This window comes from Carassius gibelio, chromosome B8 (genome assembly GCF_023724105.1).
Source record: "Carassius gibelio isolate Cgi1373 ecotype wild population from Czech Republic chromosome B8, carGib1.2-hapl.c, whole genome shotgun sequence".
Classification (NCBI taxonomy): domain Eukaryota; kingdom Metazoa; phylum Chordata; class Actinopteri; order Cypriniformes; family Cyprinidae; genus Carassius; species Carassius gibelio.
Window position 1 is genome coordinate 6,342,960 of NC_068403.1, and position 144,179 is coordinate 6,487,138.

Below are 144,179 nucleotides of genomic sequence, written 5' to 3' on the forward strand. Positions count from 1 at the left end.
CTGGGTCTGTGCCGATTACTCCCTTGACGCCCTTGACTCCACCCCCACGTCAAAACAGTGCCAGAAAAATGAAGTGCAAAGGGGAAAACGGAATCGCAAGCTCAAACTTTTTTTTTTTTTTTGCCAAAACTTTTTTTTTTCTCCAAATACTTTATTTCCTTTTGTAGTTCTTTATTTTTGTTTGCAAAAGTCTAATTTATTTCGCTCAATACTTTAATTTTCATTTGCAAAACCTTCTATTCTTTTGCAAAACTTTATTTTTTTTATTTATTTATACGGCATTATGTTGACTCCATAGACCTCTTTACACAGAGGAGGAGTTTTGTAATCCTGAACCTGGGAACGCGCTGCTCAAATAAATGAATGAAATGACTATTATTTACAAAATGTGTTCTTATTATTATGTAAAATGCATTTAAAAACTACTTATTATGTAAAATGCATTCTTATTACAAGCATATATTATAATAACACATAGGCTAATCCTATTAATTATTTGATTATTTAAATCTCCTGTTTAAAAAGACGTGATATAGTTGTATATAATTAGGCTATACAGTTATTTAGCCTATATATGTTTATAATACACATTTTAAAACTGTATACCATACCTGCTTTTGCCATAATAAAGACCCGAACGAATGTTTACGTGCTTTTCTTCTTTATCTGCTCCAAGTCGCTGTGAGCAGTTATGAGGTATTGTTCTTTTAAATACTTTCATAAATAAATATGTAGCCTATGCAAATTACACCGAAGTTCATCAGTTAATGTGCCTTCGGTGTTTGGGAGTGCTAAAAAAAAAAAGGGTTTAAGCACTTAATTTTAAATCGATTTCTTCTTGTAAACTCAGAGATGTGGATTCGGATGTGGATGTGGATTAAATTACCACACGACCTCGGTGTTTGTCAGAAAACAGTAGGTAATTTGGCCGGATTCAGACAACAATTAAATAACCGACTATCCACTGTAAATTGTGAAAATCACTGACGTTCCCCTGAGAAACAATTACTGCCCTAATAGGGCTTTAAAGTCAAAAATCTCTTTTTATCACTCCATAAATTAGAAAATACTGTCAACAACCAGGAAAATAATAATAATAAAAATTGTATATATATATATATATATATATATATATATATAAATATATAGGAACCACCGTGTTACCCGGGCGTTGGTGTCTTTCGCCCCGGGCCATCCACTGCAAAGGGGCATGGTCAGTAATCAAGGTAAACTTCCTTCCCAATAGATAATACCTCAGCTCCAGGACTGCCCACTTGACGGCCAATGCCTCCCTCTCTACCGTGGCATAGCGCTGTTCCGTGGGGGTCAGCTTCCGGCTGATGTAGATTACGGGATGTTCCTTGCCGTCCTGTACCTGGGAGAGGACGGCTCCCAATCCTGTGTCCGAGGCATCTGTCTGCAACATAAAGGGACAGTTAAAGTCCGGGGCCCGCAGGACTGGTTCTGACGTGAGGGCTGTCTTGATCCGATGGAACACCTCCTCCTCCGCAGGGCCCCAGGATGGCTTCTCCGTCTGCCCCTTTCTGGTCAAGTCTGTCGGGGGGCTGCAATGGAGGAGAAGTTAGGTATGAAGCAACGGTAATACCCTGCCAACCACAGGAAAGCCTGTACCTGTGTCTTGGAGCTGGGACGTGGTGCGGAGAGGATAGCTGTTACCTTCTTCTGCTGAGGTTTAATCAGGCCGCGGCCCACCTGGAACCCCAGATACTTGGCCTCGGTACGGGCGAGGTGGCACTTCGGGGGGTTGGCCGTAAGTCCAGCCCTCCCCAGTTCTCCTAACACCCTCCGGAGCCGCTCTAGGTGGTCCTCCCACCGCTCGGAGTGGATGACGACATCGTTCAGGTAGGCGGCGGCGTGGGATTGATGGGGCCGCAGGAGGATGTCCATCATGCGCTGGAAGGTTGCCGTTGCCCCATGTAGGCCAAACGGGAGGGTCCGGTACTGCCAGTGGCCACTTGGGGTGGAGAAGGCGGTCTTGGGCTTGGCCTCCTCTGTCAGTCCGACTTGCCAATACCCTATTGTCAGGTCGAGGGTGGAGATATACCGGGCCCTCCCGAGTCGGTCGAGGAGTTCGTCCACTCTGGGCATTGGATAGCTGTCGAATTCCGAGATCTCGTTTAGGCGGCGGTAGTCATTACAGAACCGGAGGTTGCCATCGGGCTTTGGGACCAGGACGATGGGGCTGGACTAGGGGCTCCTGGATGGTTCGATCACCCCTAACTTCTACATCTCCTTAACTCCCTCCTCGATGGCGTGTCACCGAGCCTACGGGACACGATGCCCGGTCGTAGTGGCGTTGTTGGGCCCGCTGTGCTTGACTGAGGTGTTCCCGGACCAAGGGCATCACTCTGTCGATCCTCTCCCGCATCAGATGGACATGCTCGATCGACGACCGGTGGCCGGCTGGCTGCTGCTCCCGTGCCTCTTTTGCCACATCCAAGAGGCCCCGGGGCTGCCGCCCAAACAGGAGCTCGAAGGGGGTGAAACCGGTGGACGCCTGCGGGACCTCTCGGATGCCAAAGAGGATGTAGGGCAGCATTTGGTCCCAATCCCGTCTATCTTCAGCGGCCACACGTCTCAGCATTTGTTTGAGGGTCTGATTAAAGCGTTCGACCAAGCCGTCCATTTGAGGGTGGTAGACCGTGGTCCGGAGCTGCTTTACCTTGCGGAGCCGACAGAGGTCTGCCATCAGCCGGGACATGAAGGGGGTCCCCTGATCGGTCAGAATCTCAGCGGGGATGCTGACTCGGCTACAGAGGAGGAACAGCTCTTGGGCAATGGCCTTGGCAGTGGCCTTCCATAGGGGAATAGCCTAGGGGTACCGGGTGGACGGCGAGATGACACAATAGAGCAGGCCTTTCCTGACAATGAAGTGTGGGACCGGGTGGGGCCCTGGCTGGACCTCCGTGCGTCGCTCCTGGACCACCCTCCAGGGAAATGGCGGTGCTCGCTCCCCAGCCTCCCGCTGTTGGGCCGCATCTGCCCATGATGGCTTCTACCAGCTCGCCGAGAGTAGTGGGATTCCGCATTCCGGCTGCTTGATGATGGGGCCGGGGTAGTGTGCGCAGGAACTGGTCGATGACCACGCGCTCGGCCACCTGGCTAGCAGTGGGATCCCCGGCCAGCAGCCAGTGCTGCGCGAGCCGGGAGAATTCTGCCACTTGGGCCCGGGCTGGGGACCGTGCATTGTATTCCCAGTCAAAGAACAGTTGGGCCGCTGCAATCGGTGACAATCCCACCCGAGCCAGGATTTCCCGCTTTAGTTCCTCGTAGCTCCCACTGGCCTCGGGTGGGAGGGAGAAGTAGGCGCGCTGTGCTTCGCCGGTCAGGAGGGGTGCGAGCTGTCGTGCCCAGCCCGGGCATTCCCAATTCTCTCGGATGGCGACGTTCTCAAACATCTGCAGGAACATCTCTACGTCATCATGGGCGGTCATTTTGGGTATCAGCTGCACGGCCTGGACACGGGGATCAAGTGGTGAGGCATGTCGGCCTACCTGGAGGGCGGCGAGCTCATGTTCCGTCTCCCCTTGACGGCTGGCGAGGTGTTCAGCAATTTGTTGCTGGCGGATGCTGACCTCGGGGAGGTGTTTGATCAGTTCTTCCATGATGAGGGGAGGAGCGCCCGCCTGCATGGGGAAAGGGAGAGAAGAAGCATCGGTGAGGAAACAAAATAATATTATTTTTATTTTTTTTAAATTGAGGGCGGCTGTCGGTGACTCTTCACGCTTCTGCCCGCATTCTCCACCAGTGTCACGGGGTGAAGAATCACACGACAGCAAGGAGTGCAAAATAAAGCCCCGGAGGGTGGATTTATTTGGGTGAGAGGGTTCCGTGGTCAGGAGTGGGAAGTGCTGATGCGCTGGTCGTGGTGGTGTCCCAGGTGTGGCATGTCCGTGTGTGGGGGTGCTGATCGGCCACGAGCTTTCTGCAAGGGAACACGGAGAACAGCATTAGCATCCAGTCTTCTGGAGTGATCACTCACTTGTGTATCAGTGGCGGTGGCTTATGTAGCCGTGACCGATCAGCCGGTGATGAGGTTTCCAGGTGCTCCTCGTACGTTTCCAGGGCGACGCTAATGAGGCCTCGGGACACGCGTCACAATATATATATATATATATATATATATAATAAAATTGAATAATTTTTTGCATGTAGTGTCTCACCTTAAATCTTGATGTGACAAGATTATCAATAAATAATTGCTTAAATTAGATGCAAACTTTTTTTATTAAGTGAAATGCAGATGAATGGTCTCGGGTGAAGAAAGTGAACAGGATGTTGTATAAAAAAATATGATGTAACATCACAGAGCCTTTAAAAGCAGGTGCAACATTTGCCCTGTCCCTCTCCTCTGTCCTCCTTTCTGCGATCATGTGGTTCCTGCTCCTGTATTTCCAAATATCAACTATTCAAGGCAAGTGAAATTGTATTTATTAAATAAAACTATTCTGACCCTGTTTACATGCATTGTGTTCAATTCTGATGTTAATTTGGCATTAGGAATTAATTTTTGTGGCATACCTGTGTTTAACGTGGGACCAAAAGTAATACGAGTCAGCTAATGAAAATGCTTATATTTTTTAATTCACTGCAACATTTTTCAGTATGTATCATTAATTAATTTTTATTTTGTCAAAAAAAAAAAAAAAATAATTAATTAATGAAAAAAGGAAAAGCAGTTTATTATGTGAAGACATATGAAGCTGATATTATTTAAAACATGATGACGATGTTCTCCAGCTTGATTTAAGATGTTCAACAGAGAATCTTGTGAATCAAAAAGGAACCAAAAACAAAGTAATAAATCAATAAATATGACCATCTATGGCATAATCACTGTGATAAAATGGCAAATTAGTCCCCTACAAATAATATAACTACCAATTGTTTTAACATTTTAACACTGTAACTTTAATTAGAGGAAATCAAATACACAACACTATACTTTTACTATATACTTAAAAAATGTGATTACTGATGGGAATGTTTTAACAACTGGGCTGCCTCAAAACTGCTTTAGTTTTTTAAATAACCTTTGTTTTGGACCTGGTGCTGTATATTGCACAAAGAGAAATTAAAAAACAAATTACAGCTGTAAAGTCTCCTTATTAATGTGTTTGTGTATTTTTGTTATTCATTTTTTGTATGTTTATTGCATGATATTAATTTTAAGTATTGTCAATGTTATGCATTGACAATACTTTTGTAGTGCAAATAATATATATATTTTTTAATGTTATTATTTATGTAGTTAAATGTAGTTTTAATGTTCCTATCAAATACTTGAGAACAACGTTAATGTGTTAAATTCAAAAAGAAATTGAAAATGAATGAATAAAAAAATAAAATAAATTAATTCATTAATTAATACTTGATAATTTTTATAGTATCTTCAAATATGTCTCCATCCTAATTTATAATTAATTTGCTTATAAATTAATAAATAAATAAAACGAAATAAATAAAACTAGATTTGGTTATACATATGCATACATAACATATAAATGCATCTTTATTTTTTCCTTTTCTCCTCTAAGTATAAATTAACAAATTTAATTTAAAACAGCTACAATTATTAATATATATGTTAATGATAATGAATCTTTGTGAAATAATATTAACCCATTTATTTATTTATTTATTTAATCTACCCGGTGGAATGAAAATGGTAAGAATAAATAAATATTAATGAATTTTAAAATACATTACATGAGTAATGAGTCCATCTTCATATGTAGATGATCAGTTTATACATTTTTAATGACCTTTCTACGAAGAGACCAAAACCAAGATCAAGCTGTGGTTTGTGTAACAAGCGTATGTTCTTCATAACACTGTGTAGAAAGGCACAGTTATACCTGTGGTTAATGTTCTCAAGCTTATGTGAAGTGGGTTTATCTCAGAATCTCCATAAACATGCAACCTGCCAGAGTTTCAGAGCTGAAATCCACGGGCAGATAAGAGACCGCAGCAGTTTCTGCAGAGTATGTGGCTCATCTGTTCTCAGAATGTCTTGGTTACGTATGTAACCCTCGTTCCCTGAAGGAGGGAATGGAGACGTTACGTCAGTGACTGACGAAATCGGGGATCTTGCTAGAGAGACGAATCGCCTTCGAGTGTTAACAAAGCGAGCCGATTAATATTGGCATGCAAGATTTGCTTCGCACAACCCGCTCCGCAGCGCGGGTATAAAAGGACAGTGCGTACGGTCACACAAACAGTGTGCCCTGGCTGTACAACAGTGGTACAGCAACGGTGGCGATGGAATGTAACATTTCTGTTCCCTCCTCATGAAGTTTTCAAGGTGAATGCATACCTTTGACTCTGTAGGGGTCAAACAACTAAAAATCAAGTCAGGAATCTTGGTGTGATTCTGGAGACAGACTTTAGTTTCAGTAGTCATGTCAAAGCAGTAACTAAATCAGCATACTATCATCTAAAAAACATTGCAAGAATTAGATGTTTTGTTTTTAGCCAAGACTTGGAGAAACTTGTTAATGCCTTTATCACCAGCAGGTGGACTATTGTAATGGGCTCCTCACCGGCCTTCCCAAAAAGACCATTAGACAGCTGCAGCTCATCCAGAACGCTGCTGCCAGGATTCTGACTAGAACCAGAAAATCTGAGCATATCACACCAGTCCTCGGGTCCTTACACTGGCTTCCAGTTACATTTATTTTTAAAGTACCTTTACTCGTATATAAGTCACTAAATGACCTAGGACTGAAATACACTGCAGATATGGTCACTGATATAAACCACTCAGATCACTAGGATCGAGTCAATTTAAATACCAAGGGTTCACACAAAACAAGGGGAGTCCGCCATATGCCACCCGAAGTTGGAATCAGCTTCCATATGAAATCAGATGTGCTAAAACACTAGTCACATTTAAATCTAGACTTAAAACTCATCTGTTTAGCTGTACATTGTAGCCGTACAATACAGACAGTAAACAAATACAAAACATTATGGAATCCAAATGAGAGAGAGAGAGAGAGAGAGAGAGAGAGAGAGAGAGAGTGAGTGAGTGATGGAGAATGAGAGAGAAAGTGAGCGAGAGAGAATGAGAGAGACATGGCCGCGATCTGAAACGGGAAAAATGTTCCTTTGTCTCTGGGGAAACACCCACTTGCGTGAGTTATGGCTTATCAGAATTCAGCAGATATATTCTAGCAAGTTCGTAATTCCAGATTAATAAATTTTACAAACCTTTCCTAGGGCCTACAGGTGGATAGTTCAGTCACAACATGAAGATTACACAGATACCAAAAATTACATATATAACTGATAGGAACAGAAAGTTACATTCATATGCAGAATTACACACATTTAAAGTTTGATTAACACACGATAAACATTATACAATTTGATTATAGAAAACATCTAATGCACCAAAAAAAGAAAAGGCAATGCTCAATACATTGAGAAAAGGTGCCAGTGAGCTGGCTTTGCTGTTCTGTAAGCTGGGTCATAAAGTTTTATGACCTGATCAGAGGGTAGGGTTACAACTCATGATTCTATTTGAGAACATTCATTCCAAAAACATTTCCTATTTACAAGTCAGCAATTTATAATCCTCGCATAACAGGAATAACCATTTTATGCAACAAACAAACCTATCAAAATATATCTTAGTAATACAATGACGAAGGTAATGAATGTTAAGAAAGGTTTGTGTGTGTGCTTATGTGTGTGTGTTGTGGAATGTGTTTCGTTTCTCCTTTGAGGCTGCTCACGTGGGTATCTCTGGACTCTCCATAGGAGGTTGCGACATCGCGGCGCCCAAATGGTGAATTATGTTGGAAGATGTTGTAGAAGGAAGGTCCTTGTTTGCTCACGTTCTGGTCTTTGAGTGCAGAATGTGTTAGAGCAGTGATTTTCAACCTGTGGTCCGGTGGTATTGCAAGTGGGCCGCCAATTAGGCCTACTATTAAAAGAAATAATAATATTGTTAATATGTCAAAATTTCTAAGTTATAGCATAATAACATAATTTCATATGTATAATTAAATAACAAAAAATATATATTAAACTGTTACTATGCTTCCACTATTCGAGCTCTCTGATTGGTCTAAGAATAAACCACCAATTTATCTTAGATATTTTTTTGCTGCATATGCTACAGAACAACAAATTCATGAATGCATAAATGGCTGCCAACAGGCTCGATATAAATGGCTGTCAACATGTTCCCTCCTTACTGCTCCACTGACTGTCTACCCGCTGCATAGCTGGATCTGTTTTTCCCGTTTTTCTGAGCGGTGCCAGCCCGAGTTATTAGTACCTGTTCATTTCCAGTCCATTCTAGGGCTGATTAATTGAAATCGTCATAAAATCACAATTTGCGATTTCTAAATCGCTTTATAGCACGATATTCCGCGGCCTGACAGAACAGAACCGACTCTGGGCATATGCCCAACTCCAGGTTCACACACTGTCTGTGATGCGCCTTTTTTTCCGAGCACATGTTAACGGATCACAGCATGCGGTAAAAGGCTAGAAATAAAAATGTGCGAAAATAATTTATATCGAACACATGAGCATAGAGAGAATTGTGAGTGCACAGAACGCAGTTTAAGTGAGAGGAGACACGTTTCAAGTACGCGCACTCTCTCCGGGCAAGCATGTCTGGTTTTGTGACAGAGTAATGGAAATCTGCTTGCGAACAGATATTCGCGCTCATGCATTATTTTAATATGCTTTCGCGTTACAATAATGCGCTCTCGCTGCAGCTTCTGCACCGCTTACACAAACTGTATACACACTGCAATCGGAGTACGTGTGAACCTGTATAATGTATAACAAATCTATTTCAACACCTGAGGCACCGCTACAATTAATGAGGTCTATGAACAATGCACGGCAAAAAAGAAAAAAAAGTCCCTGGACAAGGGATTTATTTATTTATATTTGTTTGCCATAAGTCTATATATTTTGTTACACCTTTACGATAATTTTGACTTATGTCTGTTCTAGAGACATTACACATTTTTGATAAAGCTCTGATTGGTTTTCTTTTGGAAAATATCTGTGTGTCAAAATCATGATTAAAATCGAAATCGCAATAGCACAGCTCTAGTTCATTCAGTAAATACAGTTTACAATCTAGCTTGTGAATACTAAGTTATTAACCCAACAATGGCGGGGTCACTTATTTATTTATTTATTTTTTGCAGTGGGGCACGCAAGCATATGTAATTGGTTATGTGGGCCGCGAGTTGAAAAAGGTTGGGAACCACCTTGTTAGAGAGTCAGGATTCATTAATATGGAACAGATGGCTGAAATACCATCCGCTCATTAGTGTTACAGCATTTATTGAATAAGCATTGTGCAATGTCCGAACTGATTGCACTATATTTTCACATTTTTTATTTATGTATACTAGCAATTTATGTATATGTTATTACAAATGCCATGTAATTGCTGCTGTTACACTTACAGGACAATCAAATCCTTGTTTAGGCTACTGACATTTAATTCAAAACATTTAATTCAAATATTTTTTCACCCCTATAGTAGGTGTTTTTTTTCATCATCATATTTGAGGAAGGGAGGCACAACAATACATCCACACTTAGGGCACCCATTTGGCCAGCAGCGGCCCTGTTGTTATAATATATATCTCTTGCCGCTCTGTCGTCCTCTCGTGCTGCTGCATTCACTGCAGTCGGACATTGGAGATTCGCGCTCGTAAATTTTCAAATTGGCCAAAACTTTAAATTCATTGCTGCAAACTGGGGTGGCAAGGATTTCTTGCCGCCCCGGTAGATCCGCCCCTGTATGTCATTGTATGTTTTTGTTTAAGAAAACACACCGTTCTTCCGACATTGCATTCTAAAATTATTTTTGCTGGAAAAAAAAAGATTAATTAAGAATATTTTTAATTAAAATTAAATTATATATATATATATATATATATATATATATATATATATATATATAATTTATTTATTTATTTATTTTTCGTTTAATTGAATTAATTTACATTTCTTGTAGGTCTCAATGTGGCTTTGCGCGGATCTGACAGCCCTTGTAAAGGCCGGCTGGAGGTGTATCATGGCGTTAAGAAGCAGTGGGGCTTGGTGTGTCATTACGGGTGGAGAAAGGAAAATGGAGAGGTTGTGTGTAAATCAATAGGGTGTGGGGATCATACACGCTCTGATGTAGACATGACCCTCTACAAAGATCCACCTCTGCCACAACAATACTGGATGGGTCAAGTGAAATGCACATCTGAAGAAGAGAGCCTTTGGAAATGCCCTTATGTTGGCATCAGTAACAATGAGGAGTGTGATGGTAGTTTTGTTGCTGTTGAATGCTCTGGTAGTATTCCTTTAACTATGTATGTATATAAATATATTTGTATTCCCATCATCTAAGTTAGTTCATTCGTAAATTCAGATGTGAATCTACACATTGTTGATGCCAAGCTTTTTACCACAGGAGAAGTTAAACTGAGTTTGAATCTGAATGGACAGCGTGATGTATGTGCTGGTGTGGTGGAGTTCTCTACAGCCAACGGCATCATTGGGGTCTGTAATGATAACTGGGGTAAGTGACCAAAAACAAGACGTTTATTTCAGTAGTATGAGAGAGATATACCTAAATGTATATTTATAAATATACCATTTATACCTAAACATGTCACGGTGTCTGGTCTGTGTTTCACACCTGTTAATTGCACTCAGCTGTCTTCACTTTCATCGTCATTATCCTGTCTAAATAACCATTCTGTTTTCTATATTTATTAATTTTAATGTGTAATTGCTAATAAATAATGCAGTTTGAAAAGGTTGTTCTTGTACAATGTTCCATAATCTATTGCAACCCATTTATGCGTAAATACATTTTCAACTCAGATTAACAAATCAAACCAAGTTAAATGTTCAAGCAAATGTTACTCTAGAACTAATGGCACTTTTCTAAGAGCTTTTAATATTATTATTATTATTATTATTAATAATTGTTATTGTTATTTGTTATTAATATTATTAATCAAATGATCATTTAGTGGACTGCAGTTCTGCTCAAGACCACAGAACTTTTTATCCCAAGCCTCCCAACACTTTTGACTGTGCAGCATGTCTATTTTTGTATTTTTTTTTTTAACTCAATAAACGTTTTCTTTGTGACACACACTGCACACATTTTTGCACAATACGATTTTTTAAGAATTCTCTCCTGCTCACCAAGCCTGCATTTATTTATTCCAAAAGTAAATTAACTAATATTATGAAATATATTTACTATTTAAAGTAACTGCTTACAATTTGAATTTATTTTAAAATGCAGTTAATTCCTGTGATACTTAACAAAGCTAAATTTTCAACTATTACCATTTAAACGTTTTGGAGTCACTATAATTTTAATTTTATAATTTATAATCATAGAAATGTATACTTTTATTTAGCAAGGGTGCTGTGAATTGAACAAATTATAAAGCATTTAGAATGTTTGAAAATATTTATATTTCAGATAAATGCTTCTTTTGAATTTTCTATTCATCAAAGAAAGCTGAAAAAATCCACTCAGCTGTTTTCAACATAATAATAATAATAATAATAATAATAATAATAATAATAATAATAATATATGTTTTTGAACAGCAAATCTGAATATTATAATGAGTTCTGCAGGATCATGTGACTGGATTAATGATGATAAAAATTCAGCTTTTAATTGATTTAACATTATTTGACTGTTTTTGCTGTATTTTGGATCAAGTAAATGCCGGGTTGGTGAGCAGAAGAGACTTCATTAAAAAACATTACAAATCCTACTGTTCAAAAACTTTTGACTGGTATTGTGTTTGTTTGTGTGTATATATATATATATATATATATATATATATATATATATATATATATATATATATATATATATATATGCATGTGCATGATGCAATATAACAATACAAATTTCATTTGTATTAATGTAACTATTTATTAGCAATTGCATATTAAAATTAATATATCAACATATAAATTGTTTATATTGTGTGTGTTCGTGTATACACAAACAACTGGAAAAATGGTGAGTTTGACTTTGATGTTTTATATAGTGATACAGTATTTTATTAGAAATAATGAGTTTAATTGGTTCTTCTCAGTTTAACAAATCAAACCAAATAGCATACAAGCAAATGATACTCTAGACCTCCGAGCCATTTTTGCAATCACTCTTAATCACTTTTTCAAGCATCTAAATGTTTTTTCTTTATGCAACTATAAAGTTAAGACAGACTATTATCCACAGAACACGGATTTTGATTTCATGTCCTTTAATAATGGTTTCTTCTACATTTTTTATGTCATTTTTACATTTGTAAATGATTTTTTGACAGTAGATTATTTGAGAAAAGCTTTAGTATTCAGAGTAATGCTGAAACTTTATGCATTAATTTTCTTTGTTGTTGTGTATATTTATTTAGCAAACAAGATATGTCAGGAGCTTGGTTGTGGAGATGTTCATGACATTCCCAAGCCTGGAATGTTCAAAGGACAACAGAGCAAACGAAATGTATTTCTTAAATGTGTTGGCAATGAGAAGTTCTCTTGGCAGTGTATGGAGAGGTCAGACTGCCGGGAGCGAGCCAGTGTGATCTGCAGCAGTGAGTGTATACTATTATTAAACAGCTCTATGGAGTATGTTGTTCTGATTGGGGTAAATGAAATGGTGCTGAAACGGCTTCTCAGTATTTCCATGTTTTGTGTGAGAGGTAAAATGCACATTTACACAGAAATACTTGCATTACAGATCACAGGAGGTTCAGTCTACGAGATGGCAGCGATGCTTGCTCTGGGTTGGTGGAAGAGAAAACTGTGAAACAAAAATCATGGAATCCTGTTCAGTCAGCAAAAGTGAAGCCTGAAGTCATCTGTCCACAACTGAACTGTGGTTCCACTGGAAAATTTACAGAAGAAACTAACATACTGACGTGCTCAGGTGATGCTGAGTTTCAGCTTTAAATAGTATTATATTAATACATATAAGTAATTATTATCAATAGATTTCATGTATTAATAATAAATAGGTAATTATAAATAAATAAATGTTGCATTAATACAAGATAAGAGTTTTTTTTTAGTTTTTTGTACAATGGTTTAGTGTTAATAAATTGTGTTTTTCTATCTCAAGTTAAATGAATATGTTTTAATGTGTGTTGAAATTTAGTAATAGGATTATTATTATTATTATTACAGTAATAGGGTTGACATTGTGTGTTGACATCACAAGTTCAAAGTTAAACTAATGTGAATAGAATTCTTCTGATATATCTATATTTATTTTTATATATTTATGTATATGTATTGTAGTATAGAACATTAATAGACTATTAAACAAACCAAAAAAAAGGCCAAAAAAAGACTGTGAAAGAATTTTTGATGATTTTTTTTTTACATTTAGTTTAACATTTTTGTTCTTATCTTATAAAACTTTTAATTATAACTACAAATATTTTATTACAATGTATTCGATTATTATTATTTTTTTTTAAAGGCATTGTAACAATTCATTTTGCTGTGTTCACAGACCGCGTGAAACTCCAGAATTTCACAACAGAGTGTTTTGGAGATGTTTCCATTGATGTGAATGGTATTAACTATGAAGTGTGCTCCAGTGATTCGACTGAGTCCCGTAAAAAGATGGGGAAGGTGGTCTGTCGAGAGCTTGGCTGTGGTGAGATAGTGCTCGTGGAACAGGGCTCCTTTACTTCTAATGGTTTTCTGAGTAATGTTGATTGTCAGGGCGATGAACGGTCACTGTGGCATTGTCTAGCAATTCATGAGAAAAAACAATGCCGGGGAACAAAAGTTATATGTTCAGGTAACTAAGACGGCTTTACAGGTAATTATAATAAACTCAGAATCTAGAACAACCAGAATCACCCATAACTGATAAAGTCTGTGTCATATCAATCTTTTTTTTTATAAACGGCAGGCAGCTTGGATGTGCGTTTGAGTGACGGTTTGGGTCGCTGTTCTGGACGTGTAGAGGTGAAATGGGAAGGCTCATGGAGGCCCATTAGCTCTAAAAGGAACACTATGAATTCAGACGTCGTGTGTAAACATCTAAACTGTGGTGCATCCTCAGAAATAAATAGACAACTTTTCACTGAAGGAGAAAAGACACTGCAATGGCTGTGGGATGTCAGCTGTAGAAGCTCTTCAGCAAAGCTCCATGAGTGTTTCGAGAATACTGGCTTGAGGACACCTCGTCAAAACGAGAAAAACATAGAAATCATTTGCCAAAGTAAGACAATATACTACACACCAGTCATACTGGTCAAAAGATTGGAATACATAGAATTTTATAATGTTTTTTAAAGAAATCTCCTATTAAGTTTACATTTATTTGATAAAGTAAAATGAGTAATATTGTGAAATATAATCAATTTTAAATAAGTGTTTTCTAAGTGTTTTCAAAGCTGAATTTTCATCATTACTCCAGTCTTCAGTGTCACGTGATCCTTCAGAGATCATTCTAATAAGATGATTTTCTGCTCAAGAAACATTTCTTCTTCTTCTTCTTCTTCTTCTTCTTATTATTAATCTAAAAACATTTGTGGTGTTTTTCAGGAATAAATTACATTTTAAAATATATTCAAGTAAGAAAGCTATTTTAAATTGCAATAACAAAAATGTCATAATATTATTGTTGTACTGTATTTTATAATAAACACATCTTTGAGCATAATAAAATTATTTCTAAAACATCTTAATTATTCCAAATGTTTAACCTATAATGTAATATAATATCAATCATGTTTGGATGTTTAGTAATGTTTGATGCTTTTTTGTTTACATAATTTTTAACAGGCTTTCCATGAGTCCAGTAGTTTTTAGTTTTGCTTATTTAGTAAAAAGTCTAAGGTGTTACTCTGATTATATTGCCTGTGCAACATGCAGTAACCACAAATCCATTTTATTTGTTCTCAGAGGAAGAACTGAAGTTCTTTGAAGGCGATTCTCCATGCAAGGGAAAAGTGCGCATCAAGCAATTTTATGATAAGGCTGTCTGGCTGCCTGCAACACCAGAAAAAGCCAATGACGCATGCAAAGCAATGCAGTGTGGAACTCTGCTCTCTTTTGAACCGGAGCAAAACACCAAAGATGCCAAAGTCACATGTTCAGGTACAGTACATGTGGCACCGGAATTGCCTTATTGTTTTTAACATACTATATATATATATATATATATATATATATATATATATATATATATATATATATATATATATATATATATATATATATATATATATAGAATACAATTAGAAGAGTTTCTGTAATGTTTTTGATTTTTGTTGTTACCATTGTGTGCTTAGGGCTGTGGGCACTCAGTGAGTTATTGCAATTAAAAAGTCAGAACTTTTCTAATTTGTTCATTATTTGCATTGTTTATAATGATGAATGCAATAGATTGTTTAAACATATGTATATAAAAAAAATCGTCCCATATAAACATTTAGTTTGACAAACCTAAACCACTTAAATTGTGTTTTAAAACTAAGTAGATTTATTTTAAATGAATTTAATTAAATTGTGTGTATAAACATTCTTCAATGGCATTGAGGGTTGTGATGTTTTTTTTTTTTTTTTTTTTTTTTTTTTTTTTTAGCAGTATATAACTGCAATTTCCTGAAAACTTATCTTCTGCAAAAATGCATGCAGTTTTATTTTTCTAGAGGGCAAAAAGTTATATACTGTAGCTATATCAGTTTTGTGTGTAAAATGCTTGTATTCTTACTGATGTCACATGTAGGGACAAAGACTCTTGCACTTGAAAACTCGCTTGGAGAAAAATGCTGGGGAATGGTGAAGGTCTGCGGAGATGACCAGTGTGGAGGGGTTTGCAGCAACAATTGGAGAACAGATGAAGACTCCAAAATGATCTGTGGGAACCTGGGCTGTGGAAATCCAATTCCGGCCCAGTTACCACTTCAGATAAATAATCTACCTGCCACTTACAGTAGTGTGTACTGCTCAGAAAATGTACAAAATATGATCATGTGCAATTTTATTCCCAACAAAAACCCCACCTGCAAATCCCTAGCCCACGTGATATGCACAGGTAATGTAAACAGTCGCTTCATTCAAGACCAAAACCTCACATTAACTCCTGCTTTATTTATCAGAACTTTGGGCTTGTCACAGTCAAAATCATTCAGGCTTAGAATGTGTTCTGTTCCATGTTTTACACATACTTTTAGTTTGGGTTTGTAATTAAAGGTCCCCTGAAGTTCACAGCATTTCAGCTGAAAATCATTGGTTACCCGTAAGCCAATCACATAACGTTTGGTTATGACATGTGTTATGCGCCGAATCAGCCGCCTCACACTTCCACTGTAAACACAGAAATGCTTTGAAAACAAAACCATCGAGCAAAATACCAGAGCGAACATGGCAGTTCCCAATCACAATTATCGCCTTGCCGGACTTTGGCTCTCCCAGTTTCTCACTAACGATCGGTAACAGTTGATAAATTAAACTTTTCCCAAAACCTGTTGAGAGTGGGGCCACAACTTCACGTTGTTCTGGTTCGGGCTTCAGTTTGCAAATGCCAGGACTATTCTCCACAGCAGAGCGAATAGCATCCCATGTCTCTGTGTCTGTTGTCATTTTCAATTTCCTTGACCTAAACTACAATCCTTAATTCGGTGCTTAGCGTCTACGTCACAGCTCTCAGCCCACCCTCTGTTCGTTGATAGGCCAGATGTTTTGGAGCCGGACAGTGCTTTAAGTTGCCCAAAAGAGGTGCCGGTACTCTATTATAGCCTATATATACATTTTTTTTTTTGGATGACTCCCTCCATCCCCTGAGGTAACAACAACTATATTGAAGGGGTTTTGTATACAGCAGTGAACAGACGGCCTTATAAAAATAATAAATCCTTTTATTAGTTTGTGGATTTTCTTGAGCTAGAAAGTGCTACTGAACATAAATAAAATGTGCAAAACGATTTTGAAAAAATACCCTTAGAAAGAGTTACTGCATTACTTTAGTTGTTGACACTGACAACGGCGCATGCGCTTTTCACTTTTAAAACTCAAGGGTGTATGGGTAATGTAGTCTCTGCTCTCAGTGGGACGAATTAGGAAACATGCATTGTGAAGGGCGCTTTGAAAAGCGGCAGCGCAGGCAAAGGATTAAAACCTTTATTAAAACAGATTTCCAAATGAGCGTACCGGTACGCTAAAAAAGCACGTTCTGGGCGCACGGAGCGGTGGCGGTGTACCGGTGCGTACTGGCCCACTTAAAGCACTGGAGCCGGAGAAAAACTGGGAGATAGTTCGGTAACTCAGACTGAGAACAGAAGCCAACTGAAATTGAGCGGAAGTACGAAGTCTGATGTAGTCAGGCTATATTTTAGTTAGTCTGACTTATTAAAGTCCATTGATCTTGTTTCAAATAAGTCAGACTAACCGAATAAGCCTGGCTTGTTTGGTAAACTTGTTTTCTGAAACAGCCCCCAGGTCTACTTGTAAACCTTAGATTAGTGCTATTATTTTCATATTTTAAAGGTTACATTGCTGATTTGACAAGTTCAGTACATTGTGAACATGTAGAGCAGAGTGGGGGAACCCAAGGAGTGTGCAATTCTGTGAAACAAAAGTTTACTAGTGACAATGATATCAATTATAAACAATAGTGAAAATGATATCAATTATAAACAAAATATGAAAAATGTCGAGAATTTTCATGTTATTATAGATTTTAACAACAACAAAAAAAAAAAATTGTACCAAGGAGGCGTTTTACCACATCTATGGGGCAAAACGACTCCCAAGACTGACAAAGCAATTTGCTTTAAACATTTACAGCAAAATCAGAGTACAGAGAGTTTTTGCTTAGAATTAAAATAGATTATAATCAATAATTATGCATTACAAAATAAAAAAATCTATTTGAAACATTTTGTTAGCTGATTCTAACTTGCTAGCTAACTAGCTACCTGAGGCTAACTTGAGGTCATTTTTAAATATAAAATGCTAATATTTAAATTCAACCAACTAGTTAGAATACATCTGATGGAAAAACAAAGGATTTGATGTTCAGAACTTTGCGAAATGCAAAATGTTTGGCATGAGCTTGCATTTTCGGTCTGGCGCATTCGCATGTGTATGAATGGAAGTCAATCGAACGAAATGTGCAGTGAGACCGCCCCTTAACATGTGTGAAAATTTTAATGTTTTTAAAAACTTTGCAATCGATATGTCACTATTCAAAAGTTTCTCTCAGATGCTGAAACTAAACTGTGAATGAAAATGTTTTTGACTGTACAGAGCGCATTATTATTTCATGTACTGTTGTTTAGTTTAAGACTTGTTGTCAAAAGATGCATACAGAATTATAAGTGTGATATATAGACCAACCCATGACTAAAACGGGCCTTAAAAGAATAGTTTCAACAAAAATAAAAATCTGCTGAAAATGTACTCGCCCTCAGGCCATCAAAGATGTAGATGAGTTTGTTTCTTCATGGAAACAAGTTTGTGGAAATCTACCATTATAATATTACTTGCTCACCAGTGGATCCTCTGCAGTGAATGGGTGGCGTCAGAATGACAATTCAAACAGCTGATAAAAACATCACAATAATCCACGACACCCACTCACTGCAGAGGATCCACTGTTGATGTAATGCAAAATTTCTCCAGATCTGTTCCCATGAAGAAACTACACTTTGATTGCAATATCCAGGTGAAAAAAAGAGTGTACTTGAATGCCATACTTGTATATTTGACAATACAAGCAAGTACATTTATACTACATTCTAAATTTTTGTGCTGAAACTATTTTATTAGTATTTAATTTAATATCCATGGTGTCCCAAAATAGCACAGTTGATGTTCTTAATCTTTATTTTATTCTTAGATTATCTTAAGAAGTACTAAATAATATTATTTTGTATTTTAAATACAAAATTAGTGTGTGGAAATTTTAAGTACATTATGGAAGTTTACTAAATACAGTGACTTTTTTTCGCCTGGGTATGTATAATGTATAACATTGGAATAAATGCTCAACTATCCATTTTGTTTCCATCCATTTTCTGGGTCAATATAAAGACAAATGTTAGTATGTAAAAATACATTTAGTTCATCCACATTTTGGATGGCCTGAGGGTCAATAGATTCTTAGCAAATTTTCTTCTGAAGTGAACTATTCCTCAAACACAGTTTAAAATTCCATTTAATTAACATTTATTTGATATATTCTTCACAGACAGCATCAAAGCTAGACTGGAGGATCCAAGAGACAAATGCGCTGGAAATGCATCACTGTTTTACGCTGGGAAATGGACACCCATCTGTAAAGACAGTCTTGATACAAATCTTAAAAATTTGATCTGCAAGGAACAATTTTGTGGGGAGAACATAAATGACCAACATGATTGGATTTCACAAGAAGAATCTAAATCTACAGGACTATCAAGAATTAAATGTCTTGATAATGCCAACTCTGTTTCTGAATGTGACCTCAAAGAGGTTTCAGAGAAAGAATGTATTGTTGGCTATCTGAATTGCACAGGTACCAGGGCCAGATTGCCCTCCCAATCAGAATTAGATACAGATTACATTCATTATTATTGCATACATTAAATCTGAAGCCAACTGTATTTTGAGAAGTTAAAGCTATAGCTTGAGACTGCAAAAACAAAAATATAAATAAAGCAGCAATTACGGGGTTCAAGCACATTAAAGTCTTTAAGGTAGTATGCTTTTAGGCTCTAGGCCAACCTAGATGAATGGCTGACAGTAAAAGACATACAAAATTAAGAATAGGCTCGCAGATACATATACAAGTTAAATGGTTAAACTATTATATTAATACTCAAAAAGCATGCTATCACACACACACACACACATATACACATGTAGACATATCTTGTTGCACATATATATGATAGGTGACACACAACTTATTGTGAGTCTTCTCTTTTTAAGAGTTTATGTAATTTTTCAGTTTTACTGTAATCGTAATCTGGCATAATTGTAAAAACTGATATGTCTGTATGAACAAAATGGTAAAATTTGAGTTAATGTGATTTTAAATGTTATAACAGTGGTTTTATAATGTGCACACATGAATCCATAAGAAAACATGAACATTACTGTTTTAGTGCTGCCATCTAGTGGTTTTAAGTAGCAATTTCTCACAACACTGTTTTTAACCTTTGTAGCTATTATACTGTTATTTTTTTTACTGAATCTATTTTAAATTTTGCATGCTTGTTTAGAATAAAATTATGCATAATTTTACACAATTTTAGAGAAGTTATGGGCTTTCTTTGAGGATCCATAGGCCTTTGGGTACACTATGTAAAGAACATAATATAAAATGTCCGGTTTATAGTTGTCTATGGAAGTAAAATAATGACAAATGTCATTGAAACAAAAAAGCATGCTGAATAGCACTAACTGAAAAAAAAAATGCATTGCATTAACAGTACTTGCATTTTAATGCCTTGTATTTCCAGGGCTTGCATTTTTAGGTCCTGAAATTTAACATAGGCCTAGTTGTTCGCTTAAACTGTGAATATTTCAATTTAAAATATTTCACACACCTTTTCATATTCACGCTCCAGAATTCACTTCCCAAATCTGTTTCACTTTCAATCTGTTTAAAAATACGATGTATTATATTCGACAGGAAAATAATTGATTGAGAAGCGTTACTCGTTGTTGGGGAAACCTGGAGTGTGACGTGAGGGGACAGCACAGCGACACACAAGCCATGATACAAAGTTACGGAAACTAAACAACCGAAAGCAATATATGTCTTATATGTAATGTTAGTTCTGTACTTCAGTGTTGGGTAAAATCCCATTATAATCTCCTTTATGGTAGAGAATGCTGCTTACTAGGCTACGGGTAACAGCCTTTATACAGTCTATGGTAAAGGCAAAGATGTTGAAATAAACATTCACACAATCAGCTTTTCCACAAGGCCCGATAATCAAAACTTCTGCTTAGCGCCTGCTCCATTTCTCCAGATCAGTTTTTGTAACTGTATCACTTAATCCACCTGTTGCTGTGGTCTTCATCAGAAGCCGCTTACACCACCTGCTGGTGAGCGACTGACAGGAGATGGAGGTCATGCCTCTGTGCTCTACTGCTATTCCTGCAGCTCCCGGATGTGAAAGGGCGAATTATCTGCCGAATTTTAACCACTGAATTTGTGGAAGCGAATTTGGAAAGTGAAATAAAATGGACTGAAATTTGCCTGTCGAATATTAAACATCGTATTTTTAAACCGATTGAATATTTTGGAAGTGAATTCTGGAACGTGAATATGAATTATTGATTTTTTAATTATGAAAAGGTGTGTGAAATATTTTTAATTGAAATATTCACAGCTTAAACGAACAACTATGTTAAATTTCAGGACCTAAAAATGCAAGCCTTGGAAATACAAGGCATTAAAATGCAAGTACTGTTAATGCAATGCATTATTTTTCAGTTAGTGCTATTCAGCATGCTTTTTTGTTTCAAAGACATATGTCATTATTTTACTTCCATAGTTGTCCAAATGCAAATGTTCAACATTTTTTGATAATTATTGACCTTGAGATTCTAGAGAGTTATACCAGGGGCGCCCACAAGTATAAATTCTGGTCACCCCTGTGGCCACCCCTAGGATGATTTGCATTGGGTACTATTAATTTAAATGCAGAATGTAAATTCACAATAGTTTATGAAGTGATTTTAAAAAATGCATTACCCGCTACAGCCAACAAAAAAGGATTGCAGATTAGCGCCACAAGAGTCATAGAAAGTAAAAGAAAAGTACACAGCGACCCCATTGGATTCAATCGAAACAAGTGAAGTCAATTAGAAGCACGCACTTCTTGGGGGTCGATTGTACTGCGCAGACTCAAAACTAAACTTGATGACGTAGATGTCACATGAGCAACCTGTCTGACAATTGTAAGGCTGCATCCGAAAACTGAAAAATGCTGCCTTCGGAGGTCGCATTCGAAGGTAGGAAGGCATCAAGGCATGCCCGAAATCAATGTTAGCTTCATTTCCTGTCTCCTGAGATGCCTTCATCTGGCCGGTTTTTGAAGGTAGCATAAATCTTCTAATCACTGTTCCAAGAGAAATCTGAATCACCCACCGAATCTTGCAGATGTTGTTGAACAATTTTGTCCCGTTTCTTTTATGGACTGTCTATTGGCTTCTCCCTTGACTTTATGCCTCCACGTCCCCCCGATAACCTTATATACAGTAAAAGATTATGGTGTGCGGTCCGGTCCAAAAATAACTGACTTGTAGTGGGAATTCACCGTACAGTTGCCAGTAGCCACTGAGTTTACCACTGATAGGCCGGCAGTGAATGGAAGGCCAAAAAGGGTCAAATACGCGTGAATTTTAACGCGTCAACAAAACGTTCAATACGTTTATTTAACGTGTTAAATACACGTGAAGTATGCGTAAAAAATCAGCTTGAACGGGTCAATGTCATTGGCTGCTGAGGACTTGGGTCAGACCACTTTTGTGAGCTTAGGGGGGTGTACCATTCATAGACATGCAACCACCATTTAACATGCTATAGATCAGCTTATCCAGCCTTATTATTTTGTCTTTTCTATTTTTATTTTTTTTTGCATAGCTTATAGAAATCATATATTAAAGTTTAATTTTTATGAAAAACATATTTTTTTACAACTCATGCATTTTTGTAAATGAACACATTAGTGGACATTATAGTTTTAATAGTGGTCACTCTTAAAGGGTTAGAAGTAAAGCAACACATCTGTTTTATGGATGGTAACTGTCAAATTATTACTGAAATAGTTACTGCAAAAGTAATATTATTAAAATAACGAAATTACTAGTAACTACTTACTGCTCAACTCTGACTTTCAGTAAAATAAATATACATATTTGGACATTCTCCTGCAGAAATTGATAAAAATGTAAGAAAAAAATTTAGTGCTCAGGAGAAATTATTTATATCTCTCTTATTTCATATTCAATATCTCAGGACATAAATAAAGTAAGTTAAAGTGTATCTTTTTAAAATGTTTTGGTGATAGTATAAGACTTAAGTTAGCATCAAGCATTAACATTTGTGTGGGGGAATTAGTTACAATGGAGATAAACAATCAATTCAGGTTTAAGATACAGACCATTGAAATCAATCTCTGTCTTTAGAAAACAATCATCTTAGTAATCAACAGCTTTTATTGTGCTTACATTTACATATATCGCCAGCAGGTGGCACTTATTGAAACCTCTTTTTTTTTCTTCAGCAATTATGCACTTTTTGTTCAGCGATTATGCACTCATCAGACAATCAGTAATTAGGGTCACAGGTGATGTTATAAGACATAAGCATTTAAGACTTTCAGGATTAGAATGAGAGCTTGTAATAGGGTCAGGACAACAGAAGTATTCTACTGCTACCATTGTGAGCCCCCCCCCCCCCCAACCCCCCATCACATCAATATTACTAATCATATTTTTCAAACTGCTGAATTAAAATCAAGAAAAAATAGATATCATTTGAAAGCTTAGAGTCTGAGCATTACAGTGCAATTAGCATGTTGATCAACTCCAAAGTAGTGCCAAGTTGTTTGCTGATAAAAACAGCTCAGATACTCATGTGCCATATGTCATCTGAAAGGTCTCATGAAGTAGAATAAAACAACAGGGTTCTAGGCTAATTTTTTGCACTTGTTACATTAGTGCGCCTAACTTTTTTTCTTACAAGTCCACTTTTTTAAATCGCTGGCCATATAAATAATATTAACTTGTAGTCTAAATGATTAACTAACCATCTGGTCAACATAATGTTCTTTATTTGAAGCACAATTCTACAAGAAAGGTAACTTACTGAAAAAGTGTTGGTGCTTAAAGTGTTTCACTGAGGTGGAATTTAAACTTAAACTCAAGATATATGAAATAAAAAGAAAATCTAAATTAAGGGTTTTAAGGACATCTCATGGCTCAATGTCTTATGGACTATCCTCCACTGCAGTCACATGCCCCTCGGATGGCCAACTCCTGTAGTTTGGCCTTCTTGATCTTTGGCCTTGTCTTAACCAGCTGGCCACACTCTCTCTAGCATCAAAATCTTCCAGACTTGGCCCTCTACACTGATTCTTATCAGATCTTCCACTGTGTCTGAAAAAATGGGTGTCTGATTTGAACAGGTGAACAGTCCCATAAACAGCTTATACTTATTGGATCAGCTATTAAAATACAGTGGGTAGGACAGCCTAAATACAGTAGTTCAGTTTTGCATGTAATAGCAAAGTGATTAAATTTTGTTTACTGTCTTATTTTTTGTTAAGTTAATTTAGAAAAACGTTTGGAGCATTTTTTTGTTTGTTAAATATAAGTTTTAGGTTTTTTTAAGAAACGACCAAGCTGCCAGCGGCAGACAGTGAGCCTATATTTGATCAATTTAGCCTTCTCAAATTATCACGACTTGCCTAAAATAAAATCTATAGATATAAAACAGTTGAAGCATATGACAATGTTTAAACGTTAGACCCAGATAAATATAAACTATATCCAATAGATTGTGCGGAGTTGCTTCAGGACAAGGAGACGCCAGTGTGATCACTTGCATTTTTTCTGTGGATATGCCGTCATTTTTGAGTAGGCTAATACATTATTCATTATTCGTAACTGCACACACAATATCAACAAAACAGTTGCTCGTTCTGCCGTGTTGTCTTTAATAGGAGTACAAAAATGAACCAAAACTCAGTGAAAACATATATATATATAAAGCTTTAAATAACTACTTAACGAAATAAAACTAAACAAAAACAAAAACTCTTTCATTATAATCATAACCCATAAAAATGTATACTTATCTCTAAAGGCACGTCTAATGAGAAGATGACGAGTCGGGATTGCAACTTCATCCTTGCGACACAGACTCAGACTGCGTGCATGAAATCCTGGAAGATCGAAGGGGCGTTGACTAGGCCATATGGCATCACCCGGTATTCATAGTGGCCAGTAGGGGACACAAATGTCGTCTTCCACTCATCTCCCTTGCGGATACAGATGAGATTATATGTACTGCATAACTCTAGTAGGATATGGTGGCTCCTTGAAGTTGTTCCAGGGCAGCTGGGACGATGGGAAGAGGACAACGGAATTTGACAGTAATCTGGTTCAATGCTCGATAATCTATACAGGGCCGCAAGCCTCCATCCTTATTCGCCACGAAGAAAAAGCTTGAAGTGGCAGTGGAATTGGATGGGACAGTGTAGCCTTGTCTGAGGGCTTCCTCCACATATTCCTCCATGGCCTTCTGTTCAGGCAAGGAGAGGGGATAGATCTTTCCAAGGGCACTGGCTCACCCGAAATCAAATCAATCGCGCAATCCCAGGGGCAGTGAGGAGGTAGTTGTGAGGCTTTGTGAGGGCAGAAGACATTGTGGAACTCTTTGTAGTAGGAGGGAATGTCGACGAAACATTTTTCCAAGAGGCTTTCGATGGAGGTGGTGTTAATGGGTAAGGTCTCTGGAGGGGGCTTCGATGGAACTGGATGGTTGGGGAAGCATGATGAGAAACACTGGACACCCAACCAGACGACATGCCACCGATTCAATGGTCTTCCTGGTCCCCCGAGATGAAATTCCTGCCTGACCCAGAGTCGAGGAGAGCGGTAACTGGAAGAGTGATGTGGGTAGCAGTAAGTTGGGCACTAGTGGTGAGTGGATTCATCTTAATAAGAGATGCCTTTAGATAACTCACCACTGGGCGAGGAAGACAAAGGGGACAGGCCAGGATGTGATGCCCACTCACGCCACAGTATAGGCATAGACCCTGGGTCATCCTTCTTTGCCGCTCAACAGGTGCCAGAGGGTTGGTATCTGTTTGCATGGGTTCTGGGTCAGGCGGCCACAAACAGTAGCTCACACATCACACACTTATTGCGCACGCACAGAATCATTCAGCGCAGACATGTACTGTCAACACTGTTCTGTGATTTCTAAAAATAGCTTAGAATCTGAAAAGTTCAAGTATGTATTTCTTAACTAAAACCCACAGCGTCACTACTACTAGAGAGACGCTACCATGTAAAATTGATTCACTCGCAATCACTCCCACTAATGCATTAATATAAATGTTATCTTTACTGTGCCACTTTATCTTTCTGATTTAGAACGAGCAGAAATCTGCGAGAAATAAAACGACAGAAGGCAAAAGATAAAATTACTGATACTGATAAAATTAGCTGTTACAGGAGAAATCGCCATGTGGGCAGCACTGTGTCATATGCCATTGCTGTGCACAAGTGTTTTTTACAGCTCCAGGCTTATTTGATCATTAAAGATGTCATCAGGTCATCAACTGTCATCACATGGAAGTCTACTTTAATAAATAGGAAGTTATTTGACCCCTAGTTTGCACCTATAATTTTTAATTAGGCGATTTAGGTACACTGTTGAACTTTTTTCTCAAAAATCAATCTTTCATCTTATCTGTCTATCGGAGTACAGGTAAAATGCTAGTGAAAATTAATATGTGTGAATGTGATTTAATTGTGTGTACTACACAGTTTTGCCTCATGGTTACAAAATTGACATCAACATTCATAATATTATCATGTTGTTTAAAAACTTTTAGCAACAAACAACATACCGGTTTACCAAGAGCTGGAGACCTGGCTGTGGCCAGAAGAGCCACGGTAAAAAGTTGAGCCGAAGCAGGAAGCAAGTGAGGTTTTGCTGCGGTGAGAACTAGGGCACTGCCCAGGCTCATTTGAGGCTTGTCGCTGCGACCCAGAGCTCAAGGGGAGCCGGGTCATGTGCTGGACAATGGTGGTAAAGAGTGAGGCAAGTTCGGGGCTTTGCTCGATCTATTGGCCGACTTGGCTAGTTTCCAGGGTTAATAATAGACTGTATAGATCCACTTTGTATACCCTCCATGAGAATGGTTCATATGAATAAATCCACTTTCCGATTGGATGATATATTGGCATGGTCGAATGCAGGGGTGGACTGGCCATCGGGAGCAACGGGACATTTCCCGGTGGCCTGACAGTCGTTCTGGCCTGCCGGCTGCTGCTGTGCAGTCGATCAGGCTGACGTGCAATAGGCTGGTATGCAACTGCGAATTAATTGACGGTCTTATGAATGTACGAATCAGGCGATCTTGGAGTGAAAATGACACACATGACCAAACATCAGCGAAGCACCTGCCTAATTGGCTATATCCAGAAGCAGGCTTTATCTCAGAAAGTCGCGCAAAAAATGGAGAGTAAACGCAAAGTTGGAGCAGAGACAGAACATATAAAAAGGAGAACAGACCTGGCCACAGACACAGCAAGCTGCTGCAAAATCCCAGCCATGTTCGTCAGTAAGGGAGCAGGTCGGTCAGAATTACATTTATATTTACTAGGGATGGGACGGTTCACTGAAAAAACCGAACCACTCGGTACTCCACACACGGTTTGGCACACGCTGAGACCGCTGTTCAACTTAAATCTGACAGAGCATCTGTAATATGGTTTACTATATAGCACGTAAAACAAACAGGGTTCAAATAATATATGTTTCTGTTGATGCATGCGCATTCTGGATTCCCAGACATTACAACAACAGCGAAGAAAAAAAACCTGGACAAATCATTAACTCTTGTTCAATACTAATACGAACACTGTATCAGTGCATTCTCTTAAAGTGACAGTCTTTATAGTAATCAAACAGCAACAACAAAGAAATCACTCACGGCACTTGATTAAAAAGCTTTTTTTTATTTTAATAAAGAATAATCTTTAATTTATAGTCTAAAATGCAATGCTGTTTTACATTTGATTACTTTAATTTCTGTACCTAAAAACTAATGCACGACCTTCTTAAAAAAACCCTGAAAGTCAGTTTATTTTATTTGTATCTTTACTCAATTGTATTTATTTGTGCTGTTGCTTGTAGTTAGAATATTCCTAATTATATATATATATATATATATATATATATATATATATATATATATATATATATATATATATATATATATATATATATTTTTTTTTTTTTTTTTTACTTTTAAAGTATAGTTTTCCATAAACATAGCACATACAACGGTACCGAAACTGAGACTCTAAAAGTTGATCTGTTCCACCCTAATATTTACATAATCATTTGGTAGATGGACGCTTTCATTCAAAGCGACTTACAATAGATAAAATCTATTAAAAAAAAAAAAAAGTATTTTTTTAGTGCCAAAATTGACCAGAAACAGATTTTCCATTTCTAGCCTACAATATGTACAATGTGTACAATGCTTATTTATTTTGAAGGTGAAAATGGAAGCAACAGTAGCACTAGTGCTGCTAGTGCTCCTGCTGTTGAACAAGAGGGGGTGGACATTTCAGCTTTTGAGTCCTTCAGGTAAAGTTTAAGCTATTAGCAAAACTAAACATGCTGCTATACACTTAAAAATATGTGCTTTTATGATTTATAAGGTCATCAGTAGTAGGACTGTGATCATTGGGACATACAATTGATGGCTGCATAATTAATATAGATTATTGAAAGTGCTTATTTCATATTGCAGAGAAACTCGATGTGCAGAGTGAGAGAGAGGGGGATTAAGGGAAAGATGATAGAGACAGGAATGCCTTGATACTTCTTGATACTTCATTTGATTATTTTGCCCGTCCACAGTCTAAGGATTTTGATTTATTTTTTAAGTGTGACCCAGTTCAAACAACTGAAAGAGCCAAAGAGTTTAGCAGTCTCGTGGACACATAAATTGGGTGGTGGTGACTGCAGCAACAGAGGTGGCGTCAAATTCCCGGCCTGATTTACTGTCCCAGCCCGCCACTGGCCGAATGATGTTGGGGAAGAAGTTGGAAGTCTCACCGGTGGAGGCGAGGTTTAACCTCAGTGTTGTGGAGAGTGTGTGGCTGGTTGGGCAGAGCGGTGGCTGTGTTGAAGCCTGGTGCTCGGCCACAGTGACTGGCGGAAAAGGAGTAAGCCTAGGGCTGGCAGGTTGCAATGGAGGAAACAAAATTCCCCAGAATAGGTCTCATTGTTTGTAGCGAAAAAGTTGAGTCTGTGATATTATGGCCAAAGGAGCAAAAGCGAATGTGGAAAGAACGTGGAAAAGAGGTAAGTTGGCTGTATATATATAGGCCTATATGAATTGTGCTTGTTAACGTTATTTGCTGACAAGCTCCAGCTGGGCCAGACTAATTGATTATCTGATTGTGCTCCTCCTGAACCTTGTTAATAAAACATAATTTAGTAATTGGTCAGGTACCTGCTCATTTTCGGCATGGGGTGTGGGATGAAACGGCTCCCGGTAGGAGATTTAAATAGTTCGATATCAAAAGCACACTAGCACAGAGGTGTAAAGTCTATTTCACAAATAAAGTGAACAGAACTCAGAAAACATGGTGTGTGTCGGCTATCAATCACATGTAAACATTAGCTTCAGTTAATTTGTTTGAAATGTCTTAAAGGGATGTTTCACCCAAAAAGGAAAATGTATCACCCTCATGTTGTTCCAAACCCGTAAGACCTCCGCTCATCTTCAGAACACAGTTTTTAGATTTAGTCCGAGAGCTTTCTGTTCCTCCATTAAAAGTGTGTGTACGGTATACTGTCCATGGTTAGAAAAGGTAATAAAAACAACTTCAAAGTAGTCCATGTGACATCAGAGGGTCAGTTAGAATTTGTTGAAGCATCAAAAATATGTTTTGGTCCAAAAATAACAAATACTACAACTTTATTCAGCATTGTCTTCTCTTCCGGGTCTGTTGTTTGCGCATTCACTGCAGTGTAGTGATATCCGGTTCGCGAACGAATCACTCGATGTAACCGTACCTTCTTGAACCAGTTCACCAAATTGAACTGAATCATTTGAAATGGTTCGCGTCTCCAATAAGGATTAATCAATAATGTCATTAATTACATCATTTTCCGTTTTGGGTGAACTATCCCTTTAGTTCAACGGATTATGGTCTTTTCTTCAGATTTGGTGACACAATCTGATATTTCATAGTGCTAATCTTCAACGCGATGGTTGATGTTCACTTAAAAGTCACATGATTAATTTCATTCTGATCTTCTCCTGAAAGAACACTGTGTAATTGGCTATCAATTTGCATAATTTGAGAATTTGCCATTAAATCATAATCATTTATGAGTGTAATTACCCACAGTGCAGCCAATGATTTACTGTTATGTCAACATGAAATGGCATTAAAAACCTATTTAACTTCTAAAATATGATATTTCAGAGAGGAATAGAATGCTAAAAATATGGAGGGTGGGGCTTGGTGTTATCTTCTAAGAATCAATTAATGAGATGTGGTGAGGAAATGGAAAATGTTTTTATGTTGACTTGAAAGTTGCAGTGAAACTTAAGTATCAAATTATATTTCTGTATTGTGATGTATATCCGAGTGAAATGGATTACTGGAAAAGAAAAACGAAGAGTGTTTATTTGATTTAGAGATGAAGCCAATACATTGCACTCAAAATGGAGGCAGATGAACATTACTTTGCAGGGGCAGGATTTAAACGGAACAAATGATTAAAGAAAGGTATGGAGGACCGAGAGTGCTACATAAAAATAAAATGAAGAATCAATTTATTTATTTAATAATTCAAACATAAAAATATATATAAATAAATTCAATTTTTAAGTGGGCAAATTAATAGACATATTTAAAGTTTAATAATTTTAAGATAATAATTTGTAATTTGTGTTTTTAATTATAGTTTAATAAAACAATAAATAAAAAACTAGACATTTAAAACTGTTAATTGAATTTGTGTTTTTAATTATAGTTTAATAAAACAATAAATAAAAAATAGACACTTTTAAAACTTAATTGAATTGATGTTTTAAAACAATTAAAAAAAATAAAAAGGTAAATTAATAAGTCTTTTTAAATGGACATTTTAAATTGCTTTTTAAAAATTCATTTGGCAATTTCATTTCTCTCTATTTGCCAATTGCTTTTCTTTATCCTTTTTTCAATTGAGATAAGAAATGCCATTCGACAGTACACACATGGGAGCAACCAATCAACATTCACCTCGATCTGAACAGCCAACCCCTCTCTCGTTTGTAAATGTAACACAAAGATGGAGGGCCAGGTCCATGTGTAGGTGGAATGACTGGAAACCAAGGCAGAGCCAACGGAACAGGAGTCCACCAGGGCGGAGCAGACAGGACCAGAGCCCACCAGGGCGGCACAGGCGGAACTGGAGCCCACTGGGGCGGAGCAGAGGACCCCCACAGGCAAGCAGAAAGGATAGAAACCCAACAGGGCGGGGTAGAGGACCACCACAGCCGAGCAGAGGAGACAGAAGTCCACCAGTGTGGAGCAGAGGACCACCACAGTTGAGCAGACAGGCCAGAAACCCACCAGGGCGGAGCAGAGGACAACCACAGTCGAGCAGACGAGACAGAAGCCCACCAGGACAGAGCAGAGGACCACCACAGTCGATCAGACGAGACAGAAGCCCACCAGGGTGGAGCAGAGGACTACCAAAGTGGATCTGCTGGGCTAGAAGCACACCAGGGCGGAGGAGAGGACCACCGCAGTGGAGTCAAACGCACAGGAGTAGGACTGAATCAAAGAACATAAACAGGTTAATGATGGCCTCCGTGGCCGTGATAAGGTGGTTAGAGAGTTCCCAAACAGCCTCCATAGCCATAGACAGGGTGGGGCGAGAGTTCATAGATGGTCGTCATAGCCGTGACAGGGTAAGACGAGAGTTCTTAGACGGCCATGTGACAGGACAGACCGTGAGTTCATGGATGGATACTACGGACACCTCCAAAGGTTCTGCAGCAGTTGCCACCACTGGAGGTTTCACAGCGGTAACAGTCTGCCATGTTTTCCATGATAATATCTATTAATTTATTTGCAACGCTGCTTTTATTTTGCCTGTCAGTCTAGTTTGAGCTTGTGAAACCATTTTCACTTTGCGCTTCATTTTTCTGTGCGTCTTGCTTTCTGGCACTGTTTTGACGTGGGGGTGGAGTCAAGGGATGGTGCGTGTACAGCCTCCCTGAAAGTGACGTCATCGATCCGAGCTTACTGATCCAGGTACTGTCATGATGAGCAAAGGCTTGCGAGTTTATCGCCTATTTTTATTCAATAGCATTAAAACATGCAATTTTTCATTTTATTAACTTTATTAACAAATGTATGTGTGTATTAGCAGCGTTTGCTCAAGTTAAAGAAGTTTTTAACATGAAGATCTGCCTGCTGTTTATTTATCTCGAAGTGCACACTTTTATAGCATTAAAATGTGTATTGTTTCATTTGGTTAACTGCATGTTTATTAACAGTGTTTGTTTAAAATCTCTTAACTTGTGGAGGACGCCAGCACATAAAAGCATTCTTTGGTAACATTAAACAAACCCTCTGCGAAAATCTACAGGATACAGATAGAAATAAAACTGTAATGTTTGGTGTATGTTTGTATTATAACTGAATTCTACAGATGCAAATAGATAAAGTGCTATGAAAGAAACACTTAAAAGTGTAGCTAGGATGTTTTCTTTCTGCTAGTCTGAAAAAAAAAAAATTATATATAAATATATATAAAATAAAATTGAAGGCCAAATCCCCCCCAAATCTCAAACTTGACCAGTGTTTGAATATGTATTTTTTATTTTATTTTTTGCCTGTAGTGTCTCACCTTAAATCTGGACGTGAAAAGATTATCAATAAATAATTCCTTAAATTAAATGCAAAGCATTTTTTTTTTAATCAAGTTAAATGCGGATGAATGGTTTCAGATGCAGAAAGTGAACAGGATGTTGTATAAAAAAAATGATGTAACATCACAGAGCCCTTAAAAGCAGGTGCAACATTTGCCCTGTCCCTCTCCTCTGTCCTCCTTTCTGCGATCATGTGGTTCCTGCTCCTGTATTTCCAAATATCAACTATTCAAGGCAAGTGAAATTGTTTTTAATAGATAAAACTTATTCCATATTCTGAACCTGTTTACATGCTTATGGTAAAATTGTGCTGTTAATTCGGCATTAGATGAAAATAATTTATTTGGCATACATGTGTTTAATGTGTGACCAAAAGTAATACGAAACATCTAATGAAAATGCTTATATTTGTTAATTCAGTGCAGCATTTTTCAGTATGTATCATTGATTAATTGATATTTTGTCAAAAAAAAAAAAAATGAATGAAAACAGATGCAGCTTAGTATGTGTAGACACATGATGCTGATATTATTTAAAACGTGATGATGGTGATGTTTTCCAGCTTGATTTAAGATGTTCAACAGAGCATCTTGTGTATCAAAAATAAATAAATATGACCATCTATGGCATAATCACTGTGATAAAATGGCAAATTTGTCACCTACAAATAATATAACTATCCACTGTTTTAACATTGTAACTTTTTTACATTGTAACTTAATTTAGGGGAAATCAAATACATATACACTATATTCTTACTATATACAATAATAATAATAATAATAATAATAATAATAATAATAATAATAATAATAATAATAATAATAATAATAATAATAATCTATAGCTAGTAAAACTTTCCAAATGTCATCATTTAAATATACTTACTGGTGGGACTGTTTTTACAACTACTGCCTTAAAACTTCTTTAGTTATTTAAATAACCTTTGTTGTGGACATTATGATGTATGTTGAACACAGATAAATTAACAAAAAAAATTACAGTAGCTGTGTAGTCTCATTAATGTGTTTGTGCATTTTTGTTATTCATTTTATGTATGTTTATTGTATGTTTTTAATTTTAAGTATTGTCAAATTTATGCACTGACTACTTTTGAAATGCATATAATTGTTTTTTAATAATTTTATGATTTATGTAGTTAAATGTCGTTTTAATGTTACTATCAAATAATTGAGAACAATTTGAATATGTTAAATTTGAAAAGAAATTGAAAATTAATAAATAAATAAAACTTTAAATTTTCTCTAGAATCTTGAAATATGTCTCCATCTTAATTTATAATTAATTTGCTTATGAATTAATAAATAAATAAAACTAAATAAATAAAAACAGTTTTGGTTATACATACACATATATACTATAACATATAAATACATCTTTCTTTTAAAAAATTTTTTGCAACAAATTTAACAAATTTAATACTGAAAAATCAAAGCCTTTTTCATGCAATTTTTCAAATTGCATTAATTCTAAATGAAAATAGCTACAATTATTAATATATATGTTAATACATGATAATGCATCTTTGTGTGATATAATATTTATTTATTTATTTAATCTACCCGGTGGAATTAAAACCGTAACAATAAATAAATATTCATACATTTTAAAACACATTACATGAGTAATGATTCCATCTTCATATGTAGATGATCAGTGTATTAATTTTTAATCATGAAGATCACCAAGATCACGCTGTGGTTTGTGTGTCAAGCGTATGTTCTTCATAAGCCTGTGTGGAAAGGCACAGTTATACCTGTGGTTAATGTTCTCAAGCTTATGTAAAGTGGGTTTATCTCAGAATCTGCATAAACATGGAACCTGCCAGAGTTTAAGATCTGAAAACCACGGCAGATAAGAGACCGCAGCAGTTTCTGCAGAGTTTGTGGCTCATCTGTTCTCAGAACTCAGAGCAGCATTTTTCCAATGACCATATAAGGTCAAAATATTATATTACATATTTTAATTTATAAATATAACTTCTGTACTCTTTATATGTCATTGTATGTTTTTGTTTATGAAAACGTAAATTCAAGATGTCTGATAAAAGCAATGATGTTCTATTCTCCTTATATTGCACAGCTATTTCAAAATAAATTACTTTTGCTGGAAAAATAATGCAAAATAATTTCATTTAATTTATTTTTTAATTTAATTTAATTTAATTTAATTTAATTTAATTTAATTTAATTTAATTTAATTTAATTTAATTTAATTTTAGGTCTCAATGTGGCTTTGCGCGGATCTGACAGCCCTTGTAAAGGCCGGTTGGAGGTGTATCATGGCGTTAAGAAGCAGTGGGGCTTGGTGTGTCATTACGGGTGGAGTAAAGAAAATGGAGAGGTTGTGTGTAAATCAATAGGGTGTGGGGATCATACACGCTCTGATGTAGACAGGACCCTCAAAGATCCACCTCTGCCCCAACAATACTGGATGGATCAAGTGAAATGCACATCTGAAGAAGAGAGCCTTTGGAAATGCCTTTATGTTGGCATCAGTAACAATGAGGAGTGTGATGGTAGTTTTGTTGCTGTTGAATGCTCGGGTAGGTAGTATTTCTTTAAGTATATATATATATATATATAAAAATATAAATGTTTTATGTTTGTATTGCTGTCATCTAAGTTCAGATGTGAATCTACACATTGTTGATGCCAAGCTTTTTACCACAGGAGAAGTTAAACTGAGTTTGAATCTGAATGGACAGCGTGATGTATGTGCTGGTGTGGTGGAGTTCTCTACAGCCAACGGCATCATTGGGGTCTGTAATGATAGCTCTAGTAAGTGGACAAAAATAAGAAGTTTATTTTATTTGCTGTTTTTTCTTTATTGATCAAAATATTAGAGAGAATTTCTAAATGTCATTGCATAAAAAAAATATTAAAAAAAAAAATGCACTTTTCAGAGCCATCTTTTGCAATGACTTTTAATCAACTGATCATTAATGGATTGATGCAATTGAAGTAAATGATTTGTAATTATTATTAAGTATTTAAAAGTGATAACAACTACGGTAATCTTCAGCTGTTGTTTAAGAATGTTGTATATGTAAAATTATTATTTAAATCCCAATGTCCTTTTTTGTGAAATGTAAATATTAATTGTTTATATGTTGATTATATTTATTTGAATATGTAATTGTTAATAAATAATGGAACATTAATACAAATGGAGTAATATGCAGTTTTGAAAAGGTAATTCTTGAACAATGTTCTAATGCAAACAATGAAGTTTGAGTTTGATGTTTTATACGGTGATACATACAGTATTTTATCAGAAATAATGTGTTTGATTGTTCTTCACAGTTTAACAAATTAAACCAAATACATGCAAGCAAATGATGCTCTGGAACTCAGAGCCATTTTTGTAATAATTTTTAATCACCTAGTTAGAACATCTTTCAAGCAACTTAACATTTACATTTTTTATGCAACCTCAAACAAAGTTAAGACAGACTACTATTCACGGAACGCCAATTTTGATTTCATGTCCTTTAATAATGGTTTCTTCTACATTTTTGATGTCATTTTTACATTTGCCAATTAGTTTTGACAGTACATTATTTGAGAAAAGCTTTTGTATTCACATTGATGATGAAACTTTATGCATTAATTTTCTTTGTTGTTGTGTATATTTATTTAGCAAACAAGATATGTCAGGAGCTTGGTTGTGGAGATCTTCATGACATTCCCAAGCCTGGAATGTTCAAAGGACAACAGAGCAAACGAAATGTAATGCTTAAATGTGTTGGCGATGAGAAGTTCTCTTGGCAGTGTATGGAGAGGTCAGACTGCCGGGAGCGAGCCAGTGTGATCTGCAGCAGTGAGTGTATACTATTATTAAACAGCTCTATGGAGTATGTTGTTCTGTTTGGGGTAAATGAAATGGTGCTGAAACCGCTTCTCAGTATTTCCATGTTTTGTGTGAGAGGTAAAATGCACATTTACACAGAAATACTTGTATTACACAGATCACAGGAGGTTCAGTCTACGAGATGGCAGCGATGCTTGCTCTGGGTGGGTGGAAGAGAAAACTGTGAAACAAAAATCATGGAATCCTGTTCAGTCAGCAAAAGTGAAGCCTGAAGTCATCTGTCCACAACTGAACTGTGGTTCCACTGGAAACTTTACAAAAGGAACTAACATCCTGACGTGCTCAGGTGATGCTGAGTTTCAGCTTTAAATAAAATTACATCAATACATATAAGTATATATTATTAATAGATTTCATGTATTAATAATAGGTAATTATAAATTAATTAATTTGCATTAATACTATTTAAGAATTACACAAGTTTTTTGTACAATTGTTTAGTGTTAATAAATTGTGTTATTCTATCTCAAGTTAAATGAATACGTTTTAATGTGTTTTGAAATTTAGTAATTCGATTATTATTATTATTATTACAGTTATAGGGTTGACATTGTGTGTTGACATCACAAGTTCAAAGTTAAACTAATGTGAATATATTTCTTGTGATATATCTATTTTTATTTTTATATATTTATTATATTTATGTACATGTATTGTGGTAAAGAACATTTATAGACTATTGAACAAAGCTTATTTAAAAATATAAAACATTTTAATAATGCATCACATGACCAACATCATTTTTTTTATGTTTAGATGGATAATAAAGACAACTTTATTTGAAAATGATTTTTAATAGTATTAATTTAATTTTTTGGAATAAATAATAAATGAAAAAATACATTTTTAGACTGATTTTTTTAAACATCTAGTTTAACATATGTATTTTTATCTTATAAAACTTTTAATTATAACTACAAATATTTTATTACAATGTATTAGAATTTGTTTCCTTTTTTATTAGGCATTGTAGCAATTACATTTTGCTGTGTTCACAGACAGCGTGAAACTCCAGAATTTCACAACAGAGTGTTTTGGAGATGTTTCCATTGCTGTGAATGGTATTAACTATGAAGTGTGCTCCAGTGATTCGATTGAGTCCCGTAAAAAGATGGGGGCGGTGGTCTGTCGAGAGCTTGGCTGTGGTGAGATAGTGCTCGTGGAACAGGGCTCCTTCACTTCTAATGGTTTTCTGAGTAATGTTGATTGTCAGGGTGATGAACGGTCACTGTGGCATTGTCTGGCAATTCATGAGAAAAAACAATGCTGGGGAACCAAAGTTATATGTTCAGGTAACTAAGACGGCTTTACAGGTAATTATAATGAACTCAGAATCTAGAACAACCAGAATCACCCATAACTGATAAACTATTTCATATCAATCTTTTTTTTTTATAAACGGCAGGCAGCTTGGATGTGCGTTTTAGTGACGGTCTGGGTCGCTGTTCTGGACGTGTAGAGGTGAAATGGGAAGGCTCATGGAGGCCCATTGGCTCTGAAAGGAACACTATGAATTCAGACGTGGTGTGTCAACATCTAAACTGTGATGCATCCTCAAAAATAAATAGACAACTTTTCACTGAAGGAGAAAAGACACTGCAATGGCTGTGGGATGTCCAGTGTAAAAGCTCTTCAGCAAAGCTCCATGAGTGTTTCGAGAATATTGTCTTGAGGACACCTCGTCAAAACGAGAAAAACATAGAAATAATTTGCCAAAGTAAGACAATATACTACACACCAGTCATACTGCTCAAAAGTTTGAAATATATGCAAGTTTATAATGTTTTTTAAAAGGAGTCTCTTATTGAGGTTACATTTATTTGATAAGTAAATGGAAGTAAAATGAGTAATATTGTGAAATAGAATCAAAATTTAAAATAAGTGTTTTCTATTTGAATATGTGATTTATTTCTATAATGGCATTGCTGAATTTTCAACATCATTACTCCAGTCTTCAGTGTCACGTGATCCTTCAGAGATCATTCTAATATGATTTTCTGCTCAAGAAACATTTCTTCTTCTTCTTCTTCTTAAAAACATTTGTGCTGCTTTTTCTTCAGGAAACTGTGATACACTACCATTTAAAAAAGAAAAACAAAAGTAAAAATTTATCACAGGAATAAATTACATTTTAAAATATATTCAAATAGGAAAGCCGTTTTAAATTGAAATAACAAATATTTAATTATATTATTGTTATAATGTATTTTATAATAAGCACATCTTTGAGCATAAAACCTCTTTCTAAAACATCTTAATTATTCCTAATGTTTAACCTGTAATGTAATATAATATAATATAATCATGTTTGGATGTTTTGTTATGTTTGATGTTAAGCTTTTAGGTTTACATAATTTTTAACATGCTTTGCATGATTCCAGAAGTTTTTTTTGTTTTGTTTATTTAGTAAATACATCTTAAGTGTTACTCTGCACATACAGTAACCACAAATCCATTTTATTTGTTCTCAGAGGAAGAACTGAAGTTCTTTGAAGGTGATTCTCCATGCGAGGGAAAAGTGCGCATCAAGCAATTTGATGGTAACGCTGTCTGGCTGCCTGCAACATCAGAGGAAGAGAATAAGAAAAAAGCCAATGACACATGCAAAGCAATGCAGTGTGGAACTCTGGTCTCCTTTGAACCGGAGCAAAACACCACAGATGCCAAAGTCACATGTTCAGGTACAGTACATGTGGCACCGGAATTGTCTTATTGTTTTTAACGTACTCTTATAAAAGTATTTTATTTTTCAAAGTTTAATTATTTTAAATGATATAAACTTAATAACATGAGTTTTTTTTTTTAATGTAGTGTCAAATTAATTTAATTGTATTCAACCTACCTAATATATGTATAATTGAAGTTTGCATATTCATTTGTGTTAAAACCACATAAATCAGTTTTGTTGACATAACTAACCGAGTAGTAGATCTTTAGTTCCTAGAATGCTTAGCAAGGGACTGCATTAGAAGAGTAAATGTTTGATATTCAGTAATGTTGGACATTTAGAGGAGTTTCTTTTGAATTTTGTGGTTACCATTGCTTAGGGCAGTGGGCAGTCAGTGAGTAATTGCTATTGTAAAGTCAGTATTTTTCTAATTTTGTTTATAATAATGAATGCAATAGATTGTTTAAACATAAGAACATTAAATACACCTCATTAAATTAATATATATACATATTAAATTGTTGGTCCCATATAAAAATTGTTTGACAAACCTACAGTAAACCGCTTAAATTGTGTTTTAAAAACTAAATAGATTTATTTTAAATGAATTTAATTAAATTGTGTGTATAAACACATTTGAGTATAGTATATAACCGCAATATTTCCTGAAAACATATTATCTTCTGCAAAGATGGATTAATTTTCTATAAGGTCAAAAGTTACATAGTGTAGCTTTATCAGTTCTGTGTGTAAAATGTTTGTATTCTTACTGATGTCACATGTAGGGACAAAGACTCTTGCACTTGAAAACTCACTTGGAGAAAAATGCTGGGGAATGGTGAAGGTCTGTGGAAATGGCAAGTGTGGAGGGGTTTGCAGCAACAATTGGAGAACAGAAGAAGACTCCAGAATGATCTGTGGGAACCTGGGCTGTGGAAATCCAATTCCGGCCCAGTTACCACTTCAGATAAATAATCTACCTGCCACTTACAGTAGTGTGTACTGCTCAGAAAATGTACAAAATATGACCATGTGCAATTTTATTCCCAACAAAAACCCCACCTGCAAATCCCTAGCCCACGTGATATGCACAGGTAATGTAAACAGTCAATTACTTCATTTAAAACTTCACGTTAACTCCTGCTTTATTTATCAAAACTTTGGGCTTGTCACAGTCAAATTGTTCAGGCTTAGAATGTGTTCTGTTCCATGTTTTACACATACTTTAGTTTGGGTTTGAATTAAAGGTCCCCTGAAGTGCCTTGAAACACACAGCATAACTGTATGTGGTGACATAATTTCAACTGAAACAGGAAAAGAGGGCAGGACATATAGAGCAGCCCGCCCCTTTTTAAAATAGCCAGTAACTTTGGTTTATATCTGCTAAAGTTTTGACTCTGCTTTATATATGCCGACTAATTGATTACCCCCTAGATTCAATATGAAACTCTTAGTAAAACAAATTAGTGTTCATAATAATGCTGAGGCTGTAGAGATTGTAAAGGTTTTTTATATATGCAGACTTGCGCATATGATCCACTCTGTGCAATCACGTCTCTGGAGCCAATGTCCAGATCAGACTGTATGCTACCATGATTTGCGTGAAATAATGTGAAACCAGACCTAATTTGCCCCAATCCAAAGCATATTTACACTGTTTGAATCGTTCCCTATTACCTACACTGTGCACTAGGAGCCATTCACTGTACTGGAAATACTACACTGTGAACAAGTGACCGATCTCAGCCGGTGCTTCAGCGTCTATCTGTAGTGCAGGAGGCGGGCGCTTCGGATTCTAGAGAGCATTTGATTGATCAGAAGATTTGATAAGAAGATGAAGTACAATGTGACGTCAAAAAAATCGTTGAGCCGTTTTGGCGGAAATTACGAACTGCAAACTTTGAATGCTTATATCCTTGGGATAGTGTTATTATTTGCATATTTAAAATTTTACATTGTTGATTCAACAAATTACAGAACATTGTGAACATGTAGAGAAGAGTGGAGGAAACCAAGGACTGTGCAATTATTTTCTGTGAAACAAAAGTTTAATGTGTTCAGAAAAGTGTGTTCATATATTTTTTGACCATGCTATCAATTATGAAAAATGTCTAGAGTTTTTATGCTATTATAGATTAACACAAAAATATTTTTGTACCAAGGGGGCGTTTTAGCACATCCATGTCTGACAAAGCAATTAGCTTTAAACATTTACAGCAAAATCATAGTACAGACAGTTTTTGCTTAAAATTAAAAAGAATATAATCAATAATCATGAATTACGAAATTAAAGAAAGTATTTGAAACATTTTGTTAGCTGATGCGATCTAACTAGCTACCTGAGGCTAACTTGAGGTCATTTTTAAATATAAGATGCAAATATTTTAAATCAACCAGCTGGTTAGAATACATCTGATGGAAAGAAAAAAGGATTTGATGTTCAAAACAGAATTAATACAGTAACTGCTCATTGCCAGCGGGGGCCTTTTAACGACTGGTTTTTGTTTTTTATTATGTAATTCCGAAAATATAATTATATTTATAATGAATAACACGTAGTCCCTATCTACAGGGATAGGCCCTACTGTTCTCACATGTCATAAATAACTATGATGTTCTACAAAACAACAAACACTTTTATTTCTTATTGCTGAAAATTAGATAATTTAATGTGAAATATGTTTTCTCTCCGGTACATCACCAGTGTAAGCTTCATGGTGAAAACTTCTACATCACTCTCGTCAACGCTGTCCATAGTTACAATAAAAATTTATCATGACTTTATCTTGTGGTTATTTTGGGGGAAAAAAATAAGGGGGCGTTTCCCCCCACTCTATCCTAAAATATGTGAAAATGGCAATGTTTCAAAAAACTTACAACGTAAACCAAAAATTTGCAATCGATATGTCACTATTCAACAATTTCTCTGGGATGCTGAAATTAAATTGTGTAGGAAAGTTTTTTGACTGTACAGAGCACAGTATATTTCATGTCAACTGTTTTTTAGTTTAAGACTGGTTTTCAAAAGAAGCTCCTTACCCTTTCTAGAGAATTATAAGTGTGATATCTTCTCAAACCCATGACTAAAATGGGCCTTAAGGGAATAGTTCCCACAAAAAAAAAAAAATTTGCTGAAAATGTACTCACCCTCAGGCCATCAAAGATGTGGATAAGTATGTTTCTTCATGGAAACAATTTTCTAAAAATGTACCATTTTTATTGAGAGTTGCATTAGTTCAGTCAGGCCACGTTAGTCAGCTGTTCCTGACGTGTAACAATCCAGTCTTAAAACCTATCTCATGCGGTCTAATAATTCCCATTCTTCAGCATCTCTTCCATCGCATCGCTGCTTGCAATTAACTGATTGCATAGTTGCTTGCAAATCAAACTGTTGCAGCTTGTTTCAGAACACCTGAAATCCGCATCTAAGATAAGCGAATGCTCTTTGAATCCATATCACTATTTATATTGCCTGGTGGTTAACATTGTTTTGCATCAGTTGCAGGAGCAAAATATTAGCAGCAGCATTTATACATCTGTGTTCATACACCTGGAGCTATACGCAGTTAGAGCGTGTAATCGTTCTGAGGACAGGCCGATAAGGCCATGAAAACAGTGTTAAATGAGACCAGCATCCTCGTGTAGGCATTTCAACTGGGGTTCGCTGTATTTAGTGGTGTAATTTCAGTGTCACTGGTGTTTATGTGTGCGGTTGTTTCAGATGCACGCAGCGTCAGAAGCACGCATTTATTGCTCTCTGGCTTCTATATGCCTATAAGAACGTGATCTCAATAGCCACGTTTACATGCATGCCCACAGTTGCATTCATATTTTTAATAACTGCTCACACTTACTTGGAATAAACAGACTAATATTTGAACCTCTCGTGTTCATTTGTGCGCTAGTCAAGTGGCCAGAACATGATCACATACACACTATGGCCATCTTCTGTCGTACCACACCAGTGGTGTAGTCAGGGCCATATGCAAGTATATGCCATATAATTACTTTTTTCCCGGGCTATTGCGTATTATGACTACTAAAGGTTCAGTATCTGCATATACTCTTGTGTATCCACTTGTTTTGTTGCTTCGCAAGTCTGTAATCTACTGTAATAAATTCAGCCACCACCATTTCCTACCTCCCAATAAAACAGTGGGTAGTACAATTCGACAACAAAAAATGCTACTGTATAGTTATGGTTTATTAAGGTCTACACCTACCACAACCCTACACCTACCCTTACAGTACTGCAAATACAGTAATTGTGTTATATTTGCGGTTGAAGCTAGAAGGGATACAGCTACAGGAAACCAAAAAAATAATATTTTCTACCGATTAGATTGCATTTTTATTAAAGTCTACACCTACCCCAACCCTAAACCTACCCTTACAGTAATGCAGATACATTAAATATTGTTGTTTAGCATAAGAATTTTCCCGGGTAGGAAAATCTGATAATATTACTTTTTTTTTTTTAAGGATTTTGCTTTAGGCAAAAATACCCTTTAAAATCCAATATGAGTTTATATTAGTTTGATTTTGTCAACTATCTTTGTCTGAGTTGCAAGGTGTCAGGTCCAGTGTTGGGAAGGTTACTTTGGAAATGTTATAGGTTACAGATTACAAGTTACCTTATTTAAAATGTAATATGTAGTGTCACTGTTTCAAGTGACTAAGTAATGTAACTGATTACATTTGATTACTTTTTGATTACTTTTCTAAATGTCTATTGTTTTCAAATTTTGATTATTTTGAATCATTTAAAGCAGGCAGGGTTAATGTTACAGTGGTACTCAACACTGATTACTCTCAGATTTCAGAATCCTTCTTCACTTGAATTAAGACTATAATTTAATTGTAAAGTACAAACACCTCAAAATAGGACTTTAGTAGCTCTTTTTACTTTGCAATATTTTTTAGGTTAAATACAGATTTAAAATCATAAGATATAGTTTAATAGCTGTTACTCCCCTCGAGTTGAATTAAAGGCTCAGGTCGTTCTTGGTTTTAACAGACATTTATTTGGACACGAGTCTTCAACATGTCTTGTACATGCTAGTCTTTTAGCCTTTTTTATGTCCCAACAATGCCGTCAGAACTATGAAAGAAAATACACAAACTTAAATTAACCCTCTAAAAGAGATGTTTTACACATAATAATAAACAAAAAAAAAATAATACATACAAACGAATAAATAAAGTGCACATTTCCACCAGCAAGTAAATACACTTAATTGGCTAATTATACATTAACACAGGATCACGTAACAAATGTTCACATACGGAAGCCAGTTAATACGATAAAACACATACCTCATTGGCCTCTCTGACTCAAGAGGAATAAACTTGGAGGGTTACAGCTTCCTTTAAACAAAAACTTGATATCTCTTCTTAGCACCACTTATGGCTTAACTCTTACAGACATGTGTTACTAGTGCGCAGTGGTGGACGAAGTACACAAATCAAGTACTTGAGTAAAAGTACAGATACGTATAATAAAATATTACTCCAGTAAAAGTAAAAGTACTCCTTTTTCAATTTTACTCAAGTGAAAGTACAAAAGTACTAAATTTTTTATGTACTTAAGTAAAAAAGTACTGAAAGATAGATGTTTGCAATTTTATATAGGCTAATTTAATTTTATATTAGCACTTTTTTTTTATAATCCTACTGATCAAAATACCTGGGATTTTTTCCAAAATAACCACTATTTGGAGTGAAGATATATTTTTGTTGTTGATATGGACTACGTTGATATGTACTACGCCACCTACATATAGGTGGTTGAATAAAAATATTTGGACATTATTTATAAAAATTACCTCAAGTTAGCACCAGCAAGCTTGTTAGCTAGACAGTTAGCATCAGCTAACAATATTTGCTTATTTTCAGTGCGGTTATGAATAACGTCCTTAATAACAATGGATGAAAAAGTTAGAGCTTTACTGATGATTAACGTTAAGTCTAGAGTGTGTCCACCTTTGTGTGTGGGTCCATGTACATGCTGAATCGACAGGTAAAAAAAGCCTCAAGTCCAAATATTCATTTATCACCAATTAACCGTTTGACAAACTTGCTTCGATATCCAGATCTGAATTAAAAAAAATCTCAAACATGCTCCGATATCCCGATCAGAATCAACCGAGTCGCGAACATGCTCCGAAGTGGCGCTCTGAATCAACCGAGTCGCGAACAGGCTCCGAAGTGCCGATCTGAATCAATCGAGTCGCGAACAGGCTCCGAAGTGGCGACCTGAATCAACCGAGTCGCGAACAGTCTCCGTAGTCCCGATCTGAATCAACCGAGTCGCGAACAGGCTCCGAAGTGCCGATCTGAATCAACCGAGTCGCGAACAGGCTCCGAAGTGCCGATCTGAATCAACCGAGTCGCGAACAGGCTCCGAAGTGGCGACCTGAATCAACCGAGTCGCGAACAGTCTCCGTAGTCCCGATCTGAATCAACCGAGTCGCGAACAGGCTCCGAAGTGCCGATCTGAATCAACCGAGTCGCGAACAGGCTCCGAAGTGCCGATCTGAATCAACCGAGTCGCGAACAGGCTCCGAAGTCCCGATCTGAATCAACCGAGTCGCGAACAGGCTCCGAAGTCCCGATCTGAATCAACCGAGTCGCGAACAGGTTCCGAAGTCCCGATCTGAATCAACCGAGTCTCGAAAAGGCTCCGAAGTCCCGATCTGAATCAACCGAGTCGCGAACAGGCTCCGAAGTGCCGATCTGAATCAACCGAGTCGCGAACAGGCTCCGAAGTCCCGATCTGAATCAACTGAGTCGCGAACCGAGTCGCGAACAGGCTCCGAAGTGCCGATCTGAATCAACCGAGTCGCGAACAGGCTCCGAAGTCCCGATCTGAATCAACCGAGTCGCGAACAGGCTCCGAAGTGCCGATCTGAATCAACCGAGCCGCGAACAGGCTCCGAAGTGCCGATCTGAATCAACGGAGTCTCGAACAGGCTCCGAATTGCCGATCTGAAAACTTCGACCAAATAATGTAAGAAATAACTCCATTTCCAAACTGTTAATATTACGGTTGCGGGGAATTTGGACAAGCATGAGTTATTTTATTTAATCTGTGTTAGTTTAAGGTTATTTTATTTTATTTTTTAACCTAATACACGGAGACGCTGATAGATGTGTCTGCTTTGCACTGGAGCATTTCAGTGGGCTTAAATAGTTCTCTATCTACAGCGGATTTAGTTTCCAAACAACTGACAATTTTGACCTAAATATGATTTTCAGTTACAATAATTAATCCTAAATTTCGACATTAATAACTTACTTTTAGCAACATCAGACGCACGCGCGCTCACAAGATCTGCCTGTTCTTACTTCAGGAGACTCACACTAAACGGTTCATTTGAATCAGTGAGGGGTCGACTCCAGAACAGCTGCAATCGGATCATTCTAATTCGTAAACGAATCGTTTAGTGCGATTCGCGATCTGAGTAAAGTTTATTTTGAAAAGACTCATTCATGATGAATCAGACACCGCTTCTGCGTGTCGGAGCACGTGATATATTATAGGGAGTAACGATATGTTTTATGAAATGTAGTGAAGTTAAAAGTACGATCTTATGCTTTGGAATGTAGTGAAGTAAAAGTAAAAGTTACTCAAAATAAAACTACTCCAGTAAAGTTCAGATACTTGAAAAATGTACTTAAGTACAGTAACGAAGTAAAGCTACTCCGTTACTGTCCACCACTGCTAGTTCACTGCTCTTCTTACAGGTAGTGCACCGGAAACTATTCTGATAGCAACAATTAAATAATTCCCAAGCGGAACAAAATAAAAAAGAAATAGATTCCCCCTTTTCTAAGGTTTTAGCTGAATAATATGAAATTAATTGACATGTATTAACAAAAATATATTACTTATCTATTCTAATGATTATTCTGAACATTTTAACTATTAATTGACCTTTTAAATGTAAAGTACATATAATGAATGAAATATATGAGAAGTTGCATCTGACGGCAGCTACAATAGCTATGATACTGTTTTTGAAATCAAATTTTTGCATAGCTATGACAGGAAACATTGGCATCTAACAATGCCTTGGAAAAAGGCAGTTAATCTAAAAATAAAATAAATAATCACTTACATAAACCAAAATAGGAAATAAAACCGTTTTGGAATAAGCATGTGTCATATTCTGTGTCTTCAACTCCAGAAACATTGGTGTCTCATATTTTAAATATGTACAGTATATGTGTGAAAATATTCAAATGTAACTCCCTTTGTAATCATTTACAATATAATAATTAACTGTCATTTAATTACAGTTTACATTACATTAACAGATTGCTACATTTATTTTGCAATTACATTACGTAATTTAGACATGTAGTTACTGCCCAACACGTCCGCCAGCGAACGTCAAAAGCTGGCTAAATCCGGACGTCCTCCGAATGTCCGCCAGCGAACGTTATAAATCGGTCGTACTGCGGACCTAAGCGGACATTCGGAACGTCCGGGGGACGTCCCCTGTTTGCTGGGATGGATACCCTGCTTGTGTGAAACCGGCAGGCTTAACAAACACAGCGTCTCAGTCTCTTTCACAGTTAATTATCAAGCAGAGCATCCTCATCTTTCCCCTCCCCCGCATTTAAAAGCATCCCAAAATTGTTAATTTTCCACAGGTGTACTTGAAGACATCGTTCCTTCAGTGTTTGTCCGTAGCAGTGACGTCACGCACCATCAGTAGAAACATAATCATTACACTACTATCATTACTACGTTTCCCCTTTAATGGTGTATAAAGTTGTGTGAAACTCGTGATTCTTTGTTGTAATTGGTGCACTATCACTTCTGTCATTCTACCTTTCCCTGCCCATCATGAGTGCTCATGTCCGCTGCAGCGAGAGAGCTCCGCTCAAATGCCACCAGTTGAGTTGAGAGCTGATCGCCAAAGCAAGGGAAACCTCCCCCACATTAGGCATTGTTTTTAAATTACACCAAACTGCAAAAAGCAAAAAAGTGTGATCCACCAGCTGCGCACAAGAGCAGAGTCTCCTGTACAGCGCTGCGATTGCACAACAATGTAAAGTGATAAACAAGTTGCTTCATTCATTGAGATGTGACACAGAATTATTGATATTGTCGTGTGGTGTGACATATGAGAACATTATAGGTTCTATAGTGTTGCTGGCTGAAAACATAGCAACAAGCCTACATAGTTAATTCAGCAAGGGGAATCAATTTTTTAACATTTGTTTCTTAGCTGAAAATCAGTAAATTGTGCTTAATTTAGTACACCAGCTTTCTCCATTCTAATGTGTGTTATTGTATAATTAGAATTTTATCTTCTATGTCCACTATTTCCCAGTCTCTACTGCAGTGGTTCCCAACTTTTTTCAACTGGCGGCCCACACAACCAAACACATATGTTTGCGCGGCCCACTTCAAAAAAATTAACTGACCCCTCTATTGTTGGGTTGATAACTTAGTACTCAGAAGCTAGATTTTAAACTATATTTATTGAATAAACTAGGGCTGTGCGATATGGACAAAAAAAAAAAAAAAAAAACTATCGCGATTTTTTTTATCAATTTTGCAATTGTGCTTTTACAGTCATAAATGCATTCAGGATTAATTTGAAACATATTTCCAAAAGAAAACCAATCAGAGCTTTATCAAAAAGTTGTAACATCTCTAGAACAGACATAAGTCAAAATTATCACTATAGTGAAGATGTAAAAAAATGTATAGACTTGTGGCAAAAAAAATAAATTATACAAAAATCCTGTATACAGGGACTTTTTTTTCTTTTTTGCCATGCATTGTTCATAGAGCTCATTAATTGTAGCGGTGCCTCAGGTGTTTGCAGTGTGTATACAGTATGTGTATGCGGTCAGCAGTGAGAGCGCATAAATATAACGCGAAAGCACATTAAAATAATGCACGAATGCGAATCTCTCTGTTCGCAGCAGATTTCCTTTGCTCTGTCACAAAACCGGTCGTGCTTGCTCAGATACACGCTGCTTTGCGAGGAGAGAGTGTGCACACTTAAAACGTGTCTCCTCTCACTTAAACTGCATCCTGTTCACTAACAAATTCACTCTATGCTCATGTGTTAGACATGAATTACACGCTCTGATCCGTCAACATTGGCTCAGAAAAAAGGCGCATCACAGACAGTGTGTGAACCTGGAGTTAGGCATATGCGCACGCTCAAATCGTGATTTTAGGACGTTTTCTTTTAATCGCACAGCCCTAGAATGGACTGGAAATGAACAGAAAATAATTGGCGGCCCACCTGCAATACCACCGCACACAGGTTGAAAACCACTGCTCTACTGTAATGTCAGTGTCTACAAATCACAGAATGTACAGTGTTGCCGACATCACGTTCCCATTCTGATGACTATTACTATTTGATGTGATAAAAGTAATCGATTTAACACGATTACATGTTAATCCTGTTACAGGATTTTAATTTAATTCTGTTTATAAAAGGTTATCATACCCCTCTCAAAATGATTACCATTTCAGTTTAATGCATATTACATGCTCCTTGTGCTGCATCAAGGGGTCATATGCTTTCCCCTTTACAATCATACATTTGCTTTAAAGGGGGTTACAATAGTGTTTCATGGAATCAGAGTTGTTCACAGTGTTAAAGAGATGAATTTTCGTGCTAATCATGGCCAATTTGGATGAATGGAGAATTTCTGTGCCGAAAATCTTACTTCTGGGTGGTACAAGTTTCGGCCGGTTTTTTTTTTTTTTTTTTTTTTTTTTCGATCATGGATCTAATGATGTAGACCAGGGGTGGGGAACGTTGATCCTGGAGGGCCACTGTCCTGCAAAGTTTAGCTCCAACCATGAAAAAACAAAAACCTACCTGTATCCTGAAGACCTTGATTAGCTTGTTCAGGTTATTTTGATTAGAGTTGGAGGTAAACTCTGCAGGGACACAGGCCCTCCAGGATCAACATTCCCCACCCCTGACGTAGACGATGGTATAACTTCTTATGAGCATCTCTTTCGGGAAAGAAAGGGGAGGGTGTGGGGAGTAAGGTGGATGTCTGCGGTCTTGGGTGACGGGATGGGGGGCTTATGATATTAGACTTCGTAGTCTATTATAAAAGATAATGGATTTCAAACCTTAAGCAAACACATTTTTATTCAAAGATCAACCATCTGTCATTACTCTTTAGTCTGCCACAAGAAACAACAACATTAAAATCATGAACTCAAATGTTATTGTAAAAAGAAAACAAAAACAAACAATAACTGTTGTAACAGTGTGTAAATCAGACCTTTCTGTAACGCTAACGCTAATGTGCTTATACTTTTTTTTGTACACAGTGCCGCGAACTGTCAATCACTCCTGTACGCGTGCATCACTGTCCTCCTCGCAGCTGCAGCAACTTGAGCTCTCTTCATCAAGCTTTAAAAAAAAAAGGGGACAAAAAGGTCGTATTGTATTTGTGCATATAGATTAATTAGATAAATGAATATTTAAATTCGTGCCTAGCTGCCTACAGTATTTTTTTAGAACTTGCTGCAGCCAATGAGCAGCCGGCGGGGGCTGGTTGCAGGACTACTCAACCTCCGCAGACAGTTTTTAATGTTTATCAGACACTGCTCAAGATTTTGCTTTAGTATAATTTTCGGGACAATTAGGGCCAGATTCGGGATTCGGGACAACAGTTTAGATTTCGGGACTGTCCCAAATTTTTCAGGACGTCTGGTCACCCTACCTGAAAGAGCTGCTGCATTACTTCATTAGCATGAGTCTGACCTGCAGCTATATCTTTCAGGCTTGGTGGGGTGTCAGACAGTGACTCTTCTGATTTTGACCGTGTTGGTTTAGGTCTCAAGAGTGTAAATCCAGGAGAGCATATTTACGTGTTGTTCACTGTATTTGAATTTTTATTTTGAACTCCGGCCACGTTGAGTTGTTATTGCCAGCGGCAAAAGCGACGCATGTACTTTCACTTGCAAAACTCAAGGGTGTATGGGTAATGTAGTCTCTGCTCTCGGTGGGACGAATTAGGAAGCTTGCATTGTGAAGGGCGCTCTGAAAAGCAGCAGCGCAGGCAAAAGATTAAAACCTCTATTAAAACAGATGTCCAAATGAGCGTACCGGTACGCTACAAGCACGTTCTGGGCGCACGGAGAGGTGGTGGTACGCTCAAGAGCTATATTTGGAAGTGGCAGTACTGAGTACAGGTGCGTACCGGCCCACTTAAAGCACTGACTTGACGGAAGTGGTCATGATTGAAACATCACTTGCTCACCATTGGATCCTCTGTAGTGAATGGGTGCCATCAGAATGAGAATTCAAACAGCTGATAAAAACATCACAATAATCCACAGCACCCATTCATTGCAAAGGATCCATTGGTGATGTAATAGAAAATTTCTCCAGATCTGTTCCCATGAAAAACTACTCCTTTATTACACTACTCAGGTGAAAAAAGAGTATACTTGAATGCTGTACTTGTATATTAAAAAATATATATATACTTAAATACCAGCAAGTACATTTACCGTACATTCTTTTTTTTTTTTTTGTGCTAAATAAAATTGTGAAAGTTATATACTTAAAATACACTAATTTAAAGTCTATTTTTACTTCAGTTTGCAAATTGCTAAAGTATGCCAAATACTACTTATATAAAAAAATATTTTTATTGCATTGAAATAAAGTATACTACTGCAAAAATATTCAGAGGACTTCTATTTCTGTATTTCTAATAAGCCTGCTTTGAATGAATTAAAAGTAGTTCACTTTTACATAGTTATCATTTAAATTAAATTGATTTTAATTAACATATATTAGTAAAGTAATAGTTAGGAGGGTGAATAGATTCTAAGCAAATTTTCATTCTGAGGTGAACTATTCCTTAAACACAGTTTAAAATTCCATTCAATAAACATTTATTTGACACACTCTTCACAGACAGCATCAAAGCTAGACTGGAGGATCCAAGAGACAAATGCGCTGGAAAAGCATCACTGTTTTACGCTGGGAAGTGGACACCTATCTGTAAAGACAGTCTTGATACAAATCTTAAAAATTTGATCTGCAAGGAACTATGTTGTGGCGAGAGCATAAATGACCGACATAATTGGATTTCACAAGAAGAATCTAAATCTAGAGGACTATCAGGAATTAAATGTCTGGATAATGCCAACTCTGTTTCCAAATGTGACCTCAAAGAGGTTTCAGAGAAAGAATGTATTGATGGCTATCTGAAATGCTCAGGTACTCACCTTTTTAATTTTGTGCAGACTTGAACACATTTTTCTTGTGATGGAAATTTTTGTGATCCCAACTAAGTTTTCTCTTTCTTGCCGTCTGGTTTGTATCCTTTTGCGAACAAAAAGTACCAACACTTTAGCCAAAGTTACCATATTTTCCGCACTATAAGGCACACCAGATTATAAGGCGCACCTTCAATGAATGGCCTATTTTAGAACTGTTTTCATATACAGGGCACACCGGATTATAAAGCGCATAGAATAGAAGATACTACTGTCAAACTTTTGACTGGGTTTGTGTTATGCATCCACTAGATGGAGCTGTGCTAAAGGGAATGTCAACATTTTGACAGCGCGCCTTGATCCATATATATAAGGCGCTCCGGATTAGAAGGCGCACTATCGTTTTTTGAGAAAATTAAAGGCTTTTAAGTGCGCCTAATAGTGCGGAAAATACGGTAGTTTACATATTGCCATAACAGATGCATATGAACAAGGTGACTAGATGTCTATCTGAATGTGATAATAATCATAACAGCCCACTTGTTTACTTGAGTAACAACCTGAAGTAATCATAAATCAAATGTGCTTTGCCTTTGAGTTTTCCTGATTTGCACATGAAGAACCAATTATTAGAGATAAATTATATAATAATGTCATCTTTGCCAAGAAGGTTTGGTTCACCGTTGCAGTCAGAATAAGTCACCTGCAGATAATTAAACTTTTTTAGGGTTTGTCAGATGCGTAGGGGAATTTTTACCACACTCTCTAAGTGTAGTTTCTGCAAGTCCTCTGACCTTTGACCTCTGCTCCTGCACATGTGATACAAGGTTTTTGATATTTCTGCCCTTTATGTAACAGCATGGAAACGATTGCTCCTCTATAATAAGGAAGGCGAATGCAGTGGTCCAGTATATTGTCTGCAAGATAAAAAACCCACTCCAGTCAGCATAAGTGGATGGGGCAACGAGACAAGACAAAAGCTGTGCGAGTATCTACAGTGTGGAAATTTCACATCAAGCATCCCTAAAGACAATAACACAAACACAAACGAGTGGTGGAACAAGACCTATAATTCCTCAGGGAAGGAGAATATTTGGAAATGTGAGAGCAAAGATCAGCCCGTCCAGAATCAACAGCAGTTAAACATCAAGTGTGACCGTAGGAATGATCTCTTTCTTCCTTTTGTTAGCATCCCTAACATTGTCAACTCTAATTAAAGTAGATTAACAGAATAGATATATAGATAAAAAAAATGGCATTGCCAATTTAATTCTGAATCATTAATACGATTACAATTTTTATTCATCTTTTGAATTAGTTTTTATTTTTATATTTTCTTTATATTTCATAAAACATTCTTTAATTATTTCAGTCAGTTGTCAAGACAACTCTATTAAACCACATACAAAAAACAAAAACAAAAAAAAACTAAAATCCCACATACACATATAGTTTAATAACAAGTTGAGTTTTATAGACCTTAATGGAGAAACACTTATTTATTTGTTGCAAATTAATTAAACTTTATATGGAGACATTTCAAGAAACGTTACTAGTTTTTGAAACTAATATAATAAAACAATAAATAATAAAAAACTCTAATAAATTAACTATAAATTAACTAATTATTTTTATAGAAACATTAATAGAAAAGCATATATTTTCCCAGAATGTTCTCAAAGTGTTTAAAATTGACCCTAACAACATGGCAGCATTTTACCATTTATTTTAATATCCTTGGTTGCAGTTCAGTCATTCTCTTTTAATATCCTGAAGTGAAACAAACAGGAGTCAGTTCTTAAATGATGATTTTTCTCAACCCTGCACAAAGAGTAACACTTCACTCTCATATTACAGAAATATTTGATTGTCTGATTTCTCTCCTCTCCAGATAAACCTCCAAAAATGATGCTCTCAAAAAACTGCACAGGCGAGGTGCTCATAGATGAAGAGCATGTTTGTGCATCCCGGTGGGATGATGGGATGTCCAACAAGTTATGTGACAGCCTCAATTGTGGTAAGGCACTCTACAGCTGGACCACAGAGTCCAGAGAAAAAAATACTTGGCATTTCAGCTGCACAGGCATAGAGACATCGGTGTGGCAGTGTGGCTCTAGAAAAGACAGCTGTAAGAACATCCTCTCTGTGGCCTGCAAAGGTGAGTCATACACGTATTTCTGGACTGTAATTAAGACTGTTACTGTAGTTAAATCATGAATAGATGTTGAAATGTAGTTCAGTTTGCCTTTTAAATGCCCCATAAGTCCTTATTGCCAAACTCTCTACTTTTAATTTTTCCCCCTCTGCAATTAAATGGTTTGAGTCATATTTAACTGGTAGAACTCAATTTGTTTCTGTGAACACCCATCGTTCACTAGCTCTTAATTTATGCACAGGGGTGCCACAAGGATCAATACTTGGCCCGCTTTTGTTTAGTCTATATATTAATGATTTGCCATCAGTTTGCCCTGACATCAATACAATAATGTACGCGGATGATACTGTAATTTATGTGCATGCCAAGACAAAAAATCTGGCTGCCACAAAATTGACCAAAGCCATGGACCAGATCACCAATTGGCTAAATCGCTCATGTCTTCAATTAAATGTAGATAAAACTGTGGGAATGTTTTTTACAAAAAGACAATGTAATAGTGTGTCAATAATATCAATTTCGGGTCAAAACATTACTATTGTGCCACAATTTAAATATCTGGGCGTTATTATTGATTCTAATCTCTCTTTTAAAACACATATTAAGAAAGTCTGCAATAGGGTCAAGTTTAGTTTAGCTAATTTTAGATATATTAGAAGTGCCCTTACTTTTAATGCTGCTAAATTATTTATGGATGCAATGATTATGTCACATCTAACATATTGTCTGACAAGCTGGGGACAAACTAACAGCTCATCACTTAAGCCACTAGCAACTATTTATAAAAAAACTCTTAAAATCTTGGACCAGAAGCCTAACAGTTTACACCATTGTATAATCCTTAAAAACTATAAACTGCTGAGCTGGGAAAATGTAATCAAATACAAAAATATTTGTCTGGTTCACAAAATTTTACATAATACCGCTCCGCCTCCTTTCAATTCATTCATAATCCAACGTAATAGCAGCAGTCATAATACCAGAAGCACCACACGTGGCGACCTAGTAATCCCACTAAGAAAAAGTGCATTTGGTCAATTATCATTTTCTTTTACTGCAATACATAACTGGAACTCATTGCCCATTACAATTAAAAACATACATATGTATTCGACTTTTACTGCACACCTTAAAAATTGGCTAACCGACAATTACACCTGCACACATTAATATGCTAGATGTGATGTGCGCACTAGATGTGACATGATCATGCTTCTGCCACTTGATCTCTGCTGACTGTCTCAATGCTATGTCTTATATGTGCTTCAATGTGGCCTTTGCATGATTATCTTTGGTGTCAATTTTCTCTAGTTTATTGCTTGACCTGCTTTTATGTCTTTGTAATTTGTGCCTGCTTGTCTGTTTCAATTTTGTAACACCTTGTTTGTTTGTCTAAGCTCTTGCTTAAGCCTTGTATTAATTGCAATGTATTTATTGATGTATGCCAATTAATAACTGGCTGGGGACTACAGCTGGAAATTAGCCGTAGAGGCTAAAGCTGCTCTTTTGATTAAAAGAGGTTGTCCACATTACTATAAACCAATAAAGTAAAGTAAAGTAAAGTTTTGTGGCTGTAAGACCATTTCATGTGTCCTCCTAGTTCATGTTTGCAGATAGATGCACGTTATGAAATATTTAAAAGATTAGTCATATAGTCAAATGATTAGTCATATACTAAGCTGTGCTTTACTTTCAATGACAGAAGTTATATTTGTATTGCAGATAGTGTTGAATTCAGCTCCACTGAGAAGTGTGGCGGGAAGCTTGTGATCAAGTATCAGGGGCGATGGGAATATGTCTGTGGAAAACTGACTCTGAATGATAACAAGAAGTTTTGTGATGTGCTTAAGTGCAATGATAGCCGAGAATTGCTGGATGAACAGAACATAGCAAAAGAAATGATGGTCAAAATTGATTGCCCAGAAAACCATTACACAATTTTTCAGTGCATGCACCATCTCAATAACGATAAATGCAGTCATGGACCTGCTGAAATCAAGTGTGAAGGTAAAAAACAAAACAAAACAAAAAAACACAGAGATGACATTGACACTTTAATATAGGAAAATATTTTTTTATTGTTCTGGGATTTGTTTTGCCACTGCTTGCCTTCTTTCATGAAGTTAAGAAGCTGTGAGTTTACTTTAATAAAGGCTCATGAAAATTCTAACCTATGAAACTGTTTCTTTAAAACTGCAGGTTATACTCCAAAAGGAGGTAATTCTTCAGTGGGTCTGATATTGGGACTGTTAGGAGCTGTGCTGGGGTTGCTGATGTTGTTTTTAATGTGGAGAAATCGGAAACGTCTACTTTTAGCCTGTGAGTATCACTTAGACCATGCAGAAAGACATTATTCTGATTTACAAATAAATATTATTTTTACATAATTAAGTTACAGCGATATTTGAAAGGTCTTCATGTTTTTAACCTGTTGGTGGCAGTGTTTCCCACTCCTTGTCTCACTACACACACTACACATCAAACAATAACCTGTAGAATTAATAGAAACATAATTTTAGACCTGTTTCTGTTTTTGCAGTAAGATATTACAGAAGTAAAAAGGGCAAAGACGTCAACCCGGATGTGAATGAAATGGATAAGATGGATACAGAGGACAGAGGTATACTGTAGAATTTAATTATTATTACTTTGAACATTGTAAATATCAAGACATAAGCAAATGCTTTCCTTAATTGCAAATAATGTTATTGTTATTATTATTATTTATTTATTTATTTATTTTACTTTTCTATCTAATAAGTCAATAGACAAAATCATTCACACAGATAGATAGAATCGTGTGTGTATATATATATATATATATATATATATATGTATATATATATATATATATATGTATATATATATATATATATATATATATATATATATATATATATATATATATATATATATATATATAATTTTGTATATAAATATATATATATATAATTATTATTATTATTATTTTTTTATTATTATTTTTTTGGTTTTTATGAAGGAAAGACATCGTTTTTAAATAATGATGACTACGAGGATGTGGATTCTCTCATGGACAAGTCAGGTGAGATATTCAAATATTAGTCTTATAACAGCAGGTAATTTTTAATTGTCAGTTTCATTCATTTCAACACAATTTATGTCACTTAATCCATCTTTTACTTAGTCTGTTCATTTTAGTCTGTTGCCTGACTGCCTGCACATTTGTCAATCCAAATAAATAAACTATACTAATACTCTACAAAGTAAACTATAAAATAAGTATGTTCATCTCTACAAAGATCAACAAAATAAATAAATAAATAAAACTTGATGAACAAAATAAATAAATAAAAAAATTAATATAATATAGTAAATAAAACTTATTATTATTATTATCATCAACAAATGTTAATCAACAAAACTGCTCATTCTTTTTTATGTTTGACAAAATGTCATGTAAAATAAGTATGAGTGATGTTTCCATGCAAAGATTCAAAATAAATTCTGCGCAAAACTGGAATATTGCATAAAATGTATGGAAACAATTAAAAGGGCACATTCAGACTCTACGGGGAAAATGAATATATAATGTATGAATAAATTAAAATAAATGTATATTCAATTCAATTCAAGTTTATTTGTACACTTTTTATGATACAAATCATCGCAAAAAAAATTAATTTTCTACAATATTTAGTAGTATCTTATAAGTGGTGACTGTCAGGAATTGTGCAAATGACAGGAATTTTCAGAAAAATTAATACAAGACATAGTCAACCAGGCGATGAACACTAGTAACAGTTATGATGTGATTTCATAGTAAGTAGCAATATTTTTTTAGTTCTGTAAGCTGTTTCAGGGTTAGCATCATCTGGGGTCCTCTGAGGGTCAGCATCATCTCTACTCAGGTTCTCTGGATCCAGACTGGAGCTTGTGTAAATCCTTGTTACCACGTAAATCCTGTTGCAAAACAGAGAAACAAATAAAGACATCATTAGCGTAGCTACTGTTCCAACAAAGTATAATTAGTTAGTTTAACCCAAAAGAACAAGAATGTGCATTTGATCAGATACAGCTGCAGTCACAATTTATGAGATGCATTATTCAAATGCTTGGTGAAAGAGATATGTTTTTAATCTAGATTTAAAAAGAGAGAGTGTATCTGAACCCCGAACATTATCAGGGAGACTTTTCCAGAATTTGGGAGCCAAATGCGAAAAAGCTCTACCTCCTTTTGTGGACTTTGCTATCCCAGAAACTACCAAAAGTCCAGCGTTTTGTGACCTTAGGGAGCGCGATGGATTGTAGCGTAGTAGAAGGCTAGTTAGGTATGCAGGAGCTAAACCATTATGGGCCTTATAGGTAAGTAATGGTAATTTGTAACTGATACAGAACTTAATAGGTAGCCAGTGCAGAGACTGTAAAATTGGGGTAATATGTTAATATTTTCTTGACCTGGTAAGGACTCTAGCCGCTGCATTTTGACTACCTGTAGCTTGTTTATTAAAGAAGCAGGACAACCACCTAGAAGTGCATTACAACAGTCCAGTTTAGAGGTCATAAATGCATCAGAAAAAGATATCATATTTCGTAGCTTGGCAATGTTTCTAAGATGGAAAAATGCTGTTTTTGTAACATGGGAAATATGGTTTTCAAAAGACAAGTTGCTGTCTAATATAACACCCAGATTTTTGACTGTAGAGGAAGTAACAGTACATCAATCTATTTGCAAACTGTAGTCTTCTAGAGTCTATGTACTGTTTATTTTTTTATTTTTATTTATTTTATTTATTTTTGGTACAATAAGTAATATCTCTCTCTTATCCGAATTTAATGGGAGAAAATTATTGGTCATCCAATATTTTAAAACACTATGTTAGCTTAGATAATGTATAAGTTTCATCTGGTCTTGTTGAGATATATAGTTACATCACCAGCATAACAGTGGAAACTAATCCAGAATTTTCTAATAATATTACCAAGGGGCAACATGTATATTGAAAATAGAACAGGACCTAGGACAGATCCTTGTGGCACTCCATATTTTACTGGTGATAAATGAGATGACTCCCCATTTAAATAAACAAAATGGTAGCGATTCGGACAGGTAGGATCTAAACTTTCTTAGAGCCTGCCCTTGAATACCTGTATAGTTTTGTAATCTATCTATGAGTATGTCATGATCTATGGTGTCGTACCTAGCACTAAGATCAATCAAAACAAGCAATTAGATGCAGTCTTGATCTGAGCTTTGGTCATTTGTAATTTTAACAAGTGCAGTTTCTGTGCTATGGTGGGGCCTGAAACCTGATTGAAATTCTTCATACAGATCCTTTTTTCTGCAGGAAGGAGCTCAATTGAGCAGACACAACTTTTTCAAAAATTTTAGACATAAATGAAAGATTACAAAATCATGTTTTTCCAACAGGAGAGGAGGATGAAGATGACAGAAAGAGGGATTCTTCTGGGACAGAATATGATGACATTGAGGGACAAGCCAATGGAATCTCTCCTTCCCAAACCCACCATGATGAAGACCTCGACATCCCTCTCCTTCCCAAGAGACCCGAGAACATTCTTGGTACATCACTCAAATTTACACTTCAATGTGTTTGTGTATGTGTGTGCCTTAAGGACATGGTGCTGACCTTTTCCTTTGTGTTCTCATCAGATCAGGACACCTATGAAGTGGAGACAGAGAAACAGGACTATGATGATGTCATACCTGTCGATGCTGCAACCAATGAAAATGCAGGCATGACACGCACACAAGCTCATGTAGATGTAGACGTGGATGAAGGTGCAGATTCAGATTTAGATGCTGGTCTATTTGCAAATGCTGATGCAGATATGTTGACCACAGAGGTAGAGGTTCACGCTCAAGCAGAGTAATAAAGGAGCCATGAGACCAAATTGTTCTTTTAAGTTAAAATTAATAAGAGATAAGATTGCATGTTCTTATGACAGTAGAATATTTGGAAGAAAATCTGGATAAACCAATGCTGTTTAATGATGCTAACTCTCAAGATTTCTCTCAAGATGTATAAAAGAAGCGACGCATACACAAACCTGATTTGGAATAACAAAATATTTAATTATTGTCACAACAGTGTATGAACTGAAGAAAAGAGCAAATTTTTGTACTGATAAACCAGTCAAACTTTTTGTAATTCTTAAGGTTTTGATGTGTAGGTTTGATCTGTTTGTTCCTTTTGATCCGTTTTTTTTTTCATGTTCATTTGATAAGGTAATATCTTTTTAAAATTTACAAGATCAATGCTTTTAAAATGTTCAAGACCAGGTAACACAATGTTATCACTAACAGGAGGAGTGCTGAATTTTTCCAAATAGAGTTTGGTTACTACAGATAAAAAAAAAAATTGCATTATGTCACTTCACCAATGGATCCTCTGCTGTGAACGAGTGCCATCAGAATCCACTAGTAATCCACTCAACTCAATCAATTAATGTCGATTTATGTTTATAAAAAACAAATCCATGAAGACATTTTTAACTTCAAACATTGCTTCAGACAAAAATACAAGTGCATAATCCACTAACATATTTGAACCTTTTTTTTTAGCTAGAAGCAGCAGTTTGAAGTTCAAAACATCTTGATGGATATGTTTCTGTATTGGACTCGTGTGGATTAATTTTAGGTCATTGTAATGTTTGAATCAACTGTTTAGACTCTCATTCTGACAGCACCCATTCACTGCAGAGGAATTATTGGTGAGCAAGTGATGCTAAATTTTCTCCAGATCTGTTCCCATGAAGAAACAAACCCATCTACATCTTGGATGGCATGGTATTTGAGTACATTTTCAGCAAATTTGTATTTTGGGGTGAACTATTCCTTTAATACACAATGTATATATGGACAGATAAATATTCAGCTGTCCATTTAGTTTCCATTCATCTTCTGGATCAATACATCTGTAACCACTAGTTTCAAAATGTTGCATTATATTCCTGAAAAATGTAAAGATAATTTTCACCAAGAGTGAAAGCTTACTGTAGGTGCTGTCTTGGCAAAAAAAAAAAAAAAAAAAAAATATATATATAGTATAAAGACCAAAAGTTTGGAAACATTACTATTTTTATTGTTTTTGAAAGAAGTTTCTTCTGCTCATCAAGCCTGCATTTATTTGATAAAAAATACAGAAAAAACTGTAATATTGTGAAATATTATTACAACTTAAAATAATTGTTTTTACATTTATTATACCTTAAATTATCATTTATTTCTGTGATGCAAAGCTGAATTTTTAGGATCTGTACTGTATATATTTACTAACCGTGGCCTATACATTTTTTAAAGAGATGTTACTTATTTTAAAAGGAATTATAGTTGTACACAATTTTACAATAAGAATCTTATTTTCTATTTTTGTTCATACAGTATTTTGAAAGATAAACTCAAATAATAGATTGTTTAGAAATTGTGCATCGATTTTGTTTGATCTGCCTTTTTTTGTGCTCGTTTTGACTGATTTCATATTAAAGTAATTGATGGCTTTGACTCTTTTGTACATTATTATGACATTTAAAGGTGTCAGTTTCATGTATCTCAGTAAATCTCAGAAGAGCTGGAGGTGAAACCGTGTCAGTGGAGTCATGCTCTGGTGCTGTGTGTTAAACTGTATTGTTCTATAACACCTATAGTTTGATTCACAGCACAAGAGTTTGCTCTCCTTGCTTCATCAGGAATTCTCCTTCTAATTGCAAACATGTCTGATTACATTTGGCATTTACTCACACATGGCCAGCTTTAAACACAGTAACAGCTGCCATGTACTATAACTAGTAGTACTAGTGTTACTGTATTTTGGTGACGTCTTTCTGTGGTCGGGAAAGTTCACATGTCATCTGCTTTACTCTGGGGGACTCGTGTGTAAGTGGTTTGTGTAAACAGAACATGTTTTATTTATTTATTTATTTTTAAGAGAACTAACCTGTGTCTCTGTCTTTAGGGGTCAGAATCTTTGAATAGAACAAAATTCAAATGAGGATTATGCAGGATTTAAAAGATAAATATAGTAAAAAAAAAAAAAAATGTAAAAATGTCTCCATAAACTTTATTTTTGTATATAATTGTATACTGCATTGTGGTGCACTTGAAAATAATTTTGACTCAAATGTGTATTGGTTTTGAAATCCACAACCTTGAAGTACTTTAAAAATGTTTTGCTTATTTTCTACAAACTTATAACAATTAAAATGTTTTGTAGTTTAATAACAAATGACTAAATCAAAGCTATTCTCATTTCAAAGATAGATTGCTTTTGCTGAATAAAGACTTAAAGTTATTATGTGTTAAAAGTTGCATTAACAGATGTGGCGAAGGCCTTACATAAATGACATTTACTACACATCTGTATGAATATATATAAAAACAGGTGAAAGCAAGGGTGTGACGACTGGGTGAAGGAGGAGCTGGAAACAAGTGCGAGTTCAACAATTTAATGAAAATAAAACAAACAAACAAGAGTACAAAACAATGCTGGGAAGACGACAATCCCAGAGGGTGGGAAGACGGTGAGTAATCAGGATGGTGATGGTGAGTTGGCAGCAGGAGATGATTGCACAGGAACTGTGGGGAATCGAGCCGAAGGTAAACGTGATACTCGTGGAGGTGCGAAGAGTGGATGAGGTTCCGGGGAAGCAGTGGCGTAGCCAGGGGAGGGGCCATGGGGGCACTGGCCCCTCCTGAAAACTGATTGGCCCCCCAGTGTGCCCCCACCCTTCTACTTGTCTGTCACTCACAATTTCAAATTATAATCTTTCAGTTTAGTAAATAACTCATGATTACGTCGCGATGCTTCTCAACGAGGACCAAGAATAGCGAGCTGCTGTTTTCCAACGAAAAAAGCACCTATTTTAAATAGCTTATGTTTTTCGATTAACGAGTTGTTGCAGTGCAAGAAGTGTTTGGTACTAATGTTAACGTCTTTCGGTGTTAGACAGACCAGGTTCGATGACGATGTTATCTCCTAGAGCAGACCAAGATGCTAATCATTATATTTACTATGATCCTCTGATGCTGAATGTAAAAGGGGTTTACTGCGTTACGATTTACTTTTTTTTTTTCGGCCGAACGCGCCGATATAGGCAACAACGCAATTTAAAGCAATGGTTTAAAAAAAACTATAATAGCAATTCTAATAAAGTCATTATTGAATCATGCCGTCGATTAGCGACTTTTTTCACTCAAGTGAGGTGACGAAACAAATCGTGTAATGTTTATCTAACGCTCCACACTTGAGACTTTTTTTTTTTAAGTCTATATGGGTGAGACACAGGCAAAAACATCGTTTTTTTTACTGGTCAATTTTGAAATTTGGGGCTGTTTGTCTTCAGAAACATGTCTTCTTTCAGACTTGTGGTGAAAAAAAAGTCCAACATTACACATATAGGTCTTTATTTTTCTACACCTTTAGTCTATTTGCGTCTGTAGATTCCTAATATATTCAGTTGCCGTTCTAAATCACCGTGGTGCTCCGCTATTGCTGTCTGCACCCTGGAAAGCTCTCTCTCTAGCTCTCTCTCCCTCCCTTCACAGAAGTTATTGACAAAACGTCATTTGATGACACCCAGAAACATTCTCAAAAAAAATCATACATAATTATTTAATGCATGATTAAATAGCAAAATAAATAACTAATACTAAAATAACACTGGACTAATTAAGCTATTCTAAACTGTTTTATAGGATCCACATATTTTACATGTTAAATTAAAGCTACCTTTTTGAACAAGTAGCTTTCTAACAAAGTGTGGATCTATGATATTTTTAAATCAATATGCTCAAGATTAATTAGCCTTGACATAAGTTGATTTTGTTTATTCATCAATGCAAATTTACTGCAACTGCTGCTATGCAAATTGAATGGGATCTGGATAATAAACAAAAACATATAATGAAATTATATTAAATTTATATTAGTTATATTAATTAATCAATTGTGTATTTATTTCTATGAATTATTAATGTTATTCTGCAATTATATAAATAAGGCTATTATATATATTATATAAGGCTATTATAAATAAATTATATTATTATTATTTGTGAGTTGTACACTATTCATACATTGGATTATTTTATTTATTACAGTTTTTCTTTCACTTTTGTAAAGTGAAAAGTTAATACACATTTTATTAGATTTTTTTTTTATTTAGAGCAGTGAATAACTGCTATTAAAATATAATAGGGTATCACTGTTTATTACTGATTTCAAAGGTTACTGAACTCTTGAAATTATTTGGATATACAGTTCAAACAACACAAGATTGGCCCCTCTGTATTAATCGTGGCCCCTCTTGTGCCCCCCAGTTGAAAAAATCCTAGAATCGCCCCTGCGGGGAAGACACGAACATCCAACACAGAACAACACAGAAGCATAAGACAGTTACTCTACATGAAACAACGTTCTCACAAACACAAGACGTGAGACAAGCCAATTTATAGGGAGAGTGTAATGAGTGACAGCTGCTGTTGATGACAATTAACGGAGACGCCCACAAACTAATCAGTGCAGACGCGAAACACACAAGAGGCGTTTCTCAATGTCAAGGATACTTCCTTGATAGGACTGATCCTTCCAAGTCACTTCCTTCAGAGGCTAGGTGAGACTCCTCTTTAGCATACGGAGAACACGTAAATGGAACAGGCCAGCAAGTGCACGTAATTGCGTCATTACGTCAGTGAAAAGGTCCGTTTAAATAACGCTGTGAATGGTATCATTTAATTACTTGGATAACTTAACTAGTTATTTATAAAAGAAATGTCTTGACACAACCAATTGTTAAATGACAGGTCCGGTTCAGTTAACCATTTGTATTTGTATAATTTACAATATCAGTAGTAATTTGTACTGGCATTTAAACGTCAAACTTTACTTATATTTACTACAGTTATAACAAATGTTTGGTAACGTAAATAAAAACCGTTAATGCTCCGACTACGTTAATGTTCGACATTTTTTAATTTTTGAACTAACGTTAGATAGCAAAGCTGCGCGCATAGGATTGTGGGTGATTTGAGAGCGCGAAGAACGCAAAGGATAAACATATGCATCCTTTCCTGTGTATGGGATATTCTTCGAACGAAGGACTCAGTCCTTGGTTGAAATTCCGAGGATCATCGACATTGGAACAGTCCTTCGACGGATGTTGATGACGGCATCCGTCGAAGGACTGTTCCAATGTTGAGGATCCTCGGATCCTGTTTTAAAAGTGCCGAAGCAGGAATACGAGTGAGGTTTTGCTGCGGTGAGAACTAGGGCACTGCCCAGGCTCATTTGAGTTTGACTAAACTAGTTTTAAACGGTTCGCTTCTCCAATATTCAATAATCCACAAATGACTTTAGCAGTTAACTTTTTTAATGTGGCTGACACTCCCTTTGAGTTCAAACAAACCAATATCCCGGAGGAATTCATTTACTCAAACAGTACACTGACTGAACTGCTGTGAAGAGAGAACTGAAGATGAACACCGAGCTGAGCCAGATATTGACTCGTTCTCGAGTCAAGAACCGTTTCTGTAAGACGAGCTGATGATACTGTGTGATTCAGCGTGAAGCAGACCGACACACAGAGCGTCTGAACCGAACTGGTTCTTTTGGTGATTGATTCTGAACTGATTCTGTGCTAATGTTCTGAGCGTGAGTAAACCGAAGGCTTGAATCAAGGGCAATCATTGCCAATGACGCCATTGAGATGAGCCCAAAAGGACCGGTGAAAAGTTTTCTTCAACCGGTTTATTGAATCGAACTGTCCGAAAGAACTACTGGTGATCCGAACACTGATGCAACCGGTTCTTGACTCATGAAAGAGTCAATCTTTCATTCATTATCTAGCTCGGCTCGGTGTTCATCTTCAGTTCTCTCTTCACAGCAGTTCAGTCAGTGTACTTTTTGAGTACATGAATTACTCCAGGATATGTCAGTGGGAGTGTCAGCCACATTAAAAAAGTTAACAGCTTAAGTCATTTGTGGATTAATGCTTATTGGAGAGGTGAACCGTTTAAAACGATTCAGTTCGATTTGGTGAACTGGTTCAGAAAGATCCGGTTACATCGAATGATTCGTTCGCAAACCGGATATCACAAACTGCTTTGTTTTGAACTCTCTCACAACAGACACGGAAGAGAAGACAATGCTGAATAAAGTCGTAGTTTTTGCTATTTTTGGACCAAAATGTATTTTCGATGCTTCAACAAATTCTAACTGACCCTCTGATGTCACATGGACTACTTTGAAGATGTTTTTCTTAACTTTCTGGACATGGACAGTATACCGTACACACAGCTTCAATGGAGGGACTGAGAGCTCTCAGACTAAATCTAAAATATCTTAAACTCCGTTCCGATGATAATCCCAGGTCTCACGGGCTTGGAACGACATGAAGGTGAGATATTAATGATATAATTTTCAGTTTTCAGTGAACTCACCCTTTAAGTTTATTAGGACATCAAAACATTCAATAAAAACGTTTTTCATTTAAAAATCGATTACACATTAAGTTACACATATTAATTAATTACACTGAGAATTTCTAGTGGAAATATTTGTGTTTTGTGAAAATTTCATTGTGTTGTGGCTTAATGTCGTTGTGTTGTGGCTTAATTTCATTGTTTTGTGGCTTAATATCGTTGTGTTGTGGGAATGTCATTGTGTTGTGCCTTAATGTCTTTGTGTGATGGCTTAATGCCGTTGTGTTGTGAGCTTATGTTTGCTTTTTTAATGTTGTTGTGTTGTGAACTACTGGACTACTGTAAGGTTTCACAGTTTTCAAAAATATAAATTGCATAAACTAATTGTTTAGCAAACATGCCCAACTATGCCATTACTGCATCATATCAGTCATCACAACGTAACTTCACACACACACACACACACACTGTGCAGGTGCTGGTGTAAACTCGACAGCTGCACAGACCGCACTTATCACGACTCATGAGGGCTCAGCAGACAGATGTTATGATTCATGAGTGACAAGTTTTTAGTGTGATAAGTTATAACATATCTGATTTTGAATGTAGTATGACTGTATTCAAGTTATCACAATGCCTTAATATAGGCTAAGCTAAAGAGTGGAAGAGTGACTCATGTCTCAAAACATGAATTATTGTGGAGTGAGATTACATGAAGGCTCTATCTCTGCAACTGCGAAATCAGAGCACATTTGTATAGATTAATCAAACTGAAACTAAATATGTCGGTTTAAACAATCCTGTCTTTTATCTTTTAAACAGTCCAGGTTGATAAATCCTTGAAAACTGCTAGACTTGGTCAGTTTTTGACTGTGCAAAGCTTGCTTGTAGCCTATTCGTATTTCGTGTCCCATAGTCAGGTGATGTGAGAATAAACATGTTAGTTTGAAATCTGAATGTTTATCTTACAAAAACACATGAATTCGCTACAGTGGGCCTTAATTCACCCCCTGGAGTCGTGTGAGGGACGCTTTATTACAGATGCACACACTTTTTTTCACGTTTTCTGAACCGCTGACAACAAACAACAACTTCCCCATTCAAAGGCTTAGAAGAGCAAGGGCCATTTTTAATATAACTCTGATTGGATTTGTCTGAAAGAAGAAGGATGCTTCGAGGGTGAGTAAAACATCGACAAATTTAAATTTTGGGGTGAAATAAACCTTTAATCTAAAAGTTCACCCAGAAGTTTAAAATTTGTCATCAATTATCCATAAGTATGTAAACACAAATGATGACCAGTGCCAATTATGCTTTTTAAAAGGCGAGACACCCCAGCTGAATAGGATAAAAAAGTTACCAATTAATATACTTCCCCAGTTGATTGATTACATTTAAAAAAAATTGTACTATAAGTTTTCTGAAATTTCATGTTTAAATAGGCTATGCAAATTAGGTATTATATAATTAAATATGTTCAGGCTCAAAATTCATATTTAATTTTGCTGACTTCATGTGGACGTCAGTAAAAATAAATGTACATATCACCTCAGTGATAACTCGTGGATTCAGATGGCGATCTTTACACAGAGGAGGAGTGAGGTCTGTAATGAACCTGGGAACGCGCCTCTCAAATAAATTAATGACATTAATAAATATTATTTACAAAATGTATTCTTATTATTGTGTAAAATAAACTTTAAAAATACTTATGTAAAATGTATTTGCATATATTATAACATATAGGCTAATCCTATTAATTATTTGATTATTTAAATTTCCTGTTTAAATCACGTGATAGTTATGTAGCCTATATATCCGTTTATAATACACATTTTAAAACTGTATGCCATTCCTGCTGTTTCCATAATAAAGACCTATTTCGAATGTTTGCGTGCTTTTCTTCTTTATCTGCTCCCAGTCGCAGAGCAGTTATGAAGTAGCAATTGTTCTTTTAAATACTTTAAAGCATTTCATAAATATGTATGCAAATTACACCGAAGTTCATCAGTTAACGTATACCTTTCGGTACTCGGGAGTGCTAAAAAGGGTTTAAGCACGGAATTTAGGATCGATTTCTTCTTGTAAACTCAGAGATGATTCGGACGGCAATTAAATTACCTCACGATCTCGGTGTTTGTCAAAAAACATTTAGGTAATTTGGCCGGGGATTTTTACGGGGGTGGTGAGAGAGAAAAACGACATCCTGGACTCGTAAGGCAATTAAATCACCGACTACCCCCTGTAAATTGTGAATATCACTGACGTTCAATTACCGCCAGGATAGATCTTTAGAGTCAAAAATTCCTACAAAGGGTATTTTGGATATCACTCCATAATTCAGAAGATACTGTCAACAACCAGGAATATATATATATATATATATATATGTGTGTGTGTATATATGTGTGTGTGTGTCTGTGTGTGTGTGTGTGTGTGTATTATAATTTCTATATGTATTTCTATATGTGTATAGTATAATTTCTTTGTAATACAATTGAGCAAATATATGCACAACCCCTCTGCAAAAATCTCCAGGTAACAGATAGAAATAAAACTGTAATGTTTGGTGTATGTATGTATTATAACTGAATACAGATGCAAATATATATATAAATAGATAAAAATGCAGTTGAAAGCCAAAACTCCAGAATCTAATTTATTCATTTGTATAATATTTTTTATTTATTTTTTGCCTGTAGTGTCTCACCTTAAATCTGGATGTGACAAGATTATCAATAAATAATTCCTTAAATTAAAACCAAAGCATTTTTTTATCAAGTTAAATGCGGATGAATGGTCTCAGGTGAAGAAAGTGAACAGGATGTTGTATAAAAAAATGATGTAACATCACAGAGCCCTTAAAAGCAGGTGCAACATTTGCCCTGTCCCTCTCCTCTGTCCTTCTTTCTGCGATCATGTGGTTCCTGCTCCTGTTTTTCCAAATATCAACTATTCAAGGCAAGTGAAATTGTATTTAATAAATAAAACAAATTCCATATTCTGAACCTGTTTACATGCATCTGGTAAAATTTTGCTGTTAATTCGGCATTAGATGAAAATAATTTATTTGGCATACATGTGTTTAATGTGTGACCAAAAGTAAACGAGACATCTAATGAAAATGCTTATATTTTGTAATTCAGTGCAATATTTTTCATTATGTATCATTAATTCATTTATATTTTGTCAAAAAAAAAAAATATAAAAAGAAGGAGAAACAGCTGGGTAGACATAATTATGAAGCTGATATTATTTAAAACCAGATGATGATGATGATGATGATGATGATGATGTTCTCCAGCTTGATTTAAGATGTTCAACAGAGCATCTAGTGTATCAAAAATAAATAAATATGACCATCTATGGCATAATCACTGTGATAAAATGGCAAATTTGTCACAAATAATATAGCTATCCATTGTTTAACATTGTTACTTTTTTACATTGTAACTTTATTTAGAGGAAATCAAATACATATACACTATACTTTTACTTTAATAATAATAATAATAATAATAATAATAATAATCTATAGCTAGTAAAACTTTCCAAAAGTCATCATTTAAATATACTTACTGGTGGGACTGTTTTTACAACTAAACTGTCTTAAAACTTCTTTAGTTATTTAAATAACCTTTGTTTTGGACATTATGATGTATGTTGCACAGATAAATAAAAATAAAATATATAAAAAAAATTGTTATTAATTTTATGTATGTTCATTGTTTGTTATTAATTTTAAGTATTGTCAATTTTATGCATTTTGTAATGCAAATAATAGTTTTGTAATATTTTTACTATGTAGTTAAATGTAGTTTTAATGTTACTATCAAATACTTGAAAACAATTTGAATGTGTTAAATTTTAAAATAAATTTAAAATAAATAAAACTTAAAATTTTCTATAGTATCTTGAAATATGTCTCCATCTTAATTTATAATTAATTTGCTTATAAATTAATAAATAAATACAACTAAATTAATAAAACTAGTTTTGGTTATACATACACATACATACTATATCATATAAATATATCTTTCATTTTTAAGTATAAATTAACAAATCTATTACTGAAATATCATAGCCAATTTCATTAATTCTAAATGAAAACAGCTACAATGATTAATATATATGTCAGTACATGATAATGCATCTTTGCGATATAATATTTATTTATTTATTTAATCTACCCGGTGGAATGAAAATGGTAAGAATAAATAAATATTCATGCATATTAAAACACATTACATGAGTAAAGATTCCATCTTCAGATTTAGATGATCAGTGTGTTAATTTTCAATTAACGTTCTAGACACGAAGAGACAGAAAACCAAGATCAAGCTGTGGTTTGTGTGTCAAGCGTATGTTCTTCATAACCCTGTGTGGAAAGGCACAGTTATACCTGTGGTTAACGTACTCAAGCTTATGTGAAGCGGGGTTATCTCAGAATCTGCATAAACATGCAACCTGCCAGAGTTTCAGAGCTGAAAACCACGGGCAGATAAGAAACACATACTTTCTGCAGAGTATGTGGCTCATCTGTTCTCAGAACTCAGAGCCGCATTTTTTCCAATGACCATATAAGGTTAAAAGAGGAACATTGACCCTCATAATATTATATTACATATTTTAATTTACAAATAAAACTTCTCTACTCTTTATATGCTGTTGTATGTTTTTGTTTATGAAAACATACATTCAAGATGTACTGTACCCCTTAAAGTACATTCTAAAGAAGAGTAGCTCTTTCAAAATAAGATCTATATATATATATATATATATATATATATATATATATATATATATATATATATATATATATATATATATATATATATATATATATATATTTAATATAATTTCATTGAATTTAATTAATTTACGTTTCTTATAGGTCTCAATGTGGCTTTGCGCGGATCTGACAGCCCTTGTAAAGGCCGGCTGGAGGTGTATCATGGCGTTAAGAAGCAGTGGGGCTTGGTGTGTCATTACGGGTGGAGAAAGGAAAATGGAGAGGTTGTGTGTAAATCAATAGGGTGTGGGGATCATACACGCTCTGATGTAGACAGGACCCTCTACAAAGATCCACCTCTGCCCCAACAATACTGGATGGATCAAGTGAAATGCACATCTGGAGAAGAGAGCCTTTGGAAATGCCTTTATGTTGGCATCAGTAACAATGAGGAGTGTGATGGTAGTTTTGTTGCTGTTGAATGCTCTGGTAGGTAGTATCCTTTTAAGTATATATATATATATATATATATATATATATATATATATATATATAAATTAAATTTAAAAATTTAAATTTATGCATTTAGCAGACGCAGACACACACACACATACGCACACACACACACACACACACGTACGTACACACACACACACACACACACACAAACATAACCAAAAAAACACACACACACACACACACACACACACACACACACACACACACACACACACACACATAATTATGTTTGTATTCCTGTCATCTTAGTTCAGATGTGAATCTACACATTGCTGATGCCAAGCTTTTTACCACAGGAGAAGTTAAACTGAGTTTGAATCTGAATGGACAGCGTGATGTATGTGCTGGTGTGGTGGAGTTCTCTACAGCCAACGGCATCATTGGGGTCTGTAATGATGAGTGGTGTAAGTGGACAAACATAAGAAGTTTATTTTATCTGCTGTTTTTTCTTTATTGATCAAAATATGAGAGATAACTTCTAAATGTGATTGCATTACAAAACAACAACAAAAACTAAGTAATCTCAAAGCAAATAACAGAACTTTTCAGAGCCATCTTTGCAATGACTTTTAATCAACTGATCATTTAGTGGATTGATGCAATTGAAGTAAATGATTTGTAATTATTTAAGTATTTAAAAGTGATAACAACTAACTTCAGCTGCTGTTTAAGAATGTTGAATATGTAAAATTATGATTTAAATTTCAATGCCCTTTTTTGTGAAATGTAAATATTAATTATTTATATGTTTATTATATTACCTTTAATATGTTATTACTAATAAATAATGGAACATCAATACAAATGCAGTTTGAAAAGGTGATTCTTGAACAATTTTCTAATGCAAACAACGTGCTTAAGTGTAAATAAATTGTTTGAACTCAAATTAACAAATCAAACTGTTAAATGTTCAAGCAAATTTTACTCTAGAACGAATAGCACTTTTCTGAGAGCCTTTTTTTGTGAACATCAATTTTGATTTCATGTCATTTAATAATGGTTTCTTCTACATTTTTGATGTAATTTTTACATTTGTACATTATTTTTTGACAGTATATTATTTGAGAAAGGTTTTGTATTCAGAGTGATGCTGAAACTTTATGCATTCATTTTCTTTGTTGTTGTGTATATTTATTTAGCAAACAAGATATGTCAGGAGCTTGGTTGTGGAGATCTTCATTACAGTCCCAAGCCTGGAATGTTCAAAGGACAACAGAGCAAACGAAATGTATTTCTTAATTGTGTTGGCGATGAGAAGTTCTCTTGGCAGTGTATGGAGAGGTCAGACTGCCGGGAGCGAGCCAGTGTGATCTGCAGCAGTGAGTGTATACTATTATTAAACAGCTCTATGGAGTATGTTGTTCTGATTGGGGTAAATGAAATGGTGCTGAAACCGCTTCTCAGTATTTCCATGTTTTGTGTGAGAGGTAAAATGCACATTTACACAGAAATACTTGTATTACACAGATCACAGGAGGTTCAGTCTACGAGATGGCAGCGATGCTTGCTCTGGGTTGGTGGAAGAGAAAACTGTGAAACAAAAATCATGGAATCCTGTTCAGTCAGCAAAAGTGAAGCCTGAAGTCATCTGTCCACAACTGAACTGTGGTTCCACTGGAAAATTTACAAATGGAACTAACATCCTGACGTGCTCAGGTGATGCTGAGTTTCAGCTTTAAATAATATTACATCAATAAATATAAGTAATTATTATTAATAGATTTAATATGTTAATAATAACTAGGTAATTATAAATAAATAAATGTTCCATTAATACTAGTTAAGAATTACACAAGTTTTTTGTACAATGGTTTAGTGTTAATAAATTATTTTGTTCTATCTCAATTTAAATGAATATGTTTTAATGTGTGTTGAAATGTAGTATTATTATTATAGGAAATAGGGTTGACATTGTGTGTTGAAATCCCAAGTTCAAAGTTAAACTAATGTGAAAATAATTCCTGGAATATCTATATTTATTTTATATATGTATTATATTTATGTACATGTATTGTGGTATAGAACATAAATTGATTATTAAACAAACCTTATTTAAAAATATAAATAAAATTAAAAATGCATCACATGACCAAAATCAAGTGCTTTTTATGCGTAGATATACAATACAGAAAACTTCATTTGAAAATGATTTTAATAGTAATAATAATGACATTGTTGTACAATTTATGTCAACTTCTGTCACAGAATATATGCAGATTTTTTTATATTTTACATCTAATTTAACATATGTATTCTTATCTTATAAAACTTTAATTATAACTACATTTTTTAATACAATGTATTAGATTTTTCCCCCTTTTTTATTAGACATTGTAACAAGTAATTTTGCTGTGTTCACAGACCGCGTGAAACTCCAGAATTTCACAACAGAGTGTTTTGGAGATGTTTCCATTGTTGTGAATGGTATTAACTATGAAGTGTGCTACAGTGAGCAGGATTCGTTTCAGTCCCGTAAAAAGATGGGGGCGGTGGTCTGTCGAGAGCTTGGCTGTGGTGAGATGCTGCGTGTAAAAAAGGGCTCCTTTACTTCTAATGGTTTTCTGAGTAATGTCGATTGTCAGGGTGATGAACGGTCACTGTGGCATTGTCTGGCAATTCATGAGAAAAAACAATGCTGGGGAACCAAAGTTATATGTTCAGGTAACTAAGACAGCTTTGCAGGTAATTATAATAAACTCAGAATCTAGGACAACCAGAATCACCCATAACTGATAAACTATTTCATATCAATCTTTTTTTTTTATAAACGGCAGGCAGCTTGGATGTGCGTTTGAGTGACGGTCTGGGTCGCTGTTCTGGACGTGTAGAGGTGAAATGGGAAGGCTCATGGAGGCCCATTGGCTCTGAAAACAACACTATGAATTCAGACGTGGTGTGTCAACATCTAAACTGTGGTGCATCCTCAAAAATAAACAGACAACTTTTCACTGAAGGAGAAAAGACACTGCAATGGCTGTGGGATGTCAGCTGTAGAAGCTCTTCAGCAAAGCTCCATGAGTGTTTCGAGAATACTGTCTTGAGGACACCTCGTCAAAACGAGAAAAACAAAGAAATCATTTGCCAAAGTAAGACAATATACTACACACCAGTCATACTGCTCAAAAGTTTGGAATAATTAAACTCTCTAAAGTCTCTTATTGAGGTTACATTTATTTGCTAAAGTAAATAATTTCTATTTGAATATGTGATTTATTTCTATAATGGTATTGCTGAATTTTCAACAACATTACTCCAGTCTTCAGTGTCACGTGATCCTTCAGAGATCATTCTAATAAGATGATTTTCTGCTCAAGAAACATTTCTTCTTCTTCTTCTTCTTGATATTAATCTTAACAACATTTGTGCTGTTTTTTTTAATAATAAAAAAATAAAAAAAATAAAAATTAAAGGTATAAATTACATTTTAAAATCAATCAAGAAGGAAAGCTATTTTAAATTGCAATAACAAATATTTCATAATATTGTTGTTGTACTGCATTTTATAATAAACACATCTTTGAGCATAATAAACTTCTTTCTAAAACATCTTAATTATTCCACATGTTTAACCTGTAATGTAATATAATACCAATCATGTTTGGATGTTTAGTAATGTTTGATGCTTTTTTGTTTACATAATTTTTAACAGGCTTTCCATGAGTCCAGTAGTTTTTAGTTTTGCTTGTTTGGTAAAAAGTCTTAGGTGTTACTCTGATTATATTGCCTGTGCAACATGCAGTAACCACAAATCCATTTTATTTGTTCTCAGAGGAAGAACTGAAGTTCTTTGAAGGTGATTCTCCATGCGAGGGAAAAGTGCGCATCAAGCAATTTTATGATAAGGCTGTCTGGCTGCCTGCAACACCAGAAAAAGCCAATGACACATGCAAAGCAATGCAGTGTGGAACTCTGGTCTCCTTTGAGAAAAGCCAAACCACAGATGCCAAAGTCAAATGTTCAGGTACAGTACATGTGGCACCAGAATTGTCTTATTGTTTTTAACCTACTCTCATAAAACTATATATTTTTTACACAATTTTGTGCCAACTTAATTTAATTGTGTTCACTCTACCTAATGTATTTACAATTGAATTTTGCATAATTAATTGTATTAAAACCACATAAATCAATTTTGTTGGCATGATTAACTGGGTAGTGGATCTTTAGTTTCCAGAATGCTTAGCAAGGGACTGCATTAGAAGAGTAATTGATTAATGTTCAGTAATGTTGGACATTAAGAGGAGTTTCTGTAATGTTTTTGAATTTTGTTCTTACCATTGTGTGAAAGAGTGTTGTCTGTGATTAGGCTGTGGGCACTCAGTGAGTAATCGCTATTGCAAAGTCAGTACTTTTCTCATTTGTTCATTATATGCATTGTGTGTCATGATAAATGTACTAGATTGTTTAAACATAAGAATATTAAATAAACCTCATTAAATTTATATACCAGTATATAAAAAAAATTGGTCCCATATAAAAATTTAGTTTTACAAACCTAAACCACATAAATTGTGTTCTAAAAACTAAATAGATTAATTTTAAATGAATTAAATTAAATGATGTGTATAAATGTTCTTCAATGGCATTGAGGGTAGTGAATTCTTTTTTTTTCTTTCTTTTTTTTTTTGGAGCATATTATATAACCGCAATTTCCTGAAAACCTGATTATCTTCTGCTAAGATGCATGTAGTTTTATTTTCTAGAAGGTCAAAAGTTACATAGTGTAGCTTTATCAGTTTTGTGTGTAAAATGCTTGTATTCTTACTGATGTCACATGTAGGGACAAAGACTCTTGCACTTGAAAACTCGCTTGGAGAAAAATGCTGGGGAATGGTGAAGGTCTGCGGAGATGACCAGTGTGGAGGGGTTTGCAGCAACAATTGGAGAACAGATGAAGACTCCAAAATGATCTGTGGGAACCTGGGCTGTGGAAATCCAATTCCGGCCCAGTTACCACTTCAGATAAATAATCTACCTGCCACTTACAGTAGTGTGTACTGCTCCGAAAATGTACAAAATATGATCATGTGCAATTTTATTCCCAACAAAAACCCCACCTGCAAACGCCTAGCCCACGTGATATGCACAGGTAATGTAAACAGTCGCTTCATTCAAGACCAAAACCTCACATTAACTCCTGCTTTATGCGAAATGACGAACTGCAAACTTTGAATGCTTATATCCTTAGGATAGTGTTATTATTTGCATATTTCAAATTTTACATTGTTGATTCAACAAATTAAAGAACATTGTTAATATGTAGAGAAAAGTGGTGGAAACCAAGGACTGTGCAATTATTTTCTGTGAAACAAAAGTTTCATGTGTTCAGAAAAGTGTTCATCATTTTAGTGACCATGCTAGCAATTATAAACAAAGTATAAAAAATATAGAGTTTTCATGTTATGATAGATTTTTAACAAAAAAATAAATTTTGTACCAAGAGGCTGTTTTAACACATCTATGGGGCAAAAGGACCCCCATGTCTGACAAAGCAATTTGCTTTAAACATTTACAGCAAAATCAGACAGTTTTGCTTAAATAATCTATAATCATGAATTACAAAATTAAAGAAACTATTTGAAACTATTTTGTTAGCTAATGCTAACTGGCTAGATAACTAGCTGCCAGAGGCTAAACTTGAGGTCATTTTGAATATAAAATGCAAATATTTTAAATCAACCAGCTAGTTAGAATATATCTAATGGAAGAACAAGGGATTTGATGTTCAAAACACAATAAATACATTAATTGCTCATTGCCAACTGGGGGCCTTTTACCCCACAGACCAGTGGCGTAGCCACAGGTGTGCCTGTGCCACCCACAGTGGCAGCTGGCACACCTAAAAATAGATGCAGAATTATTTTTTATAGTCTCAATAAAAAATCTTTACTAAACTTGGGCTATTGTTGTTTACTTAGAATATATATATATTTTTTTGTTCGCAACTCGGTTGATTCAGATCGGCACTTCGGAGCCTGTTCGCGACTCGGTTGATTCAGATCGGCACTTCGGAGCCTGTTCGCGACTCGGTTGATTCAGATCGGCACTTCGGAGCCTGTTCGCGACACGGTTGATTCAGATCGGCACTTCGGAGCCTGTTCGCGACTCGGTTGATTCAGATCGGCACTTCGGAGCCTGTTCGCGACTCGGTTGATTCAGATCGGCACTTCGGATCCTGTTCGCGACTCGGTTGATTCAGATCGGCACTTCGGAGCATGTTCGCGACTCGGTTGATTCAGATCGGCACTTCGGAGCATGTTCGCGACTCGGTTGATTCAGATCGGCACTTCGGAGCCTGTTCGCGACTCGGTTGATTCAGATCGGCACTTCGGAGCATGTTCGCGACTCGGTTGATTCAGATCGGCACTTCGGAGCCTGTTCGCGACTCGGTTGATTCAGATCCGGACTTCGGAGCCTGTTCGCGACTCGGTTGATTCAGATCGGGACTTCGTAGCATGTTTGAGATTTTTTTAAATTCAGATCTGGACATCGAAGCAGGAAGTGTTTGTCAAACAGTTAATTAGTGATAAATGAATATTTGGACTTGAGGCTTTTTTTTTTTTTACCTCTCGATTCAGCATGTACATGGACCCACACACAAAGGTGGACACACTCTAGCTTGCGTACACAGCGTTTGAGCCCAATACATGCCTCCCACAAATTGAGACTGTGTCACGTATAATCACGCATAATACTTGCTCAAAAAAAGTTGGTCGCTATATCTGGAGTCACCAACCCTTCGATCCCGGTCGACAAGTCGATCTTGGAAGCATTTTAAGTCGATCACGAAGATTTTTCAAAATCTGAGAAAAAAGGTGCCTCCGCTGACTGCGCGCGCACCTCCCGAAACAGACGAGACATTTATACTTGACACAACTGTTTTAAACTGAAAACCAGACCATACAACTGATTTAGACGCGGGTGCCGGTGTGATGAGATATCCGTCTGCTCGGGCATGATTGTTTTAGGCCTGTAATTGATTGATTATTGAGGTAATAGGGATGGCACAGTTCGCTGAAATAAAAAAAAACCAAACCGTTCGGTTAACCACACACGGTTCGGCACGCGCTTCAACTTAAATCTGACCAGTGGCGGCTCCAGACAATTTTGATTGGGGGGGCAATGGGGGGGTCCTGGTCTTTTCAAGGGGGGTCTCATGAAAACCAACAAAAAATACAGTGGACATGGCTAATAACTGCATATTTCTGCTACTAAACAACAAAAACACCTTTGCAATGTAAACAAATGACAGGTTATATTTGTTATTCATATCCTTCACACTGCACTTTCATGTCAGGTATATTATGCATTTTTATTGACATTGATATTTTTACATTTATTTCTAGATAGATATTATTGAGTTTACAGGCTAAAGTGGTCTTGCTGTTGTAAACACTGTTGCTTTTGTAGAAAAAATATTTGCATCACATTTAAAATATAATTATATTTTAATTCATTTCTGAATTGTTTTTATTTTTATAATGATAATTCAGAGAATGAGAAAATCTGAATAAGCCTTACCAGTGTTGTGATAATTATTTTTACGTGTTAAAAATAAATAAGTACTGTAATATAATAAAAGTTTATTCAAATAACATAGAAAAGACCAGACCCCTCGATGCCTGTGAAACTTTTCTCCCTCAAACAGCACGCTAGTGTTACTTCTACACTACAGGCTACACACAACAATATAAACAACGTATCTGCATGTTCTCACATCACATCGTTCTTGTAAAATAATAATAAGTAAATAAACACCAAAATCACTTCGCTGAGAATGAAACACCACTTACCAGCTGCCACGATGTTGAAAATATCCTCTAGCAATTAAAAAATGCGCGTGCAGCCTGCGGAATCTTCCCGGTTGGATGAGGTCGTAGTCAGGTGAACGGTCATCATGTTGGTCATTTTATTTACGGCTAAATTATTATTAATAAATTGTACTAATATTATGATTGGGCGTGGGCAGACATTCACAAAAGTTTATGTTATTACAAAAAAAAATTGAGGAAATTTTGCTTTGACAAAAGGGCACTTAAGGGGCAAAGGAGCAGGTGCTCAAGTGAACCGGTTCTTTCGGACAATTCGATCAAATAAACCAGTTGAAAAAAAAATGGTTCACCGGTTCTTTTGCGCTCGATGTAATGCCGTCATTGGCGATGATTGCCCTTCATTCAAGCCTTTGGTTTACCCGCGCTTATAAGATTAGCACAGAATCAGTTCAGAATCAATCACCAAAAGAATCAGTTCGGTTCAGATGCGCTCTGTGTCAGTCTGCTTCACGCTGAATCACGCATGCGCAGTATCATCAGCTCATCGGTTCTCGAATCCCGACAGAAACGGTTCTCGGTTCAGTGTATGAATAAATGTCGAAATAATTATTATTTATTATTGTTCTGCGTAGTTTGAAGAGAAACATTTTTGGATCTTTATCCCGAATATATATATTTTTTAATCAGGAAGAGGCTGGGGGGTCAAATGGGGGGTCAAGGCATTTTTTGGCAGGGTCTTGAGACCCCCCAAGACCCCCCCTGGCGCCGCCGGTGAATCTGACAAAGCATCTGTAATATCATCTGTAATATGTCTTGCTATAAATGGCACGTAAAAAAAAACAGGGTTCAGCTAATAAATGTTTCTGTTGATGCATGCGCATTCTGGCTTCCCAGACATTACAAAAACATGAAAAAAAAAAAAATCTATATTGAGCAACTACAATTCATTTTAATCCTATAATTATATATTATAATTGATTTAAAGTGAATAAATTGTAATGAAAAATAAACAAAATGAAATCGCTAAAGTTCAAAATTATCGTATTTGGAAGAAAATTATTACATTTAACAATTAACTACATTTTGACACGACCTGCAAATTAACACTAGGAGTATGTTTGTACGGAAGCAGTGTGACAAAAATACTATCCCATAATTTTGCACAGTAATCTGACAATAAATGTGGCACACCCAGATTTTCATAGGCACACCCAGAGACTCTTTTCTGGCTACACTACTGCCACAGACTATGATTTTTTTTTTATTATGTAATTCTGAAAATATAATTATATTTTTTTAAAAATAACACGTACTCTCTATCTACAGGCCCTACTGTTCTCATATGTCATTAATAATTGTGATGTTCTACAAAACAACAAGCTTCAAAACACTTTTTTTCTTACTTACCACATAAACCAAAAATTTGCAATCGATGTGTTTCTCTCAGACACTGAAACTAAAGTGTGTGTGAAAGTTTTTCGACTGTAGAGAGCACATTAATATTTCATATGTCAACTGCTGTTTAGTTTAAGACTGCTTGTCAAAATATTCTCTTTACCCTTTCTACAGAAATATAAGTGTGAAATATTGTCAAACCCATGACTAAAATGGGAATAGTTCCAACAAAAATTAAAATTTGCTGAAAATGTACTCACCCTCAGGCCATCAAAGATCTAGATGAGTTTGTTTCTTCTGGAAATCACTTGCTCACCATTGGATCCTCTGCAGAGAATGGGTGCCGTCAGAATGAGAACTGATAAAAACATCACAATAATCCATAGCACCCATTCACTGCAGAGGATCCATTGGTGATGTAAAACCAAATTTCTTCAAAATGTTAATTTTACTTCAGTTTGCAAATTACAGAAGTATGCCAAATACTATATTAAAAATATATATTTTTTTTTATCACCTGGATATGTATAATATATAACACTGGAATAAATGCTCAACTATCCATTTAGTTTCCATCCATTTTCTGGGTCAATATTAAGACAAATGTAAGTATGTAAAAAAAAACATTTATTTCATCCACATTTTGGATGTCCTGAGTGTGAGTAGATTCTTAGCAAATTTTCATTTTGGGGTGAACTATTCCTTAAACACAGTTTAAAATTCGATTTAAAGAACATTTTCTGGAGTTGTTGATCCATGCTTTTGTGTTCTCAAGACTCGACTATGGTAACTCACTCTATATTGACGTCTCCCAAACATCTTTGAGTCTGCTGCAAATAGTATAAAAAATGCTGCAGCCAGACTTTTGTATGTGACCCACAAATACGATCACATCTCTCCCATTTTGGCCTCTTTGGGTTGGTTACCCATTCAAGCTGAGTTGATTTTAAACTTTGAATTTTTTTCTTATAAGAGCCTAAATGGATTAGCTCCATCATATTTATCTGAGCTCCTTCAGGTCTATAAGCCACTTAGATGTTTGAGGTCTGCAGACAAAGGGTCTATGCTTGTTCTGAGGATGAAATGAAAGAAATGGGGGGTGAAAGGGCCTATGCTGTAGCTACCCCTAAGTAATGTAACAACCTACCACTTAATCTCAGATCTGCTCCTACTTTAGGCATATTTAAAAGTTGCTTAAAAATCACCTTCCTCTCTATTGCCTTTGCGAGTGTAGAAGGTTGAGTTTTATTGCTTTTATGGTTTTGTGTTGTTGTTTTATAATGTGATTTTTCCCTTACCAAAATGTTTTATAATGTCTGTACAGCAATGTGGTGCAACTCCTTGTTGTTTGAATAGTGCTTTAGAAAAGAAAAAAAAAATTAAATGAAACATTTATTTGATTTACTCTTCACAGACAGCATCAAAGCTAGACTGGAGGATCCAAGAGACAAATGCGCTGGAAAAGCGTCACTGTTTTACGCTGGGAAATGGACACCTATCTGTAAAGACAGTCTTGATACAAATCTTAAAAATGTAATCTGCAAGGAACTATCTTGTGGCGAGAGCATAAATGACCAACATGATTGGATTTTGAATGAAGAATCTAAATCTACAGGACTATCAAGAATTAAATGTCTGAATAATGCCAACTCTGTTTCCAAATGTGACCTCAAAGAGGTTTCAGAGAAAGAATGTATTGTTGGCTATCTGAAATGCTCAGGTACTCACCTTTTTTTTTTTTTTGTATCCCTTTGAGAACAAAAGGTACCAACACTTTAGCCAAAGTTGGTTAGCATGTTGATAACAACCATAACAACCCATGACTTGAGTAACAACCTGAAGTAATCATAAATCAAATGTGCTTTGCCTATGAGTTTTCCTGATTTGCACATGAAGAACCAGTTATTTTACAGATAAATTATGTAATGACGTCATCTTTACGAAGAAGGTTGGTTTGGTTCTCCATTGCAGTCAGACAAGGCACCTACAGTATAATTAAACTTTTAAACTTACTTTTTTTTTTTTTAAGTAGATTAACTTCTTTGTCAGATGCGTAGGGGAATTTTTACAACATGAAGTGTGTAGTTTCTGCAAGTCCTCTGACCTTTGACCTCTGCTCCTGCACATGTGATACAAGGTTTTTGATATTTCTGCCCTTTATGTAACAGGGTGGAAACGATTGCTCCTCTATAATAAGGAAGGAGAATGCAGTGGTCCAGTATATGGTCTGCGAGATAATGGGAAAACACCCACTCCAGTCAGCATAAGTGGATGGGGCAACGAGGAAGGACAAAAGCTGTGCGAGTATCTACAGTGTGGAAAACACATACCACACATCTCTAATTACACAAACACAAACACAAAAGAGTGGTGGAACAATACCTATAATTGCTCAGGGAAAGAGAATATTTGGGAATGCGAGAGCAATGATCAGCCCGTCCAGAATCAACAGCAGTTAAACATCAAGTGTGACCGTAGGAATGATCTCTTTCTTCCTTTTGTTAGCATCCCTAACACTTGCCAAGTTGCCAAGACAATATTTATTATTTTCATTGTTTAACTTGTACTCTATTAAACCATAAAAAAAATGCAAAAATGCAAAAATGCACCTCAGGGCAACTAAAATCCCACATACACATATATTTTAATAATAAGTTGAGTAGTGGAGAAACACTTATTTATTTATTTGTTGCAAATTAATTATACATTAATATGGATATATATCAAAGAAGCTTTACTAGTTTTTGAAACTAATATAAAAAAAAACAATAAATTATTAAATAAAAAAATCATATAAATAAATATTTTTATTCAATAAATTATCTCTAAATTAACAAATTATTTTTACAGAAACATTAATAGAAAAACACGTCTTTTCCCAGAATGTTAAAATTGACCCTAACAACATGGCAGCATTTTACCAATTTATTTTAATATCCTTGGTTGCAGTTCAGTCATTCTCTTTTAATATCCTGAAGTGAAACAAACAGGAGTCAGTTCTTAAATGATGAATTTTCTCAACCCTGCACAAAGAGTAACACTTCACTCTCATATTACAGAAATATCTGATTGTCTGATTTCTCTCCTCTCCAGATAAACCTCCAAAAATTAGGCTCTCAAACAACTGCACAGGCGAGGTGCTCATAGATGAAGAGCATGTTTGTGCATCCCGGTGGGATGCTGGGATGTCCAACAAGTTATGTGACAGCCTCAATTGTGGTAAGGCACTCTACAGCTGGACCACAGAGTCCAGAGAAAAAAATACTTGGCATTTCAGCTGCACAGGCAACGAGACATTGATGTGGCAGTGTGGCTCTAGAAAAGACAGCTGTGAGAACATCCTCTCTGTGGCCTGCAAAGGTGAGTCATACACGTATTTCTGGACTGTAATTAAGACTGTTACTGTAGTTAAGTTAAGTTTTGTGGATGTTAGTCCATTTCATGTTTGCTCACATGTGTCCTCCTAGTTCATGTTTGCAGATAGATGCACGTTATAAAATATTAAAAACATTAGTCATATTAGTCATATATCACATTAGTCATAATCGGTGCTTTACTTTCAGTGACAGAAGTTATATTTGTATTGCAGATAGTGTTGAATTCAACTCTACTGAGAAGTGTGGCGGGAAGCTTGTGATCAAGTATCAAGGGCGATGGGAATATGTCTGTGGAAAACTGACTCCGAATGATAACAAGAAGTTTTGTGATGTGCTTAAGTGCAATGATAGCCGAGAATTGCTGGAAGAACAGATAATAGAAAAAGAAATAAAGGTTCAAATTAATTGCCCAGAAACCCATTACAACATTTTTCAGTGCATGCACCATCTCAATAACGATAAATGCAGTCATGGACCTGCTGAAATCAAGTGTGAAGGTAAAAAAAAAAAACCCACAGATGCCATACACTTTAATATAGGAAAATATTTTTTATTGTTCTGGGATTTGTTTTGCTGCTGCTTGCCTTCTTGCATGAAGTTAAGTAGCTGTGAGTTTACTTTAACAAAGTTTCGTAAACGTTCTAACCTGTGAAACTGTTCCATTAAAACTGCAGGTGATCCTTCAGAAAATACTCCAACTGAAGGTTATACTCAAAAAACTGAAGATAATACTCCAAAAACTGCAGGTTATACTCCAAACCCTGCAGATAATACTCCAAAAGGAGGTAATTCTTCAGTGGGTCTGATATTGGGTCTGTCGGGAGCTGTGCTGGGGTTGCTGATTTTGTTTTTAATGTGGAGAAATCGGAAACGTCTACTTTTAGCCTGTGAGTATCACTTGCACCAGAAAGACATTGTTCTGATTCGCAGATAAACATTATTTTTTCATAATGAAGTTACAGCGATATTTGAAAGGTCTTCATGTTTTTAACCTGTTGGTGGCAGTGTTTCCCACTCCTTGTCTCACTACACACACTACACATCAAATAATAACCTGTAGAATTAATAGAAGCATAATTTTCTACCTGTTTCTGTTTTTGCAGTAAGATATTACAGAAGTAAAAAGGGCAAAGACGTCAACCCGGATGTGAATGAAATGGATAAGATGGATACAGAGGACAAAGGTATACTGTAGAATTTAATTATTATTACTTTGAACATTGTAAATGTCAAGACATAAGCAAATGTTTTCATTAATTTCTAAATGTTATTATTATTATTATTATTATTATTATTATTATGTATTTTACTGTTGTTATCTAATAAAGACAAAATCATTCACACATATAGATAGATAGATAGATAGATAGATAGATAGATAGATAGATAGATAGATAGATAGATAGATAGATAAACAGACAGACAGACAGACAGACGTACAAAATATATATTGATTTTATGAATGTATGTATTGGTAAATAATGTTCTAAAGCAGATGTATTCACTCTTTTATTCATATGTTAATTACAAATATTTTTTATAAGCAAGTATGTATGTATATATATATATATATATATATATATATATATATATATATATATATATATATATATATATAATTTTTTTTTTTTTTTTTTTTTTTTTTTTTTTTTTAGGTTTTTCTGAAGGAAAGGCAGCATTTTTTGATAATGATGACTACGAGGATGTGGATTCTCTCATGGACAAGTCAGGTGAGATATTGAAAAATTAGTCTTATAACAGCAATTGTCGATTTCCTTAATTTCAACACAATGTATGTCAGTCAATCCATCTTTTACTTAGTCTGTTCATTTTAGTTTTGTTGCCTGACAGCCTGCACATTATCCATCCAAATAAATAAACTAAGACTATAAAAAGTAAAAGTAAACCATAAAATAATTCTGTTAATCTCGACAAATTTGAATCAACAAAAACTGCTGATTTTTTTTCTTTCTTTTTTTCTTTTATGTTTGATAAACTAAAATATCATGTGAAATAAGTATAAGTGATTTTTACAACCAAAGATTCATATATAAATAAAGATAAATAAAATAATTTATATGTATATCTATTCATGAAAGAATAAATCATATTTGGTTTCTCCAACAGGAGAGGAGGATGAAGATGACAGAAAGAGGGATTCTTCTGGGACAGAATATGATGACATTGAGGGACAAGCCAATGGAACCTCTCCTTCCCAAACCCACCATGATGAAGACCTCGACATCCCTCTCCTTCCCAAGAGACCCGAGAACATTCTTGGTACATCACTCAAATTTACACTTCACTGTATGTGTGTGTGAGTGTGTGTGTGTGTGTGTGTGTGTGTGTGTGTGTGCCTTTATGAAAATGGTGCTGAACTTTTCCTTTGTGTTCTCATCAGATCAGGACACCTATGAAGTGGAGACAGAGAAACAGAAGGACTGTGATGATGTCATATCTGTCGAGGCTACAGCCAATGAAAATGCAGGGATGACAGGCACACAAGCACAGGTAGATGTAGACGTGGATGAAGGTGCAGATTCAGATTTAGATGCAGGTCTATTTGCAAATGCTGATGCAGATATGTTGACCACAGAGGTAGAAGTTCACGCTCAAGCAGAGTAATAAAGCAGCCACGAGACCAAATTGTTATTTCAAGTTAATATTAATAAGTGATAAGATTGTATGTTCTTATCACAGTAGAAAATTAAAGGGATAGTTCCCCCAAAAATCGAAGTTATGTCATTAATAACTCACCCTCATGTCGTTCCAAACCCGTGAGACCTCAGTTTATCTTTGGAACACTTTTTAAGATATTTTAGATTTAGTCCGAGAGCTCTCAGTCCCTCCATTGAAGCTGTGTGTACGGTATACTGTCCATGTCCAGAAAGGTAAGAAAAACATCATCAAAGTAGTCCATGTGACATCAGAGGGTCAGTTAGAATTTTTTGAAGCATTGAAAATACATTTTGGTCCAAAAATAGCAAAAACTACGACTTTATTCAGCATTGTCTTCTCTTCCGCGTCTGTCGTGAGAGAGTTCAAAACAAAGCACTTTGTGATATCCGGTTGGCGAACAAATCATTCGATGTAACTTTTTTTGAACCAGTTCACCAAATCGAACTGAATCGTTTTAAACGGTTCGCATCTCCAATACACATTAATGAACTGACTGAACTGCTGTGAAGAGAGAACTGAAGATGAACACCAAGCCGAGCCAGATAACGAACAAAAGACTAACTCGTTCTCAAGTCAAGAACCGTTTCCGTCCGATTCGAGAACCAAGGAGCTGACAATACTGCGCATGTGTGATTCAATGTGAAGCAGACCAACACACAGAGCGTCTGAACCGAACTGATTCTTTTGGTGATTGATTCTGAACTGATTCTGCGCTAATTTTATGAGCCCAGGTAAACCGAAGCCTTGAATCAAGGGCAATCATCGGCAATGATGCCATTAAGTCGAGTGCAAAAGAACCGGTGAACAGTTTCTTCAACCGGTTTATTGAATCGAACTGTCCGAAAGAACTACTGGTGATCCGCACACTGATGCGACCGGTTCTTGACTCAAGAACAACTTTTGTTCATTATCTGGCTCGGCTCGGTGTTCATCTTCAGTTCTCTCTTCACAGCAGTTCAGTCAGTGTACTGTTTGAGTAAATAATTTACTCTGGGATATTGGTTTGTTTTAGCTCAGAGGGAGTGTCAGCCACATTAAAGGTCCCGTTCTTCGTGATCCCATGTTTTAAACTTTAGTTATGTTGTTGTTAGAGTATAAATAATATCTGTAAAATTCAATGTCAAAATTCAATGCCAAGTGAAATATTTTATTTGACAGAATTCGGCTACAAAAAACGACCCGTTTGGACTACAGCCCTCTAGTTCCTGCAGTAATTACGTCACTAAAACAGTTTTTTGACTAACCTTCGCCCACGTATATGCAAAAAGGGGGGCGGGTCTTGTTGCTTTCCGACAGAGAAGAGGAAGAGCTGCGTTTGTGTTTATCACCATGTCGTCGAAACGCTGTTATTTTCATCTCTGAGTCCAATCATCTTGTTTTGGGCTTCCCAGGGATGCTGTACTTGGAGATTAATGGTAACAATTTATGTTTAACTCGATTCCCGAAAATTATAATCCACTTGTAAAACTATGTGCAGCACATTTTGCTGAGGACATCGAGCTTCCTCAATCTCAATCAGTTTAATGCCGGATTCACACAAAGATTATTCCTGAAAGATGGAGCAGTTCCCTCTTTGTCTGGAGGAGGCGTTGTTTATGGACCACAACCGGTAAGTGTATTTTATTATTTAAGTTGGTGTGTTAAACAGTTTCTGTAACTTATTACACAGAGGGCAACGCTGTTTAGCTTTGTTAACTAGATGTTAGGGCTGTGCAAAAAAATCGAATAGTCCAATCGCTTTTCCAGGAGGGCAGCCTGCGCTCAGCTGCCGTCGAATCACAACACAGGAGCCGCTGGCCCAATCAGAACTCGTTACGTATTTCTGAAGGAGGGACTTTATAAAACAAGGAAGTCATCAGCCAGTTTTTATGACAGTGAAAACAGCGGTATAGAGAAGAATTGCGTGAAAAATACTGTTTTTTTACATGCGAAACATGAACACATGTTATATTGCACACTGTAAACACAATCAAAGCTTCAAAAAAGCATGAAAAATGGGACCTTTAAAAAAGTTAACAGCTTAAGTCATTTGTGGATTAATGCATATTGGAGACGCGAGCTGTTCCAAACGATTTAGTTTGATTTGGTGAACTGGTTCAAAAAGATCCGTTACATCGAATAATTCGTTCGCGAACCGGATATTAGGGCTGTTCGATTCTTTTCCAATTCTTTTTTATTTTATTTTATTTTTATCTATTTTTAAAAAAATGACAATATGAAAATGTTAGTTTTTTCAGCTTTGCCCATGAAATTAGTCATAGCCCAGCTCAGCAGGGACATGTGTTTGTCACATGAATTAAATAAGACATGAAGAGTCTAAAATAAATATGTACAGTTCAGCTGAATGATGAAATTTACTTTGTTTACTTTGCACAATATTAACAAACTGTACAATGAAACAAAATAACCAGAACATCTATGACTGATAGAGCTCATGGTTTATCTGTCAATCAGATGTGCTCTCGGCCACTGATCTATGCTCGTGATGTATTCTTTTGTAATTTTCATTGGCTGATATTGTTTAAAAAAAAAAAAGTATTTTAGATGATAATAAGATCAAGACCCTAAATGACGTCATGATCTATTCTGTCATGCAGCTTTCAAAATTGTGGACAAGCCAGTTCCACCATAATTTTTTTTATTTTTTATTTAAAATAATCTTTTATATCACAACTTTACTAATTATGGATTTGCTGAATTGTGCTTCTGAAATGGAAGGCTACATCCTAAAATTAAATTGATCAGTACTGACTCTTTTTATTTCTGTTTATTTTCCTGAATTTAGATGTGTGTAGCCTTTGTCGGATGTAGCCTTCCGTTTGAGAGACTCCCATAGATAATCTTTGTTGAACTGAAAAACACTCTGAATGAGGAGTCAATTCCCCTTGATCGAATCAACCAACCAACCTTTGGAATCGACACTCGATACCCAACTTCTCAGAATCGAGGAATCGATTATTTTTGGAATCGATTTCCAGCCCTACCGGATATCACTACACTGTTTTGTTTTGAACTCTATCACAACAAACACGGAAGAGAAGACAATGCTGAATGAAGTTGTAGTTATGTGCTATTTTTGAACCAAAATGTATTTTTGATGCTTTAAAAAATTCTAACTGACCCTCTGATGTCACATGGACTACTTTGATGATGTTTTTCTTACCTTTCTGGACATGGACAGTATACCGTACACACAGCTTCAATGGAGGGACTGAGAGCTCTCGGACTAAATCTAAAATATCAGTTTTAACTGTGTTCCGAAGATAATCCGAGGTCTCACGGGCTTGGAACGACATGAGGGTGAGTTATTAATGACATCGTTTAGATTTTTGGGTTAACTATCCCTTTAAGAAGAAAATATGGATAAACCAATGCTGTTTAATGATGCTAACTCTCAAGATTTCTCTCAAGATGTTTAAAAGAAGGGACACATACACAAAACTGATTTGGAATAACAAAATATCTAATTGTTGTCACAAAATTGTATGAACTGAAGAAAAGAGCTAATTTTTGTGCTGACAAACCAGTCAAACTTTTTTGTAATTCTTAAGGTTTTGATGTGTAGTTTTGTTTTCTTTGCTTCTTCTTTGCTTGATTTGTTTTTCAGTCTGTTAAAGCTCATGAGCAGGCCCACATGAACTCAGCAAAAAACCTTGAAATTCAAATGTAATAATAGCTTATCATTATCTTGTTCATTTGATATGGTAATATCTTTTAAAAATGTACAAGATCAATGCTTATAAAATTTCCAAATCCAGGTACAGTAACACTTTGTTATCACAAAAAGGAGGCCAGAGTTCACTTGCTTCACCCCGCAACTAAAATTTGCTGAATTTTCCAACCCGAGTTTGGACACTACAGATAAAAAAAAAAAAAGCATTATGTCACTTCACCAATGGATCCTCTGCTGTGAATGAACGCCATCAGAATCCACAAGTAATACACTTGACTCCATCAGTTAATGTCTTCTGAAGTGAAACGATTTGTGTTTACAAGAAACAAATCCATCAAGACATTTTTTTTATCTTTGCTTGATCTGATTCAAACAAGATGACTTTCACAGTGGAAATAATAAATATTTTGGATAGAGGATTTTTATTTTAGCTGGAAGCAGCAGTTTGAAGTTAAAAACATCTTGATGGATATGTTTCCTGACTGGATTAATTGTGGGTCATTGTGATGTTTTTATCAGCTGTTTAGACTCTCATTCTGACAGCACCCATTGACTGCAGAGGAATTATTGGTGAGCAAATTATACTAAATTTCTCCAGATCTGTTCCCATGAAGAAACAAACTCATCTACTTCTTGGATGGCCTGAGAGTGAGTACATTTTCAGCAAATTTTAATTTTGGGGTGAACTATTTCTTTAATACACAATGTATATATATATATATATATATATGGACAGATAAACGTTCAGCTGTCCATTTAGTTTCCATTCATCTTCTGGATCAATAATTAGACAAATGTTAGCATGAAAAATAAATTGTTATGCAAAAAAAAAAAAACAAAAAAAAAAAACAATCAATTCATCTGTAACCACTAGTTTCTTAAATGTTGCATAATATTACTGAAAAAATGTAAAGATAATGCTCACCAAAAGTGAAAACCTACTCTAGGTGCTATTTTGGCGCAAAAAACAGTATATTTTACTTACCGTGGCCTACTCGTGAGCAAGTGTATTAATTTTTGAAAGAGATGTTTATTATTTTAAAAGGAATTATAGTTTTACACAATTTTACAATAATAATCTTATTTTCTATTTTTGTATATACAGTATTAAGTATTAAGATAAAATCAAATAATAGATTGTTTAGAAATTGTGCAGCGATTTTGTTTGATCTGCCTTTTAATTTTTTGGCTTGTTTTGACTGATTTCATATTAAAGTAATTGATGGCTTTGACTCTTTTGTACATTATTATGACATTTAAAGGTGTCAGTTTCATGTATCTCAGTAAATCTCAGAAGAGCTGGAGGTGAAACCGTGTCAGTGGAGTCATGCTCTGGTGCTGTGTGTTAAACTGTATTGTTCTATAACACCTATAGTTTGATTCACAGCACAAGAGTTCGCTCTCCTTGCTTCATCAGGAATTCTCCTTCTAATTGCAAACATGTCTGATTACATTTGGCATTTACTCACACATGGCCAGCTTTAAACACAGTAACAGCTGCCGTGTACTATAACTAGTAGTACTAGTGTTACTGTATTTTGGTGACGTCTTTCTGTGGCCGGGAAAGTTCACATGTCATCTGCTTTACTCTGGGGGACTCGTTTTGGCGGAACATGTTTTTTTATTTATTTATTTTTTATTTTTTAAGAGAACTAACCGTGTGTCTTTAGGGGCCAGAATCTTTTAATAGAACATTCCAAAATTGAAATGAGGATTATCCAGGATTTATTTAACATTCACTACAGTTCCATTAAGAGCTTTTTTTTTTTTATCACAGTCTGTTTAAAAAGATTAAACATGGCTGATTGTGATGATTTTAACTAAAGAATGTGATGCTAACAGTTTCCCCACTTAAATCATGGGTGGACATTTTTGTCTTTTGTTTATATTGTTGTTTTGACCTTGTATAACTTATTCTAGCAGTTGGTTTGCTAAAGTGAGAGCTGAAATAACCTTCACAAACATGCCTGTGGATTGCTGATATAAGAAGTTGTTGGCAGTGAGATTGTGATTTTCCATAAGAGCAAAGATTTATTAGCAGTAGTGCTGCATGAGCCGCTGGCAGGAACACAGAGCCCATCGGTTCATCAGCCCTCCATTGATGGCATCTGTTCCTCAAAGCATTGTGGGATACTGGACAGAGTGATGCCATGTTGTGGGGTTACAAGTCATAATCGATTTAGATTTTTACACATTATATAACAAATTGTTATTTGCTGGAGCTCTTAAATGTGACAACAAATATTTAATAAGATGTCATATACTGTATGCAATTTGTTTAAAATATAAAATTAAAAATATTATAAAAACATAAGTAATTTAACTAATGTAAAAATTCATAAATACAGGAGAAATTGTTTCTGTAGTTTTAAACTATTTTGTTTTCTATTTGAATATATTTGAAAATGCAAAGCTGAATTTTCAGCATCATTACTGCAATCGTCAATGTCACGTCATCCTTCAGAAATCCTTCTAATCTGCTGCTCAAGAAACATTTATTATTATTATCAATGTTAAAAACAGTTATGCTGCTTCATATGTTTGTAGAAACAGTGATTTTTTTTTCAGGACTCTGCGAGGAATAGAAACTTTAGAAAAACTTTTATTTAAAATTAAATATATTACAGATGTCTTCACTGTCACTTTATCCGTGCTACATAGCAGTGGTTTTGAAAGAAAGAAAGAAAGAAACATGCTGACACCAAAATAGATAAAAAAAGCACTGACCCCAAACACATACACACAAGCACAATATTTCAATTCAATGCACAATCCAGAAGCATGTTTCCAAAAAGATAGAAGATTAAATCTAATCTAAAAGGAAATCTGAGTGAGGTACTTTTTTGATACATTTGCATAAAAACAATTTTAAAACTTAAAAATTTAGCTAGAGTATGTGATTTACTTTCTGATGCATTTATGGGAGAAAAATATAGATGTTTAACAGAGTTGTGACTGGTTTTACTACATCCACTGGGGTTTATTTTAGTGTCGTCGTAAAATACATAAAAGTTAAGTTGTCGAGTCTGTCAACAAAGTCCCAAAGCTCAATGAGCATTTTCAACATATGTTGCATGACGTTTAGTTTAAAGCACTAAAATCAGATCTGATCTGAGAAATGAAATGATCTGAGTGGCATTTATTGAATATATCAGGCAATTAGAGCCTCATATCCATGCAGCACAGAGTGATGACTTCATTTCCATTCTAGCAGGTGTCAGAGTTCCAGGAACTGACACTGTACCAACATGTTTACTAGTGTTGTTGCTCTAATGGCCACAAAAAAAGGTATTCAGACACTTAAAATGTCTGGATGCATATGCGGAATTTAAGAATATGAACTCTATTCACTTACTTTTCATCAGTTTTGACTAATGTTGTCGATATTTTAACTGGACATATGAAGTCAGTTCACCTTGAGTTCACACAAGTGTAGTTCTTTACATTAACTGGCAACCATAAAGTGTCCAGTAAAAGGACTATTATTGTTTTGTACACTTTGTAAAAAGAATCTGGCTTAAAGTAACAACCGAAACAGATTATGAGTCATTGCTGAGGAGTCGAGCTTCAGTGAAAGCTGTTAAACCCTTTACCCCACGATGGGCTTTTGGCTGCCTTAGAGGATTTAGTAATGAGGCCTTTGATTGGAGCAGCTCATAGGGACTGCAGTAACATGATCCCGGTTAGTGTAACGCTCTAAATTTGCTGCAAAGTGAAGGGAGCTGCTGGGTTCAGAACTGCTGTCAAATCACCAGTGTGACGACACCCCACCGGGACGGTTTCTCTAGAGCCGGGCCTAAACAAACACCAGCCCAGAATCCATCAATACCACACCAGCTGCAACAGATGCCAGGAGACCTCTGAATGTTCAAAAGAGAAGGTTGCAGTGCTTTCGGTGTTTGTATGTAATAAATTACTGAGGTTACCAGCAAAGGCCAACAGTGACTTGGAAGAGATTTCAAAGCACATTTTGACATGATACTATCTACAGAATGTAAGTGTCTTAAAGAACATTAGATTCGTGTAATGAAGTTTGGAAGGAGCTTGTTTGTTTGATCCACTGAATCATATTTATACCATAAGCAGCTGCTTACCTCACTCCAGAAAGTCCACCTTTATTTTTAAACACGTATCATATATTCTTATTATTTATTTATTTTTCTTTCTTTAGTCAAGTAGTCAAGTTTAGTGAAGAGCTCTGTGCTCATCTGTTATGAGCAGCATGCCAAATCTATTTGTGACCTTAGACCACAAAATCAGTCATAAGGGTCTTTTTGTTTGTTTGTTTTTTTAGATTTGCAACTATTTAATAATCTGGAATCTGAGGATGCAAAAAAATCTAAATACTGAGAATATCCCATTTAAAGACGTCCAAATGAAGTTCTTAGTAATGCATATTACTAATCAAAAATTAAGTTTTCATAGACTGTATTTACAATAGGAAATTTACAAAATATGTTAATAGAATATGATCTTTACTCAATATCCTAATGATTTTTTTGCCATAAAAGAAAAATCAATAATGTTGACCCATACAATGTATTTTTGGCTATTGCTACTATATACCCCAGCAACTTAAGGTTTTGTGGTTCAGGATCAGTTTTTTTTTTTTTTTTTTTCTGTCAAGCTAGAGAATTATATGAAAAAGTGAATAAATTATTTGTTTTGACATTTAAGGCAGAAAATGACCAGTACATCTTCCAGTAAATGCATGGGTATTTCCTTTAGCACTAAACACTAATGTAATGCATAGTTCAAAATGTGGGTAAAACACCTGTCAAAAATCAATACGGAAAATTCTGGAGCACTTTATTTTACAGCGGTGTTCCACATGTACATACTAGGTACTTATTAAAGTAATTACAATAACTGGGTGATAGAAACCCTTAACCTACCCCTAAACCTAACCTTAACTTAATTAGTTATATTACCCAGTGCTTTCTTAAATAAGTACACTTTTTAGTTCACCTAAAGTGCACGCACTGTAAAATAATGTGCAGCTGAACATTCCTTCATATTAACAGTACACTGAATGAATGAATGAATGAATGAATAACAGTTGACAGCAGCCCTTCCTTTCCATAGTATTTTCTTTTTCCACTATGGAAGTCAACGGGGACCATATGCTCTTTAGTAACCATCATTCTTCAAAATATTTTATTTTCTGTTCAAACGCTGAAAGAAACACACAGGTTAAAAAAAGTTCAGTTTTTTAAATTGGTAAAAATCTGTGTCAATCACTTTCTCAAGCACTAGATTTATCCTTTGATAATGTGTCTTTAATAGTGACATGGTCAAATCATGAGCACACAGCAAACAAGATATTTGATATTGAAAATATACACAGTTGATACCAATATACAAAACATAATACAACAAAACGTGGATAAAAACATTAGTAAAACACAACAGTAGTTTAAAATGTACCCCTCATCTACATTACAGATATGGGAAATGTACATATTCTGTGTATTTTTTGTGCACTGGACCCTCATTTCTGCTTGAAACAGAAGTGACTGGCAGATCATATAATAATACAATATGGATAATTAGTGAAAACCTTATTTTGTGTGGAGGTAGAGGATTGAATGTGCGCGTACAGAAATGGATATCAGAGACAAAAGGGCAGGAGATGGTCCACTCCAATAACAATAAAAATGCTGGGTTAAATATGGACAAACCCAGCAATTGGGTTGTTGTCAAACAACAGCTGGGTTAAATTTTTAACACAACCTTCTGGGCAGTTACCCAACCGCTAGGTCAAAAATGGTTGCTAATAAAGAATCACCTGCAAGTGAGTGTGTGGTCTTATACCTCTTTATGCTACTTTGATGTCTTCTGACCGGCACCTCGGATAACAAAATATGTAAATACAAAATATTTTTTGAGAAAAAGTATATATATATATATATATATATATATATATATATATATATATATATATATATATATATATATACACACACACACACACACATAAATATATATACATATAGATATGTGTGTGTGTATACTGTATATATTATACACACACATGAATAAATAAATATTACCTGATTTTTCGTAATTCATATATTTATAAAATATTTTGTATCATAAATTTGATCAGATTTGAGTTTCTGTGCACTTTATGGAATCCTGTACAGCAATAATGTACTTTTTCTCCATCAAAATGTATTCTTATGTAGACAACTAAATATAGAATTTAAAATGTAAGTGCATTACTTTGTATTTATATATATATATATATATATATAGTGTATCTATTGTTAATTATAGCATGCCACAATTGCTGTTAATGAAGTATAAATTGTATTTAACCAATAATATTGACCCGCAAATGAGTGTCTTCCTCATAACTTTTTAAGATATCAACACCTCTAATGATCTACATTCTTTCCACCGAGCAGCTCTCTGCATTGCAACCGGCACCACATTCTGCTCATTTGTCATATAACACCATCACTGTTCATCACTGTAGCTGCTTCTGCAGGGACTCGGTGTGGATGTGCTGACCTCCCCATTTTCTCCCACCCATCCGTTGGCGTCCTTCGCTCGCACCCAGTCCTTACCCACATAACCTTTGACCTCCCCTACAGAGCACCTCTCACTGGGATCCAGTGCTAACATCCTTCTGAACATCTGCATGCACACAGGCGTGAATCTTTTCCACTGAGATGGCACAGGGGTTTTCTTCGGCGATCTGCGCCAGTCTGCAAATTCCTCGTAGAAATCGTCGCTGTCATTGCAGCGCTCCCAGGGGAAGAAGCCAGTGAGGATACAGAAAAGAAGCACAGCAAAAGCAAAGGTATCTAGAGTGGGCTCCACACGGAGCGGAGGGACTGTTACCTCCTTCTGACCTTCCTCCAAGACCATGGCGCACAGCTCTGGAGCCATATACGGCAGCGTGCCCGATATGAAGCGTATGAGGGTTCCTCGTCTCTGGGTGAGGCCGAAGTCGGCCAGTTTGACCCGCCGGCATTGGGTGTCCAGCAGCAGAATGTTCTCAGGCTTGATGTCGCGGTGGACCAGACCACGCTGGTGGATGAACTCTAGAGCACAAGAGATCTGAACAGCACAGCGCTTCACTGCACATTCAGGGATGCCCACCTGGAGAAAAACAAAATGCATCATTCCATTGTTTGGAGCATGAGAAACAAATTGTGAAAATAAAAATGTTTATTAATATTTTATGATATGACCAGTGTATAGAGGACACCAGGACTCAGTTAACAAGAAAATTAAAGCAACCCTATAACCAAAACAGTGCATATATATATATATATATATATATATATATATATATATATATATATATATATATATATATATATATATATATATACCAGTAAATCTTTTGGTTCAAGGATATTTTGTTTTCAGTATTTTTTTTTAAATGTCAATTTTAATATTATAAATAATATATTAAAGTATTTCAATAACATGTTATAAATAAAAGTCTAATAACGTAAAAAAAAAAAAAAAAACTTCATACTTCAATAATAAAATAAGAAAGTATTGAATATCTTAATATATCCTATATAAAACATCTTAAATATAAAAAAGTTAAATTACAATTTAATTAAATGAACAAATAAACTAACAAAATAAATATATACATACCGGTACACACTTTTCTACATATTTTAACCCATCCAAGTGCACACACACACTCTGTGAACACACACCTAGAGCAGTGGGCGGCCACCCCCACCTACAATTCCTGCCGGACCTGAGACTCTAACCAGCGACCTTCAGGTTAGAAGTCCGACTCTCTATCCATTAGACTATGACTGCACCATAAATGGGCCATTATGCTAAGAAATTTATTTTGGTAACAATAGTCTTGACTATTTAAAATACTAAACAGTATACTGACACGAATGTGTGCAAAATTCTGTCAAGACGACTTCATTGCACAATAAATTCAAATCTAAGGTTGCATGTGTTTAGGAGCCCCTGTGGCGTTATTGCCTCTTTAAATCTTTCCAGGCTTCAGAACGTCTGGCTTAAGGTTTCACTGGATATGCTGAAGTAACAGAGACTCATGTGGTGACAGAGAAAAACAGCTGCTCTTCTCTTTTACTCACACATTACACCCTCCAAGATTTCCTGAGAGGACATGTGAACATTACCGAAATATGTCAAGTGTACTTTCTGCTCCAAGTGAACATGCTCAGCGTGTGAACGGGCCTGTATTACATAGTGGTTCAGGGCAAGTCTGGAGTGACTTGAACAATCTGGAGCTTCATTTATTATATAGACATAATAAATTAAACTTAAACACTTTTTTTCTCACTGGTTTCGAATAATGTCCTAATGTACTAATAATAGCCAAAAGTTAATATGCATGTATCTGACCTAGGGGTGTCGCCATATACCGGTATTAACGATAACCATGATATTCAAAGCAACAAATATCGATATCGGGGTATTTTTGTGTAACGATATACCGGTATTAATCGTGATATTCATAGCAACAATTATCGATATTGTGTTAATTTAGTGTGTGACGATATACCGTTATTAGCGATAACTGCAATATTTAAAATGAACAGTTATTATAACGCTTATGATAACACCACATGTAAATACTCCAGTGCCAGGACCCGGTTGAGCTCCCAGGTGGCAGTATTGTGTCTTAACATTGACACCTGTCACATGAGAAGACGACGCAGCGCTCACAGCTACTCCGAGGAGAGCTGGTGTCATCAGAAATCAAGTCCCCCATCGAAAGTCCCCAGCTGTTTCAAATGCCTGATCAAAAAGCTGTTTTGATTGCTTGTTGCATGTCTAATCGAAACTGCGGTAGCTTGTATTTTCAAGCTAAAATAATTTTGTAAACGACATTAATGGTCATTATAACAAAGTTTTAAACAACATAAATGAAAGTATGATTTTGTAGGAATTGTAATCAGGCGCTAAGAATAATACCCATTAAAAGTTTGTTAAACCAATGGGATCACTCGGGGTCCTAAGCGGACCCGATTTTGAGGGGGACTCAATTTCTCATGACACCATGTTTGTCAGAGTTGCCATTATTTTACTAATCATAGAACGGTAAACGTTATATTAACCTCTTAACAGCGGCTTTCTGTGTTCATATGTTTAAGCAAAGGGTGATTCTTTTAATTAATTAAGTTCTGCATTTTCTTTACTCGTCTTTTTTTGTATTTGCAATCAATACAGCCTGTGTGTAGTAACACTTTTTTGTCTTTGTTCAAATCTATTAACAGTTACATGATTAAAAGTTACATGATTAAAACTGATCTTGAAAAACTGAGCGACGACAGTACTACATTAAACTCTGTAATATGGTTGCAGTGCTGTGCACTTCATGCCTCATCTGCGGTCATTCTTCAATAAGATTCAGCAGTTAACTAAAATTAGTTAATTACATTAGTTAACAACATATATAAATAATACACAAATAATAATGAACAATATTTCCACAGCATTCATTAATCTTAGTTCATGTTAATTTACTTATGCATTATTACAATTATTTGTAAACATTAATTCACTGTGAACTAATATGAACAATGAATGACATTAACAAAGATAATATATTGTGTAATAAATGTATTGTTCATTGTTCATTCATGTTACTTAATACATTAATGTTAACAAATGACATCTTATTGTAAAGTGTTAGCATTAATATTTATTCATCATACTGTTGAACTTGACAGTTATTTCATAGGAGCATCCAAGAGGATGGAGAAAGCCAGAGTCTTGTGCCCTGCGTTTATCAGTATCCTTATGTTCATTGGGTGAAAAAGAAAAACTCAACAAAGTAAAAAATAATTTGACTAATATCTTTTCCTCCCAAGATTTCTATAGATATCACGACATATCGATATTGTGAATTTGTATGGCCACAATTACCGTGATATGAAAAATGGAATATCGTGAGAGCCTAATCTGATCCAACCAATCTGAATTTCACCATTCCACCATCTCAAATTAAGGATTATTTTAAACATTTTATAATAAAATATCTTATTTCATTACAAGCATCTTCTTAAAGAATTATTCAGTTATGGAAGCTCTCAGAGGATGGGTATATATATATATATATATGTATATATATATATATATATATATATATATATATATATATATATATATATATATATATATATATATATATATATATATATATTGTTATCCTGACATCACTCATCATTTCTCTGCGATACATTTAATCAGCATCTGTCAAACATCATTCTGTAAGCATGCAGTTTTATCCCGGTCCCTTGGGATAAAATATACTGTACCACATCTAGAGTTACTATAGTGTCTGTGACGATACAGCCGTAACCTTCTCAAGTGTCGGACACTGAATTAGAACTCGTCTGCCAATGACAGACATAAAGTGACAGACTTACTTTAAAGCGAATGTCTGGCTTTGTGTATACAAATAAATAAGTATCTAAATATGGTCATATGTATATGAATAGTAGTCTCAACAGCTTTTTTATTTTGACTGGTTTTGGGGTCCTGGGTCACATATTTGAAGAAATCTGGGAATTTGCAGTGCTTAAGCATAACTACATGTGAATAAAGGAAAGATCTCATGATGTTTGAGGACCCACCCACCCGTGGCTGGATGATGGCAAAAAGGTCCCGTCCTGTCACAAGCTCCTGGGCGAATCCGTAGTGCTCGTTGGACTGGAAGGCGATTCCAAACAATCCCACGATGCATGGGTGGCAAGACAGATGCAAAGAGATGCAGTATTCTCTCAGGAAGCCCTGCAGTTTGGTGGAGGCCTTGGGTAGCACTTTGAGAGCCATCGGAGTCCCTGAGACACAATCAGCAGTGAAAGAGAAACAAGATCAGAGGACATTCGGCTTTCTTAAAAGGTGCCCTGGAGACACATAACATGACATACAGTCTTTCGTTTGTAGTGGAAAGTATTTTCACAGCTGTTCGGATGATATCTTGGCATTGCGATCTGTGGGAGTGTAAAAGAGGATGTAGTGTTTCATTTAAATAGCATTATCTCATTCCTGCACACTGGTCAAACTGTTCCCTGCAATACTGATACACACACCACAGTAATGATTCCCACCTTCATGTGATACAGTATTTACATACTTAAAGAATAGCCTACATAAAGAATACATACAAACTAATACCATGTTTTTGATCATTATGGTTTAAAAAAACATAATGAACCATGAAATCTGTTTGTGGCATACACAGGTCTTTTATGGTAATTGGTAATGAATATGACCATGTTTTATAGGGGCCAGGCACCGAAGGTGTATTCGTTTGCATTCTTCTTCTTCTTTCACTGTTGAGTCTATGGCAGCCCATAGAAACGATTGCAGGAAAGTTGTGAAATTTGGCACACCGATATAGGACAGTCAGAACAGTCACCATAGCAAATTTGCAGTCTCTAACTCAAACTCTCTAGCGCCACCACTTGTCCAAAGTTTCACTAATGCTTATACTGATAACTTTTAAACCCTAAGGCACAGAAGAAACATTCTTTTTTTCTCCCGAATCCTTGACTCATGACAAGTCGGATGAAGTTCAAAATTTGAAGGGTTTCATTTTTTCGCTATTTTAAATTGTTCGAAGAATAATAATCAGCTAGTCATTATCTTAAAATAAACCCCTTCAGGGTGATTCAAGATCCTCAAATGGGCCAGTTTCCCGCTAACAATTGATCTTAGAGCTTACGAACGTTTTCTACAAGTAATTTTACGATCTTTCGTTATAGTTTCACGTGCGTTTCCCAACAATGCACGTAAAGCAATCGCACGTAACTGTGTTTTAAGTGCTACTTAGGAGTCGCTATCTGTTTGTCAAGTGCTGAAATGACGCCTTAGAGAATGGCTCTTAATTGTAGTACACAATCATTTATTTATGTTAACCTAATGCTGCATTCCAGACAGACAACTTCGATATAATAACTATAATACGATATAATATTATATTATATTATAGTGTACAATATTATGCTTTACATAATCATATATAATATACTTTATATACTTATATATTATGTTAGGTAAAAAATGTTAGCCTGAATGCACTGTAAGTTGCTGGATTTTCATAGCTGGATTTCGTCATTGACAAACAACCCCCCAGTCTTTGAAGCATTTCCTACATACTTCTTTTATTCTTTTTTTTATTCTTTTTTTTTCAGTTAAATGTGTATTTCTAATTTTCCCTGCTCTTTTTAATTTATTTATTTATAAATTAAGAACAAAATTTAAAGAAAACAAGTCAAAGTGTACAATAAAGCACAATCAAATCCTTATATTATAATCACATTGCACTTGACTTCAAGTCAAAGGTGTAATATGCAGATTGCCCTGCAGGTGAGAGCATAAATCTGTCTTCTTACGATGCACTTAGGGCTAAACAATTACTCCAGAGCACCCGTAGATCTACGATAATCTTCAAGTGCTACTTAAGTTACAATGATTTTGAAAAACAGACTGTAATATTAAGATCATTCTTAGGCTTAAGTAGCTTTTGGGAAACTCACCCATGCTTAGTTAAAATGCTGTTTTCTTTTAATGTATGACATATGACCTAAAATTAAACATATTAACCCTTCTGGCTGACATACCCTTGCAGCGGTGGGTGACCAGCAGCACACGTCCATACTTTCCCCGACCGATCTCTTTAATAATGTTGAAGTGTTCTTTAATCTCGAGCTGACATAAACTCTGAGATGTTAACTCCATCAGCTCGTCTATCAGACTGCTGCCCTCCTCCACTGAGCCCAGTTCAATCATTGCACTGCCTGTCCGGGAAAAAAGGGAAAAATTCAGAGGGTGTCATTGTTCACTATAATACAAATCTAATTATATATATTTATATATTAAATATAAATTGGATTATAATTGAAATAATATAAAATAATTATATTATTAAAATAATATATATATTTTTTTTTCCTTCTGAAATTGAGAAACTCTTGAACTGGAAATGACATCACAGTAGAACCTGAAGACCCTGACTGTTAACTAATTTCAGCAGGCCCATAAAAACAGGAAAAGGAAAAGGAAAGAAACGGACGCTTGCATTTTAAAATGAGAACATCTTGGAGAAAAAGTAATTGCCTCTTGTACTAAAACATTATATTTCCAAAATGACAATTGGTAATAAAATAAAGATTTTCATCTGTAAAATTGATGATAGCTTTTGAAACCATTGTATTGTAAATACACATTTCAATAGCTTAGTTCTGTTTGTCCTCATCACTCATCACTGAACAATCAACACATTCCTTCTCAGCGTCCAAACACTCACTACATACATTCCAGCTCCTGTAAAGCTCCTGTGCTTTTTTGAACTCTGATACTCTGTGTGCATACAAAACATGTGTATATGACCAGCTGCATCAGGAGAATGAATACAGAATGTATGTGTGGCATGTGAGATTATTAGTGTGGTTTTTGTATTTATGAGCTCTTTCTCCTTGTCAACTTCCTAATTTAAACAGGTTTTTGTGAGTTAAACTGCATAACTGTTTGCCATTCCAATGAAAAATAATAGTTGCATGCTTACTGAACAGGAAAAATGTGAAAACATGATTTCAAGTATGATGCTATTAATTAACCACTTTTGCTATTTATTAAGCCTATTATTTATACTCAATTAAAGCTTAATCACAGTGGTTTTTTTGTTTTTGTTTTTTGTTTGTTTTTTGCAGAAAACATTTTAAATAAGCCCCATTTATAGACAACAAAAATGTATGTGTTCATTAATATCATCAATGCCTTTTAAATGCATCGTACATTTTGGGAAGAATTAAACCCCATATTTCTTTACAAATCACTTTTCTGCCTACAAAGCAATGCAAATCACTATTTCTGCCTACAAAGCAATGCAAATGTTTTATTTTGCTCCATGCAAAATTGTAAATTCAGACTAGCACAAAATATGCATGCACAATAATGCACAGGATTGATTTTTTACAGACAAATCTGCCATTGTTAGCTGTGTAGTAATGGCTTTCTCTCTGCCCTTCTCTCACCTCTCTATAGCTGTGCAAAGGATCAGGGCACCCAGACGCGCAGCAATAGCAGCAGTGCTGCAGCCAAAGCCGATGCAGAGCACTGCGAGTGAGGACTCCTGTTCTTTGAGCTCCTGGATTGCTTTATATGGATGAAACACCCACTCTGGAAAGAGTTACGCTTCCGAGGTGTTGACTCCACCCGCATGGGCACCACGCGTAAACACATGTTCACTCACATATTTCAGACACATAAAGCTGAGACCTCATATCATATTTCCCCAAATATGTTTATGTATATTCAGACACAAACTGAGTTGGCCTAGTTATGACAAAAACACTGGATTCATAATTTTAGAACCTGCTTTTTAGATATAGAGCAGTTAATAATCAGACACCTCAAACGCATGCATCTTTTGAATGAGGAATATGGTTGTGCATTTGTGTTTATGGACTTATGTGTCTAGCTTTTTAAAGAACAGTTTATCATTGTAATCGAAGGTGACATACTCCCACAGCACCATCAGATTCTATTCTTATCACCATTCAGCAGTGCTTTTATCAAACATAGTTTATATATATATATATATATATATATATATATATATATATATATATATATATATATATATATATATATATATATATATATATATATATATATAACAATAGCATGAGATCAGCAAAAATAAATAAAAATGCTTTGATTAGTTTGTAGTCAATGAACAAAGATTCAGAAATAATTGTTTTAAAATATATATGTATATAAATAAATTTTTAATGAATTTTTTAATTAAATTCCTCAACATATTTCTATAAAATCATTTCAATTTAATTTAATTTCAGAAATGTGTTTCTATAATTATAAGTATTCAGCTAAGATTGTTGCCTTAACTTTAAGGATGTTTTTCAACTATACTCTAAAAAGATTGGTGTAGAAATTTTCACTCAGACATCTGTAGTGAATTTCACAATTAAAAAGAAACAAAAAATAACACATTGCATTAAACATCAAATTGAGGCAGTAAAACTAAAATAATATTTTATTGTAAAATTCGCATCTTTGAAAAAAAAATACAATATAGGTTGAAGGGGGTGATTTTGAATATTGACTATTATTTATTTATTTTTCTTTAGTTCAATTAATTTGAAAGTGCTCTTGGAAACATTTTTACATATCTTCATTATTATTTATAATTTATTAGTTACATTTTTTGTTGTTGTTAGTTTATTTGTTTTCGTGCAAATTTCCTGAAACTTGTGTCCTAAATCCAGACTTTCAATCCTTTTTCACTACAGATTCAAGATCATGAGAGGAAGGTCTTGGTTCTCACTTAATCAGTCATATTAGCGTCTACTTTGACACTGAGTTATGTCATGTTCCCTGAGATCTCTGAGACACCGGGACAGCGTTAAGGGCGCCAGTGACTTTCCCAAGAGGCCAGTGGGAATGGAATTACAGTTCAGTGTGGACAGACGCTCAGCCAAACCCTGCTGCTGCATATTTCATATTATCCAAAATATGCATCACACGCAACATGCCTCTTATCTTCAGTCACCTAGAATGTTCTTAGCAAATTAAGAGGAAAAACAAAAGCAGTGAACAGAATTACTATAATGGTTTCAGTGAGATAATCTATGTTTATCACCACAGGAATGCTAATTTGGGGTGAAAATCACTGTCTGGATTTGAAAGCGAGTGATTTTGTTTCTCACCCGTGTTAATAACAGGAGTGGATCATGGGTTTCTTACCACCTGCTGTCACAGAATAGATTCGCATGAACACTATAATCAGATTACATATCGAGTTCTAGACTGTACGCCACTGTGTTTTGTGTGACTCATTTGGCATTTGGAATCACATTTATATTGTAAATTACACTACCATATTGTAAAAGGAATTTTGCTTTTGAAGATCATCAAATTTTTCATTTGTAGATACACATTTTTTTTATTTGGACACATTTGGAAAGAAAAGTTTAAATTCCTTCAAATGCTTTTTTGGCATTATAATTTAATTACCAAAGATAATTAAACACAATTAAAAATTATTTTAACATGCCCCCATTTGATTAAAACCAACAAACCACTTACTGTACTGACCAATAGTAAAATAATAATAATAATAATAATAAAAATTAAATTGAAGAAATGTTGATGCCCTTTTAATATGGCAATCATGTGAAGGATTTAAAATAATAGAGGTTATGCATATATTATTTTAATTTAATTTAATTTAATTTAAAAGCTGTTATTTATAATTAAATGTAAATTGTGTAAATAATTTAAGATAAAGTTGTTTAAATCATTTCCATTTAGGATTTCATAGCTTGTATTGTTCTGTTGTTGTGGCCACACAGCTGTACAATTGCATATAACTACACAGGATAGGTTAATAAGTGATTTTTTTTTGCACACAAAATGTATTGATGTGCATTGAAAGTGAATATTTTAGTTTATGGATTGGTTCCATTAATTTTCATTGTAAGTACCTTAAATGGACTCTAAGTACTTGAATTGATTTTGTATTTTAATTGTGGTAATCAATGTTAAGCCAAAAATGCTTTCAATTGACCCTAAAGAAACATAAGATATTTTTTGGAAGCATGTTGGTAACCAAACAGCCATTGATTTAACAGTATCTTTCTCCGTCCTATGGAAGTCAGTGGCTACCAGCAACTGTTTAGTTACAAACATTCTTTAAAATATCTTCTTTTGTGTTCAACATAAATAAAATACTCATACACAACTTGAGGCTGTGTTAATTATCACAGTGTTTTCATTTTGGTGAACTATCCATTGCACTGAATTACACTGAATATTCCTTTAAGTATACAGTATACTGTAAATAGCATTGCTTTAAACCTACTGGTGAATAATAATAATAATCTTAGTGCTTGAAAAAGCCAGGAACAAATGAAATGCCTGACAGACAAAATGTTTAATCATAAAACAAGTGCAAGTTCAAGTTCTTTGATTATGTGACCTGTGTGTGACCGGCTCAGGTCTTTATGCCAGTGAGTAGGTTAGGACAAGACACAAGGTTTATTTTAGAGAAGTGTTTTGATCCAGAATGATGTAGAAGGTGCAGACAGCCTCGTAAGATATGATTTCAGATGCCAGCCGATCCTCTGTGTGCGTGTGTGTGTTGTGAGCGCCTGTCCTCTCCGGTGATGAATGTCTCTGTGGAGCACACTTTTAGAAGCGGTGGATTCAATAGGTGCTATTCTTACAGGCTAATTACTCTCCCTGGCAAACATTCTTTGATACAGAGCTTAGGCTGGATTTTGTGTAGGACTGTAAAGCGTGGTGAAGACAGATGAATATGACACTAATGAACGAGGTGGTTTTGATACCATCACCACATGCGATTGTGGTTCAGATATGTGCCCAGAGGCCTTCCTTCACCTTATGAGCATTTCCCATCATTCTTACATTGTAATCATATGATGAGTGTCTTAGGGGCAGCAAAGATTTTTATTTATTTTTGTGCAAAGGGTTTAGTATTGTATTTGGAGATAAAAGACTGTTACATTTTATTGTTTTATAGTCATTGGTTTAGGCTTATATTCCTGTTTGTAAGTTTGGGTCAGTAAGATATTTGTGTGTGTGTGTGTGTTTATATAACTCTACAAAGTTATATATAAATTGATAATAAGAAGAAAATATAATAATAATAATAATAATAATCAAAGCATCAAATCAGTATATTAGATTCGATTTCCGAAGGATCATGTGACACTGAAGATTAGATTAATGATGCTGAGAATTCAGCTTTGCATCACAGGAATAAAATACTTTATCAAATCTATGAAAATGTAACATAGTTATTTTAATATTGCAGTTTTACTGTATTTTTTATCAAATAAACACAGGCTGTCGGAGCACAATATACTTTCAAAAACATTAAAAACTTGCACAGCCCAAATTTTGTATATAAAATTATTTATCATAATAAACAACGACAAAAACACTATGGTTTATTTATATATATAAAAAAGAAACTTGTAATTGTTACTGAAAAGTAGCTTAAGACCATTTTGAAATCATAGTAAGAAACACAAGGTATGACCTCATTCTCCTGATTATTAATAATATAGTGTTATTTTCATAATTTATTAATATTTGTACATCACTGTGATCTGGAATCATGATTAGTGGGCTGAACCTTGGACAGAAATCACCTAAAGATCTGAAGTGAACATTCAGTCGCAGACACTACTGTATATACCACACAACTCGATATGGAAGTATCTGGAGGAGAGAGATTCTCTTCAGTGTTAAGTGTTGAGAATTGCGAGGCACGAGCCCCTCGCTGCCAAGCCCAGCGGGAGAACGCTGACTATGATGTAGTGGGGTAGCAGCAGGATTACACAAAGCCAGAAAGGTGACAAGAATGTCTGAAACTTGCCATATCTTCCTATCTGTCTCACACGTACGCTCAGCCGGACACCAAATCCACCATCCCAGTGTCTAGCGGGTAAGATGCGAAGTGTTTAGTCAACAAAGAGCATGGCAGCAGAGTGTTGTCTTCCACAGAGTATGAGAGAGGGCTTTCAATCAAACCCAGGCATGGTGTGATAGTACAGACAGCAGCTCTCACTTCTAAAACAGTCAGGGAATGTCGATCTCCCGCTAGTCATCAGAACAAACAAAGGCAGTAATGTGATCCAAACAATGTGTGTTAATGTTCACCCCCGGTGCCCTGCGATTCCTCCTGCAGCCTTCTGTGCATTCGTATGACATGGCTGTTACATAAAGAATATTGAAACAAATGTGTGCAATGTTAACTGGGAATGAATGCTACAACAAACCCTGTTCATTTTAAACAAAATCGAAATGTAGATTATATTCAAAGACAATGCATGTTCTTTTACGGTCATCTAAATGATCGGTCAGAAAAACTTTTTTGAAGTCCCTGAAAGATGCATAATGTTTGCAAATCTATAGCTATTTCTTCTTATATGTGTTATCATTTATGCACTTTTGTTGTGTTGTACATTTAATATTTATTGCATTAGTGATAGTGTTTTTTTCATACAGTACATTGTTCATGATTAAACAAGTTAAACATTATTGCTCTTTTTATTTTACCGCCTGTATTATTATTCTGAAAATACTGTAAAAAGTGGTTGATGTTGTTCAGATTGATATCGATAATATATCAGGAGGATATAATATTAATAATAGGACATTTTATAGGATATGACTAATACAGAGAGATGTTCAGTAGTGAATCTCTTGAAGATTTCTGGGTCATATTTGACCATGTGACATTATTTGCGACATTATTTTAATGATATTTAAAGGACTAGTTCACACAAAATTAAACTCTACCGAAAATGAACTCGCCTTTCTTCATCAGAACAGATTTGGAGAAGTTTTGCATTATATCATTTGCTTACCGATGGATCCTGGAATGGGTGCTGTCAGAACGAGAGTCCAAACAGCTGATAAAAACATCACGATAATCCACAAGTAATCCACATCACTCCAGTTCATCAGTTAATAGCTTGCAAAGTGAAAAGCTGTGTGTTTGTGGGAAACAATCCCATCATTCAACTTCACACAATGTCAAACCATTGCTTCAGTCTAAAGGACAAGTCCATAACATTGATTGGGATGGACTTTTTTATCCCCTGGAGGAACTTTATCTCGATAGTAGACTTTTTGTGAGAAGCCATGTTTTAAAGTGCCTTAATGGTGGATTTATTTCTTAGTTACAAACATGTTTGATAGATTTGAGTTTGCAGCTCCACTTTCTCACCACAAGAAAAGCCCTGTTTATTTTACATGAACAATTCTCATAAACTTCATTTTCTTATTGCATTGTGTATTTATTATTTCATCTATAAATTAATTTGGTGGTGAAATATGTCCCACACATGTTCTAAGCAACATTCATTCTCAAAACAAACCAAAGAAGACCTGATTTTAGCTTCGACTAGATTTGCTGTTCTGTTGTCTTTTTTGAGCTGAAGTCATTTGTATTTTTTATTTTTAAAATCCGTCGAGGATTCTAAAGAACTTGATATCTGATACCTGATAATAGTAGTAATAATTAGTCCTAGAGGTATTGGCAATCTTTAGTCAGTTTTATATTTAGTTGGACATGTGCTGGCAGAGAGAGATCGTGATGTTGATGCTGCATCTTGTGACCGGACCCTCTGGAGACCCATGAGTGACTGGAAAATAGATTGAAGTTTGTATCAGCTTTCACTTATCATATAAAACGAGTTAATGATCTGTGAAAATGATCATTAAAGGTCAAGCCCATTACATGTTTAACATATTTCTACTTAGAGAATAATATACAAGCCATATCGCTTTACACTTTCACAAGCACTTTTTATAGGCAGCATAGATTGGGGAAAAGCATAATTATAAATTTATTAAGCATCCATCATTTCTAGTTGCTTGTGCTTGGTGTTTTATGAAGGACAGCCTTTAATGCAGTACAAATAACAATAGTGTCATCTGGTGGTAGAACATGAGAATATCACCTAAATATATAATTTTGTTTGTCTTTATCTCAGTCCGATTTTGAATCCTCTTGTATATGAGGCCATAGTATTGGCAAAATATACAGCAATGTGTTAAAATATAAACGGTTTATGTATGGTTTAGCAGTGGTGGACAGTAACGGAGTAGCTTTACTTCGTTACTGTACTTAAGTATATTTTTCAAGTATCTGTACTTTACTGGAGTAGTTTTATTTTTAGTAACTTTTACTTTTACTTCACTACATTCCAAAGCATAAGATCGTACTTTTAACTTCACTACATTTCATTAAACATATCGTTACTCCCTATAATAATATATCACGTGCTCCGACACGCAGAAGCGGTGTCTGATTCATCATGAACGAACTGAGTCTTTTCAAAATAAACTTTAATCGGATCGCGAATCGCACCAAACGATTCGTTTACGAATTAGAATGATCCGATTGCAGCTGTTCTGGAGTCGACCACTCACTGATTCAAATGAACCGTTAAGTGCGAGTCTACAGAAGTAAGAACCGGGAGATCTTGTGAGCGCGCGTGTGTCTGATGTTGCTAAAGTAAGTTATTAATGTCGAAATTTAGGATTAATTATTGTAACTGAAAATCATATTTAGGTCAAAATTGTCAGTTGTTTGGGAACTAAATCCGCTGTAAAGAGTGATCTGTTTAAGCCCACTGAAATGCTCCAGTGCAAACGCAGACACATCAATCAGCGTCTCTGTGTTTTAGGTTAAAAAAATAAATTAAATAACCTTAAACTAACACAGATTAAATAAAATAACTCATGCATGTCCAAATTCCCCGCTCCCGTAATATTAACAGTTTTATTAAAATTCTACCATCTGTTTTTATATTGTGTATTAACAGTAACGTTATACATATGTATATTGTTTGGATTAACTAGACGAGTAACGTTAGACAGACATGAATGTTTATTCATAACAGTACTGAAAATAAGTAAATATTGTAGCTGATGCTAAATGTCTAGCTAACAAGCTTGCTGGTGCTAACTTGAAGTAATTTTTATAAATAATGTCCAAATATTTTTATTCAACCACCTATATATATATGTATATAGATTACATCTTGGGACAAAAGAAAGGATGTGATTTTCAGAACATGGTAACTAGTAATTATCAAAGAGGGGAAGAGATGCACCCCGTTTGGCCAGGGGTGTTTTTACACCACAGACAAGGTTTGAGAAGGAAAAAATCATTATGAAAATATAATTATATTTTCCTTAAAATGTTCTTCCTAACTTCAGGCCTTATTATCATGTCATATATAACTGTGATGTTCTGTAAAACCACAAACTTTAAAACACTTTCACAGATCACAGGTTCCAAAATAATATTTGGTAGCACAACTATTAATAGTTCTAATAATAAATCATCATATGAATTCTAAAGATCATGTGACACTGAAGACTGGAGGAATGATGCTGAAAATACAGCTGAACATCACAGAAATAGATTATATTTTAAAGGATATTAAAATAGAATCCATTATTGTATATATTTTATTTTGATAATTTAGAATTATTACTTAAATACAACCTTTTTTGTTTCAAACAGTTCAATGAACAATAATAAATGAAGTACCTGGATCTGACAATGAAGTAAATGTATAATAATTAGCAAAGATGATTAATTTAGCGCTGTAAACGCGCGTGTGAGGGGCGGAGACGCGCCGCGGAGCGTCAGACGCGCGTGAGGACCAAACACAGCAGAAAGGTAGGAAACTTCACTCCTCTTATTATTTCTCTTTTACTATAGCGATTTATTTTTAGACACGTGATCTGAGTCTTTCATAGATTTGTAGAGTTATTAGAGTATAGAGTTAGAGAAATTGAGTTTTTTTTTTTACATTCTTTGGTCGAAGTTTTCAGATCGGCAATTCGGAGCCTGTTCGCGACTCTATTGATTCAGATCGGCACTTCGGACTCTGTTCGCGACTCCGTTGATTCAGATCGGCACTTCGGAGCCTGTTCGCGACTCGGTTGATTCAGATCGGCACTTCGGAGCCTGTTCGCGACTCGGTTGATTCAGATCGGCACTTCGGAGCCTGTTCGCGACTCCGTTGATTCAGATCGGCACTTCGGAGCCTGTTCGGGACTCGGTTGATTCAGATCGGCACTTCGGAGCCTGTTCGCGACTCGGTTGATTCAGATCGGCACTTCGGAGCCTGTTCGCGACTCGGTTGATTCAGATCGGCACTTCGTAGCCTGTTCGCGACTCGGTTGATTCAGATCGGCACTTCGTAGCCTGTTCGCGACTCGGTTGATTCAGATCGGCACTTCGGAGCCTGTTCGCGACTCGGTTGATTCAGATCGGCACTTCGTAGCCTGTTCGCGACTCGGTTGATTCAGATCGGCACTTCGTAGCCTGTTCGCGACTCGGTTGATTCAGATTGGCACTTCGGAGCCTGTTCGCGACTCGGTTGATTCAGATCGGCACTTCGGAACCTGTTCGCGACTTGATTGATTCAGATCGGGACATCGGGCATGTTTGACATTTTTTTTAATTCAGATCTGGACATCGAAACAGGAAGTGTTTGTCAAACAGTTAATTGGTGATAAATGAATATTTGGACTTGAGGCTTTTTTTTACTTGTCGATTCAGCATGTACATGGACCCACACACAAAGGTGGACACACTCTAGACTTAATCATCAGTAGAGCTCTAAACTTTTCATCCATTGTTATTAAGGACGTTATTCATAACCGTACTGAAAATAAGTAAATATTGTTAGCTGATGCTAACTGTCTAGCTAACAAACTTGCTGGTGCTAATTTGAGGTAATTTTTTATAAATAATGTCCAAATATTTATATATATATATATATATATATATATATATATATATATATATATATATATATATATATATATATATATATATATATATTACATCTGGGTAGAAAAGAAAGGATGTGATGTTCAGAACATGGTAACTACAGTAATTATCAAAGAGGGGAAGAGATGCACCCCGTTTGGCCAGTGGTGTTTTTACACCCCAGACAAGGTTTGAGAAGGAAAAAATCATTATGAAAATATAATTATATTTTCCTTAAAATCTTCAGGCCTTATTATCTTGTCATATATAACTGTGATGTTCTGTAAAACAACAAACTTTAAAATACTTTGTTCTTACTGGTGAAAATCAGATGGTCATCTCTGTTTTCTCTCAGGTACATCACAGTGTAGGCTTCACAGTTGACATCACTGTCGTCAACGTAGTCTATATCAACAACAAAAATATATCTTGACTCCATATAGTGGTTATTTTGGAAAACATCCCAGGTATTTTGAACAGTAGAATTAAAAAAAAAAAAAAAGTGCTAATATAAAATAAAATGAGCCTATATAAAATTGCAAACATCTATCTTTCAGTACTTTTTTACTTAAGTACATAAAAAATTTAGTACTTTTGTACTTTCACTTGAGTAAAATTGAAAAAGGAGTACTTTTACTTTTACTGGAGTAATATTCTATTATACGTATCTGTACTTTTACTCAAGTACTTGATTTGTGTACTTCGTCCACCACTGCTCTTGAGAGAGAACTGATTTGGTTTTTGAGAGACTGTTTGATTGGTGAGCGCGCTGTGCTTATTCCATTCATTCGTATCATGGTAGCCTAAGCTTTCAATATTTGCCTTTTAAATATATACAAATAATATAACGTGTAGCTATGATGTATTATTATAGGTAAAATTACTCTTGCAACGCTCTGATTTCTGAGAGATAAACAGAGAGGCGACAACAATGCGGTGTTTGATTTGCTCTCTTTTCACTCATAAAGTTTACATTCATTCACTTCTGGCGCTGATCCCCTGGCTCACCTGTTATCTAGCAAACACCAGACTCTGTCAGCTTTAGCCGAGTATTCAGGCAGAATTATTCCTTGAGCGTTATTCGTTTTTTAAGCCATTATCCGTGCCATTCTGAATAAGGTATTCGGCTTCAGGCACAACCCTAATTATTACATTACATATTTTATTTTTACATGCAACATAGATAAGGTCATATAGTAACAGTAATTCTAAAATTCATGTCGTACTTGCAAACACTTTGTATGCATTATGGTTAATGCATGCTGGAGTAGTCGATTGTTTCCGACAGAGCTCGACTATGCAAGCCCTAGTACAGTATGACAAAAATTTCGCTGTATTTATGTGCGCATGCCCAGTAGAGCCAAACGTATCCATTCTAGCCTTGCTGCGCGCATTTGTCATATACCGAGCTTTGCGTGTGTCTGTGCACTGTGCCAATTAGGCATAGTCATATACATTTTTGACCACAGATATAATGTCAACAAAAAATAAAGTACATAAAAATTATTTGACCTTACAGTTCCAAACTTTGTTTGTTTATCCAAGTTTATCTCCCAGGGTCGAACTGGGGGTAAAACCAGTACTCATTACCAGGGCCCCAAAGTAAGAGAGGGCCCTTGAAAAGTATGAATCTGAAATATATATTTTTTACCTGGATATTTTCATGGGTGGGGGCCATGGGGTCCCATCAGGGCTGCCTATGCATAGGGCCCAGGATCTTGTTTAACGCCCCTGTTAGCTTTAACCCTAATTATACACACTTGAACCTAATCAAGCTCTTACTAGACACACTAATCTTCCAGGTGTTTTAAGGCCAGTTGGAGCTAAACTTTTCAGGACATTGGCCATCCAGGATGTAGTTTGGAGACCCCTGTCCTACAGAGTTGTTACTTTGGACATGCTTTTTGATCATTACAAATAATAATGTAAAATGATTTTCTTAGAATAGGAGATATGCTTTCTCTCGCATCACAAACATTATCAGTAGTTAAGTATGTGGTCTTGAAGAGGACACTTTTTTCTTTCATTTGGACTCGGTCTTGGACTTGGACTCGAAACTTTTGGACTTGGACTTGACTTGGACTCGAACCTCTTTGGACTCGGTCTTGACTCGGTCTCGACTAGTCCTGGACTTGGACTTGACTTGGACTCGACAAAGCCGGACTTGACTACAGCTCTAGTCTCAAGCCTCCAGGTTTTCATCCGAAATATTTTAAACTGTGTTCCAAAAATGAACGAGGCTTTTACGGGTTTGGAACGACATGGGGTTAAGTGATTAATGACAAAATGTTCATTTGGGGGTGGAGTAATGCTTTAACTTCCCTTTTGTGGGAAGTCGTGGCCTAGTGGTTAGAGAGTTTGACTCCTAACCCTAGTTTTGTGGGTTCGAATCTCAGGCCGGCAATAACACAACTTAGGTGCCCTTGAGCAAGGCATCGAACCCCCAACAGCTCCCTGGGCGCTGCAGCATAAATGTCTGCCCACTGTCCACACTGTGTGTGTGTGTGTTCACTGCTGTGTGTGTGCCCTTTGGATGGGTTTAAATGCAGAGCACGGATTCTGAGTATGGGTCACCATATTTGGCTGAATTTCACGTCACTTTAATAAAAAATTGAATAAAATGAGTTTTATGAGTTTTACAAGAAAATATTGTGTTTTCTTCAAAATGGATCAACTTGCTGTTTCTTTTTAATCGTTTGTGAAATTTAATAGAAATTTCTGAGAAAAAAAAATTGTATCTCTAAACATTCATGTTCAAAATTATTAGTCAAATTTTGTGCAGAATCTTTTATTCTTCAAAAACAACAATAAACGCTGGCTGTAAGTGCCTGGAAGCTTCTGTCACCTCTACTGCAATCCTGGCCAATTCCTCACTTGAAAAAGATTTAAATTCAACCAAATGTTTTTAATGAGAATTAAATCTGGACTGAACAAGCTACATTTTATGACTGATCCCTAAACCAGTAAGAAGATTTGGATGTATACTTTGGAAAGGCTGTCCTGCAGAAAAATCTGTAGATCATCAGCTTCAGTCTTTGCTCCCGAGGCATCACATTTCTTGTCAAAATGGCCTGATGCTTCAAAGAAGACATGATGCCCTTCATACAGTCATGATTTTCGAGTTCCAGCAACAGTAAAATGCTCCCATAACAGGACTGGTCCACCTCAAAGTTTGTCAATGGAGGTGTTTTTCTGTTTTCTGTCCAAAAAGTTCCAGTTTGGTCAAATTACTAAACAAAACATTCTTTTAGAAATCTACCCAAATGAATTTTAACATGTTCAAGTCAGCCTTTCAGGCCATACTTGTCTAGTGTTTCTCTTTATACTCAGCTTTGAAGGGTCTTTCCTCCTTTCATGTGGTCATCTTGTAATTCTTTGTCTATACATTACAGGTTTTTTGCAATTATATAGTGCCTTTTCTTCTTAATCCTCAAAGGTTTTCTGGTTTAACATATTTTTAGCTAAGGAATAGGGCTTTTAATGTCTTGGAAGTCTTCAAGTAGCCTTAGACTTTATAATTTACAAATCTCTATTACTTTTGAGAGAGTTATTTTGACTTTGCCATATTTGTTACTCAACTTTAGCTCATTCGTTCATAAGCTAATGTTCAGTAATTAATTTTATTATTATTATTTTATTTGTTTCTATTCTAGAGACTTAATTGTGTTTTATGACAATTTTAGTCCCCATCCATACAAATAAGTGACTTACAAACAGCAAAGTTGAGTTGGGGTTGAATAATTATGAAATAACTGTGTCATTAAAAATTGATTATAAAATCCTGGATCTTTAGGAAAGCTGAAGTTATTCTTGTTGTGTTCTTTCTTTGATTTATATATTTATATTATTACGGTACTATTTTTTACACTATTCAAACAGCAGTTCTTCACACTACAGTCCAGTAGGTGGCAGAAATGCACTTTCTGTTGTTTTATACCAACCACCATCAAATGGAAAAGCAGGTGCACTTCAGCACAAGCCATCAAGGTGAATATCCAAGACCAGACCTGAGCATGCCTGCTGTTTTTACACGAACAGCTACAACACAACATAACCTAAAGATAAGTGTTTTGATCACTGATGGTTGATGGATGAAATTTAACAGCTTTTGAGCTTACGAGCACAGGTCATTCAGCATTAGGCCACATGTATCTTTGTTCATTTTGTGTGTGTGTGTTTATGGCACTTCACTTCAGCACACCTGACTTAGATTGTGGGGAAAAAAAACAATGCACTATTTCAGGCCTCCTCCCCCTTCTAGACCAGGCATCACCTAATGCTGACTTTTCAAAAGAGGAAGCCCATTTAGTGAAAGCTCACACATTGTCGGGAAAGTGAAAGTTTCGTTTGTGCAGAAAGAAGAAGTTTACTGGCCTCTTACTGGAAAAGACCCCCTTACTCCACCTAAACCGCATATTTGGCAAACAATCGAAAGTCTCAGCGGGCTGTATTTACAACACCAGAAGGGAAATAAGAGGCGAGGTTAGAAATGTAAAAGTGGGATGACACTGAAAGAGTGAATTCACTTGTTGTTGCCAACAGTTTACAACATCATTTGGGCTGCGCTCAATGTTCTGTTGTATTTGGCTGTGCTTAAACTCTTCCATTCAGTCTATTTCCTACTAAGATTTTCTTCCACAACAGTTTACATTGATTCATTTGACAGACACTTAAAAATGTAATTGGTTTGCGATGCATACAAGTTGCACACTTTTTATCTGCAGTATGTGCTTTCTGAATCAAACCCTTGGTGTTGCTAGTTTTGTTAATACAATTTGCATACAGTATATGTTTTATGCTCACAAAGAGAGAGATGGCATGGTATTTTGAATCATATGTAAAGGTTTTATGTTATTTGCTTTAATTTTTGATTACATTTTCTTTAGCCCTAAATTAATATTCTGTCTTTTATTTACTCACCCCTGTGTTAGTTAATAGCATTAAGTAAAATTTAGTTTTTTTACTTTACACAAAGCTGCTGTAAGACTACAGTAAAAGATACAGCTCATGAAAAATGAACAACATTTATATTGTTCTTATTGCTGTTTCTTTGTTGTTTTGGGAGCTCAGCAAATCCTTTCAAAAATATCTTCTCTCCACAAAAAACATAACAGCACATGCATGTGTAAGAACATGATGAGGAGTAAATCATGTTGTTTGTTAATTTTTATTTATGAACTATCCTTTTTGCATCATTTACTTTGTTAATGAAAATGTTAGCTGCAAAAAACTATATATATATATACAAATAAATAAATAAAAAAAAAATATATATATAAATATATATATATATATATATATATATATATATATATATATATATATATATATATATATATATTTTTTTTTTTTTTATCATTATTTTATGACATTATTAAAACAAATTTAATGATAAAGATAATAGATTTTCAAATAATTTGGTTTTGTAATAAAATTATTTGCACAAAAATCTTAAAATCTATAGAAATTTATGCTTAAAACAAGGATATTATGATCTCTATGTTGAATTTATCTGAAAAAAGACTAACGCAAATATACAGTGTCTTGTTCTTAGGATGTTGGGATATTTTAAGACAAAACTACTGATTAAGAAGAAATGTTTTTATATTTTAGTTTTACTGTGGTACTGTAGCAGAAATTGCCAGGAGGGAGCGTTGTATAACAGCTAAAACATATCTTATGATTTTACTTATAAAGAAGCCTGGTCTTTAAATTTACACAAGGTTCCTGGCTCTAACAATTCCCTTAGCTTATTATTACTCATCTCATTTCAAGTGTTGTGAGCGCATGGACTTTCCGTTCACTGTCAGTGACCTTTCCCGAACATGTCATATTTTTCTAGCAATGTTTATGTCTGTCCTCCCTCGCTCTGCTGTACATCATGATCTGCGGCCCCTCTTGTTTTTAGAGAGCGTGATATTCCTCTGCTGACACATGACAGATTCTGTGGAATTTCCCCCGAATTTAGCTTCCTGTCCAGTAGAGTATGAATGTGTTTGTTCCGGGAGCTACTTGACGGCGTTTTCTTTTGTGGAATTTATGGAGATCTTGGGCATCTGGGATGATGGACCATTTTTGGGAAATTAATTATTGTGCACACAGCTGTCTGCTTCAGTCAAGCATGTTGTATTTTTGTATTGATCGTTTCATCTTGTAGTAAAGGGCTGAAATGCTCTTGTGATGCCAGACTGGAGTAAATGGTTCCCATGGTAACAGAGGAGTCTGGCTGCCACCCAGACCCTGCACTGTGCTAGAACAGACAGAGCATTCTGGGATATAATACATCAGAACTACCACCATCACCTTGCCTAACCCTGCCTCCCACACACACGTTTAAGAGTGCAGAGCCACTTGCGTAACTGCATCAATCTGTTATATTTGGAAATAGTATCCATCACCATTCAATAGTATCCATCACCATTCAAGCATTATACAATCACTACAGGTATTTTAAAGCAACTAGTTTTGCTTCAGGATGCAAATCAGATTCTAAATTTGAAATCATATGGTTACTAGAATACTTACTAATCCCAAAATTGTGAAAAATTGTGTATATAACAGGTCATTTTGGATATTCGATTGTGCTTTATTGATTTACTCTAACTTTACCAAGACAATTTAATAATGATGTCAAATTAAATCTGTTACATTTTTGTTTAATGAAAATATTTTTTTTTTCATACCGTACTTTGCAATATTGTGTTGCCCAAATTCACTTGTAGCATTAAAAAAAGATTCAATTTCTCCTGATCAACCACAATTTTAATATAAATGCATTCCTAAAGCACAATTATGGTTAGTTGCAGGTTATAATTCGGGTTTAATATTATTTTCCTTGCCGCCTGCAACCTGCCATATGAAAACACAGCTTAATAGCATTATCTCCATGGATCTTCAGGCAGTCATTGGTGATGCAGTATGATGTTTAGCCCACATGACCGCTGTAGTTAGTCATCATAAACCGGAAGATGATTCAGTGTCCGACAAGTTCTATAATCATTCTGGGATCATCAGATGAACAAAACAATCTGTAATTTGGAAAAAAACAGGCTGTTTGTTGACAGTGATTTTAAGCATGTTATTCCTGTTTGAGGAAGTTCTGAGAAACAGGCCCAGCTGTTCCTCAGCTGATGGATAGATGGCGTTGTAGAGTGAATGAATCTGTGCCTCCTTGGCAAACCAACACAGTACAGGTCGTGTGAATCTGGCTCCATCTCAGAGTGCTCTGAATTTGTCATTCAGTGTGTAGTTACAAAGATTTTTTTGTTTGTTTTATTTGTTCCGCGCTGAAAAGGATGCCGGTGAGAAAGAAGTTGATCTTTAATCCTTGCATTGTTTCATGTTATTATTGTTTATAACATTTCCACTTTACCTAATAAGGTTCTGTTTCAAGTGCTGCATAATAATGACAAAAGCACATCTTGCAATACATTTTTTAAAGACATCTATGAATATCTTTCTCAAGAAGTCATAAGTGTAGAAGTGGCTGATGTGTCATTAGTTCTTGCTCTTCAAGAAGCTCTTTGGCTTTGCCCATGTTAGGGTTCATGAGGAAGGTCAAGCCTTTCAGATATTAAAAGCAGCAAAGCTCTTGGTTTCCTTTCAGAGTTCTTCTCTTTACTTTCATATCTTCCCTCAATTGGTCTGTGCTTTCTTTTAATACCTTCAGAAACTCTCAAGCGGTCGGCTTCAGATTGCTTTCATATGCAATTTACCACATTCCTATTTACGATCATTCTGGTAGCATGTGAAGGCAGAGACAATGGCTATGTTACATCTACATATTACTAAATAAGTCCATTATAAAATTGTAATTACAGATTCAGATCAGAATTTCAGAATAACATCAAACGCCTCATCTTTACAAATTTACATTAGCACTATTCACGAAATATCAAAGTAGCTATTATGAAAATTGATTGTACATTTTGAGCACTGGGACAGACAGTTTTTTTTTTTTTTTTGGCTTCTGGAGAGTTTAAACCGGTATTGCTCAACAAAATTCACCATGTGCTTGGGGTATTCCCAACTGAATATGAAATAACTAACAAAGAGACACTCCATTGCCTCCATCACATCCATTTCTTGCGCTCACAATGTTGACACCCTCAATATTGATGCATCAGTGATTTTTTTTTGCCTGTTTCATTTAAATTGTGGACATGTTTTTGTGAGAAGCCGCCCTCTCTAGCGATCCCCAGCGGGATCGCGAATCATTTGAGTCAGATCGGGAGTTCGTAGCGGGATCGCGAATCATTTGAGTCAGTTTGGGAGTTCGGAGCGGGATCGTGAATCATTTGAATCAATTTGGGAGTTCAAAGCGGGTTCGCGAATCATTTGAGTCAGATCGGGAGTTCGTAGCGGGATTGCGATTCATTTGAGTCAGTTTGGGAGTTCGGAGCGGGATCGTGAATCATTTGAGTCAGGTTGGGGATCGCAAATCATTTGAATCAATTCGAGGGTTCGTAGCGGGGTCGCGAATCATTTGAGTCTGTTCGGTAGTTCAAAGCGGGTTCGCGAATCATTTGAGTCAGATCGGGAGTTCGTGGCGGGATCGCGAATCATTTGAGTCAGTTTGGGGATCGCGAATAATTTGAGTCAGTTTGGGAGTTTGGAGCGGGTTCGCGAATCATTTGAGTCAGTTCGGGAGTTCGGAGCGGGATCGCGAATCATTTGTGTCATTTTGGGAGTTCGGAGCGGGATCGCGAATCATTTGAGTCAGTTTGGGGATCACGAATCATTTGAATCAGTTCGGGAGTTCGTAGTGGGTTCGCGAATCATTTGAGTCAGTTAGGGAGTTCGTAGCGGGATCGCGAATCATTTGAGTCAGTTTGGGAGTTCGGAGCGTGAATCATTTGAGTCAGTTCGGGAGTTCGGAGCTGGTTCGCGAATCATTTGAGTCAGTGCTTTAAGTGGGCCGCCTCGAACGTGCTTTTAGCGTACAGGTATGTTCATTTGGACATCTGTTTGAATAGAGATTTTAATCCTTTGCCTGCGCTGCAGCTTTTCAGAGCGCCATTGACAATGCACGCTTCCTAATTCATCCCACCGAAAGCAGAGACTACATTACCCCATACACCGTTTTACAAGTGAAAAGCGCATGTGTCGCTTTTGCCGCTGTCAGTGTTAAGAACTCAACGTGGCTGGAGAGGGTGTGTGAAATGCGTACATTTGGCTCGGTAAAAATACTAATACAGTGAACAACACTTAATATGCTCTGCTGGCTTCAGACTCTGAGTACTTAAAGAACACGATCAGAATCAGCTGACTCGCTAGCTGACAACCCACCGGAATGATATTGGAGGTCAGACGCAAACTAATGAAGTAATGCAGTAGCTCTTTGTAAGGGTTTTTTTTTTTCAAAATCCTTTTGCAAATTTTATTTATGTTCAGTAGTTCTTTCTAGCTCAAGCAAATCCACAAACTAATAAAATGATTTATTTTTAAGGTCGCCTGTTGACTGCTGTATATAAAACCCCTTCAATATAGTTGTTGTTACCTCAGGGGATGAGGGGAGTCATCCAAAAAAAAAAAAACGCTATAATAGAGTCATAATAAATATGATTTTTTGTTTTATGGATCTGCCTTTTAACAGTATCAAGTATATTCAAAAACTAAACAAATCGTGCCTAAAAAGTGCAAGCATCTAGGCTAATGTAAAGTTACATGATGAAGTCATACTAGTGCGCGTGTGCATTTTGAATGCGTTTTTTCACTGCATTATTCTGTGTATTCAAATTCATTTATGAATGCATGAATGATCACAAAATTCAAGATATGGGGGTTAGAAAATGTATATATTTATATCATTTTATGTAGTTAATCAATATCACACGAAGAGTGCCATTTCAGTTTTTCTCCAAAAATCTGCATGATTAAAATGTGATATTAAGTTACTACAAACAATAATTTAATTACAAATACAAAATATTGCAGAATAATGTAATATATGAATGAATAATAGCCTAAAGAACCTTTGTGCCGAAAGGGTTGGTTCTTGTCATTATAGAACAGTTTTAGCATAAAAGGTTCTTTGGAGTTGAGTAAAGAACCCTATGGTGTATGAAGGGTCAGAAAGCTCTCAGATTTCATTTAAAAATACCTTAATTTGTGTTCCGAAAGATTAAAAAAGGTCTTACGGTTTGGAATAACATCAGAGTGAGTAATTAATGATAGAATTTTCATTTTGGGGTGAACTAACTCTTCAAAAACCATGTATTTCTTTTATTGGATTAAAATGATCTTGGTGGTTAAATGCACACTAAATAAAACTTAATACCTTTTTACACATGTGCTGAAAGCCCTTAAAACAATTGCTGTCTGCAGCTTTTTATTTATTTATTTTGAAAGTTTGAAATAAATTGAAAGTTATTCACAATGAATTTTGGTTGCTGCACGAAACTGGTATAAGTTAGCAACAGCAACTAAGGTTGGTCATTTTTTTTTGCAAAATAAACCCAGTTCAGGATGATCGGAACACAGAAGCATATCTTAAATTGATAATTGATGGTTCGTTTCAAGATCTTATTGAAATGCACCCTCCTCCATTTTCTTTAATCTAGCAATGATTCTGCATGACACATTTGTTCTTAATGGAAAGGCGTCTTAAAGACAAACATGGATTGAGGAAGACAAAAAGCTACAGGAGGTGCTCTGTAACCTATTGGTTCCAGGACCGGCCTCTCTGAACTCTTTCTGTGACCCCAATTTCATCCTATGTCCATGGTCTCTTTAGACGCTCCAGTCAACCGTAATTGGTTTTGACAGTCTGTGTTTCGCAGTGTGTGTGAACAAGCTGTCTTTGGTGTACCATGTCCATGAGGTTCATGGGAAGAAGCTAGCAAAGCCCTGCCCAAATCTAAGCTTCCCCCTCCTCTTGTCTCCTCCTCTCCGGTCTAGATCCATTGGCTGGGATCTCTGTGGTGGAATGCTGCTGGGACCCCCTTCTAACCTCCTCTCAACCCTCCCCTTGAGTCCACCCATCCACCCATTAGGAATTCCAGCAGGGCACTGTGGGTGGGATGAATGGGATGAGAGCCAAGGAAATGAAGTAGGAAGTTTTCACAAGAGTTTAGTCTTTGTTTATGACTGCTTTTGTTTTTTGTTCTATCTATCTATTTGTCTGTCTGTCTATCTATCTGTCTATCAGTCATTCTGTCTAACATTGTCTGTCTGTCTGTCTGTCTAAATGTGACAACGGGCAAAAAACGGTCACATGGTAATGTGCTGATGGTTATTTATGATGTCCATACTATGATTTCTGACTGTTTTTGCAGCTCAGTTTTAGTTAGTTAAGACTTCGTGTTAGATCTCCCATCCTGACTTGCTGAAAACTGTGTAAAGCTCTTCTAACACCAGCTAGACTGACCAACTAAGACCAGTACACCAGCTAAGTTTAAAGCAAAAGTTTAGAGAGAATTGGTTGCATTGCTATATTATTTGAGAGAGCATTTCTGCTTTGTTTCAGCCTTTTTAATTTTTTGGCTTTACACTCCCATTACAGTAGTGCAAGCAACTTGAAAATAAAACATTAATTTAATTCTACAAAGCATTTTAGGCATATCCAAATCCATTCCTAAATTAATTTACCTTTAATAAAGCCGTTTATGGGGAGTTTATTGGCTCCACTGTCCTTCTGGGGGCATCGAGTTCAACTAATGCAAAGCATCTGTACAATCTAATGAAAGAAAAAACTGTCGTTCATTTATTGTGTGCCATAATTGTCCAAGTGAATGAGCGTGGACCGGTCGGTGTGTTTTGGTCTCACACTGAGTCTGTGGGTTGCGTTCTGTGTGTGGCGCGGGACCCCCGCTCCTCAGGACGCTTTTGTGTGGGCCTCCAAAGAGGCCAAGTTCACAGAGACACAAAAGCGGGGAAGAAAACCGGAGGGAGTGGGGTGACAGGGGGCAGCTATCAAAGGATATCAGCACATTCTTACAGCCACTGCTCGCTAATGCATTGTGATTTCAATAGCGGAGCGGGGTGAATGAAATGAAGACTTGTAAAGAAGATGAGAAACTGAATTTGATAATGGATGTCAGGCCTTGTGGAATTCCAGATGCTTTTGAAATAACAGAATGGGGAGTTGGTTCTGTGAAATCGTGAGATAAAAAGATCAGACGCTTTGTTTGATTTTAAGAAACATGGCACTTCTGAGTTGTTAGAAAGACTGCAAAATCATAAATGTGCTGTAAATATATTTCATCCATAAATGACAAGTGTATTAGGAGATAAAGTGCTCTCTTTTCAAACTCAATCTGCTCTTTTTCTTTGCTTTTCTTTGCAGACAGAACTGTACAGTATCTCTCTCTTATTCTGTTTGGGAGTGGGTGAAGAGAGCAAGAGGGGCCCTAAATCAAATAAACATCACAGCCCTGATTGCTTCATCTCTGCTTTCCAAGAAAACCAGACATCCAGGCTGAGAATAAACTCTATTTGCATTGTCTCTTCCGGCCGTGGACCTCTAAGTGTATTTTATTGAATCCGGTCTCATTAGAGAGCTGGACCAGCAGAGATGATGCTGCTGTAGACAGCACTCAACTATAGCACTTATATCCAGAGAGATATATATGAACACTACACTGTGTTTTGGACCCATAATGGATTCTTCCCCACTCTTGAGTCTCTTGTTACTACAAACTCTGTTGTTTACGGCACTGCTCTTGCGTGCTCATTAATTACGGATGAGATGGTGGTGTCGTGCATCCTGATTTAGTCATAATGACTAAGTTATTTTCGTTGTGATGGGAGAAGATATCTGCCTTGATCTCTCTGCTCTGTTGATGGCTTGCATTGCTACTACAAAAGCAAAATGTATAATTATCCCTCTGATTAGCATATACTGTAACAAACACCTTCCCATAAATGTACCATAGTAACCATTTAGAAAAAAAAAATGCTGTAGTTAGTTAACATGATAAATCTGTGTATAAATAAAATGACAAAGATTTTGAGAGCCTCTCACATGCGTTGAAGGAGATCTAATATTAATTAGAATGATTGAAACTGTGGTTACCATGGTCACTTTTTTTGGGGTTAGTACAATAGTGCATTTGTTGATTTAAATTAAACTGTGGAATGAAGGTTTTGACACAGCATGGTCCAGCGTGTCCAAAGAAAGATACACATTTCTGACATTTCTTAACCATAATGTAATTGGAAAGAATGTCAGCTAAACTTGGCATCTAATAAGGACAGATACGCTTCTCTTCAGCCTCCAAACAGCAAAAAGACCTTGAGTTTTGAAGGAGGCCAAACCGTCTGCCAGCATTGTCTGTCTCCATGCAGCTAGAGGGAGCAGAGCATGATGGGAGGTGGGATTGTGGGGAGGTTTGGTTCTCACAGGCTTCACTTTCTGAGAATTCCTGCCAACTCCCCTGAACACACACACACACACACACACAAACACACACACACACACTCACTCTTCAATGCTGTTTCCCAATCATTGCCCTTCAATACAGACCTGTGGAATGAAGGGGGTCACGATGAGAGCCAGGCCACATGAGTGTATTGGTCAGAGCATGTGTATGAAAAAACTAAATTGCATTATATAAAAACTAAATAATATATTTATGTAAATTTATATGTATGAAAATTATATACGTGTGTGTGTGTGTGTGTGTGTGTGTGTGTGTGTGTGTGTGTATATATATATATATATATATATATATATATATATATATATATATATATATATAAATAAATAATAGTTCATTTTACCGATATTGATAGCTAGGTTGGACCATATTTGCTTATACCGATTAATCAACCGATAGTTTCTTAAATGAAAATTTTATGAAAACTAAAATAGCTCTGGGACCACCCAGAATATCTTCATAACACCATAGAAACCATCTAGAACACCTTAGCAACCACCTAGAACCACCCAGAATACCCTAGCAATGCCATGGCAACCATCTTTAGCACTTTTTGCATTGTGCAAGTTGATTTGCATTTATTTCTGGTTTGCTTTGTAACACCAGTTTTCTTTGAAGTATGTTGGAGTGATATGTAAATACCCTGATATATTAATTCAGCAATTGTTCTGTGCCATTTTACACATCAACGTAGAATGGTATGACATAGAATTACCATAGCATTTTTTTTTTTGTATGAGAGAAGAAATATACCAATATAACAAACATGTGCAATGGTCTTAATCTGTTATCTTTAATCATAATCTGTAATCTGCCTTTGCAGTCCAGTGTTACACAGGAGATGTTTTCTAGAATCTTTTCCTTTTTTCCTCATCAAATAGGCTTATCTGAGTTCCCAAATGCCTCTTCCTCAGCAGCTATCCTATTTGTGGAGTCAGATCTTTTGAAGAACTCTCTTAAAAAGCCTATTTAAAGGTCTGAACAGCATATTGTTCGGCGAGATCAGAGTAAAGCTCAAAAGACAGAGGAAGAAAGAGAGTGAGCATTTGGGGTCATACATCACTTAACTGGTCACATTAACTATTAACAATGTGTATCTGAAGTGCTTAACCCATAGTGGACGGCCGCTGGCTCCCTTTACAATAGTTTAAATCAGCGTAGGACAATGCCAGGGTCTCACAGAGGGCAGGAGATGGGCCGGGAATGAGAGCGTGGCGGCTACCTCTTCCTTTCTCTCTGTCTTCACATGCCATCTCCTTTATGGTCCCCTGTGGCGATACTCCCATGCATCACTGCACAATATCCTCATTATTTTTCAATTCCACAATTTATCACTTTCTACTGTTTAATGAGCTTCTTGTTGGTGCCCCAGTAATTCAAGACATTAAATTTTTTTTTGAATCCTGGTAAATTGTCTTTAATGAAACCTATTTATTGCTTCATTTCCATGGGACTTTCTTTAACATAAAACATATTAGTATTTAATTGGGCCCATTAAAGAAAAAAAAAAAGTAGTTCATTCAGTTTTAATGGAATGTTTTAAGAGTGAATTGGTGCCATAGGTCACATGACTCATATTTCAATGACTTAATATTACATTTATTCTCATTACAGCATACCCGTATGAAAATACAAAAGTGTTTGCTTCTACATTATTATCAAGATTAATGATCAACACCTTCCATCTATCCATCCGTCCTCTAAACCATTTTGTATGGGTTATTTATTCAATTATTTTGAAGACAAGGAATATTTCGCTGAAGTTTTTCTACTTTTTTGGAGCTTGACGGCTTCAGTCACTTTCATATGGGAAAAAAACCGAAACATTCCCCTTTGTTCCACATAAAAGTCGTCATACAGGTTTATGAGGTCATAAAAGAAAGTAAATAATGACATGCTTGTCATATTGTCATATAAAACAATTCATTTGATTAAGCACACTGACATAACCTACTGAACATAACTAGCATAAACTGACATTTAACTACATAAATGGCAATGAGTAATGCAGAGACTTCTGCAAACATCTGGAAAGTATAAGTGGATGGGTTCATACGTTACTTATGAAATGATCATTTTAACAATACAAAGCCATAAAATGATGCATTGTAAGGCTATATTTCATGGTCATAAAATATTTTTAACCATAACTCACACTTTAAACAATCGACTAGCATTTTACTGGCGCATTTTCTCATTGGTTTAGCGTCAAAGTTATTGTAATTTTTCCAATCCTTGTGGATTATGTATTTGTTTAATCTAATGTTTCTCTTTTTCTTAAGGGATCCTCACACCCTTTCCGTGTGTGCTCATGAAAGGAACACTAATGATTTTTGCTCCTTGTCCCCATGCACTTCCGAACCCTCAGCCCAGAGCAATAATGCGCCTCTCTGTGTGTGTGTGTGTGTGTGTGTGTGTGTGTGTTTTTGGAGGAAGGGATCCTGTTCCTGTTATTGTTAAATGCGGTCGTCCCCACTGAACCCTTTAGCTCCGTCCATGTCAGTCATGTTTTTGAGGATTGGTCTCCAAAAATGTTTCTGAGGCTCTGAATCTGAATAGATCCTTCATTAAAGGCGACACATTTAAAGGTTGCAGTTTGTCTTGGGATTTCCACCAAACTGTCAGCGGGCCGCCCCGATGTCAAGAATCGTGTCACAGGGGAATCGTGAAAATAGATCTAATTTGCTATTTCATATCAGCGCCATGCAGAAATGCCCCAGTTCAAAACACAGGTCTGTGTGCCATGTGATTTCCTTCACAATTAGAGCAGTGTTGTAGATTATCAGAGTTTGGCTAATGAGAAATCCTCACATGGGAATGTCACCGTTGAACATATGAGAGAACAGAGCAGCTGCTAAACAAGCACATGCATGCGATCTGTTGGGAGTGAGTAAGTGAGTGTGTTTGACAGGCTGCAGGGTATCACCGCTTACACATGTGCCGTATCGTCCCGTGGGAAGTGGGCAGTCATGTGCTCTAGAGGAAAAGGCCTTCAGTTGTGATTCAAAGGAATCGGAGAAAGGTCAAGAAAGGGCTTAGAAAAGAACTGCAGGCTACAGTATTCATTGCTTCACACTCATCAATATAACATTTCCCTCATGCTTAACCTTTACTAAATAAGCCATGTGATGTGTGCAATTGTGCATGTGAGCTTGTGTGCATAAGTGTGTATAAAAGTGTGGGTGGATTTAGAAAGTTTGCTGTCGTATAACAGATTAAACACATCATGACAAACGGTCTGTTTATTGATGATAACATAGGCTTTGCTCCAATACTTGCCTGTGTAAATGCCATTTTAATGCTTCTTAGACACTACTGATGCAAAAGACTAATCAAATATGGCAAAAATAATTTATTAATTTATTATTGCTTATTATTATCTGTCTTGTTTTCCAGTGAAATATTTAGGTAACACTTTAGTATAGAGACCAATTCTCACTATGAAGTAGTTGCTTATTAGCATGCCTATTATTAACATATTGACTGCTTATTAGTACTTACTGTATAAAGCACATATTCTGAATGACCATAATCTACAGTACATCCCTAATCCTACACAAAAACTAAATTTAACAACTAACTATTAAGCAGCAAATTAGGAGTTTGAGACAAAAGTCGTAGGTAAGGGTAGTTAATTGCGAGAATTGAACATTAATAATGTGTGACCAATATTTAAGACAAATTTGCATAGTGTTGTATAAGATTTTATGCTTGACTATAGCTTGAATTAAGTTTATATTTTTATCAAATGTAGTTTAATAAAAAGTAACTAAGCACTAAGAAAAAACAGTTCTCAATCAGGAAACAAGTCATTTTGAGCCATTTTGTTCCTCTAGTAATAGATACAGTTTTTAGGATGTAATCGTATACGTTCATACCAAATATTTTCGGTACAGGTCTTTCAGTCTGGTACACATGTACACATGCTGTTTAAATGCATCAGTTCTAACGGCAGCATGTAGTGCGAATGAGCGCAAGTGAACTGACATGTGGCCAAGTATTGTGACCCATACTTGAAATTTGTATTCTGCATTTAACCCATCCATGTATATTTTACTTTACCAGTTACTGGTGTCTTAACATTGTTATTTTATACAAGTTATTTTGTGTTTTTGGTGTAATGCAATGTGTTTAAGGTTCAAAAAACAAATTTTCCACATAATGTACATTATTGTTGCTCCTCTATGCCCCGCCTTTCTTAAATGCGCAGATTTTTACAAAGATCAAATTTCTGAAAAGTGAGGTGTATGCTGAATGGCCAGCTTTCCAGTGCATTGTGATTGGCCGAATTCCTCAAGCATGTGACAAGCGTGTGATGCAAATTTTACACTGCTTTCCATACTGTAATTAGGTGTGTGATGCTGTAATGCTGCATCAATGTGCAATGAGACAAAAACAATAAAATCCATTATAAACGAGGCATTTGTTGCATCTAATAGGGACATAATTATTAATATATAATGGAGTGGTCCCAGTGGTAATAAAAAAAAAATAAAAACATTTATGGAAGTACAGCTGCATCAGATTTATGTCTTTTGTTGGAAATCAACACATAAGAATATATGTTAATGGAAACAGCACAAAACATCAGTATTATAGTTCCTCCCACGGCACTCCTCCAGGAGCTCTGCTTTTTGGAGAGAAAAATATTTTTATAAATATGAGAAAACTAGACTTTTTGGAGAGATGAAGGATGCATTACTACTCTATAGGTATTCAAGATTAACATGAGATTAGGTGAAACTGTGTATTTTACAGAATGTACCTTTTAAAAATAAATAGTAATTGAATTTAAGTTTTGGCTTTGTTGTTAATTGTAACATTAATGTAAGGTTGTGTAATGTAAAAGACCCCCAACAGTAGTTAGAGCAGATGCTGAGGTGGATTTTTCTCCGTAAGAAAATGTTAATTGTACTTGAATTTATGTAAAGGAAAGGCAATTTGTTCAGTAAAGCATTGTTTTATAATAAATAAAAAAACACCGAACCGTGACATCAAAATAGATGTACGTACCAAACTGTCATGTTTGTGTTCCGTTAGAAAATAAAAACACTTTTTATATAGTTATTTATATTGTGTGTGTGTGTGTGTGTGTGTGTCTTTGTATATATTATATTTATATAATTTATTATATAATTTATTATTCATATTTGGATTAAAAAAAACAAATGATATCCAATATGAGTCCATTCTTATGTGAGCTTTGCGTGGAAGTTAATTGTTTTATTTTTTTTTAATGTACAACTTTTCAAATTAGCCATTTCAGTAAGCAAGCAGCCTTAAAAGGGAGCTGCCTATGTAGGCAGTACAGGGCAAGTCAGCTCACTATAATTTTTCTGATAGCGATTTAGTCTGTAGTCATAAAATCTGAGATTTGTCCATTAGGTTTGTTTTCTCTCTCATCTTGTTTCTACATTAGTCATGCACTATTGCACAACAAGGAAGTGACATCAGTTTAACATTTGTCCCCTCCAGTGTCATTGCCCTGTGACCTACTTTAGCTCTCTTTCTGTCACTTAACACCTGTTCATCTTCCCAGGGTGCTTTACCCATCTTCACTTTTTGGTCTCTGACACACTTCCACCTGCTTGGGCCTGTCGTACTTGATAAAACAATACCGATTTGTTAGCCCACACCTGCACCGCTCCACCTGTTCAGAGTCCACCATGACTAAACCTCACTGACTTATCAGTTTCTCAACTGTCATGACAGGTCACGGGCCACAAAATGCCTCTGTAAACGTCTATAAAAGTCTGTTTTCTACCTATGAGCTGCTCATCTTTACTCAGATCTGCAGCATAAGGCTGGTTCAGGCTGTGAGAGCCAGGGATCCATCATCGGCCGTGTCATTAATCCTAATTAGATTACAGATGATGGCATGGCACTAGACCTGAAGTCCGTTATATTGAGCAGGAAATTTACAGCACGTCTGATCGCAGGTGTAACGCACAGTAGCAGCTGGATGAAGCGGGACTGCTTAATGCATTAACGCTCATCCGGGAGGGGCGACGAGGGGTAATTATCCCTGACAGAAGCTCCTTGTGTTGTTATGGGCAGTGGGAATGAGGAACAGAGATAATTGTATAATAAAGTTTATTTCTAATATGAGTATTTAGAGTTATACAGTAGATTCAAACCCCAATGAAGGGACTTTAACTTAGAAATTAAAAGTCTGCCATTATTTCTCACCTTCAATTTGTTGAAAAAACTATATGACTGAATTTTCTCAGAAAATGCTTTTTGAGGTCATAAACATATATATAAAAGTCATCCGTGGTCATGACTTGATAAATATCTCTGTGTAACTAAAATTAGATAATAATAATAATAATAATAATAATAATAATCTGAAAACATAGGAATAGAAGATAATTCAAAATATTAAAGGGGGGGTGAAATGCTATTTCATGCATACTGAGTTTTTTACACTGTTAAAGAGTTGGATTCCCATGCTAAACATGTGCAAAGTTTCAAAAATTAAGTTGTACGTTTGAAGGAGTATTTCTGTTCCAAATATACTCCTTCCGGTTTGTCACAAGTTTCGGAAAGTTTTTTTCGAGTATGGCTCTGTGTGACGTTAGATGGAGCGGAATTTCCTTATATGGGTCCTAAGGCACTTCTGCCGGAAGAGCGCGCGCTCCAGTATAGCAGAGCACTGACATACACTGATCAGAGCGAGAGTGTCGCGAAATGTCACAAAAGAAGTGTGTTTTTGGTTGCCAGGGCAAGACAACCCTGCACAGATTACCAAAAAAAAACAGCATTAAGGGACCAGTGGATGGAGTTCATTTTTAAAGAGCATCGACGGAGTTGTGCAAGTGTTTTTGTTTGTTCCCTGCATTTCGAAGATGCTTGTTTTACAAACAATGCCCAGTTTGACGACGGATTTGCACATCGTTTATTTCTTAAGGATAATGCAGTCCCAATGAAAAAGGGTCACGATCGTGTGTTGGAACCGCAGGCGGTGAGTAAAACTGCTTCAAATATCTCTGTGTTGTTAACTTAGCTATCGGCGCGTAAGCACAACAAGTAAACAACATGCGATGTTGTCATCAAACTGCACTTTCCACATGTACAGCTTATAAAAAAAAAAAAAAAAAAGACGACAAAGTGGAACTTAGTCATTTTCCAAAACCGCTAATCAAATATATACAGTTTCAGTACATACCACATAGAGACGTTGTTGCTGATGCTGCTCTTGTTAAATTTCAGCCTCTGGATCTGATTCTGGATCATAAATATACGCTGAATCTGACTGAAAGCCATGGTTTGTTTTGGATGATGGTTTTTCCCTCACGGTAATGTCACAGCTTCCAAACGCTATCAAAGCAAAAGCCTACTGGCGCTCGTGATTCTTTAGCTCCGCCCACACGTCATGCCTACAGACGCTCGTGTTTTTCCGGGAAAAATCGGTACAGACTATCTTTCTCTTATGAATATAATAAAACTAAAGACTTTTTGGAGTTATGAATGATGCAGTACTACTCTATAGGTACTCAAGATTAACAGGAGATTGAGTGAAAACGAGCATTTCACCCACCCTTTAATAAATGCTATAGTTGTATATAAATAGTTCAACATAATACTGCACAATATGACCACAAAAAAAAACAACACAGAAAATTCATTTGTCATTATATTCTTATGACAAGAATATTAATTTTACAGTGCAGCTTGAATGAATGTTTCTCCATCTTTTCAGCTCCAAATAACTATTTAAAAGAAAAAAAATAAATAAATGCTTTCAGTATGAATAAGATGCACAGCAAGAGCTTCAAAAACGGTTATCACTAAAAATTATGCCTCATTATACAGTCATGCATTTTATATTTTATCCTTTTCAACAGGTCCCGATATTTACATTTGGGTCTCCTGACACAGCTGTAATTGTTTTGGCAGCTGTGTTCTGTGATTACAAGAGCAGAGGTAACCGTTAATCCAAAGTGTCATGCTGGGAGATCAGGCGGGCCGCAGCTAATGAGAAACACTGGTCACATGATCCGCAGGGCGGCCCGTGCTGCGCTGGAGACACCCAGACAGGTGTTGGCAGTCACGTTACTATGGAAACTGAGAGATGACACCTTCAAAGGTTTGTCAGAACAGAATTCGCCTCATGCGGGCACTATCAAACCTTTGGTTTGGGTACAGTGTCTCGACACAAATTAGATCGGAATGATCCGACCCGCCCTGCCGCCAGCAAAGAAGGAGAGAACATGGAGATGTTTACATTCCAGGCCTTTGATTACATCTCATCTGAATATTTGCAGTACTTTCAGTACTTGGTGGCACTGAAGTTCATGGTAATGTCGCTCTGATAGCTGGTGGCAACAGGACTGCCTTGTAGAATCACGTTAAAATATAAAATGTTTGGGACTGAGCACAGGTCTGACAACAACTAACAAGATGAATCCATTCTAAACAGGACTTTACTTGAATTTAATTTCTGATGGTGCTCATGCATTGAATGGTTAGTTCATTCAAAAATGTTGATATTTGTCATTGTTTATGCACACTGATGTTGCTCCATACCCATATGGAGAAGCATCTTACAAGTCTTCTAAAGACATTATCTAGGAAAAAAGAGAACCAGTGACATCAAACCTGTTAAAACACATTTTAACGTACCATATTTGAAATTAATTTGATTTCCAAAAGCTAAACTAATATTTGCATCATGTTACTTGCTTTATTTCACTCTTGGGATTTTTTTCGCTTCACTTGCACTACTAACCTCTTAACTGTCACTCACATTTTTGAACATTGACCTTGTAGTGTACGATCCAAACTTATATTTTTATAATTCATGAATGAAAATATTTTGTAACATGATATTGATGTACCATTTACATAGAAATGCAATGTCTGATTTTAAAATGGGTTTTAAAGGATGAATTTTGAGATTTTAAGTTTTCAGTCGATATATAACTTCTGATGATTTCTAAAATGTGATAGAGAAAAAGGCAACAAACAAGTCTTCTTTTTTAAACAAATGTCAAAACTCTAGTTATAATTTAGATTTTTGAGGGTGCACTCTTGTCATAAATTAATCAATTACTTTTCCTACATAATCTTTAGCAAAAAACACTGGTAAAATATATATTTAGGAGTCTTAGACCTTTCCAACGATATATAGTTTGTCAAGATTAGATTAGTCTTAATTGTAATATAGTGAAGTAAATGTAGGCGTCCCACAGAGCGGACGGGTGACAGTTAACAGGCTAAAAACATAATGCTCTCTTCCATTTTCCAATAAAATCAGATGTGTTTTAATGGACATGTCAGTAAGCTCTTCGCTGATTAGCTTGTGCGACAATGCATCGTGCAAATTTTCTGCTCGAGTTGAAAATCGCAGTTATGTCACCCGGCGCAAATTCACGTCTATTCGCGTCTTTGCAGTGATTTTGTATGTAATCAACTCACACAAATAATTGCATTTTTAAGAAATTCCGGTTTTATTTCTAAGATATTTTTTTAGAGAAATAGAGAATTTTTGTTTTTTACTTATTTTGTTTAAAGTTAAAAGCAAGTGGTTAGTCATGTTTAAAGTTAAAAGAATGCAGTTAGATAAAATTTCATCAACATAGCCTACAGGGTTCACATATCTATGAAAAAAGTTCCAAAAACTTGTTACATCTAAGGAATTTAGCATATTTGATGGTATTCCCATATTTGATGGTCAAAAAAATCTGAAAAAGATTCTTCTTTGAGGTACTTTACAGTACAGTTGAAATAGAATGGTATACAAATAATCACATATCTCATTCTCTGTTCGTTTGTATCTTCAACATCAGAACCATTTCAGAAAAGAGAACAAAATAGTGTTTACATTCAAGAATTGCTTCATAAGTACATTTATCAAATTTTTTAAGGATTAAAAATATTTTTTATGCAAAGCAAGACAAAATCATTTAGCAGTACATGCTTGTCGATAGGGTTATTGTTTATATTTTAGTGATTCTGAATGTGCTTATCGCTTACGATTCTTAGTGATTCCCAGTTTCAATTCCAAAAAAGTAAAAAAAAAAAGAAAATCAAACATTTAAATATCATCTGTGTCTTTTTTCAAAACATTATTGCAGGTGAATATTACGAATAGAAATCAGCAGCGTAAAGAACACTTACATGAGGAACTTTTTGTTTTAACAAAAATACCACGACAAAAACTAGACTAACTATAGATTTCATACATTATAAAAGACAAGTAAACAGTCAGTTATAAAATAAGAACAAACAAATTCTCAAAAATTAAATAATGAAAAAATAATTGCAACTGAACAAAGTTTGATAAAGAAATTGTAATTCAATTTAAAATGTCACTGCATAGTTTTCTTTTCTAGAAATGAAATAGACTAATCCTCATTACAAAAGTTATTCAGTCTGTTTTTTTTTTTTTTTTACATTAATGGCAGAGAATAGGTTGCTGTCCCTTTAAGACCAAAATGCACAGATCAAATATATACTTTATATATTTTACACATTCGGTTTCTTTCTCTATTGTTTATTTTCACTTAAGACAATTTTCACATAATTTTGTTTGCATGTACATTCAAGCACTAGATGCCCACGAAAGAAAATGGAATTCAGTTTTCAATACGTGTGTGTGTGTGTGTGTGTGCTGCACAGAAAAACAGTTTTCTTCAACATCATCTTGCAATTAAACATTTTTTAAAATCAACTTTTAAATGGGGAAAACCGAATCGATAAGTGGAATCAAAATGCGCGTCTTATCGAATCCATAATTCTTTTGAACCAGTATTAAAATGGAACCAACCCCTACTGGTTGACCAGCAATGCTGTTTTTATTAAGAGAGAAGCATTTAAAAATATAAAATAGTTTTTATATCTTAAAGTATCTGTATTTTGGGCTCCTGAGTTTGTTGTGGTTCTCAGTGGGTCTTTAAAGGTTGAAAACCTTGTTTCAAAACATATTTGATGTTTAATTCTGAATTTGCTAAAACTCTCTAGCTTCATGCTAAAATTTTAGAAGCAGTTGACACTTGATGAGTAACCATATCCAGCCTTGACGTGGACTCTCTAAATCAGTATTTGCAAAAATAATCACCATGTGACTCCAGCATTTCTGTCACAGCCTTCTGTCATCATCCAAGCTCATAATGGAATCATAGGATGACTGGGAGTCACATGATCTTATCTAAGACAGAATACTTTGTGTGTCCCTCACGCCAAGTTCCCGATCTTCGCATTCCAGTGTCACATTCCCCCAGTCAAAGACTCGTGGTCCCTGATTTGAGTCGTTCTGGTGCACTGGCCCCCCTTCGCTGAGGTCTAATGTCAGGCTAATGGCGTAAGGCGCTGTTCTCTTTGGCCATAAAAGGATGCTTTAAGTTCTCTTGTTAGCTGTGTTATTCTTAGTCTGTTTTGAGTGTGAAATAATGACATCGCCTGGAAGACTTGCCATGAATGGAGTTGGAAGCGATGTGGAAAACACTTTCCTGGTTTACACTTTGATATCGAGGAACTGAGCAGCTGGTGCCGGTGGTGTTATTGTTATTGGAAAATCCGTTGTGTTAGTCAGAACTTCATGTTTCTGATAAACATTAGTCATGGGTGTTACTGCAACAAGTCAACGTTTAAATGAGTCACATCTACAGGAATTACGTTTATCTTTTGTGATATTCAGAAAGCTGATTGTACTGTTAAAAGTCAACATGAATTTCTATTTGCAACCAATTTATGTCTGTAAATTGATGCATTTGAATTGAAAACATTATATTCAATGAGAAAAATGTTGGGCCGGACTGTTTCCTTGGTTGCAAAAATATTGCTATAGCTTTTATACAATAGTCTGTTCAGCCAAAGTGACGTCACAGGAAAAAGATAACTTGTATGAGAGGAAGACTAGATAGTAGTAGTAGTCTTAATTATTAAATGTATGTTTAAATAAATTTGTTATGAAACGAGTTATGACAACCGCTGTGTAAATGAATACATTCAATAAAAAATGTAATAAAAAAAAATTGCAATTAAAATTTGCATTATGTGCAACTTACATGTTTGCATATTTTTTAAGCTGAGTCTTGATTATTATATTTAAAATAAATAGTAACTAAATTTAAGTTTGGGCTCTGTTGGTAATTGTAAACTTATAGTAATGTAAAATTGTTTCCCTATAGTTTAGAGCATAAGCTTTTCATCTTTAAGAACATTTTTATTATAACTAATTAAATATTTAATTATAATAAAAATATATTACAATTTAATTTTAGGTAATACACTGTTTAATAAAATAAAAATGTAGTGTATATATATATATATATATATATATATATATATATATATATATATATATATAACAATTTAATCTACTTTAATATATTTTCAATTAAAATGTATTATTATTATTATTATTATTATTATTATTATCTGTTAAAAACAGCTGCTTAATATTTTTGTGGAAACATTTAAAAATATAAATATAATTTAATTGAAAGAATTTAATCTGTCACATTATAAATTTACTGTCTCTTGATTAATTTATCAGATCCTTACTGAATAAAATAATTTAAAAATGTATTAATAAAAAAAATGTAAAAACAAACAGTCGTAACTTCAGCTTTGCTATCATTTCTTAAGAGGGTATGGAGAGAAGCTATGTGGGGATTTGTTTGCAAAATGTTTAAATTAATTACATTAACTTGCTTACAGCACTTATAATAACTTTGAGCAATATTATATGTTTATTTAGGCTAAGGTTAACAGGGAAGATACTTGGAGATATGTGCATGCTGATTTATTCACAGGTTTCCTTACATTTATGTGTGGGAGTGTCAGATGAAGTGGACACTAGTTGTCTCAGCGATATAAGCAATTCTAAACATTTGCCCAATTCATCTTAACTGCAATCCATTTGTGAGGCAATTATCAAGCCTTATGCTCACTTCTTTAACACGCTGAACATCAATCACATCTGTTTGGAATAAACTCTATGATCCACTTTAGCATCGCAGAGATAATGTTAGCTGTGTAAAAGCGTTTGTTTTAGACGAGCATGGATCATGTATAATTGAACAATCCTTTTCTCTACCTAATTGGCCCCTTCTTTCCTTTCTGCATTTCTGTTTTCCCTATCCCTTCCCCCATCAAATGTCATCGGCAGCACGATTGCTGATATCGCAGGACAGGACGGTGTGATTGACAGTCTCACGTCAACCCAGCTCGCCTTGGCAACACCTCCTGTCGCATTTGAATAATGAGTGTTCGATATGTCGGGATTAACAGCCCTAAATGTCGTTCAGCATTTAAGGGTGCAGGAATTCCCTGCGCTTGACAGCCGTCGCTGCTGGTTTCTTTTCCACCGGGGCTGCTCTGCTTACGTTCAGCTAGCATGATCAAGTGTGAAATAGATGTTCTCTTCGAACCCATCGCCCCTCCAAACACACGCACCGCTCCCCTGAGAGTGTTCCCTGGCAGCTGTCATTACACTAAGGTGTAAGGTCTCCCTCTAAAGTGGACCACGCTGAGTAAGAGCGTAGTCGGCTGTAACACTAGCTAGTGCTCGCGGCTAACAGCTGTCGTGCCCAGGTCGCCTTACACGCAAACATAACTATACAAAACTGAGTGAGGTCTACCGAATCACTCTGCTATTTTTAACGCAGTGGTTGTGGTTTTGTTTTTGTTTTTCATTTTGTTTTCCAAGGTTAAGCATTATTAAAAATTAATTAATTAAAATAGTTATTGTCCCTTTAAAAATAATGAAATTCATTTATTTATTGGTCAGGTGCCTGAAAAATCCCTTGTCACCTACAACTGGTACTCAATATTTCAGTTTTTACATTCATTTTCCATTTTATTTTGTTATTTTTAATGATTGAATGTTTCACTTTCAATTTATAAAAATGTTATATCTATTTTCTATTTTATTTAATTCATTTGAATGATTTGGTCAGAGCCTGAAACTGCATCTGATACTTACTAACTCGGTTTATTTATTCAATCATTAATTATTATTATTTATTTTATTATTATTATTATTATTATTATTATTATTGTTGTTGTTGTTATTACATTTTTGATTCATGTAAACCCATTCTCCTCTACATATGGTAATGTATTTCTTTGTTTTTTATTTATTTTTATTTTGTTTCTTTTTTCATTATTTGATTTGTCAAGTAAACCCATTCTCCCCATTTTTTTTTTATTGTTGCTTCCTTTTTTTCCCATCTTCCTTTCCTTCCTTTCCCCCTTCCTACTTTGCTTCATTTCTTTCTACCTTCCTTTCTTCATCCCATAAGGGAATTGGTTTGATTTGACAGAAAATGGCGCATTTCCACGATTTGTCGTTAGTGTAGCTTGCAGCTTCTTAGCTAAAATGAGACGTACGGATGTTTCATTTATGGCAGATATGTGAGACGGAGGGCTGATTTTCTTAGGTTGTGGCTGTGTGTGTGGGAGGAAGGGAGACCCGCCGCATGGCTCCTGCTTATATGGGGAAGCCCACACGACCCTCCCCTCCCCCACCCTCCTTTCCGCTACTGCAGCAGGCCCCACCCACCCTGCATCCAATAGCAGCCTGCGTTTGAAGAGTAGACCTTGGATGGGTGCAGCTAGTAGGTGCGTGCATGCGTGTGTGTGTGTGTGTGTGTGTGTGTGTGCGTGTGTGTGTGTGTGTGCGTGTGTGTGTCTGGATGGGGTGTGGTGCCATGTAAAGAGATCAAAATGCATGCACGCAAGCGATAATATACATTACAGACATATAAGATCTCTCTGCTCTGTATCAGTGTCTTGATCACCCTCTGAGGGTTTATTTTGACCAGCTGTCTGTACATTATCCCATTTATTAGGCCTCGTGAATGCCAGATATTCATATAGTGTACTTGTATACTTGTATTTATTCAGTAGATGCTTTTATTCAGATTATAATTCTAATATGTCCCTATCCCTAATAATGATTCGAGAAAGTCCCCAAAACTTCAAGCAGTCAGTGTCTGAAGAATATATATGTGTGTGTAGGTGTGTGTGTGCATAATATAATATATCTTGGCATGTTCTCTGCTACATTTTGTACAGCAAAACCCATAACCTTGTACTGTACATTAAGGCATGTTAAAACAATTTATAATTCCCTATTGCCTAATTATGTAATATCATAGCATAAACTATACATATACTAGACACATTTTGCATCACCTAATTAAAAGAAAAAACACATTAAATATTTTGTTTATGGCCATAAGTTTGAATGTGTAAAATTCTAAATAGTTTTAAGTACTGTTAGTACTAGTCTTCATGGATAAATGCATCTGCAAATGCAAAAAGTGTGCGTCTATGTATGCGTGTATATATTTTATATTTTATATTATTCACACACACACACACACACACAGTAAGATTACATAAAATCTTATTATACTGTATAATAATAATAATAATAATAATAATAATAATAATAATAATAATAAAAAATATTATATATATATATATATATATATATATATATATATATATATATATATATATATATATATATATATGAATGCACTAAAACGTATGGGCCCAACAATGTTTATTAGAAAGTAAATTGTCATGTTGAGTTTCTTACAGAATCAAATTAATAAAATTACTTCAGTGCAGTGTGAAGAAGGTAGACTGTACCCAGCTTCAGGTCAAAGGTCATGGGATAATTAGGGACCCAGAGGGGTTCAGTGTCAGAATGTGTCAAAGCGTATGCGTGTGTAACTGGTGACATGGGTTTCTCTGACAGAAAGATGGGGTCAGAAGTTTGACATCTATCACATGTGATCGTATCAGTGACTGCAACCAGGTCAGCAGTTCATCAAATGTGCATAATTGTCATTGCCCAGCAGTGTCATGATTGTTTAAGCTCTGATCACCGCACATTCACAAACAGCCCTGTGTTGGATCGGTTTACTGAGGAAAATATATTGAGCAGGAAGTGACGAGAGGCCATGCAGTCATGTGATTTCACTATAGTTAAGGTTCATGAGAGATGAGAAGTGCAGACTTATAACTTCAATTTTATGATGTGCATTATTTATTATATAAAGTTAGGGTCATTCTTAAAATATGGTATCAAACATGTCCCACTGCATTTTTTATTATTATTTTAATTGTAATACTTTAATACTAAAAGTAATACTTACTGTTTTATCAGTTTTTGTGTCACATGTTGGTCCCTTCATCTGCTACATTTATCACATTATTTTTTGCTTATTTTATTTCAAGGATTAAGTATTAAGCAAGATCTAATAAATTAACAAATGTGCCAAAACAAAACAGAAGAAGTA

At 35.6% G+C, this 144,179-nt stretch overlaps 5 protein-coding genes across 5 annotated transcripts; 4 read left to right on the forward strand and 1 right to left on the reverse strand.

Annotated features, from left to right (window-relative positions):
- The first annotated feature begins 10,194 nt into the window (after window positions 1-10,194).
- Window positions 10,195-28,400, forward strand: LOC127964135 (deleted in malignant brain tumors 1 protein-like). Its single transcript, XM_052564294.1, has 8 exons — window positions 10,195-10,321; window positions 10,427-10,576; window positions 13,559-13,705; window positions 13,967-14,278; window positions 14,965-15,159; window positions 15,791-16,099; window positions 19,256-19,561; window positions 28,306-28,400. The coding sequence occupies exons 1-8, from the start codon at window positions 10,195-10,197 to the stop codon at window positions 28,398-28,400; spliced, it is 1,641 nt and encodes a 546-aa protein (XP_052420254.1).
- A 5,991-nt stretch (window positions 28,401-34,391) lies between these two features.
- Window positions 34,392-60,952, forward strand: LOC127964137 (antigen WC1.1-like). Its single transcript, XM_052564295.1, has 11 exons — window positions 34,392-34,417; window positions 35,343-35,497; window positions 37,589-37,735; window positions 39,062-39,271; window positions 54,384-54,650; window positions 56,370-56,654; window positions 56,847-56,966; window positions 57,187-57,267; window positions 57,649-57,711; window positions 60,058-60,210; window positions 60,301-60,952. Exons 1-11 carry the CDS (start codon window positions 34,392-34,394, stop codon window positions 60,519-60,521), a joined length of 1,728 nt encoding a protein of 575 aa, XP_052420255.1. The 3' UTR covers window positions 60,522-60,952.
- Window positions 60,953-67,000: 6,048 nt separating this feature from the next.
- Window positions 67,001-84,970, forward strand: LOC127964138 (scavenger receptor cysteine-rich type 1 protein M160-like). Its single transcript, XM_052564296.1, has 9 exons — window positions 67,001-67,040; window positions 71,963-72,289; window positions 72,616-72,723; window positions 73,459-73,638; window positions 73,787-73,975; window positions 74,681-74,833; window positions 76,089-76,280; window positions 84,580-84,846; window positions 84,954-84,970. The coding sequence occupies exons 1-9, from the start codon at window positions 67,001-67,003 to the stop codon at window positions 84,968-84,970; spliced, it is 1,473 nt and encodes a 490-aa protein (XP_052420256.1).
- Window positions 84,971-86,028: 1,058 nt separating this feature from the next.
- Window positions 86,029-87,885, forward strand: LOC127964139 (serine-aspartate repeat-containing protein I-like). The gene is made up of 4 exons (XM_052564297.1): window positions 86,029-86,047; window positions 86,519-86,593; window positions 86,991-87,143; window positions 87,265-87,885. Exons 1-4 carry the CDS (start codon window positions 86,029-86,031, stop codon window positions 87,486-87,488), a joined length of 471 nt encoding a protein of 156 aa, XP_052420257.1. The 3' UTR covers window positions 87,489-87,885.
- Window positions 87,886-97,466: 9,581 nt separating this feature from the next.
- Window positions 97,467-105,382, reverse strand: si:dkey-8e10.3 (serine/threonine-protein kinase SBK1). Its single transcript, XM_052563937.1, has 4 exons — window positions 105,219-105,382; window positions 103,806-103,982; window positions 101,818-102,020; window positions 97,467-98,325 (listed from the first exon to the last, which is right to left on the reverse strand). The coding sequence occupies exons 2-4, from the start codon at window positions 103,972-103,974 to the stop codon at window positions 97,678-97,680; spliced, it is 1,020 nt and encodes a 339-aa protein (XP_052419897.1). The 5' UTR covers window positions 103,975-103,982; window positions 105,219-105,382; the 3' UTR covers window positions 97,467-97,677.
- Window positions 105,383-144,179: the final 38,797 nt, after the last annotated feature.

Excerpts from the sequence above, each read along its gene's own strand:
- LOC127964137 (XM_052564295.1), top strand. The coding sequence starts at position 34,392 with ATGAAGATCACCAAGATCACGCTGTG. Across the intron at positions 56,655-56,846 it reads TGCTGAAATCAAGTGTGAAG|GTTATACTCCAAAAGGAGGT; the intron begins GTAAAAAACAAA and ends TTAAAACTGCAG. Across the intron at positions 56,967-57,186 it reads GAAACGTCTACTTTTAGCCT|TAAGATATTACAGAAGTAAA; the intron begins GTGAGTATCACT and ends CTGTTTTTGCAG.
- LOC127964138 (XM_052564296.1), top strand. The coding sequence starts at position 67,001 with ATGATAATCCCAGGTCTCACGGGCTTGGAACGACATGAAG. Across the intron at positions 74,834-76,088 it reads CTGTCGAGAGCTTGGCTGTG|AGGAAGAACTGAAGTTCTTT; the intron begins GTGAGATGCTGC and ends ATTTGTTCTCAG. Across the intron at positions 76,281-84,579 it reads TGCCAAAGTCAAATGTTCAG|ATAAACCTCCAAAAATTAGG; the intron begins GTACAGTACATG and ends TCTCCTCTCCAG.
- si:dkey-8e10.3 (XM_052563937.1), bottom strand. The coding sequence starts at position 103,974 with ATGATTGAACTGGGCTCAGTGGAGGAGGGCAGCAGTCTGATAGACGAG. Across the intron at positions 102,021-103,805 it reads GGTCACCCACCGCTGCAAGG|GGACTCCGATGGCTCTCAAA; the intron begins GTATGTCAGCCA and ends ATTGTGTCTCAG. Across the intron at positions 98,326-101,817 it reads TTGCCATCATCCAGCCACGG|GTGGGCATCCCTGAATGTGC; the intron begins GTGGGTGGGTCC and ends GTTTTTCTCCAG.
- LOC127964139 (XM_052564297.1), top strand. Across the intron at positions 86,594-86,990 it reads TTCTCTCATGGACAAGTCAG|GAGAGGAGGATGAAGATGAC; the intron begins GTGAGATATTGA and ends TTTCTCCAACAG. Across the intron at positions 87,144-87,264 it reads GAGACCCGAGAACATTCTTG|ATCAGGACACCTATGAAGTG; the intron begins GTACATCACTCA and ends TGTTCTCATCAG.
- LOC127964135 (XM_052564294.1), top strand. The coding sequence starts at position 10,195 with ATGACCCTCTACAAAGATCCACCTCTGCCACAACAATACTGGATGGGT. Across the intron at positions 14,279-14,964 it reads CATAGAAATCATTTGCCAAA|AGGAAGAACTGAAGTTCTTT; the intron begins GTAAGACAATAT and ends ATTTGTTCTCAG. Across the intron at positions 16,100-19,255 it reads AGCCCACGTGATATGCACAG|ACAGCATCAAAGCTAGACTG; the intron begins GTAATGTAAACA and ends TATTCTTCACAG.